Source organism: Nilaparvata lugens, chromosome 5 (assembly GCF_014356525.2).
Source record: "Nilaparvata lugens isolate BPH chromosome 5, ASM1435652v1, whole genome shotgun sequence".
NCBI lineage: Eukaryota > Metazoa > Arthropoda > Insecta > Hemiptera > Delphacidae > Nilaparvata > Nilaparvata lugens.
The window spans coordinates 43,847,130-43,980,360 of NC_052508.1; the positions used below are offsets into that span (position 1 = coordinate 43,847,130).

General features: G+C 34.9%; 1 protein-coding gene across 2 annotated transcripts; it reads right to left on the reverse strand.

Annotated features, from left to right (window-relative positions):
• Nucleotides 1-8,119: 8,119 nt before the first annotated feature.
• Nucleotides 8,120-119,180, reverse strand: LOC111045325 (WD repeat-containing and planar cell polarity effector protein fritz). Of its 2 annotated transcripts, XM_039428401.1 has the most exons (13): nucleotides 119,004-119,180; nucleotides 117,785-117,885; nucleotides 106,463-106,577; nucleotides 103,497-103,703; nucleotides 75,391-75,554; nucleotides 73,075-73,182; nucleotides 57,372-57,607; nucleotides 55,688-55,811; nucleotides 54,794-54,954; nucleotides 32,215-32,435; nucleotides 12,567-12,798; nucleotides 10,117-10,281; nucleotides 8,120-9,379 (listed from the first exon to the last, which is right to left on the reverse strand). In XM_039428401.1, exons 1-12 carry the CDS (start codon nucleotides 119,115-119,117, stop codon nucleotides 10,118-10,120), a joined length of 1,947 nt encoding a protein of 648 aa, XP_039284335.1. In that variant the 5' UTR covers nucleotides 119,118-119,180; the 3' UTR covers nucleotides 8,120-9,379; nucleotide 10,117. The 2 variants fall into 2 exon arrangements, with proteins under 2 accessions (XP_039284335.1, XP_039284336.1); XM_039428402.1 differs by lacking the exon at nucleotides 10,117-10,281.
• Nucleotides 119,181-133,231: the final 14,051 nt, after the last annotated feature.

Genomic DNA, 133,231 nt, shown 5'->3' on the forward strand with positions numbered 1-133,231 from the left:
AGGCATCTTACTTTCTAGATATTTATTACTTTTTCACCAAACGTTTGTAAACGTTTTTGTACGTGGCTGACATTTCCGCCTTCCTTTTTTGTTGCTAGCGCCTTTAGCTTGCTTCTTGTCTTTAATGGAGTATAGTCGGGTGTGCATATCGCGCCCGGTCTAAACTTTTCATCCAAAGTCATCTGGTCTACGGAACGTTTTTAAAAGTGAATTATTCTTCGAATTAATTCGTTTGTTCTATTCTTCAATTGTGATTCAATTATTCATCGATTGCTTCACATATTTGCTCTGATAAACTTTGTTAAGTTCACAACCTCGTGTGGGCGTTCATCGCTATTTATTTGATCTACGGAACGTTTTTAAAGTGTGTATTACTTCTGCAAATTAATTCATTTATTCTATTCTTCAATTGTGATTCAATTATTCATCGATTGCTTCGCATATTACTCTGATAAACTTTATCAAAATTGCAACCTCATGTGGGCGTTTTTCGCTATTCATCGGATCTACGGAACGTTTTTAAAAGTGAATTATTCTTTCAAATTGATTCATTTATTCTATTCTTCAATTGGGATTCAACTATTCATCGATTTGACATTCGAGGCAGACCCATAGAGGCCATTCCAAGATATGCAGTAATACTGCATAGAGCATATTGTCCTCCAATATACATCTTTAATGTAATTTTTGATTTGTGTTTTTTAAATTATGACAAGTCACTTCTGACGCTTCCACATGCTGGCCCATAAAGCATAAGCGTTAGACTGAAAAAAAATAACAGGAGAATAAATCAGATCGAAGAAATAAATTCTTGTTTCAAGAGCTAAAGTTGTAAGTATGGGAGAAAGAGATAGAGTATAGAGATTAGTTGGAAAAAAACTAATATATAATCAAAACGAGAAAATAATGGAAATTGAAGTTGAATTCATAAAATGTGCTTAGCACTCACCAAATTTGAAACAAGCCATAATATTAAAATGCCTATCAACCATTAACTTTGTAAACATTGCACACCAGTTCAGAGGTAATACAGAGGAAATAAGAAATAAACAAGAAAACATTGATAAATATGGAATAAAAATAATAATAACCAAAAACTAACTCAGTTAACTTTCAATTCTAATTAAAGGCTCAATCACTCAAATCTCATTCATACAAGCTCATACCAAAACATAAACTGAAATAACGAGGGAGACAGGAATGAGAAAAAATTTATTGCAATAATTGAAAAGAAAAGGCCAGCTGTATTGCAGCGGAAAAGAGTGATAAAAGGCAATAATAATGAAGGGCAGGCAACGGATTCACAAACAGCCACTCAGAGATAAGATAGCCCTCCGAAATTCCAAGCTCAAGATAAGGAATCCTATTCCAACTACGATAAGATAACTAGCAGGAAGAAACTATCATCATCCCATTATTATACTGAGAAATTAGCTGGTAAGAAAAATTCGAAAAATTCACAAACAAACTGAAAAATTAAACTCTCATTCACACTACTCACACACGAACACAAAATATAAATATGATTGGAAGGAAAGTTACAATGTAGAGTAAAACTATAAAAAAAAAAAAAAAAAAAAAAAAAAAAAAAATTGAATTATCATAGATAAGGAAAGTATTGCTTTCCGAAAGGAATTAAGGTACCCCAATTTCTAAACTTCTATACGTTTCAAGATCCCCTGAGTCCAAAAAAGTGGTTTTTGGGTATTTGTCTGTATGTGTGTGTGTGTGTGTGTGTGTGTGTGTGTGTATGTATGAGTGTATGTGCGTCTGTGTAGTCTGTATATAAGACATCGATATGTGATCTCTGTTATCTATATTGCTCCCTGTGTGGCAGATAATTAAGTATGTAACTAATTTTTATTTAATTCATAGTAACATAAATATTGTTTCTTTTCAAATTATATAAACGTTAACAAATTTAAGTAAATAAAATTTAATAAATAAATTTTAACACCTTTTAAACTAAAAGGTGGGCGCGTCAATAATTGCCTGTAGTAGATTTAGTAGAGTAATTTTTTTTTTCATTTTTCGAATATATCTCGGAAACTATGCATCTTAGGAACATTTGTATTTTGAGAAAAATTGAAGCTTACAAAATTACCAACAAGTTTTGTCCTTTACATTTTTTCCACTTATTACTTACATGCAAATATCTTGGAAACAATGTGTTCTATTGACATAATCAACTACATAAAAATGAAGCTTAATAAAATTTCCTACAAGTTTTGTTTGTTAAAGGTTTTCGATAAATCCTATACTTTTCGAGATATTTATGTTCTACAGTGATGCATTTTCCAAAAACCAGTTTCTCTTCCATATTTTCGCTCTTTCAAGTCTTATAACATCTCAACAATTGATGAAACAAGAATGTGCTAATCACGAGATTGTAGAGCATTCAATTATCTCTCATTTCATGTATAATTCGACTATTTCACGCATTCCCATACGACTGTTGCAGCAGTTTTAGTTTTGAGTGTCAATCTCAAGATTTGCAACAAGTGACTTTCTACGAATATCACACTATTCTGACATAATAAATTGGCAGTGTGCTTCAGTATGAACATTCATATTGAGTACCTATTGGAACGTCTGCGGAACAAAAAACAGGGGGTGTTTCTAAACTTCCTACCAAACAAAGAGCATTGATATCATTCACGAGGTATGATGACATTCAACCAAGCTGCTCTATAGTGAGATTCACTCTAAAATGTCAGCATTAGTTGAACGTGACGAGCTTCGATGTTATTTATTAGGTACGCTGACACACAACCAAGCAGCTTTACACTGAGACAGTGTCAGCATTAGTTAAAGGTGAAACATTGGTGCTATTCACTAGCAATACTGACTGTTGAAAGTGAACTACCCTTTAGAGTACCCAAGTCGGTCAGCATTGACTGAATGGGAAGCATTGATGTTATTCATGAGGATTGCTGACAGTCGAAAGTGGATCTTCTCACAGTAAGTGGCTAGCCACTTCAAGAGGCTTCAAGGGCCAAGAACATTTTCAGGCCACTCTACAACAATCGATTAGTTACGGAAGCCTGCAACTGTGAATAGATTTTTTCATTGGGGGTGAGTTCTTTCATGAAGGATTACTATTTCGAATACCTTCTTTTTCGAGGGGAAGTGGTCTGGTGGTAAAGTGGGGGAAGAGAGAGATTGCATTGCAAGCTTCACTACACTGAGCGCTACAAGTGTCAAACTCCCTGACTATGCTCCTCCAACGCCAAGGAAGGAAGCCATTCAAACAACCTTAAGCCGTCTCGGACTTTTCACCCACTCTGTATGTACAGTACCGTACTCAGTATTTTTCGAATGTTTTGTCAGAGATTACTGTAATGAAAATCTATAATATGAACTTATATTGTTTTGGAGTATATCTTAATACAATAACATACTTTGTTATTGCATTGAGGTAAAAGTAATAGTCCAATAATAATTGAAGTATTATTCATTGTAATATTATTACCGTACTATTATTACTTGATCAACATCTTGCTCTGAATTAAATTCTAAGAACTCTTATTCACAATGTGTTCAAATAATTCTTAGCCGAGTTCTGAGTAGTTTCCCATGATTTTTTATGTTCTCATTTTTAACTCCATTCTTCCATTCATACTTTGTCTTTCTGTTTCCTCTGATTATTAACATTAAATATAAAAAAGCTTTGATCTAAAGGCTAATTGGAACAATATAGATCTTTTGAAAAAACATGTATGGTAAATATCTACCTACGAATGTCAGCTAGCATTCGGCTAGGTTGATTTTTAAGTTGAAATCCAATAATTCTTAGTAATGTATGTCATAATATAATAGTAGTCTGTACTGTATTATTATTCAACACAATAGTCTAGCTCTTGAAGTAGCAATATGAAACATCAATATAATATGAAAATGAGTGTAAAACGAAAGAACGTGATGCGGAAATTTAAATGTTGATAATTTTGACCGTCCTAGACTTTGTTCATGCTTCAGTTAGACCACCGTATAAGTTATGGTAGCCTACTGGTATTCGTATAAATAATACTAGCCGTCAGGCTCGCTTCGCTCGCCATATCCGTCTAGCCAGGGGGCTCCGCCCCCTGGACCCCCGACTGGATCGTCCAGGGATGAGAACAGCAGGCTCGCTTCGCTCGCCTGCATTTTTCATTTGAGCATTTTTATCATATGTTAGAGCAATCCAGTCGGGGGTCCAGACTAAACGTCTGGCTAAACGGATATGGCGAGCGAAGCGAGCCTGACGGCTAGTAATATAATATTCCCAGGATTGAAGTAGCAGTGCCCAATCAATTTTTCCGCGATAAATGCATTTAGATCTTCAACTTGGTGCCAACCTAATATAGTCAACTCAACTTAATGCCAACCTGACAAAATTATTAATTTAGTTGCCAGTTAACAACTGTTTCGAAGAGGTACTCTATCAAGATTATAGTTCTATAGTAACATATGATATGGAAATTTCAATTATAATTAAGAGATTGGGAGAAGAAGAATATACATGCTAAAAGACGAACTTTAAAGCCTTAAAAACAACCCTTAGAGTTAAAATATTGCCAAAAGATTTCTTAGTGCGCCTCTAAAGGGCCAACTGAACATACCTACCAAATTTGAACGTTTTTGGTCCGGTAGATTTTTAGTTATGCGAGTGAGTGAGTGAGTGAGTGAGTGAGTGAGTGAGTGAGTGAGTCAGTCAGTGAGTGAGTGCCATTTCGCTTTTATATATATAGATTGAAAGGTTATATCTGAATAATTTCAAAGAAAATTATCTTATTTTAAAAAGGGTTTTGTATTTTGCTATCATTTTTAAGAGAAAATGAAATAGAATACCCACCGAGCAACTTTATTTCTGTTGTTTTGAAGCTCAGATTGGTGTATCACAGCTTTTTAAATTAGCTGCCATTTAAGGTTTGTATGAAATTAAAAATCTGATCTAAAAGCAAAGTTTTGAATCAAATTTTGAAAATAGATAATTCATTGATGAATTTAATTCATTTGACATGAAATTGATTATTTTATAAAGGAAATGGAAACTATAGTTTGTGTAAAGTAAGTTGAGTTGGCCCTCCATCCAAAGAAATTACAGGGTTGCCAAATCGTGTAAAATTGTAACTTTCTCAAATTTTCAATTCAACGTCAGAATTGGATGTAGAATATCATCCCCGATATCCCAGTATTGCTAAAAAAGTTTCAGGGTTATATATAAGCTTATGCTTTATGGGCCAGCATGTGGAAGCGTCAGAAGTGACTTGTCATAATTTAAAAAACACAAATCAAAAATTACATTAAAGATGTATATTGGAGGACAATATGCTCTATGCAGTATTACTGCATATCTTGGAATGGCCTCTATGGGTCTGCCTCGAATGTCAAATCTCTGTAATACTCCTTCGATCCATTTAAGCTCCATATCACTTGCCGCAAGCACCTCCTGCAATCCTCCCTCACATGGGAACAGAGGGCAGTTCGAAACCAAGTGCTCCATTGTCTGTATCTCGCCACATTCACAGTATGGGTCAGGTGTAAAGCCCCATAAGGCAAGAGACTGTGCGCATCTTCCAGTAGATGTCCAGAACCTGTTCAAACAGCACCACTGCCGGCGGCCAAGCAGTGTCCCTGGAACCTCTCCATTTGGATCCTCAATTGGGTGTTTATTCTTTACTGATGAGGAGGACCACCTTGCCTTACAAATTGTTGCCTTCCAATAGCTGGGATCAACAAAAACAAAATACAGAACGATTGAAAAATTCAGCAACTGCAAGCCACATGATTATAAATAGTGAAAATGACAACCTCGCCTCGAATAATCCAAGAAGTGTTTCATTACAGCTTTTCTAGAGGCAATCAGCTGCTTGCGTTTGGAATAATTCAGTCAAATATCTTGTAAATTGCCAGCCTTCAGCATACAATTTGGTACACAATGCATACCATGCAGCCGCTCTTCTAACTTTAACATTCCTTGGAGACCAAAATACAATCTTCCGACTACTTTTGAAAATTGGAAAAATAATTTCAATTATTTCTGAGAAACTTTCTCGCTTTCACCACTTACTCATTTTTTGAAACAAAAAAGTTTGTAGCATGTCAAAAATTTAATGTTTTCTGCTCGAAATGTCTTGACATTGACAAACATAATCATTAATTAAAAAATAACTATAGGTAGGATAAAAATTATCCAGACACCAATAGAAAGGAGACATTCTCTACGTTAATTTGATATAAAATTATTACGCATTACGACGCCCCATGATTCTGAGAGAAGTGATATTCAAAAGAAAAACAAATCTTCACGATGTTTCCAATTTTATCATAAAAGTTAAATTTCCTTTCAATCCTTCAATCCTGAAGCTTTTCAAGTACTACGAGGATATCGGGGATGATATTGTACATCCAATTCTGACGTTGAATTGGAAATTAGATAAGTTGCAATTTTACACGATTTGGCAACCCTGTAACTTCGGTTGGAGGGCCAAGTCTCAACTTATTTTACACTCACTATAATATTAGATCAAATTTGATGTGATGCATTGAGTAACAGCTGTGTACAATCAGTGGCAAAATGGAGTCAATGGTTGAGTTCAAAGCCACTGATCGGTGAGTGAACGTGGCTCTGAACGAAGCACTGTTTTGTCGTTGAACGATGCATAGACTCACATGCAGCACTAGATTTGGAATTGAAATCGGCCATTAAGGGGACAGCCTGAAATATTATTACATACTAAAGATCTTGAAGATTTTTGTGATCTATAATATTACAAAGATATATATAATATCTCTCGCTAAAATACCTCAATGGAACCTTTAATTTCAAGTAAGAGCTAGCATTGGGAAGGCATAGGTATTGTGCGTTTATACCTCTACAAGGTCTTTGATCTTACTGATAAGAAAAAAAATCGTCATATCCGGTTCGTTCACTGATCAGTTGATCGTACTTTTCCACCGATGGAAAAGAACGTAAATAGAGTAGCTGAACGTAAACAGACATGGCTGAATACGAGGTTGTTTACAAATAATGGACTCCATTATAATGTATTTGGGAGCAGAGAAATGCATGATTACATAAATTCAATAACATTTAAAATATTTTACAAAGCATTTAAAACTACTCCAATCACCTGATGGTTTTCCATTTTAATTGATTACAATGAAATAGGTTAAGTTCTAGTTTTGTTTACAAAATATGATCAACAGGGGAAACATCTGTCAGTCATAACTCATGAGCAACCGTTCAGCCACAGAATACACACAAAATGGAAGGTATCAATCTAACCAAGATTTGAGTGCACCAAGACCACGACACATGACTGCATCATCTTGTTAGAAATTAAATCTACTGCTGTATTACAATGCTACACTTTCTTTCAAGAAAGGCGGATTATGGCGTCAAGATACTAGCCGACTTTCCATTCTGTGGTTCATCTGTGATCAGGTTTTTTACGGAACGTAAAAAAACCCCGATGGAATTGATTAGTGGCTTTGAACTCAACCAATGTGAGATAGACTTGGCAACGCTCTTCTGCTATCTTTCTTCACTGCCATTATAACGTGGACCTCACTATAGATCATACAGTATTCAAATATAATTATAAATAGGATTATAATGTACTATGTACATGTAATAGGATTATGATTTATATCATGCAACAATCTAAATTTTGGTTAGTGAGATGTGAGATCTATTAGATCTGAATTATTCTCATCTTGAGGTCAGTTTAATGTGGGCTGCTAGAGTAGAAAATATTATTTTAAAATTGCAAATTTAAAGTAATTTATTTTGGTTAGGCTAGCAACTTTTATTAACTTATTTGTTATATCATTAGAATACTTGAATACTTTTATAATAATATTAGAACTATGGGGGACTGAATATGCTATGGTATGGTAGGTCTAGCTAAAAAATATTTATTCCCTATTGTGAGATATTTATGAATTTAATCTTATTTTGAATACTGTAGTTAGCTGAGTGTTTACTAAATGAATTTTTAGTACATACGATTTACGACCCAAAAATAACAAAGTTACTATAAATAGAACAATGTTAAGATAGAAAAATACCAATAAAGATTTACACCATGTAAGAAATTACACCATGCTTTTCCATAATAAAAAGTTGAGCAGATTGACAATATATTTCAAACTTTATTACTGTGCACTATACAAATTGAATAATTCACATCCTAATATTAATATTTGAATTCTAGTATTAAATATAAAGTTAATTTTTAAACTGCAATTATATTACTCTTAATATAATACAGCACAAATGTTAAGTATTAAAATAGAGTGTCTACATAGTAGACAAAATATTATTTTGAAAATACAAGTTATTTTCTAATTCATTTTGAATGCAAATGCTTCTTCGATACCTATAATTCATAGTCATGATCATTTGATGATCGATAACTCTTATGTTATCTACATGTGTATTTTCGTTTCTGCATAAATTTCAGCAGTCGACGACGACAAGCATTGTTGACATTCATATTGTCCAAATTTCAAGTATGCTAAAACAGCTGATCTGATAACCTTTCATTATTTGTGTTTATTTTTCAAGAATCAAACATTTCTAATAATATCAACATATTGCCATTTAAAAATATAAAAAGTATTATTTCATAAAAAAGTATTATCTCAACCTCTCCCATTAAAACATAATTGAACATAATCTTTTAGATTATTTAGACAAATTGAAATCCACCCAATCTGAGATCCTCACCCTGACGTGGTCGACGACGGCATTTACGCACAAAGGAGACCCTAGCTTCAAGGGGCGTACAGACTTACGTGCCGCGAACTCGAGCAATTAACTTTTAATCAGCTGATGCCAAAATTTCTATATGTTTTGTATCTAAAGGTGCATTTTCGTTTGTGCGTAAATTTCTGCAGTCGACGACGACAAGCATTGTTGACATTCATATTGTCCAAATTTCAAGTGTGCTAAAACAGCTGATCAAATAATCTTTCATCATTAATTTGTCTTTATTATCAAGAAATAAAACATTTCTAATAATATCAACATATTGCCATTTAAAAGTATAAGCTCAACCTGCCCCATTAAAACATAATTGAACATAATCTTTTAGGTTATGTAGACAAATTGAAATCCACCCAATCTGAGATTCTCTCCCTGTTGTGGTCGACGACGGCATTTACGCACAAACGAAAATCAGCTTTATAAATATCTGTTTCTGTACAAATAGAGATATAATCATCCGATGAAAAGTGAATTTCTTGTGTTTGCAGCACGTAAATTTGTTTGCAAATATACATCAGTTACTTTATTTTACTCTACTTATGCACTTGAGCTGATGACAATGTTGTCAGACAATACCAAAATGAACAACCTTGATAGTGTCACTCTCCTCTTCATCCCTGTCACCTGCAAAACAACATAACATTACATCTCAAATTACAAACCAACAATTCCTGTTGCATATGTACTGCAAATTATTTTACGTCTATTGTTTTTTTCAAGTTTCATGAAAAAAAATAGTATTTATTTACTAAGCCAAGTAGCTAAAAGACGTTACCTCCACCATCGAAGATTTAGCAAATCTATTGAAACTTTACTGCAATGCAGATGATTGAATGTGGTATCATGTTAGATATCTAGAATTAAATGCATTCTGTGTACCGTGGAAATTACTATATTTTTCAGAATTTATGATGAAATTTAATCATTATTTTTTGTATTGGATACAATATTGAAGTTAACGAAATTAACAATCGATATTTGATTAGTTTCACTTATATATTAGCTTTACCATATTCGAGTAATATATCTGATATTACAAGGGGCATGTAAAAAGTGAGGTTTCCACATGTCTTTCATGTGTAATTATTACAATAAATAAGTATATCACTAGAAAGCCTGTACTTTTAACTATATTTTTGTATTTGTCTTGAATAGTTGACCATAGTATACTTTATATATATATATATATATATATATATATATATATATATATATATATATATATATAAAGTTACGTATATTGAGTGTACAGAGTTATTCTAAATGATGGACCCATTTTCAAAACTTGGTATCTAAGTTAAAATGCATAATGGACAATCTTTATACCACTGGAAAGAGAAAGTTTCAATTTTTTTTAATACCTTACAAGTGTTCAATGTGGCCTCCGGCTACTGCACGAAAAACTAGTCCCACACGCAAGAAATCATATCTGGTGTTATTGAGTGCATGGCAGCAGTGATATTGTTCCGCAGATCGTCCAGAGTAGTTGGTAGAGGCGGGACGTAAACAGCTTCCTTTACATAACCCTATAAGAAATATTCGCATGGGGTGAGGTCAGGAGATCTCGGTGGCCAGAAGTGTAGAGCTAGGTCGTTATAACACAAAAAACCTTGTGCTCAACAGTCGCTATCTCACTCACAACTGAACAGTGGCACAGAATCGCGGCATATTATTGCGACAACTCTACCGGCCAGTTATGGAACCATCACTAACCGCCACAAAATAGCTATTTATGTATTAAGAGCGTAATGCGCGACTTTATCGCTCACGCAAAACAGTTATAACGCGACGCGAAGCGTGATAATTTTGCAAGAGCGATAAAGAAGCATTACGCGTGAATTCAATTCAAAAAGTTATTTATTTCACAAGTCTTACAAGCAATCACAGTGGTAGCCTACATCATAAAATAATAATACACTTTACAATAAAAATAAGACAATGTCAGCACCACAGAAATGACAGCGATATACAAATATATATTAAGAAATATTTACTCTCGCAGAGGCATTACTGCCTGTGTGCGAGAATGAGTCTAAGGTAGGAATAGGCATATATAAATATTTCGCAGTACTTGCACAGATCGGTTAAGCTTTTTGACATTTCAATAATAGTGACACTAAACCCCCCCCCCTGAGAATGAAACTAAATTTCTCTCCCCTATCCCTATGCCACCCCCTAGAAACCCAGGAAAACCCTTCCCGCCCCTCATAAGTGACGTTCCCCCCATCCAAACCCAACAAACAGACGAAGAAACAGATCACCCACAAAGGCGTGAAAACGCCAACACCCACACATACACACACACACACACCTCAAAAAGAGAGAATCAGGAGATTCAGAAAAATAGCCAGTATAATGATTAAAATTTGTAATAGTGACCGGTGATAGAATGTGTAAAGACTTATGATTTTATTAGTTTTTTAGCTCATCTGAATCCAGCCCTAGAATCTAAACTCTGAAGTAATCAATCTTTCACAACTCTCGCCTCTACCGATACCCCGAATCCACCTTGCTATTTTGAATGCAGATATTTTATAGTTAATGAAGTCTGTTACAGCTATAGGTAAGTTTTTCAACAGAACATGGGCTATGTAGTATGAATTAGTAGTGAAGATGGTTTTATTTACCCTTGGCATTTGGATATTGTTATGAATTACTCTCCTTGTTGTATAATTATGAGTGATGGTATTAAATATGTCAGAATAGTTTTTGAATAGGTATGTTGCCAAAGTTCTAATGTATAATTACTTACAAATTTTTTTCTACAACTGCCCAAACCTGTTAAATTACTTATATCGGCGGAGTTACAATTACCGACTTTTTTGGTTAAGATCTGACCTTTTGGCGAGCTGCTTACCATCAGCTGACTGGCGAGCGTAAAGAAACTCTTCTGCGCATGCGCGAATGATTTGCAAGCGTAAAGAAAATTTACTGCGCATGCACGGATGGTTAGCGATTGAAAAAAAAGATTTTCCTCAGAAATAAGCTATTTTACGAGGAGAATTGATTATGTAAATTCTTTTTTTACGCGCAGTTGTAGAAAAATTGATCTTTTCTCTTTCCATTGGTATAAAGATTGTTCATTTAGGATTGGTACTTTAGTAATATATGAATATTTAAAAATGAGTCCATCATTTAGAATAAAACAAACCTGTATATTTAGTTGTAAGATTTTTCTACGTATTTTACCAGATGGGTTATCCACTTTTGAATACCTGCTGCAAAAAACTTCACCGCCATGCCGTCAATGACACAAATTCTATGGGACCCCCGCACATAAATCTTAAGATAACCAAGTTTTTCGGTCAAAATGTTGATGGATTTACTCAAAAATTTCAGGAGCATGACTAGCTAGTTCTCAAAACTAAATTTTTCGATCCTTGAGGAAAAGGCACTCAATTTACAATTCACAATTTATGTGAGTTCAACGAAGTTGTAGACTGAGTGCCTTCTAGTCGAGGACCAAAGAATAACCCTTAGAGCTGGCTGACCATGCTCTTAAGGTTTGTGAATAAACATCGACAACATTTTGACCAAAAAAAACGTGGTTATCATAAGGTGTGTGCGCAGTGTGTCCCAGATAATTGTAGGCAGAGTTCTTTGCAGCAGGGTTTCAGAATTGGATAACACTCGTCAAGGAAAATGCATAGAAAAATCTGGCGACTATACAGAAAAATAATTAAACGTACAAACTTCCAGTTGGTTACTTATTTATTGCAATAAAAAATGCCTTACATCTAAAAAACGTGGGAACCTTAGTTTTTACATGCGCCTCGTATCAAGATGATATTTGCAGAAACATGAGACTCACTTGTGAGAGCAGTTGTCGCTGAGCTGAGATAGTCTTTGGCTGTGTTTGGGGTTGATATCGGAGCTGACGTGTTAGTATTGAACAGCTGATAGTGAAACGTAGATTCTTGTGGTGCAGTGCGAGAAAAAGAGGGCATGTACGGTGGGAGTAATGCCGGACATCCATACACAGGAGGGAGGCCTACAGTATTGATCCTCCTCTCCTCTTCCTCTGATAAGCCCGATAACTCTTCCTGAAATTATTAATAATATTACTATAATATAAATAAAATATCGGGGCACCGAGCTTCGCTCGTTATTTTTATTCATTGATAAACAGAACCATAGCCTACTATAGATAGAGTAAGCCATGACAGAACACAATTCTCTCAAATGATCGTGTTTATATTTTACAGCTGGCTATACGTCAGCTTATGAATTTCGGGGATGCGATATTTTGATTTTCCACATAATCACACGCTCACTTTTTACTATCCACAGACGACGAAAGTCTCAGATGTTTCAGCCAAGGATGAATTATCCTTTTAATGTCGTTCAGCGAGTTTTCCCAAGGATGAGACCTAGTGCAATCGAATTTTCATATAAACATACTATGTTCCAAATTTCGTGAAAATCGTTAGAGCCGTTTTCGAGATCCGTTGAACATAAATAACCACATATAAAAATATAAAAATATAAACAGATATACAGAAATTGCTTGCTTAATAAAATAGGATATAATAATACTATAAAGTAATGAAAATATTACTGTGAATAACTTCTTTGAATAACTAAACATTCTCAAGATGTTTGAGTGCAATATTTTAATTAGATTCGTAAGGGCCTTATTACATGGAAATATAATATATCTGGTGTAATGTATATATGTCTGGTTTGATCTTTGATCGTCGAATAGGTTATATATTTGTTTGACTGTCTAACATCTACAGACCCATTTGTAATTACATATTTTCTGGTAAGGTTGTCGATATGTGGTAGCTCTTGATGAACAATCTCATATATCTTGCGGATAGTCTTCCAATCAAATGTGTGAATCTGGAAAAATTATTTTTGTTGATGACGCCCACATGAGTTCTAGGCTTGTGCGTGAGATGGATAATGATAAAGGATGTTTGAACCTACAGCTTTAGGAGGGTTCCGAACCACCGGGAAGCGATTTTTAAACTCATGGAGGATTTGAGGTTCTGTTCAATTTCCTTTTAAATATTACACTTGATTTCTCCAAATAAATTACAGCCGGAAAATATTTCTCGTGAGATCATTGGATTAAATATGCAGTAGTTCATCAGCTAAAGGCATAATTTTGTGTCACTTACACTCGCTCACTCACTACCATTATCGACAGACGACAACTTTTCAGCTGTTTTTCCAAGGATGAATATTATCCTCTTAAGGCTGTTCGGTACAATTTTTTTGTTATTTTACTTCGATAATCATTTTCAATATAATTGTTGAGATCATTATAAGAGTGAGAAAAAGTGGCAACTGAAATTTTCAAGTGGAATTTTCTAATAAGCGAGTTATGGGAGTTATGGGTCGTTGAAGTGCTGATTCAGTTTTCTTTCCAGACCATAAACGGTTTTGACTATATTAACAGAACTTCTCTTAAAAAATAAAAAAAAATGTATGTTTCCAAACTAAAACATTTTTTCCTCTACCTACTGTCTAAAGTACTTACTTTACTCCCTGAAACCTAATACTAAAGTGTAACTTTCTCGCTCTCGGTAGTAAAAAACTGAAAAACTCCCTAGGGAGTAAAAGTGACTCCATTTAAATAACATTGGGAGCATCTCTATTTTGGAACTTACATTGTAATAGGTTAGAAGGTCTAAGCTCAGATGAGAAAGCATAATAGAGATGTCTGTCATTGAGTCAACTGAATTCAATACCACAACCAGAAATTTGATTAACTCATGAAATATATGTTTGTATGATAATTATTATATTCTTAATATTAGTAGACGATAAAAATTTATTCTAATAATATTTTATTAGAAAATATTTTATTCTATTCAAAATACCAGCCAACAAATATTTTGATCTGCAATTCAAATCTGAACCGCGTGATCTGGAGTCAGCCATTTTTGGTAGCAGCTCAGCTGATATAATTGTTACATCTTTTGCCGATAGATAGCGCAATCGGCAGTGCCAATCAGACGACCGGTTTTTAGGTTTTAGATTTAGGTTATGTTGTTAGGAATCATTGTCACCAATACGTAAGTTATTAGAATGATTTTATTTGCAGTTTCTATAAAATATGTAGATGGAGGAAAAATGTTGTGTACATCATGAGCGAAAAATACTTTTTCTCCCTCAGGAAAATTGCTGCCCTCGGCTTCGCCTCGGGCTTCAAACTTTTTCCCACAGGGAGAAAAAGTCGTACTTTTCACTCTAGATATACAAATAACTAATTCCCCATATCGTTCATAAATAAAAAAGTAACATTTTTTGTAAATTCAATAACTTGTTTATTTTGGCATAAATTGCGAAAAAACGCATATTAGAACAAAGCCAATGATATACTGAATGTATTAAAAAAACTCCAATGGAAAATTCTAAACCGTTTATGATCTGGAAAGAAAACGGAGTTAGCACTTTCAACAACCCATAACTCACTTATTAGACCACTTAAAAATTTCAGTTGCCACTTTTTCTCACTCTTATAATGATCTTAACAATTATATTGAAAAAGATTATCCAATTTAAATAACAAAAAAAGTGTACCAAACAGTCTTAAGGTCCTTTAGCGAGTTATCCCAGGGATGAGATCTAGTGCAATCAATTTTTTATATCATAAACCTATTTTGTTCCAAATTCCGTGAGAATGGCTACAGCCGTTTTCGAGATCCGGTGACATACAGACATAAATAAACAGAAATTGTTCGCTTAGAGCCGTTTGCACAGTGACAGTTTAAACCAAATTTTATTTTAAACTGGATTAAAACCGTATCAAGTCTTGTTTGTTATAATATGTTTCATTTTGAGTTTAAGCCATCAGCTGATTAAATAAAAAAATCTTTATTCAATGACAAGTAGGTACATTACAGAATAGCAATAATCAAATATTGAATTCAACAAAACAAAAATGCGTACTGTACAGTCAATGGCCCATATGAATAAAACCAGAGCAAATGCTCATGAGCAAAAGCATTGAGCATAAGGTTTTGCTCATGAGCAAAAGGTAGAAGCAAAAGCATTTGCTCATTTTTATATGAATAAGCTTTACCTTATACTATTACCTTATGCTCCTGAAATCTGGAGCAAATGCTCACGTATTTTAAAGATTTTTCTTCAGCTGATTCGCTTTTGTAGCCTTAATTTGTATTTATAGCTCACGGAAGCGCTAAATATGCAAACAGGGGGCACCGCTTGTGTTTGCGTCGTCTGCTCTTTTCTATTTTATGAATACAGTTTTAGGTTAGTTGAGTTTAGAATTTTGAAATAATAACGTGAAAAATGTCATCTCTATAATAATCTTCAGCATATTCTTATAATATCAATAGCCTTCTTATAATCTTCTACACTCTCATATTCTTAAATGCCTATTTCCTATTTTGTGACGGCTATCTTTATAACAGGTAGCTTTTGTATTTATTCTTTTGTAGGAATAATGGTGATATATATCATGGTTGAATCTAAAAAGAGTTTTATAGTTCTACACTATTGGTTGTGATAGTATCTGGTATAGTTTCCTCTTCCTCATACGAATTAGTTGAGCCATTTTACTATGAGCAAAAGGTGATAAGCTGCTCTAGACTAGACTCGCCTTTTTTGAAGCATTTGCTTCAAAAGTTGAGCAAATGCTCTAGTTTATTCATGCAATTTTGAGCAAAAGCTTTTACTTTTGAGCAAATGCTCAAACTATTTTTTTGATGAGCATGAGCAAAACGTTTTGCTCACGTTTATTCATAGAAAATGAAGCAAATGCTCCATATTTTAGAAGTGATGAGATGAGAAAATGCTCAACTTTATTCATACGGCCCATTGAATACAATGGGCCCGTTCTATGTACATGGGATGTGGTAATTGTCCGAATCACAATTTACCAAGTAAAAAGTTCCGCGTTCCATGGGAGGAATTTTGACAGATTTTGTTCCAGAAACCTGTTCCAGTTCCAACTTTCTGCCCCACAGTCGAAGTGTGGTAAATTGTCCGACCTGGTACAGTTCCAAGTATCTGAGCTCTCATTGGTCGATTATTGTAGTCTGCTTGCTTCTCTGCGCATGCGCTGATAGTTTGTTTACCATAGCATATCATAGATTACATAGCCAACAATATGATGTTTGATAAACATTCATTAAATGAATTTTTCTCGATAGAAAATTTGAGAGTAATGGAATAAAAGAAATTTACACTTTTCTTGACGGTAGGTTTGTAAAACAGCCTTTCTTCATTCACGCAGCTAGTAAACGACACATTTTAGTGTAAATCAATTTTATATGTGCGCGCCAAAAGCTTGAACCAACGATTTTGAAATGGCATTCCATGGGAGCATTTTGCACTAGTCACGTGATGGAACAATTTACGATTGGAACTGGAACAATTTACTGTACACTGAACGTACACAATACTGTTTGCTAAAGAGTGAACTTTGTCTGGAAACAGGAGCTTATTTTCTCATAATTGAAAATAAAATCAGGAATTCGCTTAGCGTACACACATGAGATATTATAAACTGAAAATAATGCGAATAAAATAATAATGATACTAAATAACTAGTAGTTCTGTAAACAGTAGACCTCGCGCTCAGTGAGTTACATTGACCTGTTGTTATGTTTTCTCAAAAACTTTTCTCAAGTAATTTATCACTTTAAGATATGTAGAAAAAATCCTAAATAAACATAGAGCTTTCTATGTACCGTGTCGTGTCGTCCCGGAATGTGAGTGTGAGCGCTGTTATCAGGTCTGGCTGCCGTCGATACGCCAATCCAATCAACCCATCAGTGTAGAAACACACAGACAGCGTAGCGCAGCGTAGAGTAGCGTATGTTTTGAAACAAAGTCATACATTGATCGGTGGTTGTACACACTGGGTAGCGAATAGGAGCGCAGCGTAGAGTAGCTATACTTGAGGAACAGACTAGTTTGTTTTTCTCGGAGTGTATTCGAGCGTATAACCTCAAAAATTACGATGATCGCAATAAATCTGACTGGCGGGAGCATCCAAACACTGTGTGGTAATCAAGTACATTGAAAATGAGTAAAATATTTTATGAAATAAGAAATATTTTGGAAATAATATAATATGCTCATTCATTTTTTTTAAATACTGATTAAATAACATTGAATAATACTGATTGGAGAACTTATTTCATAATAAGGTATAATTTTCTGATTGAAATAAATTGGAAGTTGCATTATTGTTCAAATGCTAATTAATAAATAATTATTATTAAACGAAAATCTCAATTAAATCCTGTAAATTACCCCGAAGACTTCTGCTACTGCAAATATTGACAATAGGGTAAAAAGCTAGATGGAAATTCGATGAGTGCTACTATACAAAAATTATTTGTCAGCCCGGGACAGGTATAATTTTCACTTGTTACTTATAAGTTAATGAGTTATAATAGTTATAATTATTGTAGTTATTATATTATGAATAATCACTCATCACTTGAGGTAGCATCAATATTATGAGGTATAATCTTCCTTTCAGTATAAGGTATAATTTTCTCAGCATAGAATTTTTCTAACAAACTATAGTTGAAGAAATGTAGACATACAGAGTTATTGGAAATGATGGGAAGAGAATAACATTATTTCTTTTACAAGGGTAATTTGAAATAAATGAGAACATTGAAAATCTGAATAAAATATCAAATTTTATCATTTAAAGAATTAACAAACATTAAACTTATAGTAACATCTACTTATATATTTAAAGTTATTAAAAGAGAAGTCTGATCTGTGAAATTTCTAATGTAGCCTACCTACTCATTTATTTTATTTTTGTATAATTGATCTTCCTTCTATTTCTATTTTCCATCTATCCATGGATAAATTCATAGGTATTCATTATTGCTTGCAGACCCAGAGTATTGAACTCTCGGCAAGCATTATTCATTAGTACTAATTCATGGATTAGCCCTGATAATAGATATAGTAATATATTCCAAGTTTCTGTCAACAATTATTGTTCAATAATAATGAATTATTAGATAGCCTACTCAATAATATTGTCAACTTATTATTCTCATCTTGTTGAACAATGTGATCTTGTTATCTTTTTGCTTATAATTTGTAAATATTGTAAATTGGATTGAATTTGAATTTTGCCGCCTTTACGCTATGCTGCGCTTTCTGTGTGTTTTCGAATACGCTACAATACTCTACGCTACTCTACTCTACTCTACGCTACGCTTTTCTGTGTGTTTCTACACTCAGAGAACATTCTGTGTTGTCGTGTTGGCAAAAAATCGGTGTGTTGAAATACAAAATGAACTACCATAATGCTGATTTCCTACAAACTTCATTTCTCACTTTTCATGATTCTAGAAATCAATTTCTTTTTAATAATATTTGTTGCAATTTTAATCATCAGATTAAAAAAGAAAAATTTTTTCTATCAATAACTCCTAACTCTAAACTAGAATCATGGCCTCAGCCACAGCCTACTATAGATAGAAGGCCGGAACATGTTCAATATGGCAACGTGTGGTTCAGGCCGACAATGCTTTTGATATGCATAGATTCATTACACCATTAGAAAAATTGTATTTTGTAGAATCATTTGTATTATTGTATAATGTGAAATCATTTGTATTTGTTAGTAGGGATAGTCAGTATTTGATTTATGTCAATAATGTGATTATAAACCCACTAAGATATGTAAAAATAGATTAAACTATTGCTATAGGATATCAATTCTTCTGTGAATTTTGTTGTATACTATTATGCCTAGATATAATTGAGTTAATGAACAAAGTTAAATGTATTATCATTATTCCAGCAATTTATTCTTTCAATAACCTATTAATTCATTATTAATATGAATTATCACTTCCCTTTATATAGCTACTTTGAAATTATTAAAAAATGATATAAATCTTCAAGTACCGTACTCTGTATTTTTTTCTTCCAAAACACGACTAGTTCCAACTCATCTAAAGCCATTTTTCGTAAATAAAAAAAAATGAGTTGAAACAAGTCTTGTTTTAAAATAAAAAAGAATAATAAAGGGTAGGGTACTTCATGTTGTGTTTTAATATAAATTGATGGATATTATTACGAACAAAAACTAAATGGTAGTAGAATATATTCCTTTGATAGATATTATTGATAATTTCTTGATTGTATGATAGTATTTCATTAAATTCTATATGATGTAGTTCTGAACTCAGTTTTAAATGAAGATGGTATGCTTTCTGGTTGAGGTTATCTTTCTGTTTGTACAAATGTTGAATGCTGTTTTTAATGTACAGTTTCTAAGCTTGTTTTTTAGTTTTTGAGCAGGGGAGTTTTGATTTTTTATACTGATTTTTGCAAAGTTAGGAATAATGTTATTGTGTAGACAAAACTGGTTGAATGAAATGGAATGGGATGTTTTCATAACCTTGATATGAGTGTTCCTGTATGCATGGATCCATTTTCTCCTCTCGGCGTGATTACTCTGTTGTATATCCATACTTTTTCACTGTTAAAATTAAACTTGAATTTTAAAAAACACTTTTGAAGTGAAAATACACTTACTTTTGTAGTGACGATCGTTTCGACCTGTTGTTGGTCATCATCAGACTGTGGGAATTTACTCAGATGACAAGGCTATGTGTGGTAAGGGATGAAGGTGGTGGAAAGGTTGTGGTGGGGGTTGTTTATTATGTAGGTAATGTATGCCCGGACTGCGACAGCTTATAATTGAATTCTCAAGACAGAATTCTTTAGGTAACCAATGTTTTAACTCAACAACTAACTTCCCAAACGGTTCAAGTAATACGGGCCTCGAGAGAAAAATTCCAAATCTATTTATGTGAAAAACACATGCAGCCTTGATTCACAGACCAAAAGTCAACTCACTCTTGTTTGTATAGCATGGAGCTAAAAACCATAATATTGCCTTCACGAAACGTGATAAAACACACGTTTCATCTTTGTACATTGGAGATCTTCTCGCTTTATCAATTATATTTCGTTTCATCTTTGTACATTGGAGATCTTCTCGCTTTATCAATTATATTTAATAATTAAATCCGCGACCAGATTTCCAATTCACCAAATAATATTTCAAAAATTGAATAGGTTTTGATGTCATGTATGACAGAAGGTACTATTCAATACTTTCATCTATTAATGAAATACATTTGATCATTAAAATTGCTCGTAGGAAATACAGACACAGAAAGTAAGTACAGTGAAATATATTGTCAAGCTAGGCATTATACTTGAAACTATTAGAACTAAAGTTAAAATTAGTCCATCAGTTAATATTATATATATATTTTTTTACTATCATTGAATTGAATTTCTCAGTATTGGTATTTGATAAAGGGCATAAAGCTGGTAGTTAATCGGGAGTCTACCCAAGTGAATTCAATTTGCTCGGCCTGAAGCTGAGCTTGACTGCGACGTTGCCAAGTTGTGCGTTCCAGCCTTTATCTGAAGTAAGCCATGCCTCAGCTTATGGAAAGACAAAGTTAGTAGACAACTGTCTACTAACGTTGATGGAAAGATACATTTTCAAGATGTTCGATGTTTTTGAACGGGTAGTATTATAGTCCACTAGACAGCTGATTTATGATGAATAATTCTAAAGTCTGATTTTTACAGTAATATTGGCGTCCAAAGGAGACTCCTTTTCCTTTTGTATTATCCTTTAAATGCAAAATTTCAAAAAACCGTTTGTATACGTCGACGCGAAATTCAAAAAGGAGCATACCTGTCAAATTTCATGAAAATCTATTGCTGCGTTTCGCTGTAAATGCAGAACATAAATATAAACAAAAATACTAGTAGTTCTGCGAACAGTAGACCTCGCTCAAGTTGAATACAACTTTCAATCTAATGAGAAGGGCCAGTACAGTAGGTAAAGTATATTGTGAAGATTTAGCCATGCCATCTATTATTTTCTCCATTGAAAGTGCTAGACACTGTTTCCAGGGACACCGGACTTATCAAGGAGGTACATTTATATCGTCTCCATATTTACAATATAAACATATATTACAACTTTTCTAATAATCTCTCTCTATACTTATAAAAGGCTAAGCCCCGACAGACTGAAATCACACCACAGCCCAAACTACTGAGCCTAAAAACTTGAAATTTTGCACGATTGTTTATGGTAGCCTGAAAACATCCACTAAGAAAGGATTTTCAGAAATTTGCCCACCTGAGGGAGCTGGGGCCCCCCAAAATTTTGTACTTTTTAACCGCTCATTGCACAGCAAAGTCATGAGGAACTTTTTTGTTCAGGTACGAAAAATTATTAGATCTATGCAGAAAAATTTCGATCAGTAGCACAGGGGGGTCCAGGAGAGGGCATTTTTCGAAAATTTTGATGTGAAATCACACTACAGCTCAAACTAATTGTCCTACAGACTTGAAACTTTGCACAAATATTCTTCAAACATGCTAGACGCGCACTAAGAACGGATTTTGAGATATTTTGCCTCTAAGGGTTTCAAAGGATGAAAAAGGATCCTATTAAGTAAGATGGTAAGGTGAGTGCCATATGGAAATGAGATAATTTATTTATTGACATGTGATATTCTAACATATGTTGTAATCATTGGAAATAACAAAATAATATATATGATAGAAATTCAAAAAAGAACATCTGTTCTATTATTGCTTTCTACCTGATTCCACTCAACCACAATAATATTGTTCTGATAATTGATAAATATGTTTAACTAGCAAGAACCCGTGCTTCGCAAGGACCTATTTTTGAACTTGACAAAATGAAAACTTGACGTGATGAAATTTTGAAGAATTGAGAATAGGCCTATAACCATCCTTGGTTAATTAAGAATCTATAAGCAAAATTTCAAGTTAATTAGTCCAGTAGTTCAGACGTGATGATGAGTCAAACATAATTTTCCTATCCCGTACGTGCATAAGCCAGCTCTTTACTTTATATAATTATTATAGATATGGTTAACGACTGCAAGAGATAGGACTGTGGAACAGAATAGTGGTGAAACTATGATAGCGCCAGAAGTGTCTCAAACACAATAGTAGGTACTACATGAACTTTTTGAAAGTGATTTGAAAAAATGTTAAAACAACAGAACTGAATCCTTATCATTCTACCTCCATTTAGATAGGCTTTTGTTTGAGCCGAATGGAAATCTATTTATAAAAAAATGAATGTCTGTTTGTGTGTTTGTTTGTATGTTTGTTTGTTCCCTGTAGACTTGAAAACTACTTGACATAACGGCATGAAACTTTAGGAATATGTTGTTTGAATATTGGGGATGGTTTCTGAACAGAAATTTTAATAGGGGGGCTAAAAATAATTATTTATTAATCCATTTTACAGACATATGTTTTCGAAATTTTCGGCCGAGCGGCTACTGAAGAACGAAAAGATGATCATGATTCAAGATCATATTGTGATAATATGATTTAACATCTAAAGTTACCAGCTGTAATAAACATATCACCCTGTGATAAATTATTGTGTACTGGTATTAAAACGGTAGTTTGGAGTTGAAGTGTAGTTGATTGGTACCAGCTGTTGATAAAGGTTCCTTAGGCTATGTACACATGGTAGCGTCGCACCGCCAAAATTCTGCAGTTGTACACATGCAAGCGTTTTATACGCGGCGTCCACCTCCAGTTTAGCAATGGAAGTTGAAGAGGTAACGTGTATGTGGCCTTTGTATTGTAGATATAAAGCGAAAAAACGAAGGCAAAGAAACTTTTGCGTTCACCCTATTTTGACCAATAGATTAACGCATGGTGCTTTTGTGACACTTTACCCTAACTTGAGGAAATACGAACCCTAATTTTTTAACTATTTGCGAATGTCGATTTCATCTTTTGATGAGTTGTTGGAGATCGTAAAAGACGACTTGACATCAAGTTCTTGTTCTATTCTTGTAATCAGGACTCGCCATATCCCATATGACACGTCGACTTTTTACTTCTTCTATAAACAATTCTGTGTCAAAATTGTTCATTTCCATGGCTGCACACTGAACAGAGTTGCTGTAAAATCACTACACACAGTGAACTAGATCAAAACTGGCGTCCGACTGCTCTCATGTGTACAGTCCAACTGACTGTAGTGTACTGGGAACTGCGCTGTCGCCGCGCGGTTCAGGTTGAAAGTCTGGGCGGCGCGGTGCGCGGCGCGTCCACATTTGAGTGAGTGGTGCATGTGGAAGCTGCCATTATCTCCATTGTATATCGCACCGCGCAGCCGGACGCGCGTCTCAAGCCGCGCGGTGCGACGCTACCATGTGTACATAGCCTTAGAAGACCTATACAAATAATTATCACTCCCCTATCATTGAGAAACTGGAAAATGTTGAAAAAAATGATTCACCTAATGAAAGAGAGTATATATATATATATATTATTAGGATGTCCTATTCCACCCTCTAGGTTTCCTAATAATTGCGAAGTATTGCTACAACGCGGACTAGCTACAGTCGGACATGGGTCGGGGTCAGTAGCCGTACTGACAGGTGGAGATACCGGACCTACACTTCTCCCTCTATCCTGATTCTTTACCCTCTGCTTCTTTCGCGAGATTTTTACTTTCAGAGGAAGGGTGTTTACCCGTGGCGTTACTGGCCGATTCGGCCCTCGGCCTTTTGAATACAGGGTGGGTGTTAAGGGATATTAAGATAACCCTACACAAGGAGACGGATCTGACTATCAGATCCCTACCAATAATTCTATTTATAAAGGTAGTACGCAATCTGAACCAACTGCGAATTGACGGCGAGCACCAACTGAAATAAAACTGAATTGACTGAGATAAACTTACCAACGCTTCGCCAAACGTACATAACAAACTTAATTATATTCATAAATAAGAATACACATCTATTTACTCAACGCAATGTCACTTACAATTTAAGACCAGCAAGTGTAAGTGCTTACAGTATAAATTTCACTGCATTGACAACCAGCAATCATCAATTCAAGTTCCAGAGCGATAAGCTATAAATAGAATACCAGACGATTTCATTAGGGATAAAATTACAAGTAATAAATTAAATAAAATAAGATCCTGGGTAAAAGAGAATTACTTTTTAAAATCGAAAACTAAATTACTATAATTATAACTTGTTTTAACACGCTCAATTTAAACTTGGTTTTTTTTTGATTACCTGAAAGAAGAATTTTTTTTATTATTATTATTATAATTTCTATATTAGCCTACCTATTTCTATTATTGGGCTTGTTGATTTTTGATTCAAGAATTGATTTTTGTTTTTATTCATACATATTTTTGGTTTTTGGTTTACTATCTTTTAGTTTGTAGCCTATTTTAGAATATTATCACGGCAAATGTACAAATAATTTAAAGAATATTTTCGAACTCGTGGCTGGAGCTCAAGGCTTCTTTTTCCAGCCACACCAATGTATATTAGTTGATAAGTTGAGCAAGCTGTACCTGCAAGCCCGGGATGTGGTTTTTCTATGGGGTTTAAGGTGAGAGCTATGGGGTAAAGGTATGACGGAACTATGGAGTTATTAGTAGTATTCAAGGTATAATTAAATAGGGCACGGTATAGGGTGTAAGCTATAGAGAATAGGGTGCAGGGTATGAGGTATACGGTATAAGGTATAGGGAACAGAGAATCAATAATAAGATTATTATTCTCTACAGCAAATAAATATTTGCTCAATAATCCGCAATCTGAGAATTGCGCTCTAGCTCTCAGCAGGCTGGACCTGCTAGCTAAACATAGTATATCTATTTCAATTATGTGGTAATTAAAATTTAGAGAATAAGGTTTGAGGTGTGGGATTTCTGAATCGCGAGCTTGCAGCTGCGAAAGGATTTTCAGCAATTCTGAAACTGCTAAGCAGGATTTCCGCGCTAATCTGATGACTGCGCGTCGGTTATTAAGGGCCAATCTGTGACTGCCCTTAAGGGTATGGGAATCACTCTCAATCGTCCGAAACGCTTTTAAATTAATAGTCAATATGTCGACTATTATGAGAGGATAGAAAAGATTTTTCACAGACACAGTCTGTAGAATAATATCGGGAAGACAACAGCCTGTCGTTGTCAGGGTAGGAAAGGATTTTTCCAGGATTTTCCACAAGGAAAATATCGAGTCAGAGACTCCTAATTCAGGAAAAGGTTTCAATAGACTTTTCCAAGTAATTGCCAGTCTAAGGACTACCACAAGTTCGATCTCTAATTTGCAACTGAGATCACGGGAAAATTCGTGAATTTTCCACAGGGAAAACCAGCAAATAATATTTGCTATTAAAGAAGACAGGTTTCTAAGAATTTTTGAAAGGATTCGCGGGTCTGAAAACCCGCGACTAGGACGATCTCGAATCTGGAACTGAGATCAGGAAGGATTTTAACACAGGAAGAATTAAGAGAAAGAAAGAGAAAGGATGCCGCAGTCTAGAAACTTCGGCGAGGAAGTCCTCAAGCTGTACCTGAGAGCTAGAAGGATTTTAGAATAGGGAAAGTGAAGAGAAAGAAAGAGAATGGACGTCGCAGTCTAGAAACTTCGACAAGGACGAACTCAAGCTGCACCTGAGTTCTCTAGGAAAAGAATTGGACTTTTCCTACTTGGAATTACAGCAAGTCAGAAACTGCTAAGCGAATTTAAAATACAGGGCCACTCTATAGTATGAAAACCAAACAAGGAAAACTTACTATAAATGATAATAATTTCTCTGCAGGGACAAAAATTAATCGAGAAAACTATTCTCAAAAGGAACAGGGATTTTCCCACAAGAATAAAAATTAACTGGAGAAAAATTACTCTCTAAACTAAAGGCCACCTTACTACAGAGAAGGAAAAATATACGGACTACCAGTCCTGACATACAATTACCTGAATCGACGTGGATACTGATACGGAGAATAGCGAACCGATCCTCACTTCCCGTATTATAAGTTAATTAAAAACGTCGTGAAGCGACAGAGTCGAGACTTATAAATTAAGTACTCAAAAATAACCCGCTATAAGAGCCTAGCTAAATTTCCCACTCAACTATTTGTAGCACAAACTTGTGATCCCTTACAGGTTTCAAAACCAAGGATAACTCATTCACCCCCAGTGATACGAATTTAGGAAAAATAACCGACAAGAAAGAAAATCCCCCAGGAGAATCCACCTTCAAATACAGTCGGCAATTCGACATACAATATTCCATTCACTAAAATACAGAATAGAATATTAACCCTCTAGTACACCACTATTAGGAGCGCCGCTCGGAACGCAGCCGTACACGAACCCGTTCACCGAACAACTGCTTCTCTCCCAGGTCTTCTTGAAGCAGTACGGGGTCGCTGAAAATTAGGAGGCCGGGGGAAAAGAGCTTCCCGACCAATGAGAGTCTGATAAGACGATCACGCCACTGGTCATGTGACAGGGTTTGACTCAGCTGCTCCTGATGTTAAGGGTGCAGCTAATGATGACAATGATACTAATTACTACACTAAATCAGGCCGGTAAACAATATTTCTATTCCAGAAATTTCATGAAGAACGATACCAACCCGACTTGGTAGCCGCTTATTGTTTTGATGATACGGCTGCTGCTGATTCATAGGGATTGGCGACGATGGTGATAATGCATATACACAACTACAAATCTAACAAAATATATCTGGAAGTCGATCCTATTCCTATTCTAAAGCAGAATAAATTCGCTAATTTTACACTAGACGACGGCTCTCCATCCGTCACAAAAATTCACTTTGTGACACCATATATATATATATATATATAGATATATATATATATATATATATATATATATATATATATATATATATATATATTGTATAGTATATATGTATAGTATTCATATTGCATTCATTAATTACAGAAGAATGAAAGAATAATTTACAATTTTTTGAATTTAGCTTAGCTTATATTCATCCTAAAATGAAAGAATATGGAATAAATTCTGTGTGATTCATCGTACATCGCATATTTCCTGGACCATATATCAACAATCTACAGCTATTAAAACATTGAATATTTTGAATATTTTTCTATGAAACACTGATATAACCTTTTTTTTTAATTGAAAACTTTACTGATAGATATTACTACCAATTGATTGAGAAGAATAATATGTTTTCGGAATAATGAATGCTGCATGACTAAGCACATAGGAAGTCCGTATTGAGATGTAAATGAACATGTTGATTGTCAGATAAATTTCATGATTCACCAATAAAGTCAAGTGCAACATGAGATACATTGGCGGTACGAAGTTCGCTGGGTAAGCTAATTGTAAATTAAGCTTTATTATTAATAGACAACGCTGAAAAAGACAGGCTCAATCACCAGGAATACTATAAATCTATGAGGGACCAGTAAGCCATTAATTTTGAGTAGTTCAATTACTTCCATTATGGACAATCAATACGTATGACATTTATTAGCTACCGTACAGAATAAAAAAATTTTGATTGCAGTGACCCCGACTACTGTATTAAGAATAACCATTCGTTTCAAATATAAGGAATTACTCGCATCTCTCATCAACTCGTAATTTTTATTCACAAAATATTAACAAAAAATATATTATATTAAGTTATATTTAATAAACTCACGGCTAGTACTCAAGTTTGTCTTTTTCTGGCCGTGCTACAAATAAATGTAGGTATATGTTTGACATTTTGTTTCTGTAATCTTGTTGTCTATTAAGAAAGTTTTCAATGTGATTTTTGATGGCAATAAAATTTGAATTTGAAAAAAGAATTATCAACAAACTCCTAACCAAAGTTAACCTTTGTGCTCTGTTCTAATCGGAGTGTATGAGACTCCATATACAGCTGATTGATAGAAGGCGCAAACCGAACTGGCCAAGCATACAACGATGGAACAAACACGTGGTAAGCTCGCACTCTCAATCAACGCAAAATCAATTCGATCAGCTAATTGATGAAATTGATTTGAGCTTTCCAATGATTACAACATATGTTAGAATAAAAACAAACAATTATCTCAGTTCCATATGGAGTTCACCTTACCATAAGCTTACTTAATAGGATCCTTTTTCATCCTTTCAAATCCTTAGAGGCAAAATATCTCAAAATCCGTTCTTAGTGCGCATCTAGCATGTTTGAAGAATATTTGTGCGAAGTTTTAAGTCTGTAGGCCAATTAGCTTGAGCTGTAGTGTGATTTTACATCAAAATTTTCGAAAAGTGCCCTCTCCTGAACCCTCCTGTGATCCTGATTGGAATTTTTCTGCATAGATCTGATTTTTTACGTACCTGAACGTAAAAGTTCCTCATGACTTTGCTGTGCAATGATCGGTTAAAAAGTGAAAATTTTGGGGGGCCCAGCTCCCTCAGGGGGGGCACCCCTACCTATATCTAAAAGGCTAAGCCACGACAAACTGAAATCACACCACAGCCCAAACTACTAAGCCTAAAAACTTGAAATTTCGCACAATTGTTTATTGTAGCCTCAAAACATCCACTACAAAAGGGTTTTCAGGAATCTGCCCCCCCTGAGGGGGCATAGCTATAACAATAGTTATTTATGTATTGATATTAGAGATTTTTTAAAAAATAATTTATCCAATTAATTTGATAAATCAATTTAATAATAATAAGATGATTCAATTTAATTATTCTATATAATCATAATAATAATTTTTTAATGATATATTATTAGAATAAGATAAAACAATTAGTATCATCTGCAAAAAAAATTTGGTCAGAACGAGATTTGAACCTGGGTCCCACAGTGTGAGAAACAACACTCTAACCGACTCGGACATCATGCCCTGGTAACAGTGGATGCGAAAAAGTAAGAACATGAATTGCTGTATCTTCAAAGATACGAAAAAGTAACTTTTGAGGTTAGCCTACTGTTTTTTAAATATTACAAAAAAAAAAACTGGAGGTCTTACCAAACATTGTTACACATACATTTCTGCGCCTTGTTTCAAAGAACTTGCATACCAAATTTCATCCAAATCGGACAATAACTGTGACTGTAACTGCGGTACAAACAAACAGGCAAAAGCTGATCTAGTCAAAACTAAGACCTCAGGTTCGCTTTGGTCAATAAACATAAAGAGAAATGCAAAATCGTCGACTTGAATCTTAGACCTCACTTCGCTCGGTCAATAATGATAATAAATTAAATTCAGTTTAAGCTTTGACTAAGCAAACGGCCCTTAATATTATAGAATGTCTCTATCATTATCAAAGTAGTATATTATTATGGAGGTGTAATGAGGCCCTAATAGAGGATCAAATTGGTAAAAATTTGTCAAGAATCTATGATCATTTATAGAATACGGTGAAATGGGACCCTGATCCATCAGATAAAATTTAATCTATCCTTTTAAATGTAATAAAATTGATTAAGTGAAAACATAACCTTATTTCTGGCACACCTAGTCTAAATTTGGGAATGGAACGGTTTTTGTGCCTGTTGCTCTTTTTCCTATAATTTCCATGATTAGCCAGCCATTTACTAGATGAATGGATAAAAAACAGGTAGAAATTAACAATTCAAATCTCAAGAGTTTTAGAATGAAGGACTATGAAAGTTTGAGTAACTCCAGAAGCAAAAGCTCTAAGAGTCCGATAAAGATGGAATAATGAAAGAAAAGGCTTTTATTGAAAAATGAAAAGATTGTGAATAAACAAGAAAAATATTATTGATTCTAATAAATGAGCTATTCAATATTAGCGTCCTCCAGTTATCTATGGCTGATAATGATAGGTAACTAAGCTCATAAATTTAATATCAAGAAAATAAATTTAGGTAGTTACCAATACAACTTACACGTCGAATTCAACCTTCTAGCCTTCAACAATGTAGAAATATAAATAGATAAAAAAATCAATTCACTGTAGTTATACAAATTTCTGATTAAGTGGACTGTAATTTAGATCGATTTAATATTCAATATATTCTGGCAGGAAAAGACTAATGAATCCATTCATGATGCAATAAAAATCTCTATTATAAACTCACCCCGACTGATGATCTACACTGTAAGTCAGAGTGATTTATACCTATAGGTTTGGGTGGTAAAAAGGTAAAGGAAAGAATTAAGGAATAGAAATGTAAATAAATCACTTGACCTCTGTTGATTTATGATGTAGCCAGGTACTGCAGAGAGTTGTTTGAATCATGTATGGAATTCTGCTTCTCAATTTTACTATTAATTCACTACTACTTTCAATATAAAAAATACTCAACTCTCACATGTACTTTGAAACAAATAACTCCCTACGATCGGAGACACGAAATTACAATTAATAATTTCCGATAGAAATACAAACAAATCAACGAACGAGTCGAACTGTCCTGTCAACGGAGGCAGCTATGCGAACCAACTGAACGAAAAACTACAAGCCAAACAATTAAGCAATTACGCACTAGAGTGCGCCAGACAACGTGGAAGATTGAAAACTAACTACTCAGTACCAAACTTTATTATATTCAAACGGCATCAACTCACTGTGTTGTTGTGATTCTTAGGAAAATATCCATATTGAATGAGAACGACTTGATACAAAACCACTGGTTTATTAAAACAATTTGAGATAGTAGTTTAAGTTGTTACACCATTATCAATCTCTAGTAAACTTTAATTAAGAGTTCACTTGGGATTGATGATGATGTAACAACCAAAACTAGTACTAAAATTGTTTTAATAAACCAGTGGTGTTGACAATATCAAGTCGTTTTCATTCAATAGAAATGAGACTAATGTCAAATGATAGGGCTTAGATTATTCAGGCTTATATAGATAGGGCTTATTCAGGGTATAAATTTGAAGAAAATCGTTAGAGCCGTTTTTGAGAAAACCGTGAAAAACATGGTTTTTAGTCATTATCCACCATCTTGAATTGAATTTTATCGAATTTATTGCTGTCGGATTCTCATGTTATAAGGACCTTAAGTTTAAAATTTCAAAAAGTCATGTCAAGTCATTGAGAGTATACCATCAACCTTCAAAATTTTCAAATAATTATTCCTGGACTGAAAATCAAGTGACGAAGCAGTATTCCTTAGTATTCTGTGACAATATTCTTATGTATTTTTTACATGTTTATGAATAAAGATTTTTTCAATTCAATTCAGTGTTTGATTACATAACCTTAACTTTTGGATAACATTAACATTCTATCAAAATTTTTGGAGAGAAATAGTACAGGCTCAGCCTAGTTTTTCCTCCAATATAATAATAATTGTATTATGATTATAGTGCTTTTTTATACAATCGGTAAATTAGGAATGAAGTTATCGTATTCACAGACATACACACACACACAGATCAACACCCAAAAATAATGTTTTTGGACTCAGTGGACCTTGAAACGTATAGAAAACTTGAAATTAGGGTACCTTAATTTTTTTGGAAAGCAATACCAGAGAAATCTTCTATAATATTGCTATATTAATTCTGTGGCAATACTTTCCTTACATATGGTAATAGGGCAAGGAAATTAAAAATAATTCTTGTTTGTAGCTTTTTGTAATTTTCGAGTGGATAGAAACAGTATTAATACCTGAACAGTGATGTGAGTGACAGTGTCAGAGAATTTGACCTTCTGCCTGGGGTTGCCATTCAACAACTGCGGCTGCAGAGATCTGTGCACAACGGGCAAGGGGGGTGGCACGGATGACGTCATGCTTCCCCCTCCACCACCCACTCCACTTCTGCCAACAGAACCGCTTGATTCTGTACTGCAGCTACAACTCGACCGATCACAGTCACAGTCCGATGAGTCTGCAACATTTACAACCATCAAATTATTATATCAATAAATTATTACAATAATTAATTGAATATGAACTAAAAATCATAAATAGAGAAATAAATTGAAATAGGAAGAAAAATAAAAATCTCAGTACCCTTTTTGAATTATTTAATCACAACATGTTTCGGACATTGATGCCACTATTTAATACATTTATTAAATAGTAAATAAATTTATTTACTTCATATCACTTGAAAATGGCATCAATGTCCGAAACATGTTGTGATTAAACAATTCAAAAAGGGTACTGAGATTTTTATTTTTCTTACTATTTCTATAAAAAGTAGCCCTATACAGAAAAGAGAGAAATAAATTGTTTTGTGAAATTAATAGCAATCAAATAATCCAACAAATGTACTGTTCTATAGATAATTATGTTTTACTTTTTTCAATTCAGCATATCGAAGAACACTACCAATTTGATTTAAAGAGAGTTTTCATGAATGGTATACAAACCTAAAATCTTTAGCGTCAACAATCGTCAGACTAAATTCTAAAATCTAGGAAGAAATGCATTAGAATAATACACCTAAAATCTTTAGCGTCAGCTAAGAGTGTAACTGCATATCCTCAAACTTAACTAACACTAGAAAGAAATGCAATACAGTGAATTATTTCATAATTTATTTGAATGTATTCATCCATCATCAACTGTTCATCAGATTCACAGATAATGGAAAAGATTGAGAGAAGAACAACAGGCTCAACTCAAAACAACTGTTTCTTTCCCGTTTTCAAGGATAATAATGTCCAGAAAAGGATAATTTTTGTCTCAGTTAATCCATCGTGTATATTGAGAAACGACAAGTCAAAGTTTTTTTATAACGATATTAGCAATGTAACTTAGAATACACCTAGAATCCAATGTATCCTAGGTACCTAGAACATTTACACTGCCAGCTAGCGTTAAGCATTTCTCTTATTGCTGAGTTGTTGATATTGATGTTCGATTTCTGATAAATCTGCTCATTGTGAATGATGCAGCAGATCTTGAGGTCCATATTCATAAAACAATATTAGATCAAAAATAATATTGATTAGTACGACTTTGTTGCCTAGCAACCATGTACAAGAATCGAATTGCAATTGACCTGATGCACAAAAGCCTGCTTAATTTTAATCGTGATTAATTTCATGATTGAAATTTAACCGGCTTTTGTGCAACCGATACAGAGTTTGCAAACAGGGTGACAGAATGAATTGGGTGTATAGAATTGTACTGTACTTTACTAAGACAAATATTCTAACCATAATGTTTTCTTAGAACAGTCAATCAATATATTATTATGAACCCTTCACTCAATAATCTTCAAGTTCTCTAGGATCTTGAAATGTACCAACGAATATTTTCAATTATCTAGACTACAGTGCTTAATGAAAAAATATAAAATTTAGGACAATGAATCACCTGACACTTGCCATGAACTACTATTCCGCATCAACCCGCGAAATCCTTCCAGCTACGCAGCTTGGTTAAACAACAGAAAGTAGCTTCATTATAAAAAAATAATACTCATCAAACTTATAATTTTCAATTCAATTCAATTCAATTTATTTCACCAAAACACAAAAACTGTACAAAGACGTGACAATCAGAAAAAAACAATAATTATTATTCTAAATATCTATATCATTTATCTGTAAAATACGGCTGGAGGTGAAGGACTACTGGCATAAGTGAAACACTTGTTCGCCAGTAGGAGTAGAGACTTACCGTAACTGTTTCTAAATCTTAAGCTAATAATTTAAAATGAAATCTTTTTATTCAAAATATGGTAAGTATATTTAAAATAAATGCTATTAATTGTGAATTGTTCCAGATAATAATGAATAGTTTTATAAGGTATTATAACAAGGGCTGACAACCGTAATTTGCATAGGTTACCTTATGCTCCGATCACTACTTGTTAGTGTAATAGTTCAAAATACAAAATTTGTATAATAATATATATTATTTATATAATAGATATGACATAATTCATTTGAATTATTTAAATAAATTTTGAAGATGCCATTATTATTCAATTCATTTATAATCCATAAATCCATTTGAGTGTTTCCTTCAATAGTTATTTGTGCAACTAGTGCGCAAAGTGCCACTTTGCTGCACCGAAAGAAACGTTTACGGAATGATGGTTTCTTGAGTGCAGCAAAGAAACTTTGCGCACATATTGCACATAACATTTTTCCTACAGTTACCATAGAATGTGAAAAGTCAGTAATAGACGGTGAACATGTCCTATACCAAATAAAATGAAATGTGTGGTGCAAACGCTATTTTTCGCCACACAGAAAATAAACAATATATATATATATATATATATATAATATATATATATATATATATATATATATATATGAAATATAAAACAGCTGATCAAAAAACTTTTCATTATTGAGTTTATTATTCAATAATTAAAACATTATTATAATAATATCATTTTATTGTCATGTGAAAAGATAAAAAAGTATAAACTTAGCCTATATACTGCCTATACCAAATAATGTTATTTATAATAAAAAAAATAATACTCATCAAACTTATAATTTTCAATTCAATTCAATTCAATTTAAATATATAATTTATATATATACGCCCACGTTCCCTCTCAATCAGAGGCCAAAAAATTTGCAGTGATCCCCACCATCTTGACCAGTACCTCAAAAAACTCCACCAATCCCTCCTGAAATGTAACTATCCTGAAAGGTTTTTACAGAAACAAATCTCCTCCAAAACTGGCACTAATCCAACCACAAACAAATCCCAAATCCCACAAACTCCAAAGCTCTGTACCACCTACTTCCCTGGAATTGAAAACCTCATACCTGTCCTTAAAGATCTGTTCCATGTCGTCTCCTCCAATCCCTCTGTTATTGTAATAGTGGACTCCTCCTCCATCTGTTATCTGTAATAGTGGACTCGGTTCACACTATCTTTTATTCCGTTTGATTCTCGCATTGATTGACATCCTACATTCTAGTTTACTGTGTATCTAATCTTGAACTGAAATACTTTTGATCTGTCATTCGTTTTCTCTTTCACAATTATTATCACAAAAACCGAATTAGAACCTCAATTTTATCTTATAGGAGCCGAACAGCTCAAGCCTGTAGCTAGCGTTCCGACTCATTGCTTACTGCTGTACATTACTTTGTTTTTTATCTCTCCATTTTCATAATATTATTATTAACATCTTAATTTTATCTCTTTCATCGTCTTTTTTTACCTTTCTTTCTCTGCTTTCCTCCTGTGTGATTGCTTGCTAGTATGAATGTGGTGTGTTTTGATTTTGCTACTATTCCGCACCTGGCTGTTCCCTCCCCCCCTTCCGCCTCACTGTTCCGAGGCAGTCGCCCTGACACGTTGAATGTCGGTGCGGCCGCGCTGAGTGTCGCCGATTCCCTCAAGCAGGCTGTCTCGCCCTATCCCAATCGACTCAAGATTGCTCATGTGAACGCACAATCCCTCCTTTGCCATATTGATGAGTTCAGGTGCACTTTCTCCTGTGGAGATTGTGATATTATACTTGTGACTGAAACCTGGCTCAAGCCAACTGTCCCCAGTCGGTTCGTTGCTCTTGACGACTTCGTTATCATCCGCAATGACCGTCTGCACAAGAATGGCGGAGGGGTTGCTGCGTACATAAAGCGTACTCTGCGGCCATCTCATAAGTTCTCATCAGATAACTCCCGTCCATCGAGGCCTGAATACATGTTTTTTGAAATAAAATGCAATGGAGTAAAAATGTTGATTTCGGTATGCTACAGGCCCCCTCACATTGGCTTTATGTCCGAATTTGAGGAGGTTCTGTTGGGGCTGATGGTGCCTTATGAACATGTGGCCATCATGGGTGACTTTAATACTGACCTTCTTGGACCTGATACTCATGACAAAGTACAACTGACCACTATGTTTTTTGCGAACGGTATGACCTTGCTGCCTCTCCAAGCCACGTATCACACTTCCACCTCAGACACATTGTTAGATCTCATAGCGGTTGCTGATAGGAGATCAGCTGTGAGCCATGGACAAATTCCTTTCCCAGGTCTTTCAGCACATGACTTAATTTACCTAGTTTATAACATTAAGAGACCCAAACCTAAACCGAAAGTTATCACCTACCGGGATTACAACAATATTAACTTTTCTAATCTGTTTAATGATACACTTAATCTTGACTGGCATACCATTTTCAATACTAATGATGTAAACCTTATGTTAGATTTACTCAATAGCAGTTTACTCTTCCTTTTCAATAAACATGTTCCTCTCAAAAACCGCAGAGTTACCAGAGATCCTGCTCCGTGGCTCACGGACGAGATCCGGCGGCTGATGCAGGATCGAGATTATTGGTGTAAAAGGGCAAGGCAGTCCAAGACTCCTCATGATTATAATCAATATAAGCATTTAAGAAACTCTTGCAAACAAATTATCAGAAATGATAAAGCTGGTTTCTACCGCAACTTGATTTCATCTAAGAGGTCATCATCCTCATCATTATGGCGTGCTTTGAGGGGGATTGGAGCTGGTAAGGAGAGGCAGGTGCCAACTGTAGCCTACTCGCTTGATGACCTCAATGACTTTTTCACTGATATACCTGTGAGTTTGGATCAAGCCCATGTCCACTTCAATTCCCTTCCTGACATTCATCCTAATGAGAATTTCTACTTCTCTGCAGTTTCTCAGAAAGAGATATTTCTAGCAATCAGTAGAATAAAAAGTAATGCTATTGGTGCAGATGGCATCCCAATCAAGTTCCTGAAAATCCTCTTACCTTTGATCCTTCCTTTCCTCACCCATTTGATCAACACTTCCCTCATGACATCTGTTTTTCCTGATGAGTGGAAGCTCTCAATTGTGATTCCCTTGAACAAGGTCCCTAACCCCATCTCTCCTTCTGATTACAGGCCCATTAATTTATTGTCTGTCTTGTCTAAGGTTCTTGAGATCATTGTTCACTCTCAGATGAGCGGATATATTCATGGATCTGGTTTGATTAGTGATTTTCAATCAGGTTTCCGAAGCGGTCACAGCACCACATCTGCCCTTCTGAGAGTGACTGATGATATCCGCAGGGCTATGGATAAAAGGCAGTTAACCGTTTCAGTTCTAATAGATTTTAGCAAGGCTTTTGATAGTATTTTCCACCCTACTCTATTGTATAAGCTAAGGAGCTTAGGCTTTTCCAACTCCACTGTGGCATGGGTAAGGTCTTATTTGCAGGGTCGATGTCAGTGTGTGAGGGTCGGGGATGCGTGTTTGGGCTGGCGTGAGGTAAATAGAGGCGTTCCTCAAGGTTCGGTCTTGGGTCCTCTGCTGTTCAGCATCTACATAAATGACGTGACTACTACTTTACTTACTTCTAAATACCACCTTTATGCAGACGACCTACAAATCTACAAACACTTCAACAAAACTGATTTCAGCATTGTGGTTGAGGAGGTCAATGCTGACTTGGCCAGGGTTATTGAATGGTCTACAAGTAATGGACTCAAAGTTAATGAGACAAAGACAAAGGTAATTATGGCTACTAAGGGCTACTAAGGGCTAATTATTGGCTACTCAAGGCTCTTGAACACCCTTGACTTTTCAAATGGACCATACATTACAATCAACAACGTTCAATTGCAGTACAGTTCAGATGTTAAAAATTTCGGACTTACCATGACCAAGACTTTGGACTGGACAAATCATGTGACCTTGACTTGCAATAGAGTCATTGCGGGCATTATGACTTTGAAGAAGATTGCTGACTGTATACCTTTCTTATATTCATGGATCTGGTTTGATTAGTGATTTTCAATCAGGTTTCTGAAGCGGTCACAGCACCACATCTGCCCTTCTGAGAGTGACTGATGATATCCGCAGGGCTATGGATAAAAGGAAGCTAACCGTTTCAGTTCTAATAGATTTTAGCAAGGCTTTTGATAGCATTTTCCACCCTACTCTATTGTATAAGCTAAGGAGCTTAGGCTTTTCCAACTCCACTGTGGCATGGGTAAGGTCTTATTTGCAGGGTCGATGTCAGTGTGTGAGGGTCGGGGATGCGTGTTTGGGCTGGCGTGAGGTAAATAGAGGCGTTCCTCAAGGTTTGGTCTTGGGTCCTCTGCTGTTCAGCATCTACATAAATGACGTGACTACTACTTTACTTACTTCTAAATACCACCTTTATGCAGACGACCTACAAATCTACAAACACTTCAACAAAACTGATTTCAGCATTGTGGTTGAGGAGGTCAATGCTGACTTGGCCAGGGTTATTGAATGGTCTACAAGTAATGGACTCAAAGTTAATGAGACAAAGTCAAAGGTAATTATGGCTACTAAGGGCTACTAAGGGCTAATTATTGGCTACTCAAGGCTCTTGAACACCCTTGACTTTTCAAATGGACCATACATTACAATCAACAACGTTCAATTGCAGTACAGTTCAGATGTTAAAAATTTAGGACTTACCATGACCAAGACTTTGGACTGGACAAATCATGTGACCTTGACTTGCAATAGAGTCATTGCGGGCATTATGACTTTGAAGAAGATTGCTGACTGTATCCCTTTCTCCACGAGGATTATGTTAGTCAAGACTTTGATTTTTCCAATTTTTAACTGCTGTGACATTGTGTTCAACTTTTACAGAGGATGCAGCATGCCCACAATTACTGTGTACGCTTCATCTTCAACCTCAGACATGACGACCATGTGACTGAATACTTTGACAGACTTAACCTCATGAGGCTGCATGATTGTAGGGCACTCCATGCTGTTATTTTTCTGCATAAGACATTGAAAACTGGAACACTTAAGTATATTGCAGAGGATTTTCAATATTTGAGTGACATCGGTCGGGGTGGTACACGGCATGGTTCCCATCTGCTGGCTGTCTCAACACACAGGACAGTCATGTTCAACAAGTCCTTTCTTGTGGATTGTGGAATTCATTGCCGGCTGAATTGAAGCGCATCGAGGGTCATCATCGGTTCGGCGCGGCTGTCTTCCGGTGGATCAGGGGTGGTGGGGGTGGCTGGGCTTAGCGAGGGGTGCATCATACCACTGTGTTGGTATGGACTCATGCATTGTAGCACTGTGTTGGACCAGCGGTGGCTGGACAGGCGCATGTGTTGTTGTTGTTGTGTGTGTGTGTGTGTGTGTGTGTGTGTGTGTGTGTGTGTGTGTGTGTGTGTGTGTGTGTGTGTGTGTGTGTGTGAGCTTTCTTTTCATGCTTTCATATTTTCCATAGTTTGATACATTCATTTAGTCTCAAAATTAATTTCTTTAGAGTAATTTCAAGAGAATCAAGTTCAACTTTAAAAGTAAACTCTAAAGACAGATATAAAAAATACTCTTTTTCTCTCTCAAAATTAATTAATTTCATGCTAGAAGTATTTATCAATTTCCTTATTTTCTCATTTCGCTTGTAAGGTTTGTAGCCATATTGCTCTTTTTTACTTCTTCGATCCTATCCGTCCATCCTATCCATATCCATCGATCCTATCCATATATATTATTCCGTCAAAAATGTATCTATTTCCCATCAGATCTTTGTTATTTTACATTTTAAGAATGCTCTACTTTTAAGTTGATTCAACTATTCCACTTATTATCATTATAATTATTTATTTTATTATTTTTTTTTTACTTTTTCATTTAAAATATAGTTTTGTTTTATTTTAGTTTACTGAGTATTGCTTGTTAAATTACAATTTAGTATTGTATTGGAGGGTTAAGTGTAAGAGAGGGCCGACTGCGCCCTAACTTCGCCCTCCCAGGTATAAAATAAAGGCAGTCATTCTATTCTATTCTATTCTATGCCTCTACCAAACACCTTTTCCAGCAACCAACCACCCTCATTTATAAGCAACCTCCCAACCTCAAGAAAATTCTCAGTAAAAACAAATCACTCACCTCTGATGAAATCCCAACTCCACCTGGTACCCTACCTTGCAAACGCCCCCGCTGTAAAACCTGTCCTATCACTGATTCTTCCATCTCCTTTACCAGTCCTATCACCAACTACACCCACCAAATCCATCAATCCAGTAATTGCATCTCCAAAAATTGCATCTACCTCCTTTCCTGCAACTTCTGTCCTGCCTTCTACATAGGTGAAACCACCACTGCCCTAAACCTCCGGATCAACAATCACAGGCCTTCCTTTAAAAATAATACTTCCCTACCCATCCCTACCCATGGCTCTGAGCACAACAAGAACTTTGACCAATGCTTCAAAGTCAAAGTCCTTGCCACCCTCCCTCCCACAGCCCCCTCCATAGATGCCAAGACGAAAGAATTGACTTTTATTTGGGTGCTTGGAGCTGCTTCCAGTCCTGGTCTCAACAGACAGCAATAGTACCATAGCCACCAACTGTTTAATAAAATTGAAATAAATTCCATCATATCATAATAAATTTCACAGCTATCAATATATATATATATATATATATATATATATATATATATATATATATATTAAATGTTCAATAAAAATGAAAAAAATCTTCAATAAAGTTCAATTCTACAATTCCTTTCTCCAATTTTAGTCTAATTCTTTTTTGATTTCTAATTTTAAATCTCCTCTATTCTATCAATTCATAAGCTACACCTTTCCTTATTCATAACTCACTGAAATCTTAAATATCCCGTTTGTAACCGCCCCCTAAATACCCCATAATGTCCCCTGAATCTGTACTCTTTTTCTCTCCATCCGTCTGCACCACGTAATCTGTGGTCTCTGTTGCTACAATTGAGTCTCCGTGCGTACTCTGTGGTCGACCGTTGGATTCAAAACTGCAGTCTGCTCGGTTGAGGAAGGAGACTCAGGCTCTGAATATTTCCCCCCATTTCTAATGTAAGTTTTTTAGTGTTTTCAATCTATTTATATATTGTGTCTCCTGTTTTAATTTATATATATATATATATATATATATATATATATATATATATATATATATATATATTATATATATATATATAATATATATATATATATATTATATATATATATATATTATATATATATATATATAAATTAAAACAGGAGCAGACTGCCTTTTAAGGTGTCTTTACTGTCAAACTTTAAAGTGTCTTCTGTTATGTGCTACAAGTGATCTAGTGATTTCTCCTCTTCATTCATGTGTAAACTTCCTACTACCAACTGTCCATTTCCAAGCCCTTTCTCTTATAATGATGAGTACTCTATGAACTCCTTTAAAAATCCCAATTCACATAGTCCCAATAACTTTGTCATACTTAATATTATACAACTTCACTTAACCTATAATCTAACTTGTCCATATCTCAATATAATCTCATACTTTATTGGATAACTAGAATATGTTATAACTTTTTGTTAATTTCTAATTCCTAACTTTAAATTAGCTACTCCCCTGTGTTGAAATAACTCAATACATAATATATTAGCAATAGCCTATAGCCCAATATTATTAACTGACCATGCTGTCTGTTATCCTATTTTTAATTCCAATTTTTATAACCTAACATTGATTACTTCCTTGTTTTTTGTAATAATTGATTATTTATGAATAATAATCTTTTTCCTGATATTCTCCACTCATCAACTTCTATCCTAATAGTAAATTAGCTCTCTCTACCGATTCCTATCTTGCTTTATGATTGTTGATCACAATCTGACCCAACCATTGATATAGAGAATAAGATTAAGAAGAGCGAAGTCCGCTATGATGCCACTGCGCTAGTGTAGCTACCAGAAATTTCGGGCAAGAAGTCGGGTATTTGTATTCGCTGTGTAGAAAAAGAGCCTTTTTCAAATGATAATATTTTTTTATTGAAGCAATGAAAAATATTCAAAGTATGGTAGTTTCATGCAGTGCTTATGGATGTACGAATCTGCATGCACCAGATAAAAATATTTCTTTTCATACATAAGTATTTTTATATTTTCATCGGTCATGTTTCATGCAGGCTAAGCCTAGTGCCAAATGATCGTTTCAAGGAATATTGTGCTTAGGTTGATTCATTATCATTTGCCAAGTAATAAAATATAAGTTTCGGTAATATTATAATAAATATTTTATTTCCATAGATCCAATATAGGTATCCATATTCAATTCCATTAATTTGTCTTCTATTGTAATATTTTGTGAACTATGAAAATATTGTATGCTAAATTTGTATTATAAAAAATATTATTTGCTAAAATTGTCTATAAATTCTTCATCATTGCTATTGTTTTATTTTTCCCATTCTTATAATATGTAGTTATTTATTATCTTATATTAAATATAGGAGTATAGAGTATAGTTAGTACCTATAGGTACTTAAGTTGCAAAACGAATGGAAACAGTTTCACGAAATATTGTGATAACAGTTGATTTATTATTATTTGCCATCTAATAAAATATACGGTAATATTAGCATTCTATAATAAATGTTTTATTTTCCATATCCTAAATACATGGTAATAGGAAAATATTGTAAAAATGAGATTCATTTGCTAATAGAATGGATCAAAATCTGTAGTGAGGTAGGTTCACTAAATTAGATGTTTGGTCGAGTTAAAAATAATGTTCAATGAACAAATCATTGTATCATATGGTAATGGAAATGACGAAAAGTTGAAAAAAAATTATATTGAAATCCATCAAGTATGTCGAAAGATATAACGCAATGAAAGTCGATGTTTTCCCATATAAGTCTGTCTGGGCGCCTGACTTCTTGCCCGATATTCAATGGCGACGAGAAATGAAGGAGGCATCATGCTTCCAAACGCTTGAAGGTATAGCTTAGTCATCTAACTATATATATCAATGGACCCAACTAACCCAACTGACTCAACTAACCCAACTGACCCAATCTTTCCAACTGACCCAATCTACTTCCTTCCTTTACATAGTACTCAATATCCCTTCTCTCATTTCCCTCAACGTTAAACACCATGCTACAATTTCATCCTAACTTTGCTTGCAATTACTGGTTCCAACAAATTCATTTTCATTATGAAAAACATTACTTGATCTTGAAATGTACAATAGAATCTTCTATTTCATTTGCTGTAAACGTTTCATGAAAAAATATGTTCGTGAAGTAAGATTCGATTGTTGAAAAAAATCCGCAATCGCATGTGGGATGTGGGAGGGATTATTTTCCTTCTGTGGTACCACAACCGGCCTAACTGTAAAGATGTAAAAGAGTTTTGGAGATCAGTTTCATACTTCTATAAAAAACCGAGAGTATTTAATTATATAGATTCCTAAACTTAGTCGAATTTTCTATTTTTTCTTGGTTCATTTCTATTTTTGATTTATATGAATGACTTTCAATGCAATGTATTCCATTAGGCCTGCCTATACTATACGCAGATGACACAACGTTAATGTGCATTCATAAAAATATGACAAATGTGAGAACAATGCTATTAGAATGCATTCAAGCGTCTAAAACCTGGCTGGAAGCAAATAAACTTGTTATCAATGAGGATAAGACAGAACACATCTACTTTTCTTTAAATAACGGATGTGAAAAACAAGCTGTAAAATTTCTTGGTCTGTACCTAGACAGTAAATTGACATGGAAGGAACAAGTGAATGTTTTGTAAAAAAATGATCTAGGTTAGTATATCTTATTAGAAAGCCCAAATACTGTGTAAGCTCAGATGTGCTTTTGACAACCTATTTTGGCCTTTTTCATTCCCTAATAACATATGGAGTTATACTTTGGGGCAATTGTAGCACTGCCACAAAGATACTTATTCTTCAAAAAAGAGTGGTTAGAATAATCGATGGCCTGCAACAAAGAGAATCTTGCAGAGAAAGTTTTGTTGAATATCAAATAATGACAGTGCCAACTTTATACATTTTTCATAATGATTTGGTTCAAGTAAAAAGTAATATACACAAGTTTAACAGCATAGGGCACTCCCATAACACAAGAAGAAAGTTTGATCTTCCTATTCCTCAAATAAGATTGGCAAAGACACATAGAGCCATTACTATCAGAGATACATGATATTCAATAAACTTCCACTATGTGTTCATAATCTGCCAGAGAAGAGTTTTAAATTACTTGTTAGAAGATGGCTGAAGAATCAGCCTTTCTATAATCTTAGTGAATTTATGGCATCCAACCCAGATACAATTGAAAAATGACCAAATCTTGCTGATCTACCTGTTTTAAAGTTGGTAACATTGTTTTTGACACGCTATTCTTTGAGTGAGCAATTAGAGATTATATTTTAGTAGAACATATTGTAAAATTTATATAATATATTATTATTATTATTTTAATTGATTACTGTATCAATGTTGATTGTTTTTGACCTTGACGAAGCCGATTGCAACTTTTTTGTTTAATGGCAAATAAAGTATTCTTATTCTTATTCTTCTTATTCTTAAATTTCTTGTTAAGTACAGTGACGTTAATCTCCCAATGCCTTCTTTTTAGGACGCAACACATTCACTGTTGGTTATAGAAATCACAATGAATGATCTGGATCGTGTCCTTAAGCACTGGCCACACCAACGTCTGCTAGAGTTAGCAAGCTCGCTTCCGTGGTGGTAGTTCAGGCCACACCAAAAAACGTCCGCTAGCGGTAGTTTGGTTTTGTTTTGATGAGTGTGGTTCTCTAGTAGTCGGTTCTCGGTATCCTGCGCATGCGCTACCGAACGTGAACTTTTAAAACTCGCTTTCCATGTTATTCAATTGTGCAGGACAGACCGAGCTCGCTACCTCGGCGGTAGTACCACCAGCAGACGTTTCAAAAGTTCGCCTGGCACGGCCAAGTGAAACTACCGCCGAGGTACTCCCTCTGCGGGAGCGAGCTCGGTGTGGCCTGCTCAATTTAATAACATGGAAAGCGAGTTTTTTAACTTCGCTACCGCCGCGGGAGCGACTTTGGTGTGGCCTGCGCTTTAGGATCCTTAGCTCAGAGAAAGCTCCTGGATCCGATGGATTGAGCTATGAATTTTTCAAATCGCTCCCTCCACAATGGAAAAATTATATTTAAATTTTGTTCAATAAAATTTTCAAAATAGGAAAAAAAACCAAGAGAATGTTTTATTATCGTAGTATTTTTTCTCTGTAAAAAAGTTAATTGTAAGAATCTTCAAAATAACTGAATGGTTGCTCTCTTGAATACAATAGTAAACATTTTCACCAACATTTTAGAATTCAGACTTACAGCTTGGGCAGTGTCAGATCTCACGACCCATTATTATTGTCGACCCAGTTTGACGCCTAGTTCGCTAACTCGCGTTGTCGTTGTTTTTTGTCGTCCCACTTTGTCATTGTCCTCAGCTTCGACTTTCTATTCTGGATTTATCTGATATATTTTTTATCCCTAGACGTGTGAGTCAATTATCCATCAGTTTTGGCATTTTTTATGACGTATTTTCAGCCTTAATTAAGTTTTGATGTCAATTTTTTTATTTACTTTTGTAAACGTGTCGAGTCGTTCCACATCGCATTTTTTCGGCCATAGCATTTCCGTCACACACTAACCACTTTTTCTACGTCGCTTGCCTCTTCCGCTTCTCTCTTGTGTGTGCTTTTGCTCCAAGTCTTTTTTCTCAAAATGAAGTTCAACAACCTACTAGATTCTTTCTCCAAACAAGTATTTTTCATCACCTGAAACATTCTTCAAGTTTATTTCAACGGAACCAGCCTTCAGTTTTTACTCTTACACTTCAATTCATGGTAATTCAGTATGTTCAACCTTGTCCTTCAATTTTGCAAGCCGCCTCGTGTCACAGTTCAGTTAAATTCTTTAAATCAAGTTTTCTAAATTATCAGTAATGATTTGTGCAACGCTCAATGTATTTCTATAAATTCTACGTGATGCTTTAACAGTGTAATTCATTGCAATTCTTCGATTTGACTCTACTCACGGTAAGCAGGACTCGTATATTAAACTACTCAAATCTACTTATCTATTACTCTCGATACGATGTTCTGTGGATCCACCCTCTACAATCACTTGCACTTGCTGAGACTTACCTATCTACAAACTCAAATCTACTCAATTACTCTGCTCAGCTCGTTATCTACTACTCTACTCTATTCTACCAGTCAAATCGAACTATTCATTTAATTCTCTGAAATGCTATCAAGAATCTCCGCTTCAATCCAACTAAATCAATTCTCAATTTATCAACATCAAGACAACTTCTAGACTTCGGTCCCAGTCCGGTCTCATCCTGTGAACTTCTAGACTACGTTCCCAGTCCGGTCCCATCTTGTGAGCCTCAAGAACGCCAATCCCTTGGACGACACTGAGCTTCCAATTAGCGGTCCCTAGAGCCTGTCCACACAAGGTGCTCCTTACTACATGGCGATCACGGCTAACCTTGAGTCGACCTTGACTTCATTCTTTGGATGAGTATCGCCCTTTGGGCTGTTTTTTACTTAGCAACTCTTTATTATTTTTTACTCTTCTCTATCTTCCAAAGGCCAGTTTGAATTCACTTTTCACATTATCTAGGCTATTTAAATACTACCAATTGAAATCATTTTTGTTCATGCCAATTTGATTATTCATATTTAAAGTCAGCATATCTATTTACTCTCAAGTATTTTTTATCTTCTATCTCCTTATTTTATTTTAATGTACCACATTAATGTTAGATTATATCAATTGCACACCTTCTAATCTGAATAAATTGTTTCTATTAATAGTTTTCATTTGATTCAGCAAATATTATTTTTGGAAATTACTCTCTTTCTCCTAGCATTTCTAATGGTCTATTATGTATTCATTGACCAGATATGATATCGAACACTACATTTAAGTAACTACGTCCTCTTATGCTAATTTAATTATTCCTGTTTGTAATTACTACTATAGCGCACATTATTATTTTCTCATTATAAGCACCTTCAAGTCTATTGAACTAATGTCAATCAATCTGATAATCCTTTATGATTAGTAGACAATATCAAATCATTAATTATTACTGTTTGTTCACACTGTACCCAAATATTAATTTTATCTTCAGCATCTTTGCATTGCTTATATCTATATTGAGTCCAAATATAAATCTTATATTCAGCATCACAACAGCTCTTATTATTAAGGCTTTTTGTATAGTGCCTTATCAAAATAAATCCTCCACTGGTTTCTGTTATATTATATTTTTATTGACGTCTTCCCTATCCTAAGTATTTGTCTATGAATCCTCTCTCATGGTATGACTCCAAGCAGTTCATACATTAACTATCTTAGTTTTATATGTTTGGAATTGGGTGTTACAATGTTGATAGTCAGTATCTTATTGTCAAAACTATTTATTTTTTATTCAAACATTCTTACAGTCCACTTGCCACATTGGAGTTACGTCCAATGTTCTTGCCCAGTTCTTTCAGGCAGAATATAGTGGGGTGCTGCCAGAAGGCCAATGTGAATTTAGGAACGAAAGCGGATGTGTGGATAATGTTTTCGTTTTGCATTCAATAGTGTCCCACCACGTTGAAATGCATCATAAAATGTTTTTGCATTGTTTGTCGATTTTGATGCAGCCTTCGACAATGTTCCTCACTCAAAATTATGGCACAAGCTTGGAAGTATTGGAGTAAGCGGTAAAATAATAAGAATACTTCAAGAGTTGTACGGTCATGCCGTTTTGAAAATAAATAACAGTTACATTCCAGTGGAGAGGGGCGTCTTAGAGGGAGATTCAGTCAGTCATTTGCTTTTCTCATTATACATATGCGACATGAGAAGATATTTCAGGAGTCAAGGCTTAGAAGGATTTGCCCTTCTATTATTGCCAGGAAAAGATATAAATTGTCAAAACCTATAAATATTTAGGCGTTGAAATCTGTAGCTCAGATCGTTACAACTCATTTTGCTCCTCATTGTGCATTAAGGCGAAAAGTATTAGTTCAGCTATCAGATATGCTTTAGCTCAGGCCAAGTCTGATACCTGGGAGAGTAAAATGAAACTGTATAACACTATTTTGTTGCCGAGGGTATTGTAGAAGTGTGAGGGTTATCATGCATGGAGTCAGTGGAAAAAATCCGTATCAATTTTTCAAGAGTTTGCTATTCCTTTATAGGTGTACTCCTGACTGGGCAATTCACATTGAGACAGGTAACCTTAAACTGTTTAATATAGTCTTTCGAAAAGCTCTGAATTGGTTAATACGACTATTAGAAATGCCCGTCAATAGATACCCAAGAAAATGCTATGAAATTTTGAGACCAGAATTAGCTCATGGTAGGGTCAGAGACACAAAACTCAAATACAACTGGTTATATCAAGTAAGAAGTCAATCCATTATGCCTCAGCGAGCAACCTGTGGACCGATCAGGGGATAGAACTGAATACTTTTAAAAAGTTTTATAGTCTACTTATTCAGTGGATAAGCATAGCGAGAACCTATCCAATTTAGATGTTAGCAGGGCTCTTGATTCTCATTACCCAGGTACACATTATTAAACCCAAATTTTCTAATAGGTGAACAACTGAATTTCTAGTTGGCTTTTTCAAAAATCCGCTGTGTTTCCCGACTGAGACTAGCCAGTGACACATGCTTTTACTTGTTTCTTGAGAGAAGGGGTACTTGGATAAACTGCAGGGAGCTCTGTCCAATCTGAAATCTGGAACCGACAAAACGGTACAACATTTCTTACTGATATTCCCCATGTGTAATGACGCAAGAAATCGTTACCTACATTGGCAAACTTAAAAGAAATATTGTAATGGATTCAGATAAAGTGATGGTACTTTAGACAAATTTAACAGTAGTAAAAATAAATAATATATATATAATTTTTATGTAGAAGCTGTTAGAACTACCTGGGTCATTAATTTCAAGTACCACAGGCTAAATTTCAACCGACACTGGGACTCAATTTCGAAATAATAATAATAATAATTATGTGAATATATTGAATACACTGAACAAACTAACAACAATACTCGAAAAACCTTATTGATCGAGCGAAGTGAGGTCTAAGATTCAAGTCGACGGTTTGGCATTTCTCTTAATGTTTAAATGTTTGAATGTTTATATGTTGCGCATTTACGGAGAACGCGGTAATAGATTTTCATGAAATTTGACAGGTATGTTCCTTTTTAAATTGCGCTTCGACGTATATACAAGGTTTTTGGAAATTTTGCATTCCAAGGATAATATAAAAGGAAAAAGGAGCCTCCTTCATACGCCAATATTAGAGTAAAAATCAGACTATAGAATTATTTATTCATCATAAATCAGCTGTAGAGTAGATTAAAAAACGCATGCCATGACACATGCAATTCAATATCTTAATGCAACTTGGTAAAAAATCAGCAGCTGTGTAGACTATGAATTGCATGCCTCATTCAGGACCTCCTAAATACCGGATCTGCGCCTGTGTGAAAATTTAGGTAAAATGGCGCCGATATTTGGTGGGGTCTCAACTCAGCTGACACTGATAATTATGTTGGCATCAGTTTTTAGTATTTAGTTGTAGTTAAGTGAAGTTTGTTTACAAATGTCACGGGCTTTATAATATTTACGAGTTTTATAATTGATCAATTATCATTTTATAATTATTATTTAATATGCAATAGAGATTCAAATTAGATTTTTTTAGTAATCAAAGTGTTTAGTAAATGTTTGATAAATTCAAATTGTGAATAGTAAAGTTTTAAGAATTCAAAATGTATAGTGAGTGTCAAGTGTTCAAAGTGTATTCAGTGTTCAAAGTGTTTTAATCAATAATAATTTTATAATATTCAACCGTAGCCTAGATTAATTTTTGTTTATCATCTCCGTAACTCAACATTTAGCTTTATAACAACATGCTACAATGAGTAGGCCTATGAACAGTTTTAATTGAACATGCCTAGAAATTGTTGTGTCCCTGGGTGTAAATCGAACTATATTATAGAAAAACCCCCTTAGTGACAATATTTGCTTTTCCCAAAGATAAAGAGCTGAGAAAAAATGGACAAGGTGTAGAAAGATTCTAAAGTCACCAACAATTCGGCTGTGTGTATCAATCTTTTTAGAGCATCAGACATTATTAAAGAAGACAAGTTTTTGTGTGAAGATTGTTCTTATGTGACTGTTCCAAGAGAAAAAATAAAACTATGTAATGGTGCCTTCCCTACAATTTTTTCCAAATCAAGACTGTCTCCTCCCACTTAACGGTATAACGTTAGCGTTGAAAGCTAATATACGCAGGGAATTCAATAACTATGTGGTTAGATTTGAAACTTCTATAAGGACAAATCCGCAACTTTTCTGGTCGTTTGTGAAAAGCAAAAGAAAGAAAAGTGGTGCTGAGGTACCTCAAGCGGTTTCATGGCAGGGTAATAGGTGTACTGGTGGTGCTGTTGTAGATACTTTTGGTTCCTACTTCTCTTCCGTATATCCTGATAATAATTCATCATATGATCCTGCTTCTATCCTAGACTGTAGAGGGATGAATGATGGCTTCGATGGGTGGGGCTTTACAGAGTTCTCTTTGGATGAAGTGTTAACAGCTATCAAAAATTTAAATGACAAGAAGTCTGCAGGTCCTGATGATATTCCAGTCTATATTATTAAAGGTTGCAGTGAAATTTTAGCTGAACCTTTGTTATACATTTTCAACTTGGCTATTAAAACATCAGCCTTTCCAGATGCTTTGAAGATTGCGCGTGTGACTCCAATATTCAAGTCTGGAAGTAGAGAAAATGTTGAGAATTATCGTTCTCGATCATCAATGTGATAGCAAAGCTTTTTGAAGTATTGTTGCACGGTCAGATTTTCTGGCTCACCAGGTCTGGAATAGCTGAAGCTCAGCATGGTTTTATGCCTGGTCGCTCGACTGTTTCCAATCTGCTGTAATTCAGCCATGAGGTACATTCCGTACTCGCTGATGGTGGTCGCATGGACGTTGTCTACACGGACCTATCCAAGGCACTACTGTTGATCATGACATACTTTTGGAAAAACTTTATAGTAAGTTCGGCTTCTCTATCAAAGCAGTAAAATTCATGGCCAGCTATCTATGTAATCGTCAGCAATATGTTCAGTTGAGGTTTCATAAATACAAACAGTATATATGTACAGCAGGAGTTCCTCAGGGATCAAACCTAGGACCTCTTCTGTTTCTTCTTCTAATAAATGATTTGCCCCAGTCAATAGAGTCCAGAATATTACTTTATGCAGATGATGTAAAAATATTCAGACATATGAAAGATGCAAATGACTAAGCTACTCTGCAGAAAGATATAAATAATCTGGCTCAATGGTGTCATTCTAATAAGCTCAAATTGAATATTAAAAAATGTTATGTAGTTAGTTACTCCAGAAAAACAGACCCATGTTTCATAGATAATACGTATTCAATTTCCGGACAGAAATTGGAGATATGCAAAACAACAAAAGATCTTGGCATCATTTTTTATGAAGCTTTTAGATTTGATGTTCATATTGATCACGTCGTGAATAAAGCTTTCAAGATTCTGGGATTTGTGTGTCCCTGTTATTAGAGTGTACAGTGCTTTGGTGCGCAGTGGATTGGAGTATGGTTCAGTGATTTGGTCACATTACCGGACCGGCACGGCTCACGACAGTGAAAGAGTGCAGAACAATGAAAGTCTCACAGAAAAATTTCAATTACATTCGCTGGCTTCTAGAAGGGATATGCATGGCATTACTTTTCTATGTAAGCTAGTGAATGGTGCAATGGACAGCCCTTCCCTTTTATCATTGATTAATTTCCATGTTCTGCAATTGACAGCTAGATCTTGCAATACATTTACAATTGCCTTCTGCAGAACGGACTATAGTTATTATGAACCAATTAAAAGGATGCAGCGCCTATTCAATGTGAGCTGTATCGGTCTGGATATATTTGGTTGGTCGGTTGATTTGGTTGATTCGATTGTGCACGCGTGTCGAAGTAGGGTTGGTGCCTATGTGGTTGGTGACGCATGAGTTGTTTGGCCTGTCTCTTGATGGTAGTTTTTAATTGTTACAACATATATAGTATAGCATATTATGATTTTTTCTCATTGGTATATATTTTTTTCTCTTCTCTTAACTGTGTTTCTTTGGAGTGGAACGAAATTCTGTTTTATTGTTCTCTTATTCTGTATTATTTGTTAAATTAGTACTTATTTTTATTCATATTCTTAATATTTCCTATTGGTTTATTTCTTATTTTTAAACATTTTCAATTTTTCATTAACTTTTTTCTTGATAATTATGAAGAACTTAGTTATGTTGAATCGGGAACAGTTTTGGGCTATAATGCCTGTTGTTCCCAAACCTGTTACTTTATGTGTGTGTTACTTTAACCGCCATTTTGTGACGTTCCAAACCTGTTTGTATATATTTTTTGTAAATAAATAAATAAATAACAGAAACGTCACAAAATGGCGGTTAAAGTAACATACTCACCATGATAACAAAATTCACTTTCAGTACAAAATAAAAACCAGGAAAACAAGAAAAGATAATAAAACAAGTATGCAAATACTTTCTATCTATTTATCTCTATCTTTTCTATCTATATTTTCTATCATACTAATGTATGCTAACAATGTTATGATAAAACTAATTTCGTAGTGTTGTATTGGTTGAAATTAATTTGGTCATTTAAACTATACTAATTTACCCAATTAAATTGTGTGTAAAGGTATTGGGCAATATATTTCTGAACAATTACTGCAACATGAAGAATAATAATCAGTTGCTCTAGCAAGCAAAGTCGCGAAAATTGAGAACATTAAATTCTTAGGCTAGAATAAAATAACGATTATTATAAGCTATGTGAATTGCACTTGAATGCTATGTGCATGAGAATAAATAAAGCCCTATCAAATAATAATACCCTATCAAATAATTATTTCTTTAATAAACCTTGATTAAATTAATAAAACTAGACCCTATTTGAATTCTTAAAAATGATTTTGAACAGTAATAAGTTATTAGAGAAAGTTGGAACCTAGCTGATGGCAGTAAGTTAGTCAACCAAACATGGCGGCCATCTTGTTTGTATGCTCAGGTCCGGTATTTAGGAGGTCCTGCCTCATTGAATGCAATTTTTATGCACTATTAAATAGGATGCAAAGAACTTATAACAGCTTGTCTGGGCGCCTAGATGTCTTCTGGTTTTCTCGCGCTAAATTCCGGAAAGTGTTATATTATGATAATTAAATCTTGTGTAAGCATGATCTGATCAAATAAATAGTTGGTGTATCAGTGTGGATGTGCATATGGTTTGGGACGTCGTTTAGTTATGTTATCTATTCTATTGATAAAATTCTTGTTCATTATTTGTTATTATATTCTTTAATTTTTTTATAAGTTTTGGAATTTTGATATCTCAATTTGTTTTATTTTTACTTTTTTCATAAGTATTTGAAATCTTTGTATTTTTCATTTTTGAATTAGGTGGTATTTTTGTTATTTGTATTATTTATTATTGCATAAGTTCGTATTATTTTCATTTGTATCTGTACAATTTTTATTGTTAAGGAGACATATTTGGGGAAACCCGTTGTCTCCATTGTGAATAAATTAATAAATAAATGAACTATTGATTGCGTGCAATAACGCATGCAATTAATAACTAAAATAACATAGCATTGTCTCTCGAACTTTCTCTCATTTGAACTCGGCCTGTCCTGTTGACAGTATGTCTTGAAGGAGATTAGCTTTTGATGTTAGCATTTTTGATACACCAACCCCAACAGCCATTAGCCGTTTTCACACCGATATCTCGCCGACACGACATACAGGCAGGATTTACTCTGCTGATGAACATTATAAGAGGAGGCTGCGGTATATAACTGCGCGAAGTCTACTGTTCACAGAACTACTAGTTATGAAAAAGTGATTTAGTCAACTAGTAAATTAATTTTTGTATTATTGAATACTAAGTGCTTAACTCTTTGAATATAGGGCATGGCCCTGATTACAAATAAATGCTATTCTTCTTCTTCTACAAATGTGAACTGGGTTGCAACTGTGAAGTATAATCATACATTGAAGCAGCTGCCACTCAGCCAATTTAAGCGGGCTTTGAAAGCATTATTAATTGCTAAGTGTTTGTACACTGTTGACGAATATTTTGAAGTTGACTGGAGTTGTGTTACAAAGCTGATACTATCTATAGTCTTCCTTTTGTTGTATTCATGCTTGTCTGACATGGTCCATGTACAATGTCTGACATGTATTCTTGTACCTGATTGACCGATTAAATATTATTTATTCATGAATAGTATGAATTTTGATCAGTACAATCGCATCAAAAAATGCTGGTTTGCATTGACAATGCAAAATGAATCTCAATGGAGGTTATCTTTTAAATAATTGTAAGTGGAAGTTGTCATTAAAATTGTATGTATTGTCTATGAAAAATGAAATTACCTGACTGCGAGCTGCAATCGGAGACTTGGTCGGCTTTTTGGAGAGCCGCATCGGCCATGGCTGTGTCGCCTGTTAGCCTTGCGTAGTGATGCACATCCATGAACAGATCGTGCTCGTTCAGATCGATCGCCAACCGAAACGCCTTATCGAATATCCTGTACCTGGGGAGGAACCGAGCAAATGAACTATGTTTACAAAAGTTATTTTGTACCTGAAGTGGAAAGTGCCACTTTGTTGTAGGCAACAGATTTTTCCAAGAGTGGAGAAAGTTTCTTAAGTGTAGCAAATACACTTCCGATTTATTATCGTACCCATTACATTTTTCCTCCAGTCACCATTTTAAATATGAGTGAGTAATTAGGGGTAAGCTTGTCAAAAAATGCCCACAATTTTTCAAACATTGTATAATTGTTGCTACAAGTTAGTATTTTTTGCTAATCACATTGCAATAACTCTTGTCAGTTATGCAATAAATTTATGTCAGAAAATCGATTTTAGAAGTATATTTTACAGTACCTAACACACAAAAATTCAAAATCTAAAGAATGAATAAAATATTCCTTCAAATTTTGAAAAAATGGTATAGCTATTTCTGAGTGTAACTTATTTCTGAATTTTATATATAATAAGATTGAGCTGCTGAAAACACCATTTGTGAGATTGAGAGTTCATTTATAAAATGAAGTCTGGTCGTTTTTCTGGTTCTTATCTGGGTGTGCCGTGTCAGAACATTCATTATATTATAGAGGAAATTACAGACAAAGTAATTCTGAAGATTAATCTTCTGCGATTTCATGAAAAATTCAGTTGATACATGCTATTTCCCGACACTTTACGCTGCATACCTTGTCAAATTTATAATTTCTTGCAATTTCACAGCGGAATTTGCCTTACCTGAGCAAGTGGTGAAAAAATCTCCTGGTCAGGTCCCTTACAGGATCTGCAAATTCTTCTTCAGTGGAATGACTTAAGGGGCGAGCAGGCACATGAAAACTTCCCAGAGCTGTTTCCAACTGAACTAGAATGGAAAAAACACAATCAATTGCAAGATACTATTACCAACGTCAAACTGAGAAGGGAAATTCCCATAACTTACGAATAAAATTAACTCGATTTTGAATTATTGAACTAACAGTAGTTATAATATTACATCATTATCTTACATCATAAAATAGTCTCTATATAGTCTACCCCTAAGAACAGAGTAATGAAATTGGGGTTAGGATTTTGATTTGTGGTTCTATTTGTGCTCAGGTTGTTATTTACTTGAAGTTGCTATGCTGGTTGACTCCAATAGCTGGCTAAACTCAGCGTTACTGCTATACATAGTAGCGTGTTGATGCTGTGAAAGGGATAAATCGTTCCAGGGATCTACTCGCGAGACCGTGACTATACAATGTGTACGTTCTGTGTACAGTAAATAATATTGTTCCAGTTCCAATCGTAAATTGTTCCATCACGTGACAAGAGCAAAATGTTCCCATGGAACGCCATTTCAAAATCGTTGGTTCAAGCTTTTGGCGCGCACATATAAAGTTGATTTACACTAAAATGTGTCGTTTACTAGCTGCGTGAATGAAGAAAGGCTGTTTTACAAACCTACCGTCTAGAAAAGTGTAAATTTATTTTATTCCATTACTCTGAAATTTTCTATCGAGAAAAATTCATTTAATGAATGGTTATCAAAGATTATATTGTTGGTTATGTATTCTATGCAATGGTAAACTATCAGCGCATGCGCAGAGAAGCAAGCAGACTACAATGATCGACCAATGAGAGCTCAGATAGTTGGAACTGTACCAGGTCGGACATTATTACACTTCGACTGTGAGGCAGAAAGTTGAAGCTGGAACAGGATTCTGGAACAGAATCTGTCAAAATTCCTCCCATGGAACGTGGAACTTTTCACTTGGTAAATTGTGAATAGGACAATTTACCACATTCCATGTTCACAGAACGGGCCCAATGTATACATGTAAATAAACAGAAGTCATTATGGCTGTGTAATGGGTCCCTAAGAAATAACAATCACAAATAATTATATTATACAATAATATGATTGGGAGAAGACAACAACATAACATCGATATATGACAACTCTCAAAAACTCAACAACATTGCTTTTCTTTTTTCATAGTATGGATCACTAATTTTTTGAAATTATTTTCATATATAATGATTAATTCATTAATTATTTATTAATAGAGGGAAAAAACATAGTGTACAATATTATGTCTGGAAGGCGACAACTGGCTGAGCACAAAACTGTCTCTCCCTGTAATATCGATGAGTCCCAAAACTGTATGTAATATCGATAAATAAGCTATAGAATCACATGATATGAAGAAAGGTTTGTTTGGTTTAGCTCTTATAGTTACGTAAACTTAAATTAAATTAAAATTAATCGATTAATAAAAATGAGATTAGCCTATGACCATCCTCGTTAATTGAGGATCTTTATGCAAAAATTGCAAGTTAATCAGTTCATCTCCTATCCCGTACATGTATAAGCCGATTCTTTTCTCTATAATATTATGGATGAATTATTACAAAATAAAAAGTAATAAGGTGATATTACGTTCTCTATCAGGTGTTAATGGCAAACGCAGCAGATGATTGACAATTCGATGCAACGATGCGAGACACGCGTAGCCAGCCTGATCCCAGTTGAGACTGAGCAACAGGTTGACTGCGCGATCAGCCTGGCCCACATTCAGGTATTGAGCTATCAGAGCGTCTGATGTCAGACCTTGGTTATGCACGTCGTTCAACATGCCTCCCCCTCCAATCAACTTCACAACCGCCAACGGACCACTGAAATTACATACAAATTCATTTCTCACAAATCACTAACTACATGAATTGGTGTTCAGCATAAATAAATATTAGTATGGAATAATATTTTGATAGTCTATTGATTTAACTCAATCCACTTTATTGTATTTGAAAGATTTCACTGTACTGTACAGTAAAGACTGTCAGTTTTAAAACCAAGCCGTATATGGTTAGAACGGAAACAATACAGTGCATGTCTTATCGCATTTAGTTCCCCTCCCTCTCACTCTACCTAGCTCTGTCTATCTCCGATGAGGAGGAGAAGGGTGCTTTCTCCCCGGCGGAGCTGGCTGAGACCCAGCAGTTGTTAAAACCGCATCAAGTAAGTCGATCCGCATTCATGTATTGAGACACTACCAGCATCACGCTTCACGATAAAGAACTACCCGGTCTATCGGCTTGAGTTAACAGGGAAATTTGGAACATAGACGCCCTATACTATGAAATATCTTCTTATGCTATATTTTCTAGCAGAAAATAACAAAGTATTACATTGTGAATTGTTAATGATTAAAAACAATTCATAACACATTAAATAAAAGACCCAATTGACTAAATCCGGAGAAACTAATATGAAAAACAAAGAATTCCAAACTTCTATAACTACACCAATCATCAGATAATGAAAATCATCAAGTACTCTTATCAGTTACTCGATAGGATGATTACCACATAGAAAGTTCAAACAGAGAATAAGAAAAGATTGATTGAAACTGAGAATCACATCAAATATTCAACGGGTATCAACTTTAAAGAATAACTACAATTTTATTCATTCCAATGTCTAAATAAAAATTTGAATCTATATATATACTAGCCGTCAGGCTCGCTTCGCTAGCCGTAACCGTCTAGCCAGGGGCTCCGCCCCCTGGACCCCCGACTGGATCGTCCAAAAATGAGATCATTTTCGATTTTTCATTTGAGCATGCTTCAATCCATCAGAAAGTCAAAGTACTTTCTCGCTCGATTCAATCACTGATTAATTTCAACTATTTAGTGCAGGGTGGAAAACTTCGTTAGGATATTATGAGAATTATTGTACTTCACTCTACTCTACTCTAACGAACTCTCATGATATGAATAACCTGAGGGTGTTCTTCAATGTTAAACCATCTCAAGTACTCAATTTAAAATATGTTTTATCTAACATACAAAGGCTAAGAGTCCCCCAGCTCAATGCTGTATTATCTGCTCAATGGCAGGGGTATCATTGGCGCCACCCAACTCTTTGTAGCTCTAAATTTGTCATGTTAATTCTTCACTGTAGATTGATATGCCGTTCAGATATGGACGGCATAATATAAATGTGTGATCAGCAAACTCTATAATTTTTCAAGAACTTCCTTGTAAACCACATTCCTAGTTTTCCCTTTTGGCTGAAGGATGAACAAACTTCCAGGTGAACTCACTCGTGAGCAAGCAACATATAACTGGCCATGAGAAAAACAGTCAGTACTCAAGTCCACTCCAGCTACTTTCAAACTCTGTCCTTGTGCTTTATTGATGGTCATTGCATAGCACAATTTCACAGGAAATTGTAAGCGTTTGAACTGAAAGCTGTATTCTGTTGGGATGAGGGGAATCCTTGGTATGTATACTGTTTCTCCCTGATTGGCTTCAGTAATTATTTTTGCTTCAATCACATGTTTTTTCAGAGAAATGATTTGAAGCCTGGTCCCATTACACAGCTTTGGTGGGTTTAAATTACGTAAAAGCATGATTGGTGTTCCAACTTTCAGGGTGAGGTTGTGTGGTGGAAAACCTGGTGGATCAAGGGTATTCAAGAATTCAACTGGGTAATGCACAGCATCCTCAATTTCAATCACAAAATCAACAGATTCATATCTCATGACTGCTGTTGAGAGCTTTTCTAATAGGAAATTGTTTATGGAATTCGCTAACTCATTGGTAGGAGTGAGTATGGCTCTTTCCCTCAACCATGAAGCACAATCCCTGTGAGAATTTTCAATATCTGGATATATTTTGCTTGTCAAACTCATAAGATCTTCTACCACTTGACAAAGACCACTGGGAATCCTTATTTTCCCTTCTTCCTCCAAAAGCATTCCATTTCCTATTCTCAACAATATTTCAGAGAACTCTTCTGCTTTCATTTCATTTTTCAGATGCACACGCATATTTACTTTCAGTGATAGAGTTTCCACTTGTGACCATAAATAGGAAGACTTCAAACATGCCTTCATTTCATCAGCACGGGTTCCTCTAGGTATAACTGGCAAAGTCTGTCTAAAGTCACCTGCTAAAAGTAGTGTGACTCCACCCATCAGTCGGTTCTGACTCCTTATATCTCGTAGTGTTCTATCAAGAGCTTCAAATCCTCCTCTATGAGCCATTGTACACTCATCCCAAACAATAAGTTGGGCTTCTTGAAGTACCTTTGCCATTTCACTTTGCTTTGAAATGTTACACAGTGAGGTCTCTGTATAGCTGAGGGGTAATTTGAATGCTGAGTGGGCTGTTTTCCCTCCGTCAAGCAAAGTTGCTGCGATTCCTGATGAAGCTACTGCTATAGCAATTTTCTTTTTGCTCCTGATTGTGGATAGCAATAGGTTTATCAAGAATGTTTTGCCAGTGCCACCAGGAGCATCTAGGAAGAAGAGATTCCCATAGTTGGAATCAATGCTGATCAAGATTCTGTTATATGCTTCTTTTTGTTCCATATTTAAATTTGGAACATTCAATTCGACTGCTTGATTTAGTTTAGTAGAATCATATGATAGCTCACTCTGATATCTACGATTAACAACTACTCCTGGGTCACGTTGAGGCATTGGAAGTCCATAATCAGAAATTTCTTTTCCTGACATGAAACTAACTATGTCTTCGAGAAGAATTAGACACTGGTTACTAACAGAATCTGGTTGCACTTCTCCAAAATCCTTAATCATTTTAAATTTTATATCTTCTGCAAGGCTATCTTGATATTTTTCATATAATGGCTTTGGATTGCTTACTTGACAGAAAAACAGAATAATAGCGAAAAGTTCACGAATTTTTGATGATGTTTTGAAAATGGAGGCTTCCTTCAAAGTGTAGTCCCAGTGAGCATCACTGACTGACTGACTCACTCACTCACTCACTCGCGGAACTAAAAATCCACCGGACCAAAAACGTTCAAATTTGGTAGGTATGTTCAGTTGGCCCTTTAGAGGCGCACTAAGAACAAATTTGAAAAAATTTCCAAATATATGCCCAAAATCTGCATTTTTCCATCGTTTTTTAGCGTTCGCTCAGCTCTATCGAAAACAAATGAACAGAAAATGTTCAAATTTAGTACAGAAGCTCAGCTATTTTGTATATTATTATAAATATAATAATGTTGTGTTGGAAGGAATTTGCAATAATGTTAAAGATACGCCCAAAATTAGCGTTTATTTTTGCGCTTTCCCAGTTCCTTCATCAAGTAATAGACAGAAAATGTTCATATTTGGTATAGAGGTTTAGCTAGGATCTAAAAATTTTGTGATTCGGTGACTTTAATATTTTATCAAAGATACGCCTGAAATCAGCTTTTTCCCAACGTTTTTCTCAGCTTTTTTGCGTTTTTTCAACTTTTTCAATAATTTTGATGGAAATATATTTAAAAAAATTCAGTACACAGGTTCAGCTGAAGTGGAAGAATTTTGTTTGCCAAAGATACGCCGATATAGTAACAGGTGTGTTTTAAAGAGCTGTCTTAAGGTGCGTACAGACTGTCGCTCTGCACCGCAACCGAACGTCACTCCAGCAGAGCGATTGATGATCGACCGGCGAGCAACAATGGTTCGACCGGGGAACGCGAGAAGATCTAACATCTTCCGTAACGTTCATGATGGGTGCGTGGGCGGTGCGACTGTGGTTCGATGGTGGTACGAGGGCGGTACGAGGGAGGAGCGTGCTCGGTGCGGGTTGGAAGCACGAATATGTGTACGCAGCTTAATAGCTGTCAATTTTTTTCAGAATGATAAAGAAATATTGTTCAAATTTGTTACACAGGTCCGTCTGATTTTTTCTTCATTTATTTTTTTTATAATTTTTTTAATCATCAATTTTTAATAATCTTAATAATTAATTAATTTAAATTCTGTAATCTTTTTCTCACGATGTAGAGAATAATTTATTCACCGATCATTCCACCTGATCGAAATAGGCTTTTGCATTCTAATCTTCTATTAATTGTGAGATAAAAAATGTCATGGTTACTTCATGAATATCATGACGAGACATAATATCCAGCGTCAAACGATAAGACAATGATTTTTGCTGGTTGTTTTTGCATTTTCAGTCAGTTTGCAGTGAGATTTTGAGTTGTGAGTTAGTGAGTATTGTCGATTGTGAGCTGTGATCTGTGTTAATGCCTGTTGGGTGAGCTGTATAAATCTAAATTTTGTCTTATTGAACACTGTTGTACACTGTACTATACTATAAAGATCAGTATTGTGTCATAACTGTACTGGACTATACTATAAAGTACAACTATACTGTACTTTGCTATATTACTGGAATACCATCCTCTTGAAACTCATTTAATCCAACTACATAATTTCATACTGATACGGTAGCGTGCTTTGAATAGTGCTGCAGCTATACTTCAGGTATTATACAGATTATCATACTGATTTACATTGAATAGTAGCTATTTCAATTTAGTGTAGAGAGAGTAAATTCATAGAGAAAGTGAATTAAATACGGTTTATTATCGGAATTTAAACTAAAATCGGTTTTATTCTTTTTTACATTTGACATCAACCTCAATTTGAGTAATACATTTTTGGTTGTCACAAATCTTGAAAATGGAGGAAATTGTCATTGGTGAGTAGGGGTAAAGTGAGAGTTCTGGAGAAAAGCTGCCCCAAAGCTGGCTCAAAGCTGGAGAAAAGCTGCCCCCAAATCTGCCCCAAATCTGATTCTTGGTTCTAACCTTGCCCAATCCAATGTAATCTGATCTAACCTAACCTAGCCATACCCCTAATCTCACAATAAACCTCAAATGAAGATTTCCCACTTTTTTGGGAAAAAAAACTAGATCCAGCTTTATTTTATTTCTTGAATAACTAAGAAACCGTTAATTTTACAAAAAAATTACAAGAGTAACTTTTTCCAGTAAATCTAATAACGAATCCATTGACACCCCATTTGTCAAGATTGAACAAAAAATAAGGATCTCATGGGAAAACTAGATCCAATAACTAAGAAACCGTTAATTTTACAAAAAATCTACAAGAATAACTTTTTCCAGTAAATCCATTTGTCAAGATTGAACAAAAATAAGGGAAAACTAGATCCAATTTCTTGAATAACCAAGAATATTTTTTTTCAGTAAATCCATTATTTGTCAAGGGATCCTAACTCTGAAACTGAGCAACAAGCATTTTCATGTTGAGACCCTTCTTAAACCTCAGCACTAAACCCCCCCCCCACAAGGGGGGGGGCTTGACCCTCTGCCTTTAACCTGAACTACTTGAAAACTCACCTCAGGTTTTATTGAGAAGAAAAAATATATAATAAAAATGTATAAGAAAGAAGTCAAGTCAGATATATTACTTGTTGATCAGAGTGTACATCTTGATGAGAGTATTACCAAATATGAGTATATCACTCACACACCATATATTCAACAGACATTAATTACAATGATGAAATTCGAATTAGTTTAAAACAAGAAGATATTTATACACTTCCAAGTAGAAGTTTTCTCATAATTGAAGGCGAAATCAAAGTGAAAGATAAGAATGATGTTGAAACCAAGGACTTTTCACTTATCAATAATGGAGTTGCATACCTATTTGATGAAATCAGATATGAATTGGGAGGGGTTGAAGTTGATCGCACACGTAATGTAGGATTGACAACAACCATGAAAAACTATCTACGTCAATCAAAACTCAATGAAAAAATTATGGAGAATGCAGGATGGAAGTTGACTGGATGGAAAGTTTAGATAAATTCTGCTTTTGCATTCCTTTGGATATGTGGTTAGGTGTAATGGAAGACTATAGAAAAGTTCTATTAAATGTTCGTCAGGAAATTGTTCTATTAAGATCATCATCAGACTTAAATTGTATTGAATCAGAAACAGCAAAATCAGTGAAAATTGATATTACAAAACTACAATGGAAAGTACCCTACATACATGCTTCTGACACTGTTCGTCTTGATCTGCTGAGTTTAACACATAGTGATATACCAATTACCATTCCATTCAGGTCATGGGAATTGCATGAATTTCCGCAATTACCTGAAACTACTAATCTTCAATGGACAGTTAAGACAACTTCAAATATATTGAAACCTAGATTTATTATTCTTGGATTACAAAAGAATAGGAAAAAATGTTATAACTGCTAACAGGTCACATTTGATTTCTGTAATCTGAACAATGTTAATCTCTATTTAAATGCTCAATCATTCCCCTATGAAAATATTGTTGGTAATAAACATTTATTGTATCACATGTTCTCTGAATTCCAAAATGAATACTATCCTTATAACAGCAGTACATCAATTGAGTATAAAACATTCATGAATATGCACCATTGGTTGTTATAGACTGAAGTAAGCAAAATGAACTATTGAAATCTGGTGCAATAGACATAAAGTTGACATTGGAAACAACAAATAATTTCTCAAAAAAAACCAGTGCCTAGGCCTACTGTTTAATCCTCTATGATAATGAGTTTGAATATACACCACTGAGTGGAACAGTAAAAAGAGTATTAAATCTTCTATAAAATAACAAAAACTAGACATTATTCAAATCAAAAGTATTATCTACAAATGTATCAATATTTTACCTTCAGCATCATCCCATTGATTTGTAGAATTGTTCTTGTCTTGATCTCCAACCATTTTCTTCAAATTTAATTTTAAAGCATTTTATATTATTATTTGATTTATCAGCTTCTTTCAAAGCAAAATACTGACTGTGATGATATAGTGTCATCTATATGAGCTTAGATTTTTCATTAAAGTTGAATAATGTTCTTGGTCTGGGTAACCAAACCTATATTTTTTTCTGGGTGTACTCACCTACATCTACAATTTCTTTCTGGGTGTACTCACCTAAACCTAAGATTTTTCACCCATATTTATTACATTTTTTTCATACCATTCTTTAAAAGAGATTCCAGAAGAAAGTGAGAATTGTTGGATTAAGTTTGGATCAGTCATATACTTCCATTCTTTTTCATTATTGAGATTGATGTTTGGTATGAAAGTTGCAGCTAATGGTATACATTATAAAAAATGGAAAAAATTCTGAATCAAATTTTTGATATCAACATTAATATCTCTATTATTATCTTTATCATACAAATATCAACCAAATTTATCAACACTCATGATCTATTTTTATAATAAATGTTTAATACAACCTGAGGTGAGTTTTCAAGTAGTTCAGGTTAAAGGCAGAGGGTCAAGACCCACCCCCCAACCCCCCCCCCTTTGTGGGGGGGGGGTTTAGTGCTGAGGTTTAAGAAGGGTCTCAACATGAAAATGCTTGTTGCTCAGTTTCAGAGTTAGGATCCCTTGACAAATAATGGATTTACTGAAAAAAAAATATTCTTGGCTATTCAAGAAATTGAATCTAGTTTTCCCTTATTTTTTGTTCAATCTTGACAAATGGATTTGTAATTAGATTTACTGGAAAAAGTTATTCTTGTAGATTTTTTGTAAAATTAACGGTTTCTTAGTTATTGAAAAAAGCTGGATCTAGTTTTCCCATGAGATCCTTATTTTTTGTTCAATCTTGACAAATGGGGTGTCAATGGATTCGTTATTAGATTTACTGGAAAAAGTTATTCTTGTAGATTTTTTGTAAAATTAATGGTTTCTTAGTTATTCAAGAAATAAAAAAAGCTGGATCTAGTTTTCCCTTATTTTCTGTTCAATCTTGACAAATGGGGTGTCAATGGATTCGTTATTAGATTTACTGGAAAAAGTTACTCTTGTAATTTTTTTGTAAAATTAACGGTTTCTTAGTTATTCAAGAAATAAAAAAAAGCTGGATCTAGTTTTTTTTTCCCAAAAAAGTGGGAAATCTTCATTTGAGGTTTATTGTGAGATTAGGGGTATGGCTAGGTTAGGTTAGATCAGATTACATTGGATTGGGCAAGGTTAGAACCAAGAATCAGATTTGGGGCAGATTTGGGGGCAGCTTTTCTCCAGCTTTGAGCCAGCTTTGGGGCAGCTTTTCTCCAGAACTCTCACTTTACCCCTACGTGAAGAGGTGCGTCATGAAGTTATTTCGATCAGGGGTGATGGTGCATGTTTATTCTCTTCCCTATCTTACCTGATGTATAGCACTGATGCACAAAGTAACCAGGTTCGATTCCAGATTGTGCAACATATATCAAATAATTGGCGTCGGTTTGAACCATTTACCATGAAACCATCTGGTGATACATACAGGACAAAGGCGGAATACCTGGCCCACATGTCCAAGGCTGACACATATGGTACTACTTGTGAAATAATGGCTGCCTCTGAGATATTTCCTTTTACATTTGAAGTGTACCATAATAAAGTGTTACTGCAAAGATTTGGAGACGCCGATGAAGAAACAAAAAGACTCAGGTTTACTGGAGACTTAATGAATGGTCATTTTGATGTTCTCATACCTCTTGATAATCCATCACAACAACCTGATACCTCTCCACCAACCTATTCACGACAACCTAATATCACTCTTGAGATCTCTGAGGTTGAAACACACAAACATATTGATCTTACAAGCTCAGATGAGTCTGTTGCTCTCTCTGTAACAAGCTCTTCAAGTTCAAGGGGAAAGAAACGCAGAAAGCGGTTCACAAATAGCATTTTGAGGAAGAAGAATAGAGTATCCAATGACAAATATAGGAAGTCAAATCCAGAAGTAAACAGGAAGGCTGTTGAACAGTATAATGAGTCCCACCCAGAAGTGCACAGGAAGGCTGTTGACAAGTATAATGAGTCCCACCCAGAAGTGCATAGGAAGGCTGTTGAAAAGTATAATGAGTCCCACCCAGAAGTGCACAGGAAGGCTGTTGAAAAGTATAATGAGTCCCACCCAGAAGTGCATAGGAATGCTGTTGAAAAGTATAATGAGTCCCACCCAGAAGTGCACAGGAAGGCTGTTGAAAATTATAATGAGTTCCACCCAGAAGTTAATGGAAAAGCAACAGAGAAATACAAAAAATCTAATCCAGAAGTGAATAGGGAAAGTGCAAAGAATTATAATGAGAGAACCCCTAATGTGAATCAAGCTAAAGTGAGATATAATGAGAGTAGAATTCATAAGAAATACATGTCTGGTTTTCAATATGATGTTCATTTTGATTATTCAGGAGACAAGGATGTACAATTAGGACAGCGATATCCCTGTATCTGGTGCAATGCCCTCAAGTGGAAAGATGAGAGCCCTGGAATGTGCTGTGCCAGTGGTAAAGTACAGCTCCCAAAACCTGCCTCATACCCAGAACCCTTATATGGTCTGCTTATGCACCAGCATCCACTGTCAGAACACTTTATCTCTTCAATCCGAAAATACAATTGATGTTTCCAAATGACTTCATTTGGTGCTAAACAGATTAAGGAGGGAAACTTCATGCCAACATTTAAGGTTCAGGGGCAGGTCTACCACAGAATTGGGAGCCTTATGCCAGATGAGCATCAGCAACCTTCATTCCTACAAATATATTTTGTTGGTGATGTTGACAATGAGAAAAACATCCGTTGCAGTATCTGTCCAGGGGTTAAGCCAGAACTGGTGCAAGAACTTCAAAAAATGCTACATAAGCACAACAAATATATTTTAGATTTCATGGCTGCTGTGGATAATATTCCTAAAGACCAAAAGGATTTTCAAGTTATAATCAATGCTGATAGGAAGCTTCCTGGAGAGCATCAAGGGCGTTTCAAAGCACCAACTAGCAAAGAAGTTGCTATTCTAATTGTTGGTCAAGCTTTTGAGAAAAGATATATTGTTATCCACAGCAGAGGGGGAAAAGTGGTTAAAATAAGTGAGACACACCGTGCATATGATACTCTACAGTATCCTCTCATGTTCTGTAAAGGAGAAGATGGCTACTCTATTAACATACATCAATGTGACCCCAAGACCAAGAATCCTCTCAGAAAGACAGTCTCTGCAGCTAATTTCTACAGTTACAGAATAATGGAACGTGATGGCGATGAATGTTGTGTGGTTTTGTTTCGTCAACTCTTCAATCAATTTTTGGTTGATATGTATGCTAAGATTGAAACTGAAAGGTTAAATTGGATTCGCAACAACCAGAAGAAGTTGAGAAGTGAAGAATATGTACACCTCAAGGATGCAATGACACGAAGAGACTGTGAAGTTTCAGAAATTGGCAAGATGACAGTGTTGCCATCATCTTTTACAGGGGGTCCACGCTACATGCATGAGAGAACTCAAGATGCCATGACCTACGTTCGTCATTTTGGGAGACCAGATCTTTTTATAACATTCACATGCAATCCAAAATGGTCGGAGATTCAAGAACACTTGAGAAAGGGACAGAGAGCTCATGACAGACACGATATTGTAACAAGGGTATTCCACATTAAAGTTAAGCAAATGATGAAGCTACTGACCAAAGCTTGCATTTTTGGATCTCCTAGGTGTTACATGTACTCAGTAGAGTGGCAGAAACGCGGTCTTCCCCACATTCATATACTTTTGTGGCTAGAAAATAAGATTAAGCCAGAGTCCATTGACAATGTAATAGTAGCTGAAATACCAAATCCTGACACAGATCCAATTTTGTATGAAATTATTAAGACTACCATGATCCATGGTCCATGTGGTTCACTGAACAGTAAGTCACCATGTATGCTGGGTGGAGGTGGAGTTTGCACAAAAAAATATCCTCGACCATTTTTGAAGGAAACTCAAACTGGATAGGATGGCTACCCACTATATCGAAGGCGATCTTGCTCGGATGGCGGATTCACCGTAAATATCAATGGAAATATTATTGACAATCGTTGGGTAGTTCCTTACAGTCCCATTCTATCTCGCACCTTCTGTGCCCACATAAATGTTGAGTTCTGCAATTCAGTTAAATCCATCAAATATATTTGTAAATATGTTAACAAAGGATCAGATCAAGCAGTTTTCACAATTGAAGATATGGATGAGGTGACAAAATATGAAGCAGGGCGATATATTAGTAGCTCTGAGGCAGCTTGGCGCATTCTTTGCTTTCCTATCCATGAAAGATACCCTCCTGTAATGCAACTTGCTGTACATCTTGAAAATGGTCAAAGAGTTTACTTTAATGAAAATAATGTTATGGATAAAGTAATTAACCCACCAAAAACAACTCTCCTTGGTTTTTTTGAATTGCGCAATAGTGACAACTTTGCAAGGACTCTTAAGTATAATGAAGTTCCAGCTTATTATATTTGGAAAGGGAACAAGCTCTCTAGGAGGAAACAGGGAGTTAGTGTAAAAGGATATCCAAGGGTGAAGAGAGATCATACTTTAGGCAGAGTATATACAGTTCATCCTGACAATTCTGAATGCTATTATCTACGTCTCCTATTGCACCAGGTTCATGGACCCACATCATTTAATGCTTTAAAGACTGTGAATGGAGAAGTCCAATCAACATTCCAGATGGCCTGTAAAGCCCTTGGTTTGTTAGAGGATGATGCTCACTGGGACTACACTTTGAAGGAAGCCTCCATTTTCAAAACATCATAAAAAATTCGTGAACTTTTCGCTATTATTCTGTTTTTCTGTCAAGTAAGCAATCCAAAGCCATTATATGAAAAATATCAAGATAGCCTTGCAGAAGATATAAAATTTAAAATGATTAAGGATTTTGGAGAAGTGCAACCAGATTCTGTTAGTAACCAATGTCTAATTCTTCTCGAAGACATAGTTAGTTTCATGTCAGGAAAAGAAATTTCTGATTATGGACTTCCAATGCCTCAACGTGACCCAGGAGTAGTTGTTAATCGTAGATATCAGAGTGAGCTATCATATGATTCTACTAAACTAAATCAAGCAGTCGAATTGAATGTTCCAAATTTAAATATGGAACAAAAAGAAGCATATAACAGAATCTTGATCAGCATTGATTCCAACTATGGGAATCTCTTCTTCCTAGATGCTCCTGGTGGCACTGGCAAAACATTCTTGATAAACCTATTGCTATCCACAATCAGGAGCAAAAAGAAAATTGCTATAGCAGTAGCTTCATCAGGAATCGCAGCAACTTTGCTTGACGGAGGGAAAACAGCCCACTCAGCATTCAAATTACCCCTCAGCTATACAGAGACCTCACTGTGTAACATTTCAAAGCAAAGTGAAATGGCAAAGGTACTTCAAGAAGCCCAACTTATTGTTTGGGATGAGTGTACAATGGCTCATAGAGGAGGATTTGAAGCTCTTGATAGAACACTACGAGATATAAGGAGTCAGAACCGACTGATGGGTGGAGTCACACTACTTTTAGCAGGTGACTTTAGACAGACTTTGCCAGTTATACCTAGAGGAACCCGTGCTGATGAAATGAAGGCATGTTTGAAGTCTTCCTATTTATGGTCACAAGTGGAAACTCTATCACTGAAAGTAAATATGCGTGTGCATCTGAAAAATGAAATGAAAGCAGAAGAGTTCTCTGAAATATTGTTGAGAATAGGAAATGGAATGCTTTTGGAGGAAGAAGGGAAAATAAGGATTCCCAGTGGTCTTTGTCAAGTGGTAGAAGATCTTATGAGTTTGACAAGCAAAATATATCCAGATATTGAAAATTCTCACAGGGATTGTGCTTCATGGTTGAGGGAAAGAGCCATACTCACTCCTACCAATGAGTTAGCGAATTCCATAAACAATTTCCTATTAGAAAAGCTCTCAACAGCAGTCATGAGATATGAATCTGTTGATTTTGTGATTGAAATTGAGGATGCTGTGCATTACCCAGTTGAATTCTTGAATACCCTTGATCCACCAGGTTTTCCACCACACAACCTCACCCTGAAAGTTGGAACACCAATCATGCTTTTACGTAATTTAAACCCACCAAAGCTGTGTAATGGGACCAGGCTTCAAATCATTTCTCTGAAAAAACATGTGATTGAAGCAAAAATAATTACTGAAGCCAATCAGGGAGAAACAGTATACATACCAAGGATTCCCCTCATCCCAACAGAATACAGCTTTCAGTTCAAACGCTTACAATTTCCTGTGAAATTGTGCTATGCAATGACCATCAATAAAGCACAAGGACAGAGTTTGAAAGTAGCTGGAGTGGACTTGAGTACTGACTGTTTTTCTCATGGCCAGTTATATGTTGCTTGCTCACGAGTGAGTTCACCTGGAAGTTTGTTCATCCTTCAGCCAAAAGGGAAAACTAGGAATGTGGTTTACAAGGAAGTTCTTGAAAAATTATAGAGTTTGCTGATCACACATTTATATTATGCCGTCCATATCTGAACGGCATATCAATCTACAGTGAAGAATTAACATGACAAATTTAGAGCTACAAAGAGTTGGGTGGCGCCAATGATACCCCTGCCATTGAGCAGATAATACAGCATTGAGCTGGGGGACTCTTAGCCTTTGTATGTTAGATAAAACATATTTTAAATTGAGTACTTGAGATGGTTTAACATTGAAGAACACCCTCAGGTTATTCATATCATGAGAGTTCGTTAGAGTAGAGTAGAGTGAAGTACAATAATTCTCATAATATCCTAACGAAGTTTTCCACCCTGCACTAAATAGTTGAAATTAATCAGTGATTGAATCGAGCGAGAAAGTACTTTGACTTTCTGATGGATTGAAGCATGCTCAAATGAAAAATGCAGGCGAGCGAAGCGAGCCTGCTGATCTCATTTTTGGACGATCCAGTCGGGGGTCCAGGGGGCGGAGCCCCTGGCTAGACGGTTACGGCTAGCGAAGCGAGCCTGACGGCTAGTCAAGTATAAAATGTAATGTATTTGTAGGCTATTCAGTTCATTTAATGATTTTAATCATAAATGTTGATATAACATGTAAAAAACGTAATGTAATATTATATTTCAAGACAGCAAATCATTGGAAGTATGGATATCTACTGATAACATTAGTTTGTGTGTTAATCGTATATTGTACAATTTTCAATGCAGGAAATCAGTCTTGGGTTTTTAGGAATTCAGGAATAGTATTGCTTTTAAAACAATTAAAGCTGAGTATATTCTACAGCAAATTGTAATTGATAATAGCTATTTATGTATTAGTAGGATTTCGAGATAGAGACCAAATAACAATTGGAATTCTGCCCGATGGATTTCTGCTCTGCTGACTAGACAGAAAAAATATCCTGTCATAGCAATTTATGGTAGTGTTCGTATATTGACAGACTGCAAATGTGTGAACACTTCCATGAGAATCAACGCCAATCTCTTTCTGCACAGGAGAGCAGAACAGAATTTTGTTGGAAAGGAGGGCTTAAAACAGGTTTTAGACCCTTTGCACAATGGGCCACCATTGAAGCGCCACCATAAAAATTTGATAGCATTGCACACTACAGCCACCACTTGACTCATCACTCCAGTTCACTAGTCAACTCATGATCAGTTGAAGAATGGACGTGGAAGAAGCACACTGCCAACATCACAAAATATAATTGTCCTATGATTCATGAAGCTACTACCAATATAAATTATTGGAAACGTTTTTATTCAAAGTTACCAACCTTCCCAAAATGGGACAGGCAGAAATATCATCTTGAAACTCACATTAAAAAAAGGATATTTTATGTTAAAAGACTGATGTTTTTTCGTTTGATTACACACGAAAATAGTGAAAATGGTTATAATGAATAACCATGTATAATGAATAATGCTTAAGGAAAATGGTCATATAACTTACCAAATACATTTTGTTCATTTTCTGTGAGGTTATATTTTTCAATTTAAAGATTTACCAACTCCCTCCAAGAATTTCTCTTCACATCCCGGTCTGCATATAATTCTGAAGATATGTCACATATAGCTGGTCTGCTTTCTCCAGTAAGAATGAACCTTTCTGTATCAAATTGTGTTCACTATTCATTACGACGACTCCAGACAACTGTACTGAACTTGGTTTGAATTGAAACTGAACTTGAGATGATTTTCTGGTAACTGGTAGCTGGTGGCTCTAGTGTGCAATGACAGATAATACTCAATGGTATGACGTGGTGGCGCGACAGTCTGGTGGCTAACAAGATCGGCGGCTCAAGCCACCACATTCCTGGAAGCTTGGCTGGTGGCCGGTGGCTGGTGACTCTAATGTGCAGTGACAGATAAGAGACAATGCTACCACGTGGTGGCGCTTCCGTGGAAGCGCTTCCATGGTGGCCCAGTGTGCAAAGGGCCTTAGAGCCGGGTTAACCGTGTAATGGGACATTACAATCCATGGTTTACAAGCATTTTTCACTATACTGTAGTTTTAATAGTTAATATTGCCGTACCGTTCAAATAGCAGTAAGAGGTATCCATCTTGAATGGCGACAGTACTTGAACAAATAAGTGCGTCAGACTTTTTATTCCATCCAACATGTAAAAGAGTTGGTTGATGCCTGAAAACAATTAAAAGAAGATTCAAATATTAATGGTTTTATTTCCTTTTATAAACCAGGAATACATTCAGTGAGAATGGCTTTAAAATAGTTATTATTTTAAATAATAATAATATTATATTTATTATAGCTAATATTTCGAATATAGCTTTAAAATAAGGATATTTCTGATTGAAAAACGTATTTTGTCAAGCTTAACATATATGAAAGTCGAAAGATGATAGTGAGTTTATTGATTATTTTTCCTTTGGAAACTCTTAGCTTGAATAAAAAAAGTTAGATTTACCCAAACATCCAACTCACTCGTTCGAACATTCGATACAACTTAAAATGCAGTCCCAGTCAGTTCTAGATGTACAAACAATCTACTTGTTAAAACAAAAATTCTTCTGATCTTAAGAAGCCCTCTAAAGTGATGAGATTATTATTTCAAACGGTAAATCTAACATGTAACAGTGTGAGTATATAATACAGTGCAATACTAACATGCAATACAATGTATGTATGTAACAATTGAAAAAATACCATACTCTAATAATAATTCAAATTATGACGAATTTCATTAATCCCTGATCACATGAGAAACAAGACACAATTCATAAAAAAATTAAAATCATTCACACAGTAACTTCGAGAATAGCTTTAATCCAAGGGTGACGGTTGCTATGGAATAGAATTCCTGGAACTAAAGTTTGATCCTAGAACAATCATTGATATTGTGAAATCTCTCCATCATTGAAATGCATTATTTGACATCTAGTCAATTTCACTAAACAGTACTACTATTTTAGAGTTACAGGATCTTGGTTCTGTGTTATTAGTACCATCCCGGTATACAACTTCGGTTGTACAACTTGTTGTCGAACTGATAATATATTTAATGGGCTTAAAAATATAATTTCTACTATCACTTCACAAGCTTGATTTATTTTATATTTGTTTAATGAGAAATAACAAATTATAATATGATTTATTTAGCAAACATATCGATATGAAAACAATACTTTGACTGCCCAAAACTGTTTTCTATTAAAACTATCATCTTCAAAGTGAATTTTTTTTGCTGAGGGTGATATCTACATGAACTCTTGACTTGTGCGTGACGGGTGATGAGAGATGAGAGGACCTACCGCTTTCGGTGGGTTCTGAACCCACCGAAGTGAGGTGATTTTACTACTCATAAATTGTATTTACAAAGGTAGTAGCAGGCGCATGGAACTCAACTCATTTTATTGATAGCTTATCAGCGCGACCATGAAAACAAGTAGCTTCCGCAAATTATTCTTGGGGATACCAAATTTGAATCAAGCCTATTTTGTCATTTCAACTATTTCCAACTCACTTGATAGAAGAAACTCATTATTCACAGTGTATTATGCATATGTTTACTCCTATTTGAGCTTATGGTACAATATTTTGGGGTAATTCTGTAGACAGCCATGAAATTGTCATCATGCAGAAAATATTGGGAGTCATTTTTTAGATGGAGATCAAGGGACTCATGTAAAACATTTTTCAAAGACCTTAACATACTTACACTTTCATCGATTTACATTTATCAGGTAGATTTATTTAGATGGTAGTTTTTGTTAAAGTGAAAGTCAATAAATTCATAGAATCATCCAATAGAAACATCATTTCATTTCCAATTCATAGAAATGTAGCATTTGAAAAACTACATTCTATTCTGGAATGAGACTTTATAATAGGCTGCCAGCAGCCATTCAAAATATTGAATCAGTCATTTCATTCAAACAGGCAGTCAAAAAAAAATGTTAATAGAGAAAATCCTATACACAATAATAGGAATTTATCAACAGGAAAATTGTTTTTCTTGTATGTATCATTACCATCCTCACATAATAACATTAATTTGATTGATGAATAAATGAAATGTATTCTTTCAGATGTGTAGTAGCCTACTCAGTGCCAGAGTAAGCAACAATGATTATACTTGACACTACCTGACTAAATATTTTATTTTTTTATTGTATTAATATTATATTATTAGTATTAGTACTGAAAAGAGCTATCAAATGGGATTATTCCCAAAACATTGATGTAATGTAATGATTATTGAAAAAAAATGTTGATTTGTTTACAAAATTAGATTTCAGTTTTGAAAATTGGTTTACATTTCAAAATTGTATTTTTCTATCATTTCACGTGATTGCTTATTTATTTGGATGATATTTGTGTGATTGTCACCTGAAATAAACGCTGAGGTCGAGTAGAACTGAAGGCATGAGATCTTCGCCAAGTAGTTGAATCTTGACACAGGCAAGAGCGCAGTCGAAGCATTGTATTTGACAGCGCTCATTGGCCACTAGTAACAGCGCTCCATCGGGGTGCCAACAAACCAATGTTGGTATCTGCATAGGAAGATAGAAAGACACAAACCAAATTGAACAAGCGAATTGAGGTCTATGATTCAAGTTGAAGATTTTTCATTTTTTTATTTCAATGGCACCAACTTTGAATGTATTGAACTCAAGTAAGAATAATGACAATGCTTCTTTTTCTAGGAAACTTTACCGTGAAAACTGTCTCTACTTTTTTCCAACAGATAAAATGAAATACTTAATATAATAAAAAAGTATCAGAACAAAAAGTAGTGTAGGGTTCGATAATATTCCAATCAGCATAGTTGAAGCATGTTGCAATCAAATAGTCGAACCTCTAGTTTTCATAATTAATAACACTCTTAAAACAGGAATTTTTCCGGATTTACTCAAAATAGCTAAAGTTGTACCACTATTCAAAAATGGTGTCAGAAATGATATTAATAATTATAGACCTATTTCTATTTTGTCAGCTTTTTCTAAGATTTTTGAGAAATTGATATATAACAGGATTATGAACTATCTGGAGAAATTTAATTTAATATCTTCCTGCCAGAATGGCTTCATGAGGGGGAAATCTGTTTGTAATATTACATTTTTCTCGATTAAAATCGAATATTCAATTCAATATCAATAAAACTTGATAGCAAATATCGGTGAAATCGATATGCGGACTCAACTTTTTACCTGAAATTTATCAGCTACTCAAATGTTGGACAAATCACTGTGATAAAGTTTTTTTTTGAATAAACAAATAATTCCAAACAATATAAAGGTTAAATAAAAAGTTTTAAAATGAAGTTTTATTGAGAATAATAAATTGTAATAGTTATAAACTTATAATTTTGGAGGTTGGCAATGAGGCTTCACCAGAAAGGCTTCATGTCTCTCTCATGAAAAGATGGCTGCTGGCTATAGTTGAATTATTTTAGTCCTGTTGAAAATTTTCTGTTTAATTGAAAATTAAAATGTTTTAATTGAGATCTGAGTAATTTTGTTGTGTTCTAATTTTGTGTTGAATGTTTTGTCATACATAAATTGTCACATCTTGTTTTTAAGTATATCAAATATCCTGTAGAAAATAAGTTTGAACTTGAAGAAGAAAGTATCAGAAAAAAACGAATACTGTACAGAATAAAGAATTGAGGTGTCATCAGAAGATTCAAACAGAATATGCATAATAAACCCAAGTATAAGTTCAAGGTTGATGATTTAGTTGTAATTCGAAATTACATTTTGTCAAGCAAGCTGAAGAAGTTTTCTGCCAAGCTGTGTCCTAAATATCGTGGACCTTACATAGTAAGAGATGATCTCAATAGAGGGTGTTTCAAACTTGAAGAGATAAGTACAGGTAAAAATATGAGAGTCAATCAATATATGATGATGAAATACCATCAGAAAGCACATAATGATTAGGAATCCTGTGTTATGTCGGGATCCAGAATAGCATAATCGCTACGCAGTGTGTGGTGAGAGTCCATAATTGTGTCTTTTTTTTCCTGTAGCCTATTTTCTTGGCCCTAAATCTTTTCAAATTTCGATTAGAAATTTTGAAGAAGAAAGTATCAGAAAAAAACGAATACTGTACAGAATGAAGAATTGAGGTGTCATCGGAAGATTCAAACAGAATATGCATAATAAACCCAAGTATAAGTTCAAGGTTGATGATTTAGTTGTAATTCGAAATTACATTTTGTCAAGCAAGCTGAAGAAGTTTTCTGCCAAGCTGTGTCCTAAATATCGTGGACCTTACATAATAAGAGATGATCTCAATAGAGGGTGTTTCAAACTTGAAGAGATAAGTACAGGTAAAATATGAGAGTCAATCAATATATGATGAAGAAATACCATCAGAAAGCACATAATGATTAGGAATCCTGTGTTATGTCGGGATCCAGAATAGCATAATCGCTACGCAGTGTGTGGTGAGAGTCCATAATTGTGTCTTTTTTTTCCTGTAGCCTATTTTCTTGGCCCTAAATCTTTTCAAATTTCGATTAGAAATTTTGAAGAAGAAACTATCAGAAACAAACGAATACTGTACAGAATGAAGAATTGAGGTGTCATCGGAAGATTCAAACAGAATATGCATAATAAACCCAAGTATAAGTTCAAGGTTGATGATTTAGTTGTAATTCGAAATTACATTTTGTCAAGCAAGCTGAAGAAGTTTTCTGCCAAGCTGTGTCCTAAATATCGTGGACCTTACATAATAAGAGATGATCTCAATAGAGGGTGTTTCAAACTTGAAGAGATAAGTACAGGTAAAATTATGAGAGTCAATAAATATATGATGAAGAAATACCATCAGAAAGCACATAATGATTAGGAATCCTGTGTTATGCCGGGATCCAGAATAGCATAATCGCTATGCAGCGTGTGGTAAGAGTCCATAATTGTGTCTTTTTCTTTCCTGTAGCCTATTTTCTTGGCCCTAAATCTTTTCAAATTTCGATTCTTTCCTGTCTTTGTTGAGTATTCAGTAAATTTCTTCTATGATGCATATCTTAACCAATCTTGTCCATAGTCATTTGAATTTGTGAATTTTAAGTATTCTTCTGAAATAATATTAGAAGTTGAAATTGTAGCTTATTTTTCCTAATCTTTAAATTGTTGATAGAACAATTTTATAGAATCTATCTACTTTAGTGTAAATAATTGTGTGCTTGCAATATATTTTTTCATCATGTATCACTTATTTTAATTATGTTTATTTTGTCATGTATCATATTTTTAGGTAACTAGGTTTTTTTAACCCATTTTGCTTTTTTTTCTGTCCAATACTTTGGATTTTTGGTAGACAAGTAGGTGTGATTCTTTTAGAGGTGTGGGCGTGAACCACATATGGCTGGACTCGGTTATCTGACCTACTTGTTTGCGATATAAAAACTTTAAGACTGCAACATCAAACGTTTGTAAAACTTTTGCATACTTTTGATATTGTGGTCCGATACTAGAGTCTGCTATCACATTGCCTTACAGACATCTAGGAACTCTCCACCCAGTCACAATAGTAAAAAATGTTTTTTCCTTCACCAGTTGTTTCTGTGGGAGTGATAGCTCACAGTTATAACAAATTAGAGTCATACTTGGAATCTACAAAATTCCATAGTAGTATATTTTATTAAATATACTTCCTTATGGAAGTTTTCAACTGACATGTAGGATAGGCTCTAATTAATCTTTATCTTCCTTGTATTACTTAGGGAATTTATTTACCCAATTTTCCTTTTATCTTATTTGTATTTTTTAGGTAACTTATTTACCCATTATTCATCTTAATCTTCTTTGTATTGTAATCCTGAAATGGTTTGTAGTTATTATACAGTCTTCAAATTCAGAAATTATTTAAAAAATAAATGGTTCAATTTGGAAGATGTTGAAATCTAATCTGATGTATGAATTATTTTGTTATAATAAGAAAAACTTCAAAATTTGAAAGTATTAATAAATTGTGTTCTCATATACAGTATAAGAAATGTTAAAGATAAATAAAACGTTAACTTGAATAATAATGATTTCATTGAATATAGAAGTTTTGTCATATTATAAATTGAAATGAGTTGAAGTTTGAATTTCTTCTAAATTTGAATATTAAATTGATGTCTTTTTTCTAAATTTTAAGGACTGTTTTTCTTTATAAACTTTGATATGATTAATTATCGTTTGAAATGGATGTTGGAGTGTATGTAGAATTTTTAGTGGGGTTTGATGATTACAATTTTGCTGGTATATGATTGTTTTTTGAGATGGAAAACCATTTTTGCCTAAAGAAGGAATAATAAGGTTATGACTAAGGGCCGTTTGCACAGTGTAAGTTTAAGCTAAAGCTTAAACCAAATCTGGATTTTTTTTGTTTAAACTAAAATTCCGTTTGCACAGTATCAGTTTAAACTCTGTATTGAGTTTAAACTCTAGGAAAGTTTAAACCTCCAAAGCAGGAGGTTTAAACCAAATAATTTGGATTAACTTGACATCAACTGTAAAGAGTTGATGGGGGAACAGCTGAATCTGATAATAAATTATTTTTCGACGGTTGTTTTTAATGCTTCTGTAGACGATAATATTATTAATTCAGGTTATAGTGAATCATTATTTGAATGTAAAAATAATTGTAATGGAGGAATTGATAGAAATTTTTGATGTGATTGATAAAGATGACTGCGAAGAAATTTTGAAACAGAAAAATTGGGCAAAACACAAATAATTTAAATTTCTGGAATAGAGAATTTTTTAACGGTTTTGCTTGAGTACAGCAACTGCCAATATAGTATTTTGATTGAAAAACCACTTGATAGAAATTAAGACAATTTTTAACAGTGGTCTTCGATTAGAAAATATGTTTTTAATAAAACATAACTGAGATATATTGCTTTCGAGAGATTTCTAATAAACGAGGAAGACCGTAGTAGATTCAAGCGTAACAAAATAACTTTTTTATCTTACATTCTAAAATATATATTCTGGTGCCAACTAAACATAAGTTTATAAAGAATTTCTTGATCGCTTTTCACTTTTATAACCGTACAGCTTACAGATCTGTGGATTTTGAGCAAGAAAATACTAAAATAGAAGCTACATAACTTCAATTTACTGATGGTTTGTAAACAAATGAAAAATTTCCTGTAAAAATCAGTCTTCCTGATATAAACGATGACATTCTATTACCAACTTAACGCTAAACTAGTTTAACTTAAACTGGATTAGTAAATGCACTGAGAAAACCGATTCAAGTTTAAACTTTCAGATTAACTTAAACTCGATTAACTCAATCGAGTTTAGCAATCTGTACTGTGCAAACGGCCCTTAGAGAGGCAGTAGTGAGATAATATTTTTTGTGTTGAATAATTATGTTGATTGCCATAGATGCAAAATAATAATTAATTATGTTGATTGCCATAGATGCAAATGCAAATAATCACTTATGAATATTGATTGCCATTGAAGCAAAATACTAGTGATGTTTGAATGATTTTTTGTTTAATGATTAGAAGTAAAGTTATGTCATAAAATATAGTTTGTGTTTAGAACATTGGAAAGTCGAAATAAACTATAGTATCCAACAAACGATGGTCAATAATATAAAATATTTTGCTTTTTATAAATCATTTGAACAAAATCAAAATGAAAATTTATAAATTCTTCTATATAAATAACTTTGAAATCCTAAATGAAACATAAATCAAATTTGAAATGTTATACTGAATGATAAATCATAAATGTGGAATACTATATTTGAAATGTTATACTAAATGATAATGAAATGCAGATAATTGTATTATGAAATGATTTTTAGTGGAAGACCAATTGTCTGAATGTATTGAAATTATTTGTAATATATGTATTGTATTGTATACAAGTATATGTATTGAAATTATTTTGTTGTGATGATCTGATGTTTTTTTGCATTTTTGATGATACAGAGTGTTATAGCATTTATGTAACATGTATTTGATTATGTTCTAAATTTTTAAGAATGGATTAAATTTTGTTATTTGAACAGTGAATAAATGGAAATGAAATTATTACTTTATTAAAATTTTTGTAATTGTTGTCTCTATTGAGTTTGAGGAAACTTCAAAATTTATAAGTTGCTGACTGTATAATAAGATGTTCACAATAAATTTCATTTTTTTTGCTGATTACATACATGTAAATAATTTTCAAGTGCATTATATTGTATTGGTAGCCCAATCAAATTTTTCTTTCTAGTTTATAAGTACGATAGCACGTCCAGAAAGTAAGTTCCGTTTCAATTTATATCCGCAGCAGCGCTGCGATCGCAGTTCCGCACATGCGCGGTAGACGCTCTGTATCAAGGAGAAGAAACGTGCACCATTTGGAGATCGCTGTCAGCCACGTACGATTAGTTGTGCTTGTTTACAATGTCAGTGTTGATTGAAAATCCCGCCGCTTGTGAAATCGGGTCTGTGATTCGTTTTCTGAATGCAAGGAAAGTGAACCCAAGTAAAATTTATCAGCAAATTTGCGATGTTTATGGACAAAGTGCAATGAGTGATTCAATGGTGAGAAGATGGGTCCATCAGTTCAATGATGGACGTAGTGATGTGCTTGATGAAGAACGAAGTGAGCATCCATCTTTGGTTACAGAAGAACTGGTTCACGCGATTGATGACAAGATCCAAGAAAACCGAAGGTTTACAATGCTCTCGCTATGGAATTTACCCAAATTTCACGATCACTAATGCATGAAATTGTTACCGGAAAACTGAAATTTCGACAAGCTGAAAACGGCGAGCTGAAAGGAACTGTTTCCAACTGGTTGAAGACACAGGTGGCAAATTTCCAATAAGGAGGCATACAAAATCTTGTGCCACGCTATGACAAATGTCTGCAAATTTCGGTAGTTATGTGGAAAAGTAGTTTAAGAGTTGTATAATTTTGTGCAATAAATAACTTTTCTGTATCTGTACACAATTTAATTTTATTACCAAACGGAACTTACTTTCTGGACCTACCATGTATATTAAAATAACAGGTACAGTGTGGATGTTAACTTCAGAATGATTTTCCTGTGAATCTCAAGATCTACAAATCAAGTGAATGCCATGAAGAGTGTTAAACACTTTTGGGTGATTTTTGAACTGGTGTGACTCATTAATGGATTGCCTATGCCAATGCCTACGCCAATGCCAATGCCTATGCCAATGCCTACGCCAATGCTGACCCCAATGCCTATGCCAATGCCTATGCCAATGCCTACGCCAATGCTGATGCCTATGCCAATGCCTACGCCAGTGCCGACGCCAATGCCTACGCCGATGTCTAAGCCTATTGCTGACTATGCAACTCAAACTTCTGCACTACTATATTACCTGGAGGTAATTGCCATCCATGTCCAAGTTCGCAACTTTTAACTCAAATAACAGTCACTGTGCTGAAAATATCAAAAAACCAAACCCTACCTAAGTTAATCCTCACCTGAATTAATCCTGTATGCAGCGTCTCTCTCTTTTCCAAAAAATTTTACATTGTCATTTCAAGCCTGAAATGTACACTGTATGTATGATATACAATTTATGTGACTTTGAGTGAGCTTGGCATGTATCCATCTACTACAAGCATGAGGCCATGCTAACAGATGTCTTGTGTATCCAGATCAGCCCAACACTATGTGTATCCAGATTAGCCCAACACTAATGTCATCACAAATGAAGGATCAATTTCGCTTGGAGTCACACTCAACTGAAATTCATACTGAGTGCCTTAACAGACTGTTTTCAAAATTTGCATCAATAAAAAATCAACTGTGTCAACAGTGAAAGAAATTGATATTTTTTAATTTATTGCAATTTTATATGGAAATTAAATGTAACAATTCATTTAAAAAATTTTTTTTGTTCAACATACTAAATTTTTATGAAATAACAATTGAATTTTCTATCTACTAAACTTATGTAAAATTCCAAGAACTATTCTTTAAATATATTAGATTGTCTGTTGAGATAATTTACTTAAATCATAAAGTTAAATAAAAAATAATTTTGATATTCTACACTTTGAAATATTGTTTGGAAAAGTATAACAAATGCTATTGATGAATTTTTATAATAATTTTCAATTATAGGAAGACATGTAATGTTTTTGTAGAAAAAATTGTTCCTGTTCTCAAATTTAAAATTAACAATTTCCATTTGTTTCAATGTAATTTTTCTTTAAATTCTCAAACAGTAAAATTTTTCATGTTGAGAGGGGGGTATTTGTAATATTACATTTTTCTCGATTAAAATCGAATATTCAATTCAATATCAATAAAACTTGATAGCAAATATCGGTGAAATCGATATGTGGACTTAACTTTTTTCTGGAAATTTATCAGCTACTCAAATGTTGGACAAATCACTGTGATAAAGTTTTGTTCAGTAAATCTTCGTTGAAAATTGCCCAAAGTTTTATGAAAATTATAATTTGATTTGCTCTGAACTGGACTTATTATTCATAGGCATTAAATCCGTTCATGATTTATCAAGATTTTAGCATATATTGGAACCGATGACTCTCCTTAGATGATAGGTGAAAGATATCAAACCTATTTGGATAAATTTGGTAGCACGGCATACTATATCTGCCACTGTATCATTCATTGAAGGTATCATAGATAAGGCTGATAAAGGAGAATATGTGATCGGGGTGCTATTAGACTTATCTAAAGCATTTGATAGTGTTGATATCAAATCCCTTATCAGTAGGATCTCAAACGTTGGAATAAGAGGTGTTGAGGTTAATTTAATCAAGTCTTACTTGTCCAACCGTTATCAATATGTTATAATAAATTCTGATACCCAGGTAGCTGATTCAATGCCTCTCAGGGTCGCAAGAGGTGTACCACAAGGATCTTTTCTTGGACCTTTCCTTTTTGTGTTGTACACCAATGATCTGCAATCATCTGTCCCAGTAGGTGTTAATGTTACTCTGTATGCTGACAATACAACCCTGATGATTAATGATAAGAGCCTCAATGAATTTGAAATAAATGCCAACACTTTTACAAACCTCATTGTTCAATATTATAACAAGTCGTTTTTGTCAGTCAAACCAAATAAGAGTAAAGGTATGCAATTTGGTTATAAAAATTATTTCTTTGAACCGGTCATTAATATTGGAGACTCGAAGGTAGAAAATGTCTCAGAAGCAAATCTTCTAGGTCTGGTAATTGACAGAAGCCTTTCTTGGAATGCTCATATTGAAAAACTTGCCAGCCATATAAGTACTAATTTATTTGTCCTGCAAAACATCATATGCTATGTACCCCTAGACACGGGAAGAGTCCTATATTTTGCATTGATTAATTCACACATTTCTTAAGAGCCCTACACACCTACGGATTTGGCTCGAGGATTTGGCCTGTCTTGACTTGGCTCGGGAGAAATCCGTGAGTGTGTAGGCTCTCCCGGCCGGGCACGTGTGGTTACCGAAAATCTAAATCGCCTAAAAATTGAGATAGCAAAATTTTGATTTCAGATTCGGATTCAGCACCCTCAAATTAGTAAAATGGTTTTCAGGGACTCTAAAATAGTCGAAAATAAAATCAATATTTTTCCAATCAATGAATTGTCATAGTATTTTAAATACTATATTACACAAGATGTAAAAGTTCTATACCGTACTTATTGGGAGCTGGTTGAGGCTTTACAGTATTAAGTATAGAGGTTCAATTCTCTATCTACTGCTACACTGTCTGAATAAATTATTAAGAGTTGGTGTGTTTCTGTGTGAGAAAGAGAGAGAGAAATTGATTGATTTTATTGACAGTGTGCTAGGTCTAGATAGACCCATTGCACAAAAACAGCATTACTGAATATATATATATATATATATATATATATTATATATATATATATATATATATATATATATATATATATATATATAGATAGATAGATAATTGAACAAAATAGTATTAATGCAATTAAGAAAACGAAAAATTAGTAGATAACTGGAAAATGACAGATTAATTGTTATAATTATTATAAGATAGCAGAAAGCTCTATCCAGGAGTTAGAGAGAGTAGAGAGAAATAAGGGGACAGGGAGAAGTGATGAAGAAGAAAAGTAAAACATATATATTAAAAAGAAACTACAAATAAAGCACAATTACTTTCAAGTGGTGTTGAAAGATCTGATAATGAAACTGCACTTCAGGACCTCAAAAAGCCTACTGAATTCACATCTGTCAGAGAGATTGATTGATTGAGTACTTTATGTAGATTACAATATATACTGGCTTATACACTTATATACAATAGCTTACAATACAGCAAAATTATAGATGAATTTACATAATATAGACTAAGAAAATAATTATTGAACTGTATATGATATGAAAAAGCAATTTGTAATATATAATAACTGTAGATAATTATATTGTTATGCATCTACATAAATTGGCAGAGATTTGGACATATCAATGTCCATTCTTTGGAAAGAATATTAAAAATATCCTCCCCACTAACTCTCTACCAAAATGTTAATTTCATTAATAAAACTAAGGATTTATTTATTAGTGGAAATATTGTAAAAGTTTTAATTAACATGAATACTCAAGAGAAAAAAAAAACAGAAAATTTGTAGAAAATAATGATATAGGTAGATAAGATCAAATTATTGATTAATAAAATGAAGTAGGCTGAAAGTAGATCAGAGTTATCAACTTTCAGTAATATACAGCAGTATGCAGTGGATAATTAAAATAACATGAGTTTATATTATATATATTGTCACGTGGTATTTCAGCACCACAAAATATTTTTGAAATGAACTACTGAACTTTAATAGAATTATAAAATGGAAAAGAAAGATAACCTAGTCAAAGAACCACTCAAGTAAAATCGAATGTTGTTAGTGATAAAAGAGTAATCGTATTATCTAAAATGATAAGAAAAAACATGCATAATTGTGATTCAACAAATATGAGGATCCATTGGCAGAATTAAAAATTATAAAGCGGCTTATTTATTATTGGCAGATCATAAAAAATAAAAGTTTGAATGTACATTTGAGGTTAGAATTATTTGTTTACACTTTTAAATGAATCAATCGATCTAGAATAAATCGATAGTTATTTGAATCAATACCTAACAAATCAGCTGATTGTTCGATCAACCAGTACAAGTTGAATTATAAAGTTTATTCACAAAAGATGTATTATATATACTGAGGAAGATTTATGTAAATAAATAGGGACAACTATTATTGCTGCATAAATATTTATTACAATCTAAAAAAGTACAAAAATCAAGGGTATACAAAACTCGTATAAAAAACTAAATATATGTTACATGTAAACATCGTATATCGCGATTTATTTATCAGAATAGTTTAAGACAATCACTCCATATATTTATATAAATACTTTTATTTATTTTCTCTATTATAAAGTTGAAGAAACCCTGAATCTGAAGCAACCAATTGTATTGAGTTTGTTAAATTAAAAGCCAATCAGAAAGAAGCTTACAAATCGTTCAAGGAAGAGATAAAATTTTTCTGAAAACCACTTCTTCTGGCTTGTGATCTCGTTCTGAAAGGATGCACAAGGAAATTAGGGTTCTTCCTTCTTGTTAAATTTTAAAATTATCAAGCCAATCCCTTTTTTAAATGTGAACTATTTGTAATTAATGTTTATTTATCTGTGAACTCAGTGTTGTTGAAGAGTTCGTAATTGTAATCAATTCCCATAAATATATCTTTAATTCGGAAAGAAATCTATAAGAAATCTGGACCACGCGCTAGCCCAGCCAAGACGAAAAGGACCTGCATAATTAATTATTGGAATTAATTAATTCATTCTACGAGACCGTCAAGAACATCATTAATGTGAGTGTTTGTTCAAATGAGCTCGTTTTATAAAGGCCTTTTTAATAAGAGTTGGGGAATTGATAAAAGCGCTATACAAATTAATTCAAATTTATGAAATTTGCAACGTGTTGAATACTATCATATATTCTATAAGAACATTTTATGAATTTTATTTGATTTATGTAGGAAGCTTACTTCCATGCACGGCATGAACGCATAAAACCCTGAGATTTTATTTTTTGAATATTAATTTAATAGTTATTATTCGCTGATTGATCAAAGCATGTCTTATTAAATCTACAGACCGAACAGGTTTTAAATTGTAGAATTATGAATTGACTTGAAGTCCAAGTATCAGTATTAAATATAATATATTTATAATCTTTAAAGCTCACAACTGTGAATGCTAGTAAACCCTGTAATAATTGTTCAACTATTGAAGAATTTATTTAAAGAACATTTTATATATATTGTTTTATGGGAATATATTTTGTGTTTTATGTCAGCATACAAAATCATAGAAGTTTATTTTATCCTAATTCATCTCGTGCTATACAGTTTGAGCTGTCTTGGTACCAAGAAAAAATATTCAGCAGCATATAAAATTATTGAATCAATTAATATCGATCTTATTAAGAGCATTCAGTACTTATCATCCTTTGATGATAGTCACATTAGTCTGCCAGAAAAAATATATTGATAATTATATTAATAAGGTTCCAGTTATATCATATAAGGATCCAGAGAGCTTCAAGAACTGGCGTTGTAAGTTCTAAGGAATTTCAGAAGGATAAATTGGTGGATACCTGTATTCATGATGAGCGTTTTAAAAATCAACTAGAAAAAACCATAGTTGGTCTTCATTATTCTCGGTTGGATACATGTTACTGGTAATCAGTCATCAACTATCTTTTCGATTTCCTTATTGGTATTCTTCAAGAACTTCACAGAAGCAGCGGTAAGAATTATTAATCACCAGTCATTGAACCTTGTGGTGATTAATTATATTTGGAAAATTCATGTATCTACCACTGAGCTAGAGCTGCGGTTTGAACCCAGCAATTTTGCAAGCCGGACGGCCTTAACTATTTGCGAATTTATTCGCAAATTAGGGACTTTAGCAACTGCTCTTATATATACTAAATTTACCATTTTACATAATATCACCCAACAAATGGGGCAAAGGTTTACCATTTCACATAATGGCTTCACAACGTGGGACTCTATCATAAGAGATGAACCCCCAGGAAGTACGTTTTCACAATATATATATATATATATATATATATATATATATATATATATATATATATATATATATATATATAAGACCCTTTAAAGTTTGTAATATAAATTAAAACAGGAGACACGATATAAATAGATTGAAAACACTTGAAAACTTACATTAGAAATGAGGGAAATTTTCGGAGACTGTCTCCTTTCTTAACCGAGAAGACTGCAGTTTTGAATCCAATGGTTGTGTGACCATAGAGTACGCACGGAGCCTCAATTGTAGCAGCAGAAACCACAGATTACGCGGTGCAGATGGATGGAGAGAAAAAGGGTACAGATTCAGGAGACATTATGGGGGTATTTAGGTGGTGGTTACAAACGGGATATTTAAGATTTGAGTGAGTTATGAATAAGGAAAGGTGTAGCTTATGAATTGATAGAAAAGAGGAGATTTAAAATTAGAAATCAAAAAAGAATTAGACTAAAATTGGAGAAAGGAATTGTAGAATTGAACTTGAATGGAATTTATTTTTCATTTTTATTATATATATATAACTAATTTTGTGAATCGATTCAAGGTCAATATTGTTTATAAGATGGGAATATCCAATTATAATGGGTTGTGTTTTGATGAGATTAAGCTTAAGGCCATTTTTCTTTGTCCATTCCACAATCGAATTGATATATATATATATATACAATTCATTCTATAACAGGTTTAAAGGGTTTATATTGGTGGGATGTGTGTATCTAGTATGGTTCTAGTATGTGAAGCATCTATCCTCCTACCTTCAGAGACAAATTTGGAATCATCTTTAAAATAGTTCGGATTACCATATTTCAAGATAATTCTAACAAGCTTGACTATTCGAAAAAGCCTTTGATCGGGAAGCTTTAATGTTGAACTAGCAATGTGGGCTGGGGTGATATGTTCATGGCATTGGAGAGAATAGACGAAACGTGGACAATAATTTTGGCAACACTGTGGTATATCATTCATAGTGACTTGCATATCATTAAGAACAGAATTACAATACATTAAATGTTGGAAGATGAGAGATTGAACCAATAATAATTTAATGTTTCTAGGGAGGATATTGTGCATTTTCTTCAATGCATGGCTGAGGAATACCTTTTTACAAGTTTTGTTCATTTGTTCTGACCAGTCAAGAGTATTATTCATAATAATGCCTCAATTTTTAACTGAGCTACAGTAAGGAATGTCATTACCATCTACACTAATTTTGTGAATCGATTCAAGGTCAATATTGTTTATAAGATGGGAATATCCAATTATAATGGGTTGTGTTTTGATGAGATTAAGCTTAAGGCCATTTTTCTTTGTCCATTCCACAATCGAATTGATATCCTGATTCATTATTCCAACTGTTTCATTAATTTTTGTTATGGGAAAGCTTGAATAGATTTGAAGGTCGTCTGCATAAGTATGGAAACTGGAGAATTTGATAATGGAAGAAAGGTCATTTGCATACAAAGTGAAGAGGAGAGGGCCTAAAATTGAACCTTGTGGTACTCCATGCATAACATTTTTCCAAGTTGACTTTTTGTCACCAACAGATACACATGATAGATTGGATTTGAACCAAACTAACGGGTTGTGACTGAAACCAAGAATAGCCAACTTATTCAAAAGGACTGTATGATCAACAGTATCGAATGCTTTAGAAAAATCAAATAGGTTGAGGATGGTGCATTTTCTTTGGTCCATAGCTAACCTTATATCATCAGTGACACAAAGCAGAGCTGTCTCAGTTGAATGGAATTTCCTAAAGCCTAATTGAAAGTTATGAAGCTTACTATTCTTGTAATATGTATATTGGAAATGTATGTAATGGTTGGTAAAACAGCAAATAACATCTTAATAAATTTGATAGGAATTTTGTCTACACCCATGGCGTTACTAAGAATACATTGAATTGCTTTGAAAGTGTCTTCTTCTGAGATTGGATGGAAATGAAATTGATCAATAAGTGGTATATCTAAGTTTGCAACCTGCTCTTCAAGATCATTGATATGATTACCAATGACAACTTCATCGCGTTGGTTGGAATGTGAAACGAAATGGTCATTTATATTGTCCAGTGGTAAATCAATTTGGGGATTTGATTTATGTTTGCCAAGCGCAAATTCTTTTATTCCCTGCCAAAGTGATTTAGAGTTTTGTCTATTGTTGTCATGAACGAATTCAAGTACCTAATCTTTGAGTTTAGACTCTATTTCTAAGGCTCCTATACTATATCAAACTGTCAAAGTCGAATGTCTTTTTGAATTTCCTATGTGCTTTGTCTGTCTCTACGTCCCATTGTCTTAAGTATGTCTTCAGTCATCCACGGTACTCATCGTTTTCTATTAATCCTCCTTGTCACATAAGGTGCATGTTTGTCATACAAAGTCAAAGTCCAATTCTCGAAAGTCTTGACCATGTTATCAACTGAGGCTAATGCTTCAATTTGATGCAATGGAGTCTGAGCCACATCATTCAGGAAGGCGGCTTCATCAAAGTTTTTGAAGTCTCTATAAGTGATAATTTTCTGTTCTGGCTTAGATATCTTATTGGAAAGTACACAGTAGATCAAATCGTGTCCAGAAATAGCTGGGGGACTGGGATTTGACCTGTTTGAACAACCTTGTTGGGATCACTAACAATGAGAAGGTCAATGAGTGTGTCTGATTCATTAGTATGAGTTGGATCGAGAGGTAAAATAGACATGTTTAGGCATTGGAAAATTGTAGTCAGTTGAAAGTAGTCAAAGTTACGATTTGTCATGTTTAAGTCGGTGTTCATATCCCACATAGCTAGTATACGTTTATAACAAGGCATAAGAGAAAGCAAGGCATTTTCGAAATCTGTAAAATGACCTATTTTTGGTGGGGGATAACAGATACCAACAAGTAGTTTATCTGAACTGGATAAGGATAATTCAAGTAGCATGAAGTCTGGTCTGGAACAATACTCCTGTTTAGATGTGATTGGAACTTTTGTTTTGATACCATCTTTCACATAAACTGCTACACCCCCACAAGCTTCATTTAATCTATCATTTCGGAAGAGATTATATCCAGGTAATGCAACAAGATTTGAAGGAATACTAGGCTTTAAGAATGATTCGAAAATTCCAATTATATTGTAGTCCTGAGAACGGAAGATTGCTCTGAGTTCATCAATGTGACAGCTGAGGGATTGGACGTTAAGGTGAGCAGCCTTGAAAAGTTTTTTGAAAGAGTGGAGCTCATTTGATAGAAACAAACCTGCGTCATTATTACTATTATTAAAATAAGCATACCTACTTGAGGGCGAGCGAGCTTACGTGTCAGTGAGAGGCATCATGGAAGCAGCAGACCAACCGTGAACCGACCTCAGAACGACACATGACGGGGAAAATGGGGATGAAACTCATAAAACTTAACCTAAATGAAAAAGTCTCTTGATTCGAGTGCATTCTGTATGCCTTGACAGTTCGGCTCCCTTCACTATTTGAAAATACTAGTTCAAAAATTCACTAAACAAAATAAGATGTAGATGTTGTGATCTGTGGGGTTCCAGTGGTGAATAATCAGAATGGTGAATAAGATGAAGATTGTGGAAGAACTGATCTAGGTAGTAGAAGATCTAGTCCAAATGGAGATGAAGCGAGAAGGAATCCAGTAGTGGAAGAATTGAGTCCAAGTGGAGGTACAGCGAGAAGGAATCCAGTACCATAGTGGAAGATCGAGTCAAAGTGAAGATTGTGCAAGAAGGAATCCAGTAGTGGAAGATAAAGTCCAAGTGGAGATAGAGAGAGATTGAATCCAGTGGTGGAAAATCGAGTCCAAGTGGAGATAGAGAGAGATTTAGTCCAGTAGTGGAAGATCGTGTACAAGGTGGAGATAGAGCAAAGTGGAATCCAGTAAAAACTGTGAAAGAGAAGAAAAAGCCAGCAGAAAAAGAAAAATTTTTGAAGAAAGTTATTACTTGAGAAATGATACATTATACAACAGATAATGAATAATATTTCCATAAATGTATGATTTACTGTGAGAAAGAATCAAATATCAAATATGGATATTAGTGGAAAGTACTCAGATAGAAAGAGAAAAGGTAATCTACCGTGACAAAGCAAATAAACATTTGAACATGCTGGATAGCTAGTGGAAAAAATGATAATAATAGGGAAGGAGAGAAGAGAAAGAAGAAATGTGCACAATAGTAGATATATATTGTATGTTCTGTGACAAAATGCACCAGACTTCCCCACCTAACCTAACCTAACCTAACAAACCCAACCTAACCTAACCCAACCTAAGGTCAAGGTCAAGTGAAAAACTTAGAAAAAAACTTGGAAAAAATTAATAGATTTTAATAATAATTGAAAAAAAATGATAGATTTTAATAATAATTTTGAAAAAAATTAATAAAATTTAATAATGAAAAATCAAAAATAAATCAGAAGGCCTCCCACCCACTCTGGAGTGTATATATAGTGTTCACAACAGTGGGGGGACCATCAGTGTTCAGTTAAGAGCTATAGAGAACACATCTCCCACGTTCAGTTCTAGGACCTGGCATTTCAGCACACAGCCACACACTTATCTTTGTGAAAAAGTATCCTAGGACACACCGCCGCCATTTTGATCTTCAATAAAATAGTATTTGTTCAATAAAAGTAGCAATGAATTACTAATTTCCATTCCTCAAATGCTCTTTACCCACATTTAGTAATGTAAGAAGTGATCATTCTATAGAATATACAAGGAGCTTGAATATGCAAACAGTAATGAGATTTCCTCTGGGTAGCATGTATGCTTTCAAGAGTCTCAGATATGAATTTTAGAGTGTAATCAAATCATTGTATCACAAGGGATATATTTTCCTAGTTATATTTCCCAGAACAGCATCCAATAGTATTCAGTCAGTGTTCAGTCACTGTTCAGTCGGTGTTCAGTCACTGTTCAGTCACTGTTCAGTCAGTGTTCAGTCACTGTTCAGTTAGTGTTCACTTACAGCTCACTAGAAACTGCAATGAGCTTGGATATAGTTGTTAAAGTATACATAATAAACAACAAGTAAATAGATATCCACCGTGGTGTAGTGGCTAGCACTTAATCTTACAATAAAAACAGGTGTACCACAGGGTTTGATCTTCGGACCATTATTATTCATTTTATAAGTTAACGATTTACAACAAATAATAACAATCACTCAGGCATATTTCAAGATTAAGAACTGGAAACACTATATTATCATGCCCTCATAATGTCGCATATTCGGTATGGGGAGGCTCCAGTCTACAAAATTTAGATAGAGTTTTTAGGATGCAAAAGAGAGCTGTGAGAGCAATAAAAGGTCTTAAGCCATTATAGTCCTGCAGAGAGTATTTTTAAGATCTAGGGCAACTTACTGTGCCTGCACTGTACATTTTCGAAGCGATTATGTATATAAGAGATAAAGAGTTTAAAAGAAACTGTGACATACATAATTAAGACACAAGAGATAAGAGTAAATTTTCAGCACATTACCACAAGACAGCTCAGTATGACAAAAAGCCTTCTTATATGGGTATAATTTTTTTGTGAGAAAATGAGAATAAGGATATTTTCAAAAAGCTATTGAAAAAATATCTAGCAAACTGGGTATACTACAGTATCAAGAATTTATGGATGGAGAATGAGGCTTTTGGGAGGGTTAAATTGTAATGTACAGTGTATAATGTGATTTATATATGTTAGTTTTTTATTCTTTTATTTTTTGGACAATAGTCCTTCTTGACGATTTTCTATACTCTGTCAAGAGTCGCCAGGAAGAAAATTTAATCAAATCAAGCTCTTCTTTTTTCTTTTTGATATGCTCTTTCCAGCGAAGCTTAGCATCAAGAGTCATGTCTAGATATTTAGTAGAATTTCCATGAGGTATGTTGATATTATTTAAGCTGATTGGATGGTACTCATAAGCTCTCCTGTTGGTGAAGTTGACTAGAATTGACTTTTGCCCTCATAGCAACATGGCTGTCGACTGCTAGTAGGGCAGTGTCAGTGTCGCCTGCAAACGTCGCTGTGGTATTCTCCTCCACATTTGGAATATCACTGGTGAACAGAAGCTAAAGATCTTGGTTCCCTCTGGAACTCCTGCTTTCATCTCTCTCAGATCAGAATATGAATCTTAATGTAGCTTCCATCCAAATATGATTGCAGTATTTCTGTGAATTGCTTGGGAAGCATTATTTCAACTTGTAAACAAGTCCTTCATGCCATACTGTGTCGAAAGCTTGCCCTATGTCAAGAAGAGCTGCTAAACAATTTTTTTGTCATAGTAATTCAATATTAGCTGTTTTACATGCATGAAATCAAGCCGGTAAATAGCTGATTTTAGAACAAATAAACATATGATTCTCATTACAGCATACTCTACTGTAATAAAATCATATGTCTTCTTTACAGTCGAGTAAGTTTCTTAGTTCAGAAATAGGAACAGCAACACTGTTGCAAAAACCCGTTTAGCGCTCCAGGTGGAAGTTTTGTCAACTACAATCAAGAAATTCCTGATTAAGAATTTGTAAACTAGGTTATGTTTACATAATGCTTGTAGTAACTTCAGCAAAGCAGGTAATGTTTTCTATTTTTCAATTATTCTTCTTTTGACAAAAAATAGTGTACGTTACTTGGACGTGAATGTATTTTGCAGTGCTCGAATGAAATTCTAGTCTCGGCTAACGCCTCGACTAGAAACATCATTCTCGACTGCAAAAGGCCCCTTCCCATCCTTGTGACGTAAGATACTATTTCCAAACTCTTCTCTGTTACATCAACTATTCCATGTACCTGGTCAATTGTGGAGTGTTTTTCTCTGAACCAAACTGATGATTTACTCTCTATTATTGGCTTGAGCCTACTAAATAATACTCTTCCAATTGAAATCGGTCTCTATGAAGTTTCTTCATAATGTGGTGCAAGGGCTTTGATTCTGTAGAATAGTGTCACTCAACTTCAGGATAATAGGGGAGTGGTCTGAGTTAAGATCAAAGCTTTCCTCAATTAATAAATAATTCTGAAATATTATTTATAAGAAAAAAGTCTAGGGATCGGGGATCTTTCTTGTGTCCGTTGGCCAGTAGGTTGATTTGCCGTTTGAAAGTGCTTCATATTCTACTCTCTTATTGCTTCATAAAGCGCTTTTCCTTTATGGGTTGTTGATTGTGATCCCCAATGTATATGCTTTGAATTGAAATCACCACCAAGGATGAATTTCGTTCCCAACATATTGAGCATTTATAAATATTCTTCTTTTTATTTGAATATCTAGGTGGACAGTAGACAGCTGCAACTACAAATCAAATTTACTGCTTGTACAGATACGCCTGTTGATTGTATTCTCTCAGTTTCTATTTTAACTTCTTCATTATATTGTAAGTTGTCTGTAATGATGATTGTACTCCCCCCTCTTGCAACATTGTTAGGGTGTAGGGCGTGATAGATAGGTCCTATAGCTTTTGAAATTTATTGAACACTGCTTAGTAAAATGTGTCTCTGAGATAAGACATATATCTACATTACCTAAGTTCAGAACTGCCTCCAACTCCTGTTGTCGTTGTAAGAGTCCGTTTGCATTCCACTCCATTATTTTTAGTGGATGAATCATCTTGATTTATGTTGTCTAGTATTCTCTAATTTCTCGAAGCGAGATTGAAAGGATAAAATTAATTCCTGTTGGTTATCAAGTTTACTAAAGATGAGCTGTAGGATTTTTTGGGTGCCTTCCACTCCTTCATCTTCCTTCATCTGTTGTCTATTCTATTTGGAGACGATCTCGGCGAAGGTCGCTCTCTTCTTACTTGGTTTTTGAGCTTGAGAGTTAATCGAATTTTTAGCTTGAGAATTTATTACATTATTTCTGGGTAAATTCTTAGTGTTTATCCTACTTGAGTTTCTGATCTTCTGTAACTCCATTGCCACTGTACATCCACGCACGGTAGCTCGTTGGGTGTCCTTCTCCTCAATGAATGCACTTTGGTAGAGCTTCCCTGGGCTTTGGTCAATCTTTCGTTTCATGTTTGCCCGCATACTTCAGACATTTGGCTTCCTTATTGCAGTAGGATTTATTTATTTACAAAAAATACATACATACAGGTATGCGGTATACATACAGGTTTTATACATACAGGTATACATACAGGATTGCGTGTGATTGTAGGACTGGAAACCCTTGCATTGTGGTATGGAATTAGTTTTTCAATGCTTGGACCTGTACTTTGCAACCAAGGATATTCTGCTATGAACTAAATGAAAAAAAAACATGTCTAATGGCTCTTTAGTTTTTCACTTCAGCTTATTCACTACCTCTAATACTTTGAATCCTCTTGCCTTCAAATCATCATTATTGAGTCTGTGCTACAAGAGTGATATAGTTTTTTTATCATCACTCTTATTGGTCTTAGATGCTTATTTTCATATGAATGCCAGTTATAGCCTTCATTGATCAGTTCTTTTGTGATGTTACGGTATGTTTCTGAGCCAACTGCATTAACTTTAAAAGTCTCACTAGGCCTACTCAAGAGCTTTATCCTAAAATTTTCAGCTGCTGAAACTTTTTTCAAGCTCTTTAGGAGAGTATCCAAACTCTTTATACCATCCTATCCACTATGATAGGTGGCGATTGCATATCCTTTTTCTTTTTATTCTCTGAATCAGCATTGGACCTTTCAACTGCAACAACTTTATTTACCTGGCGAAAACTACGAGCAGGCTCTTCTTTTGGTTCAGGGACAATGTGTTATTTAGCATTCCTCTTCTTTGTAATAGGTTGTAATACCCTGATCCACTCTGTCCCTTTTTCTAATTCCTCTTCGTTTGTTGATTAGTTCTCAACTGCTTCTGCTGTTGCTTGAGCTGAACGAACTGGACTGCTTGACTGTTGGATATCGATGTTCTGTTCGATTTTCCGAAATCGTAATTCCAAGCCTTCAATTTTCCTCAGTAGTTCTGCGTTACTTTTCACTAATTGCTTTTGTGCTAATTATCTTCTATTATGCTATATAATCTTCTTTTGTGCTATTAATTTCACTAATTATCTTCTTCGTCTCCCTGCTCTTCAAACTCGGGCACAAGAGGAATTGGAAGATTCAACAATTTTCCAATTGGTGTTGAAATTGACTTATTTCGCAAACATACTTTACAGAAGGCCCTCGTATTCGGCTTTCACGACTGCAAAAACGCAAACGATAATAGAAGGCTGCGCGAAAGTAGGTCACTTCAATTGCATGATTCCAACCGAAATTCGATGCAATGTTTTGTCCACTTACTACCGTGGACAATCAACTGCTGACTCACTACTTCTATTTCTACACTACACTACGTACGTCTGCACTATTCAAGAGCTCACAGGATACTGATATGATCGATGTATGTGTAAGGTTTTTATGAAATTTTGCATTTTAAAAATAATATGAAAGGAAATGAAATATCCAATGCTATAATATTACTACACACATTCTAAACATGCGATGTTGGTAAACATGGAAAACACGTGATTATGAATTGTTGACTAGATCAAGAATGAATATTTATGATAGTAAATATTTATTATAGCATTGAATATGATCAATCAGATGTCAAGTGGATTATTAATTGCATGTACGGACGTATGCAATTTTGATAACTAGGTATTACGCAAGTAACAAGGTATTTTCTCTCTACCTTTCTCTACTTTCAACTGACCACTTAACAGTATTAGGAGAGGCTAAGGTTTATAACTGCACGAGGTCTACTGTTCACAGTACTAATAGTTTAGATGAATGGTTTGAAATAACAAAATATACTGGTGGTATAAATACCAAGAATGTCAAATTGATTGACACCTCTAGTTTTATAATGATAAAACTGTATAGATAGAAATTCATTTTTGATTCATAAATATGACTCATTTAAGACCGTGCAAAGGCTAAAAATAAACTTTTTACTTGTGATATTTTTCAAAGTTTTTCGATTTGTATATGATCAAGCTATCAAAATGAAAAAGTTTTCTCAGGAAAACATTATTTTCCGATCATTACTTTTTTAAATATGAGCGCCTTAAGTTTAAATTTTTGGGACAGAACATTTCAAATTCGGTACTATATAAATCCATAAGATTTAGAGGATGGATTCTTCATGGTATTTTTGATCTAGTAAATCAAAAATTTTCTGAAAATATCAATTTTTAAGATAGTTATTCAATTTACTAAAAATAACCAAAAATAACTGTTAGTTGAGTTAATTTTGGTAAATTGAATAACTTTTCCAAAAATTGATATTTTCAGAAAATTTTTGTTTTACTAGATCAACAATACCATGAAGAATCCATCCTCTAAATCTCATCGATTTATATAGTACCGAAATGTTTCATTTTGATAGCTTGATGATATATAAATCGAAAAACTTTGAAAAATATCACGAGTACAAAGTTTATTTTAAGCCTGTGCACAGCTTAAATAAAAATACAACTACAATTGCGCGAAAAATTGGGATTAATAACAACATAACCGATCGATTTGCAACAGATCGATCCAGTGTTGCACAAGCAAACACTAAAAATGCAACTGTAAATTATAATGAAATATTGATATGGAACCTATAAAATTTAAATGATATTCTCGACTCTGTTATTCGCGATTAAAGTTTCAAAAAAGAACGCAATTTCCAAAGTTAAACTCTTCTCACATTGGGCCCGTTCTGGGAACATGAAATGTAGTAAATTGTCAGATTCACAATTTACCCGGTTGAAAGTTCCGCGTCCCACGTCAAAAGAATTTTGACAGATTCTGTACCAGAAACTAGTTTCAGTACCAAATTCCTGCCCCACATTCGAAGCCTGGTGAATTGTGACAGTTCAAATTTGAAGAGCTCTCATTGGTCGATTAAATATTGTAGTCTTCTTGCTTCTCTGTGCATGCGCTGATAACTTGTTTGTTTATCATAGCATAGCCATAGAATACATAACCAACAAAATTATGTTTGATAACTATTCGTTAAATGAATTTTTCTCTATAGAAAATTTGAGAGTAGGATGGAGTGAATTTTTTTTTTTTTTTTTTTTTTTTTTTTAGATTACGTCCTAAGGACTCCAGTTATGGAGTATAAGACAAGTCATGTTATTACATGTTATTACATAATAATTCTAACACTAAGTAGTTCAACCTAGTTTAGGTTTGAAAGGAATTCTTGTACACTATAAAAAGCTTTATCAACTAAATATTTTTTCATTTGTTTTTTGAAAATCTTCAAATCATCATTACTTTTCAAGATTTGAGGTAGCTTGTTATAAAATTTCCTACCAATATAATCTGGTTTTTGTTCAAATAACCTACTATTGTGACCCATTATATGATAATCTGCTCTGTTTCGCGTATTATACTCATGAACATCTGAATTCTGGATCACACCACTCGTTTTCACATGCATTACAACTTCATATACATACAAAGATGGCACAGTTAATAGACCAAGCTTTTTAAATAAAGGCCTACAAGAGTCTAACCTATTCACTTTCTCTATACATCTGAGTGCCTTATTTTGAATCTTAAACACTCTGTCCATATTTTGTTGAGATGAATTACCCCATACTAAAATAGCATACCTAATATGAGATAGTATAAGTCCATGGTAAGCAGTTAACAGTAGTTTTTTATCATTCAGCCTAGCAAGCTGCCGCAGGACAAATACCCCAGATGATATCTTATTACATATCCTCTCAATGTAAGGATGCCATGTTAATTTCCTGTCCAATAAAATTCCCAAGAATGCTACTTTCTCTTCTTGGTCTAATTCATTTTCCTCTACAAACACATTTATTTCTCTATCCTCTACTGAATTATATTTACTTTTGAATTGTAGGAATTGACATTTCTTACTATTTATTGTTAATTGCCTTTGCTTCAAGAATTGGACAATTGACTGTACTCCAGTAAAAGCATTTATTTCTAGACTATCTAATAAATAATTGTTAAAGATAAGCGATGTGTCATCAGAAAACAACAGAGCTCTGTGATCTTTTAACTCTTTTGGTAATTGGTTCACATACAACAGAAACAGTAAGGGACCCAGAATTGAGCCTTGAGGTACTCCAGCCTGGACCTCCAGTTTTTGAGATTTAATTTTTACTATTTCATTCCCATCCACCTTGGTAAGCTCAACACACTGGTTTCTACCTATGAGATATGATTCAAACCATTTTAGTTCTATACCATTCACACCTACAGTTTTTAGTATTTCCAATAATATTCTATGGTTCACACAATCAAAAGCTTTGGATAAATCAAGAAATATTGCGGCTGCCTTCTCACCTGAATCTATTATATCTATTAGTCTTTCAACAAGGGATACTATTGCAGTCTTAGTAGATTTCCCTTTCTGGAACCCATGCTGTTCATCACATATGAAATTAATTTCTTCCAGGTGCATCAATAACCTATTTAAAACTACTCTTTCAAAAATTTTACTTATTACATTTAGAATACTAATGGGTCTATAATTTTCAACTCTTTCAGAATCACCGCTCTTGAAAATTGGCAAAATTTTTCCTTGTTTCAGATCATCAGGGAAAATACCCTGCTCTAGTGAAGTATTAAGGAGATGCAATAAAGGGTCCAGTAATTCATTTTCACATTCTTTTAAAATTTTGCTTGAGACCCCATCCAATCCTACTGTTTTTTTGTTATTCAATTTTTTTATTATTCTTGACAACTCATCTCTTGATAATGGATGAAATTTAAATACCTTTTCAATTGGCTCAGCATTTAATGTAGTTGTATTATAAGTATTAGTGTTCAGTGACTTTTGGAGTTTATATGCAACCTGTTGATAATATTTATTGAAAAAGTTACAAATGTCTATACTATCATCCATATAATTTCCATGTTCATCGATTATCCTAGGGACATTAGTAACTGTATCCTTTTGAGCTGCTCTCCTATTTCTATTAATTACCTCCCAAACAGCAGAGTTAAAATTGGTACTAGTTGTTAATATTTCAGCTGTTTTCTTACACTTAGCTTTCCTCACTTCTTTTGCATAGTTTTTCTTTAGACATTTGTATTTGACCTCACTCGGAACATCCCTCACTAATTTAAATTCCTCATAAGCTTCCCTAACAATATTTCTTTGAGTAAGGATATCTTCAGTTATCCATTCATCTACTTTGTTTAATTTACTTTTTACTTTGACTTTTTTTTATCGGACAGCATACACTAATGTGAAATCTTAGAGTATCAATGAATTGCTTATATTTGTAATTTAGGTTACAACTGTTATAAACACTACTCCAATTTTCTTGAAGCAGTTCCTGCTTCAAACAATTTATATTTCCTAGCTCATATTGCTGAATTTCTTTCACAAATGTTTTTTTCTGCTTGGATTCTGGCCCTGCAACTTAACATCTAAAATTTGATAGTTATGATCTGATAGATCTGAGCTACCTAACCTGACATTACAACCTTCTATATTTGTGAGGATATTATCAATAATTGTCTGTGAAGTTCGAGTTACTCTTGTATATTCGTGGACCTTAATTTCTAAATTATTCATATTAATAATATCTCTAATATCCTCTGTCATTTTATCCTGCCTGGCAAAATCGGTATTGAAATCTCCTACCACTATAACATTTGTGAAACGAGCGGTTGTGATTTCCAAAAGTGTATGGAGCAGCTCACAAAATTTTCGCCAGTCTCCATTTGGTGACCTATAGATACCTAACACTGCTACCTCAAATCGATCATCAATTTTTAACCTTAGTCCTGTCACCTCTAAATCCATCTCAACAGAAAATCTCTTAGCAAAATCCAGTTCATAAGTTTGGGTATGTTTAGCATTGCTAGTGAATATACATACACCACCACTTCTATGAGCTACTCTACAAAATTCTGATCTCAGTGAATAGCCTGGAATCCTAACTTGATTTATTTCCTTTATTTTTAAGCCATGCTCTGTGAAAATAACAATGTCAGGATCCTGCTGTTTAAGAAATACTTCTAATCTGTCAATTTTGTTGCGAAGATACTGAATATTTTGATGATAAATACTAAAAACCTTACCATCTTGTGCTACTCTATCTCTAGCATTTGTAGCTATTTCCCTTTCCCTGTTTTGAGCCAATTTACTAAAAAATCGTTATTTGTTTTTTTGACTGTTTTTAAACCAGAGGATTGCAAACGGCTTTCAATCAGCTCTGCCAATCTATTACTTTGCCAGATCGATTTAGATGCAACCCATGATTAGTGAAGTTATGTCTTTTCAGCCTTTCATTTAGAAAACAAATAAATGCAAACTTTTCTATAGTGGGATCCACGTTATAATGGCAGTGTTTGATTAGCAAGAGTATTGCTATCCTTGTCTATCATGCAACAAAGCGGATAGCGCTACCTCCTTCCCGCTTTGCTCTGTTGCCAGATCGTCTTTTAACAATGCAGAATTAATAATAAATTAACAAAATATTTCATCTCAATATTATGAAAAGTCATTATTAAATTATTGAAAAATATAATTTCTTGCTTAATAGAATATAATTGATTATTGACAACGAGAATGAACAGTTAATATTACATCAATAAATCTGTATCAGCTACCGTCTATAGAAGGCATTGATAAGACTGAGGATCGGCAACGCTGTTCTCCTATCTTTCTCCACTGCCATTACAACGTGGGCCTCACTATAGACGGTAAGTTTGTGAAGCAGCCTTTGTTCATTCACGCAAGTAGTAAACGACACATTTTGGTGTAAATTAAATCAACTTCATAAGTGCACGCCAAAAGCTTGAATCAAAGATTTTGAAATGGCGTTCCATGGGAACATTTTGCACCAGTCACGTGATTGAACAATTTACCACTGGAACTAGAACAATTGACCACTTTTTCGTGCTCCCACACTGTGCCCATTCTCAAAATTATGAGTTTTAATCGTGATAAGTGAATACGATTTTCAATACAAAAGACATACAGTTTGATACGTGAGTGAGTCATATTGAAGCCGACTAAACTGATAGCTTTCAATTTAATAACATTTTTTCTTCTGTATATTCAAAACTTTATATTCATACATTAACTATAATTATGGGGTTATCAGACTTTTGACGTTTCTACAATGAATTGATTCTGTTTTTGAAAGATATATAAACAAATTTTAGGTGCCATACACTGCCAAAATACAAGGGTTTCTCCTATTTGCAGTGCAGGAAGAGAAAGACTATAGCATTGCTTTGTATTATAGTTTATTTTCTAATGCTTATCAATTTAATTATTTATCACATTGTGAAAAAATACTTGACATGAGGAGACACACAACAGGTTCATGCCCAAAAATGTCCTATTTGCAATGTATACTATTATTCCAATTTATTATTATTATTATTTATTATTAATATGGTTATGCGACAAATAAATTTAAATGTGAATAGCTTACAAAAGCAGCCTTGACGAGGTGAGTGCTGCCCTGGCCATCATCGAAGAGCACCAGCGATCCGTCAATGCAACCAAGCAGCAGCTTGCAGTCATCAGGACTGAACGCCACGCAGCACACGTGCGTCTGCAGTGCAATCGACGTCACCGAGCTCCTCTGCAGTCTGTTCTTGCTGATTTCGTACGTGCACCGTTCCACTGTCACCTCGCCCTGTCATCAACACAGTTATACCACAGAGGAAAGAAACACTATGCTATGGTACGCTTATTCCGTGGTTAAACCATCCAAAACTATAGGGATATTCACGATTTTTGAGTTAAAAAATAAGGCTGGCCACTAACGGTAGTACATGCATGATACACAGCCGACATACATTGTTGTGTCGTCACAGCTGTGATCACAGCTGAAGGCTTCGAGCAAAAGTTTTTGTTGTTAGGTTTTGGTATCTCCGATTTTTTGTTGTTTATTTTTTCTTCGCTGCCCTATGTGAGATTAAATTACTTTTCTATCATCATGGTTCGCAATTTTCCAGTGGTTTATTAATTGTTTATTTTATGTCATGCATGTTTTACCGTTAGTGGCCACCCCAAGTGGCAAAAGACAAAAGTGATGTATGTAGCAAAAGATCAGATGCAGTTAGAGATATACAGCGGGGAAAGACAGATGAAGCAAGTAGAGTCCTTCAAGTACTTGGGAGCCACTGTTGCTTGTGGTTGAAGAATGAAAAACGAAATAAGCAATAGAGCAGCAGCGGCAGGAAGGTTGTACTGGGCATTATCTATAAATTTCCTCTGAAAAAGGGAGGTGAGCCAGGCTACCAAATTAGATAGATAGATATAAAAGTGCTTTATTGAAAAAAAAACAATATTTTACAAGATGTATTAGGCTACTTAAAATCTTGCATACACTATACGGCTTGGTCAAAGACCGTCAGCCGGAAATTCCGAATTACTAAAATAAATGAACACTTATTCTTCAAATCAAAATAAAATAAATATATGCGTCTCTTTGGATAAAACAGAAGCATTCTATTATTTTATATTTATAATTTGATCCAATTTCTTTCTTCATCTTTTCAAATAAAAAACTAAAGTCTAAATAATACATGATGATCAAAACATAAAATGGATAAAACAGAAGCATTCTAACATTTTATATTTCTAATGTGAACCAATTTCTTTCTTTATCTTTTTAAATAAAAAAATAAAGTCTAAATAATACATAATGATCAAATTTCTTGATAGTTAACAAATTAAATTAAACAACCTGAGTAACAAAAAGTCGGAACTAAAGAGTACTTAATGACTAAATTACAAAATATACAACTTACTATGGCACTAACCAAATATACATAAGAAGGAAATATCCATGTTACGCTATTTCAATTCTTAAATTAAAATGGACTAATTTTTTTTCAAAAGTTTTCACCTTTGAGTGAAAATGATCTAAATGAGAACGAAATAGCACTAAATTGACTCCAATTACAAACATTGAAAACTATTGAGATGATGTATAATAATAACAACAATAATGGGGGTTCATTAGTATTTTAATATCAAACCAAACTATTAAATTATTGAAATACGTCAGTAATTAACGCTACCAAATTAAGGGTTTTCAGATCTACATTATGTCCCAATCCTAACCTACTCTTGTAAAACATGGACGCTCTCCGAAAGAAGCCAGAGTCAGCTGCAGGCCCAAGAGATGAGTTACTTGAGGAGGGTAGCGGGGACAACAAGTAGGGATAGGATAAGGAACCATAACATCAGAGACAGCCTGAATTACAAACCTCTGAAGCAAACGATTGAAGCCGCTCAGTTGAGGTGGCTGGGACATGTGATGAGGATGCCGACTGACAGACTGCCAAGGAGGGTCTGAGAAAGCAAGGTTGTGGGTGCTAGGGGGAGAGGAGGACCGAGGAAGAGATGGGAGGATGGTGTTCGAGAGATGGCGGAAGAGAGAGGCGTGGAGTGGAGAGAAGTGAGAAGGAAGGCGCAGGAAAGAGAAAGATGGAGGGCTCTCGTAAACCTCGATACCTAACGGTAAAAGAGAATTGGCTAAGTGAGTAAGTATGTTTTACCGTTAGTGGCCACCCCAAGTCTAGCTGTCTGTAAAGGTTTGTTATTCGTTAACTCAGTTTCAACTCGAGTACATTGAGAAAAAAGCAGCCGAGAACGCAGGTTTGATTGCATTAACTCGTGTTAACTCCTGCTATTTTCGATGAGACGGCGGCCATATTGCTGTCAAACCTCTATACCCAGTTTTCAGTTTCAAAAGTGAGGCTATATTGATGAATTACACGAGTTTTTGATTGGAAAACTAATATTGTTAAGAGGTTTCAAGCAGGGGTATCCACTATCACAACGTAGCAAATATCAGTTTTCTTACAGTAAGGTCCATGTTATAATGGCAGTATTTGATTAACATTGATTAAAATAGACAATCCTTATCTATAATTCGACAAAGCAGATAGCGCTATCCTTTTCTAGGTCCGCAACTTTTCCAGATAGTTTTTAACAATGTAGAAATATGATTAATAACAAAATATTATATCTCAATCATGAAAATTTATTATTCAATAATTAAAAATACATTTTCTTGAATAAAATAAAATTGAATATTCTAAACAAGCACAAACAGTTAATATCACATCAGATACACCAGTTTCAGCTATCCTCTATTTATAGAAGGATCAGGCAAAGAATCGGCAACGATGTTCCACTTTCTTTCTCCACTGCCATTATAACGTGGACCTAACTATAGCAAATAACAGGTAAGTTCTAAATAATTTTGTTCTTCTATTTTGAGTCTAGCTAAAGACAAGGTAGGTGAGCCAAAGCAACATTGTGAATACTCCTAATAATGAATTTATAGTAAAGTTTGAATTGCCTTGCATGTTTGTGGAAGAATGCAAAAATAATGGAATAATAACATTATGGGAATTGGAATAAATATACTCGACTTACCTTTCTAGAAATTTTCTGTTCGACAGAATTGATGACATTCGGCTGAACTTGACTGAACACGACACACACTGGGTCGAATTCTGTTCTATAATAGCACAGCAGCTCCGCCTTTGCCCTGAAATAGTAGAGTAGTCAAGTGTGAATGGTATAGAAACTTATTAGCATGTGAACAAATTGTTAAATATTCAAAATGAGTTGAATGTGGAAGTATTACAATTCTTATAGCTTCTAATGTGAAATTGATTGATTGATTGATAGAGTACTTTATTTATGTAGATTACAATATATACTGGCTTATAAACTTATATTCAATAGCTTACAATACAGCAAAATTATAGATGAATTTACATAATATAGACTAAGAAAATAATTATTGAACTGTATATGATATGAAAAAGCAATTTGTAATATAATAACTATAGATAATAATTAAATTGTTATGCATCTACATAAATTGGCGGAGCTTTGGACATATCAATGTCCATACTTTGGAAAGAATATTAAAAATATCCTCCCCACTAACTCTCTACCAAAACGTTAATTTCATTATTAAAACTAAGAATTAATTTATTAATGGAAATAGTGTGAAAGTTTTAATCAATATGAATATTTAAGAGAAAAAAAAACAAAAAAATGATAAAGTAAAATAATTATATAGGTAGATAAGATCAAATAATTGATTAATAAAATGAAGTAGGCTGAAAGTAGATCAGGGTTATCAACTTTCAGTAATATACAGCAGTATGCAGTGGATAATTGAAATAACATGAGTTTATATAAATATATATATATATAATTCGTTCTATAACAGGTTTAAAGGTTTATATTGGTGGAATGTGTGAGGGATGGTTGTCATGTGATCGTTCTAGGGCCGGACAGTTTCAATCATTTGTTCCAAAAGATGTTTTTTTAAAGTCAGGATTAAACTCACTCGGCTCTCGATAGAACTGATAGAAACAGGAAGGATATCGTGCATTTTCTTCAATGCATGCATGGCTGAGAATACCTTTTACAAGTTTTGTTCACTTGTTCTGACCAGTCAAGAGTATTATTCATAATAATGCCTAAATTTTCAACTGAGCTACAGTAAGGAATGTCATTACCGTCTACACTAATTTTGTGAATCGATTCGAGGTCAATATTATTTATAAGACGAGAATATCCAATTATAATGGGTTGTGTTTTGATGGGATTAAGCTTAAGGCTATTTTTCTTTGTCCATTCCACTATCGAATTCATACCCTGATTCATTATTCCAACTGTTTCATTAATTTTTGTTATGGGACAGCTTAAATAGATTTGAAGGTCATCTGCATAAGTATGGAAACTGGAGAATTTGATAATGGAAGAAAGGTCATTAGCATACAAAGTGAAGAGGAGAGGGCCTAAAATTGAACCTTGTGTTATGGGACAGCTTAAATAGATTTGAAGGTCATCTGCATAAGTATGGAAACTGGAGAATTTGATAATGGAAGAAAGGTCATTAGCATACAAAGTGAAGAGGAGAGGGCCTAAAATTGAACCTTGTGGTACTCCATGCATAACGTTTTTCCAAGTTGACTTTTTGTCACCGACAGATACACATTGTTTCCTACCTAATAGGATTTGAACCAAACTAACGAGTTGTGACTGAAACCAAGAATAGCCAACTTATTCAAAAGGACTGTATGATCAACAGTATCGAATTCTTTAGAAAAATCAAATAGGGTGAGGATGGTGCATTTTCTTTGGTCCATAGCTATCCTTATATCATCAGTGACACGAAGCAGAGCTGTTTCAGTTGAATGGAATTTCCTAAAGCCTGATTGAAAGTTATGAAGCTTACTATTCTAGAAATTTTACAACTTGAGCATGAATGAGTCTTTCTAGCACTTTGGACAATGCAGGTAGAATACTGATTGGTCTAAAATCCTCAACTTTATTGGGTGATGGAACATTATTTAGAGGGCGAACCAGAGCAAACTTCCAGTTTTCAGGGAAATTGCCTTCTTCAAGTGACTTGTTGAAAATGTATGTAATGGTTGGTAAAACAGCAAATAACATCTTCTTGATAAATTTAATAGGAATTTTATCTACACCCATAGCATTACTATGAATACGTTGAATTGCTTTGAAAGTGTCTTCTTCTGAGATTGGATGGAAATGAAATTGATCAGTAATTGGTAAATCTAAGTTTGTAACCTGCTCTTCAAGATTATCGATATGATTAGCAATGACAACTTCGTCGCATTGGTTAGAGTGTGAAACGAAATGGTCATTTATATTGTTCAATGGTAAGTCAATTTGGGGATTCGATTTCTGTTTGCCAAGCCCGAATTCTTTTATTCCCTGCCAAAGTGATTTAGAGTCTTGTCTATTGTTTGTCATGAACGAATTCAAGTACCTAATCTTTGAGTTCCGTAATTCCTGTTTAACTCTATTTCTAATGCTCCTATACTCAATCAAACTGTTCAAGTCAAATGTCTTTTTAAATTTTCTATGTCTTTGTCTCTACGTCCCATCATCTTAAGTATGTCTTCAGTCATCCACGGTACTCGTCGTTTTCTATTAATCCTCCTTGTCACATAAGGTGCATGTTTGTCATACAAAGTCAAAGTCCAGTTCTCGAAAGTCTTGACCATGTCATCAACTGAGGGTAATGCTTCAATTTGATGCCATGGAGTCTGAGCCACATCATTCAGGAAGGCGGCTTCATCAAAGTTTTTGAAGTCTCTAAGTGAAAATTTTCTGTTATGGCTTGGGTATCTTATGGGAAAGTACACAGTAGATCACATCATGTCTAGAAATAGCTGGGACTGAGATTTGGCCTGCTTGAACAACCTCATTGGGATCACTAACAATGAGAAGGTCAATGAGTGTGTCTGATTCATTAGTATGATGAGTTGGATCGAGAGGTAAAATAGTCATGTTTAGGCATTGGAAAATTGTAGTCAGTTGAAAGTACTCAAAGTTACGATTTGTCATGTTTAAGTCGGTGTTCATATCCCCATAACTAGTATACGGTTATAACAAGGCATAAGAGAAAGCAAGGCATTTTCGAAATCTGTGAAATGACCTATTTTTGGTGGGCGATAACAGATACCAACGAGTAATTTATCAGTACTAGATAAGGATAATTCAAGTAGCATAAACTCTGGTCTGGAACAATACTCTTGTTTAGATGTGATTAAAGCTTTTGTTTTGATACCATCTTTCACATAAATTGCTACACCCCCACAAGCTTTATTTAATCTATCATTCCGGAAAAGATTATATCCAGGCAATGCAACAAAATTTGATGAAATACTAGGCTTCAAAAATGATTCGGAAATTCCGATTATATTGAAGTTGCCGATTCAATTATATTGAAATTGCTGAGAGAATCAAAGAGAAAATTGAATCAGGAGTAATGTTGAAGTTAATGAACTGAAGTTGAATGAGATCATAAGGATTGATTAATATATATGAAGAAGCAAATGAAGAACGTTAAAGAGAAAGCATAAGATGTAACAGGTTAAATTCACTATTACGATACAATGATATTGTTGAAGGATTAGGATGGCAGTGGATGAAGTTGACAGTTGCTTGTGTGGTCGGTGTAAAAAACCAATTAATAAGAATGATATATCATTCAGTGTAGTGCTTTATGTGGTGAAAAATTTCATTTAAGTGCACCGCCCATTAAATGACGTCATTGAATCTGAAACCAGCCTGGAGTAGTTCACCAAACAACCGCCGCTCTAGCGCTAGCGCTAGCTGGCAACTCTGGGTTCTCCAACCTTCCGCCACGCTCTAACTGGCGCTACAGTAGCGTCAACTCGAGGTCATTCGGCCATCGCCGTATCTAGAAATAGATCCTATGTTGCCACATTGAAGCAGCTGTCGCGGTGTTGCCAAATTTCAGCCTCTGTCTCCTCAAAACAGTTTCTACATTTCTTGCAGGCTGGCCAGTATTTACAACTCCAAGCATACCCAGCTCCATAGTAGAGATTATGATGAAGGGGATTGGGGAAGGTTAGTGAGGGTTTGAGTTACATTTTATCATACCCCAAACCATCTGAAATTATCAAAAAATGAAAATCATCCCCTATTTTTTGTAAACCGCAAAATCTTGGGGTAGTTTTTTGGAAAATTTTTGTATTTTTTTTTATTATTGATTTTTGTAGTAGACAGGATGCTGGAAACAGTGGAATGGACTATTCACGATTTTTCTCATTTTTGGGGTTGAAATTTAGGGGTGAAAAAAAATGAAATCCTTTGTTGTTGAGATATCAGAAAAACTCTTTTTGTCATTAATTCTACTCTTTGAGAGGATTTTTTCATTTTTTTATCATTTTATGATTAATGGTTAGGGGGTGGTGATTTTAACGAAATAAGGGTAGTTTTTTCAGAATTCTCTGTATGAGGCAATTTTTTTTGGAAATGGTAGATAGTGGTTAATAGATAAAAATTTCTAATTTTTTCAATGGTTGAAATCGTTAGGGGTTAACCATTTTTAAAACTTAAAATATCAGGATATCGAAAAATTCTTTTTTCCATCAAGTGTTCAAAGAGATGAAGAAACGTATTTAATGTTTTGTTCTAAAATCATCCCCTACTGAGTTATTGGGAACTTTATTAACATTAAAAACCACCCCTAAAATGGAGTGTTTTTTTTAAAATAATTTTTATTTTATAAGTTGAACTTGGAAATTTTTGGTGAACTTGAACTTTTTAAGCATAACAAGATGATGACACATAGAAGATATATTCAAGTATTGCATGATTATAAATTCAAAATGTAATGATATTTCTAGTATTTACTGTATGTATATCTTGTGAATGCCACTTCCATAATAACTAGAAATTTCACAGTTTGCATAAGTATTTTATTTTAGTACATTGTAAGTTTATAGGAATATTAACAAAAAAATATATTATAATAGATATTCATGCTTAAAGTGGAGAAACACATGAAATTTGAAATGTTAAATACAATTACCAAAAACTGAATATTATCGAAATGTGTTTGAAGGTTTATAGATTGCTTTTCGCTTTCAATTAACAAGGTTAATTTGAGTTGTATCCAACTATTTCAGTCAATAACGTTTTGATTGAATGAATGAACAATTACGTAGAAATTAAATAGAATTATAATCTAATAAAAACACTCCAATATGAAGTTTTAATTCAGTCTGTCAACTCTCAGATTAAACTATATAGGAATTGATAAAAAATAAACAAATTTCGAAACAAAAAAATCAACTAATAACGTAAAAAAATACTGCAGTAAAATAGCAAGATGTCAATATATTTGGTGTTTTCACTGTCATTTTATAATCGCCCACGCTTTCTACCCTTTTCACTGAGATTAAATCATATTTATCACAGATATATAATGATATTTTTTCACATTATATCAACACTGGAATCAAGCAAATCAACTGTTCATATAACAAGTATTATTATGCAAATAAGAACACGTTACAATAAGAGCTGATTAAATGGAATAAATAAATAGTAATAATAATAATACTGTTCAGTTTTCGGGAACTGCAGTATCTGTGTTCGAGGGAGAACAAAAAAAAGTACAAGTCATTTAGATAAGAGTTCTGAAATGTCAACAGAACCAGCCTTGAGAGAGCTCGTCACCCCCCCCCCCCCATTGCAGTCTGTTTGCATAGAATAAAAAAATCGAAAACGGCTCTGACGATTTTCTTCAAATTTATACGATGGATAGCTATAATTTATAAGCCTTATCAACTGACATGAGTCTCATTTCTGGGAAAATTGCAGGAGTTCCGTAATATTCTTGAGATAAATGGCAGCTAATAACTAAAGAAACATGTTTTTCACGATTTTCTCAAAAATGACTTGACCGATTTTTTAAAAATTCATACCCTGTATTATCAGCTCTATCAGCTGGCATGAGTTTTTCCTGGAAAAATAATGGGGGGTCCACCCCATCTTTGAGAAATGGACTTTGTAACCTCTTTCTCGTGCATGAGGTAGGTAGGTAGAGCAGTTTATAAAAATTTGGTTTGGCGCACCCACAAAACTTTCCGTGCCGTTACGAAAATTAATTACCTGACGCTAGTGTTCCCGCGCATCTGAAATCTACTAATTCAAAGATCTGAGCCAGCTGGTGTCAGGACAATAACGCTGTAGACAAACGATGTCTGCTATCTCTTCATAGTGAATGATTTCATAGAATCAACTGTTGCCAACACTTTGCAATTGAAATAATCACATTTTATCGAATTTCGAGCTTATTTTCAATTTTAGGTGAAAATGTTACTGAACATCAATTGTAGAGATTTTCATGCTTAATCTTTTCCACTTGAAATTTTCTGTTTAAATTGTATCTGAAGCCTGATAATTGGGAATCTAAAATCAAACTTAGCATAGATGGAGCGGAGCTCCTGAAATTTTTACAGATATGAGACTTGTGGAAGTTGATAGAGCTTATCAATGACTATTTTGGGTATAGATTTGATCAAAATCGTTGGAGCCGTTTTCGATAAAATCGCGAAAAACCCTGTTTTTGACGACATTTTCGCCTTTTAGCCGCCATCTTGAATTGCATTTGATCGAAATTGTTCGTGTCGGATCCTTATAGTGTAAGGACCTTGAGTTCCAAATTTCCAGTCGTTCCGTTAATTGGAAGATGAGATATCATGTACACAGATGCACATACACTCTAAAGGTGCGTACAGACTTTCGCTCTGCTCTGCAACCGAACGTCACTCCAGCAGAGCGATTGATGATCGACCGGGGAGCAACAGTTGTTCGACCGGGGAACACGAGAAGATCTAACATCTTCCGTAACGTTCATGATGGGTGCGCGGGCGGAGCGACTGTGGTACGATGGAGGAACGAGGGCGGTACGAAGGCGGAGCATGCTCGGTGCGGGTTGGAAGTGCGTAAGTGCACACACACACACACACACACACACACACACACACACACACACACACACACACACACACACACACACACACACACACACACACACACACACACACACACACACACACACACACACACATAGACCAATACCCAAAAACCACGTTTCAAATATGTTGCCGCCAATCGTCGTTATGTTATTCCCCTAAATTATTCTCATTTACGAATGAGGCTTACAGTTCAATAAGTCTAAAGTGGAGAAGTTCGAAAAAATAGCAAACTCAGACTTGACTGTTGATAACAATAGCTTTGTGATTTCCAATAATCAGAGTAAAAATCAAACAAATACTGAAGCTTTTGAAACGAGCAATAGGACTGAACATCAGGTTAGTACTCATTTGCATGGAGATGGTGAAAGTTCAAGTATATCTTTAAGGGGAAAAAAATGACTGGAAACTAGTGACAGGTAGAAGGCAAGCAAAGAAAGTTAATAAGCCTAATCGCAAATTTGAACACAAACTCATTATAGGCTCAGAGCTTCTATCTGGTGAAAAAAGGCCTGGTTCCATTTGGGCGAAATCAAACTTCTGTGACAGATGTTGAATCATTTCTGGCATCAACTTTCCCTCAGCTTGATATATTGGTGGAAAAGCTAAACTCAAAGGGTGCTTATGATAGTTTCAAGTTGGGTATTGATTTCAATCATCATGAAAAAATTACAGAGCCTTCATTGTGGCCGAAGAATATTACTCTGAGGCGTTTTTTATTCATGAGACCCAGGGGGAGCCAGATGAAATAGGGATGTCAGTGCAGTCGGTGCCAGTCTCTGCAGTGAATAATAGACTCTTATTGCTTTTCTGTAATGTACAATGCCTTAGTAATAAGCTGCATGAGATAGAAGCAATAATGCAGAGTGAGATGTATGATTTGTTGTGCTTCTCAGAACATTGGTTGAGAAAATGTGACCTTGAGATGATTAGGATAAATGAGTTTGCTCTGGCTGCTGGGTTTTCTCGTGTTGCTCAGAGGAATGGAGGTGTTGCAATTTTTGTAAAATATAATTTGAATGCTGCATGTGTTAATGTTGAACATTTCTGCTTGGAGGGTGAGCATGAGTTTGCATGTGTGACTTTGGGGCATGTCAAGATGTACATAATTGTAGTGTATCGTCCACCATCAGGCAATCTGGGTGGCTTCTTTCAGGCCTTGGAGGATATGATTATTATGCTTAAGAGGCTTAACCCAGGATTTGAATTTATAGTTGGGGGGGACTTCAACATCAATGTATTACTGATTGACAATAAAACACGTGACTTTCAGAATCTGTTAAGATCTCTGAATCTATATCTGACAATCCATCAACCTACTAGAATGGATGCTTGCCTTGACAATGTTGCCTCCAGTCTAAGACTGAATGATAATTTATGGTCAAGTGTGGTGCATTATGAGTTGAGTGATCATGAGGCAATCAAGGTTATGGTGATTCCCATCTCTAGGGCAAATAATAGTATCCTGTTTGTACTAAAACAAGATTGATTACAGAGAACAAAGTTAGAATGTTTTGTGATGGACTGAGAGATGTGAACTGGCTGATGCTCCTTCAGCATGAGGATGCAGAATCCAACTTCACAGCATTCTTTGATTGCTTTCTGGGAATGTTCGATCAGTGCTTCCCACTTATTAACTTTAGGAGCAAAAGAAGAAAGGCATCACCATGGATAAGTAGAGAACTGTTGAATCTTAGGGATATTGTTCTCATTGCTTATGAGAGATACAGAGTTGATGGCTCACGGCTTTCAAAGTTGATCTATACTGATCTGAGAGATCATTACAGGCTGGAGGCTGAGAGAGCCAGGCTATCATACAATGCTGATCGTATTAGTAGAGCACCAAACAGATGTCTGGCAGCATGGAATGTCATTCGTGATGAGCTGCGGTCTTCTGTGCCAAGGGAAGTTCTGCACTCTCCAGATGTTCTCAACAACCACTGGATTGGTTCTGTTGAGCAAATAGCAGCAAGGATGACATCACCTATGACCTTTCCAGCAACAGCAGAATCGCTGACAGCACCATAATTGACACCAGAATCATCATCAACATCAGTGCCGGTGACAGCCTCTTCACCAGCATCTCTGACAACACCATCATCAACTCCAGCATCACTGATGGCACCATCATCAGTGGCATCATCATCAGCAGCATCATCATTAACATTGTCGTCGTCGGCGGCATCATCGTCATCAACATCAGGACCAGTGACAGCCTCTTTACTGGATCCAGCATTGTTGACAGCACCATCATCGACTCCGGCATCATCATTGGTGGCATCCTCATTGACAGCATCATCATCGACATCGGCATCAGTAACAGCCCCTTTGCCAACACCAACATCACCAGTTCAAGGGATGGCTGCATCAGTGGCATTGCCTGTGTGTCATCTTATGCGGGTTCAGCAGCCACCCACAGCTACACTGGTGTGGCACAGTGTCACATGCGAGGATGTCCTGCGGATCACCATGGGCCTCAAGTGTTTGGCAAGCAAGGACATTTATTGTATGTCAAGTAATTTCTTAAAACGTATCATTAAGTTTATATTGATCCCTTTGACTCAATGTATAAATGAGTGTCTAGCTCAGAATGTATTCCCAGATGAGTTGAAGTTGGCAAGGGTTGTACCAATTTATAAGAAGGGTTCTCACCTGGATCCTAACAACTATAGACCAGTCTCAATTTTGCCAGTTCTGTCAAAAATATTTGAGATCATAATAGCTGGCCAATTGTATGAGTTCTGTGAGCTGAATGGTCTGTTTGCTGACACTCAGTTTGGGTTCAGGGCTGGACAGTCGATAGTGGGCACTGTTGAATGTATAATTAAAGGGATATGTGATAGTTTTGAAGGGGGGAGCCTTGCTGGGCTGACGCTATGTGATCTCAGCAAGGCTTTTGACACCCTGGATTATGAAATCTTGCTGTCTAAGTTGATTCTCTATGGTGTGGTTGGTGGCCCTCTCCAGCTTCTGCGCTCATACTTGGGTGGACGCAGGCAGGCTGTTCAGGCAGGTGGTGGGCTCTCACGGGTTAGAGCCCTGAGTTATGGGGTGCCCCAGGGATCTGTGCTGGGAACCCTTCTGTTTCTGATTATGATCAATGATGTTGCCCTTTCAGATCATAGGATGGTTGTATGCTACGCTGATGACACCTCTATCATGGATGTTGGCAGGAATATGCATGAGGTCCAGGACTTGATGAATGCATCCAGAGGGGCAGCTGCCAACTGGTTTGCTGCTAACCGGTTTGCCTTAAACAGTGAAAAGACACAAACCATTGTCTTCAGCCTTAGGAATGGGATGCAGTATGAGTTCCCTCCTGTAAAGCTCTTGGGCTTCCATCTTGATAGGAAACTTTCTTGGAGGGAGCATATACAGAGTGTCTGCTGCAGGTTGAACAGAGTCCTGTTTCTGCTGAGGAGCCTGAGGAGCTGTGTTCCCGAGGCATATCTCCGTATGAGCTACCATGCGTTCTTCCACAGTGTGATGTCATATGGCATCACACTCTGGGGTGGAGCTGCTGAGGTGGGGGCTGTCTTGCTGCTACAAAAAAAGGCTGTGAGAATTCTGTGTGGTGCTGGATACCTAGCCCCTTGTAGGCCACTCTTTGTTAAGCAGCGTATTTTGACTGTGGTTGGCCTCTTCATTTTCAGGTTTGTGATTGGGGCAGTTGGGGAGGTGGGTGTCCTGCCTACAAGGGGTGATGTCCATGGGCATAATACCCGTAATAGGAATAGGCTCGACCTCCCTTATTGCAGGCTTGGGAAAACGCAGGTTAGTTCGGCTTACATGGTGGGAAAGATCATCAACAAGCTACCCATTACAGCGGGGACTCTGCCACTGGCAAGCCTGAGGAGAAAGTTGAGGCTGTTCCTTGAGGATCACCCGTTTTATGCGCTGAATGAGTTTTTCAGTTGTGAAAGTGCTGCTTTGGAGCGGTATTTTACTTGATGCCTGCTCTTGCCTTGAGTGCATGCTTTTTCTTTCATTTTTAATGACTTGTCTATCTGTGACCATCCAATGTGGTTCACATTATGGACAGAAACAAACATAATAATAATAATAATAATAATTGAACATTCCCAACCATAAAAAGTTGAAGAATAATAATTGATTGTTTGTTATAAACACTAAAACAAAAGTAGAAAGGCCCCTTCAACTAAGAAAGTAACATGATAATTTATTTATATATTAGTGGCAGAAATTATAAAAAAGAGCACACTAAAATAGCTTTCATTTGAACACACTGATACTCTTGCATTACACAGGGAAGAATCAAATCCAAATTTACTCCAACATACCTTCTTTACTAGTTAGTAAGCCTTGGATCTCTCTACTAATTCGCATAAACCGAACAATAACAATAATCAATTGAATTATGAACGTCCTCAAACCATAGATTTCAACTTACCCTCTCAAGCTATATACATGTACATTGGCTCTATCCTGATCTTTCACCACAGGACTCCAAGGATAAACTTCATCTCTTGTACAGCGCCACCAGATTAAAACCTGAGTAGAAAAATTGGTCATGTTCATACTTGAAAGATCGAGTTTCATAATGATGATTGTGAACTGCTACTTGGATAGATGAGAAGTAATCATGTGAGAGTGAGACTCATTTGAATTATAACAGGAGCACTGGCGAATAAAATCCGAAAAAGGCAAAAAGCAACCTGATCTGAGTGGTTTTTTCAAATTATTAATTATTTCCACTTAGGTCTATTGCAAAAACTAACTCATTTACAAATAACATAAAAAATTAATATAAACAATAGATCATCAGAAGAAAACAATTAAATAGAAGTTGAATCATTATAAGTTATTTACAAACAGCATAGAATCAGTATTAACATTAAACCTTCGTTGAAAAAAAAGAATTACAAGATACAAAACATTCTGTAAAAAATACAGTGGCGCATGGAAACGGAAAATTTGGAAATAATGTCAATGAATACATTAATAGAAGTAGCATGTTAACAGAAAGGAATGTATTCAGTGTCATTCATGTTTCTCCCTTGGAAATGCCGTAATGTGTGTGTCTTAATGAATAATGTGTGTCGTAATAAAGATGTGAAAAGATGTGCTCCCATTCGACGTTCAATGTAGTTATAGAAATACAAAGTTATAGTAACTTTGAAATATTTATAATAACAGTCTGTTATGATAACAGTGTAGCAAATCTTGAGTATTTGCAGAAATGTGTAGAAAATCTTGAGATTTCGTTTTTAATGGTCTACTCTAGCCCATGAGCTGGTAATTTTGCAGGATATGTAGGGTGCACCTAGCCTTTAAGATATCCCATAGGGAATTGTCCATGACTTATGAATCTGATAATGCTGGCAAAATATCTGTGGCTCAAAATTCATAATATTGAACTGTGTCTGGGCCAAAATTACAATCTATTTTAAATGCAGTTACAGCTATTTAACGTTCGGTGCCAAACCAATGATCTGTAATTGCTGAATGGCAAAGTGTTCACATCAACTGTGCAATATTTCTAACATCTGCCGACTCTACAGTGCTGCCAACAGTAACGTTGAAAACTTCCAGTTTGCCTGAGCCATTCTTTAGAAAAATGTGATAGTAAATTGTGTTTGAGCAATGCGAACAGGGCCAAACGAACCTACCATATCTCCAGCAGTGTTGATGGACAGCTTGCGTTCAAGCCTCCTGCCCGATGGTCCAGCCAGCTCGACTATATGGTGCTTGGCATCCAGCTGACTCCACTTCCGCACCTCCATCTCCGTGTCTTTTCAATGGTGGATAGTCGAGTGTGCTTCCTGCGCTCGGTCTAAACCTTTCATCTGAATTCATCGGACTTACAAAACGTTTTAAAGTGTGAATTATTCTTCAAATTAATTCGTTTGTTCCATTCTTCAGTGTGATTCAATTATTCATCGAGTTCTTCACTCAGTTACTCTGTTAAAATGGATAAACTTTGTCAAAAATTACAACCTCGTGTAAGCTTCAGTTGCCATTTTTCTACAATTGGCTTCACCTCGTGAATCTCAGCTTTCAAGTGCATCATCTCTACCGTTTGGAAATCAAGCCAAAAATTCCACAATTTGAAGATCGGATTATTCGTTTGGAATTCTACTCGCTCCAGCCTACTTTTCCATTGGGGGATTCGCCTGCTGTAGTGGACGTTTCCATGCTTGTCATCGCATGGCCAGATCACTTCATCGCTTGCTGATGTCCTGTTCCTGTTGGTATTGTGGAGTCATTGCCTGTCTGCCTGGCCGCATCTCCTCTTCAAAATTTTATTCAGGTTATGTAAATCGTTCTTTTCAATTTTCATTTACGTATGCATCATTATTGTTTTATTAATGTCTATCTTGACATTCAATTCACTAAGGCCACCGACGCCTATTAATTCATTGGATTTGATAGCTACCCTTGGCTTTACAAGTGATTCATTGAGGCCATTGACGCCTATTTATTGTTTTATTAATGTCTATCTTGACATTCAACTCACTGAGGCCACCGACGCCTATTAATTGATCTATTAATGTCTATCTTGACATTCAATTCACTGAGGCCACTGACGCCTACTTATTGTTTTATTAATGTCTATCTTGACATTCAATTCACTGAGGCCACTGACGCCTACTTATTATTTGATTAATGTCTATCTTGACATGCAATTCACTAAGGCCACCGATGCCTATTAATTCATTGTATTTAACAGTTACCCTTGACTTCACAAGTGATTTTCTGAGGCCACTGACGCCTATATAATTGTATTCAATTGTAGCAATTATTCTTTGGATTTGACAGCTACCCTTGGCTTTACAAGTGATTCATTGAAGGCCACTGTCGCCTATTACTCGTTCTAATTGATGTCTGTCTTGACATTCAATTCATTGAAGGCCACTGTCGCCTATTACTCGTTCTAATGATGTCTGTCTTGACATTCAATTCATTGAAGGCCCATGTCGCCTATATTCAACCTGGACTGTCCTCATTGTATTTATTAGCTACCCTTAGCTCTTAAGTGATATTTTAAGGCCAGTAACGCCTATTAATTGTTTGGTCGAAGTCTATTTTGACATTCAAATCACTGAAGGCCTATGCCGCATATATTTGTATACGTTACTTGCTGAGCATTTTTACAGCTTATTGTCATTTTTAATCAAAAACCCCTTGGGGTTTCAGTGACCGTGTGCCTAATAGTCTAGCTTGACGCCAATGATTAGGTCCCACTCTAGAGTATATTTTATTTCATTGTACTTTGTATGTTTATATTGTTTAATATTAAGCATTCACACACTTGTTTCAAATTTTCAGTACTGGCTGCAACTCAAAGCACGCTGCGACGTGTATGCACCAGCTATCAACTATCTTGTACCTGAGAGACTGAACCGCACTGAACTGGTCACAGACGGCTATTGCGCATTGAGAAAACAACACACGGCAAACTACCACCGCCTTGCGAGCTCGCTACTTGACTCGCCGCACAGCAAGCTTGATACAACTTGCCTCAAACGCACAGGCATGCCTCTCTGCGTACTGGACCAGCGTCCAAGGTTGCTTATTGGCGCAGCAATCGCATGCTACAGTGCACTATCGTGTCATTCACTCAGGTTTTTCTGTTAATTTTTAAGCATGTCTGATCATGAGGAAGATTCACTTCCTGAGCCTTCTGCTCTTTTCAATGCAAGAGACAATTTACACCAGGAAATAGATTGGTTCATAACCAGCTATAACGATTTTGTTGTGGACACTGAAGCCACTTATATCAATTATTGACTGTAAAAAACGAACTAGGTTTACTTAGAATTAAGTATGATAAGATACATCAACAACTATGGAATTCAGAGTTGCAAGCGCAGAACACTTCAACTCATTTTGAGATACTCAATAAGTTTATCTCCATTACCTCTAAGGCAAACGCTGCATTAACTGCTTTTGAAAGCAGACAACGCATCAATGAGGCCACTGCTGGTGCTTCCCAGCGGCCAACATCTCAAAACGCACCTTTGACAAATTTTCAGTTGCCTCAGATTCCGCTTCCACGCTTCAATGGGGAGCTTTCAAAATGGCAAGCATTCTCAAGTGCTTTTACTAATATTATTGGTAATCAAGATAACATTAATGATTCATTGAAATTTTTCTATCTTCGTCAATCACTCAGTGGTGAAGCTCTTGCTAGAGTGGAACACATTGAAGCTGACGAAAATGGTTTTCAGCTTGCATGGAACCTCTTAAGGGAGAGGTATGACAATAAGAGATTAATTGCTGCCAGGCACGTCACGGCAATTGAATCTCCGCCTACCATAAAGCGTAACTGTCCGCAATCATTACGGGCATTCATTGACTTTTGCAAGTCCCACATCACCGCGCTCGAAGCGCTTCAACTTGGAGTCCAAATCAAGGACTTATTGTACATGCACAAAATGTTGTTGCAGTTGGATACTGTTACCGTTCGAGAATGGGAAAAGAGTGTTGGTATAAACGACATTCCCACCATTGATAAATTTTGGAATTTTTTGGAATCACAATGCAAAATCATGGAAGCTGTTGCTTCAAGCTCAGCTAACCATCATCAAGGAAATGTACAGCAAAGTACATCCAACTCGGTTGGTGCTCATAGCAAGCTGAAGTTCAATCAAAGTCAATCAAATGTTCAAGCTAGGATGCAGGTTACTACCTCTTCTATGTCACCTTGTAGTTTTTGTAATTCTGTTGGTCATTTTCCAAATCGTTGTAATGAATTATTGAAGTTACAGGTTACTGATCGTTGGAATGCTGTCCGTGACAAAAGGTTATGTTATAATTGCCTCAAGCCTTTCGCACCCAATCATGTTTGTTCGGACAAATCGTGTACACTTTGTGGCAAGAGTCACCACACTGTTCTTCATAGGTCGTATCCTCAATCACGGGACACCCAGCCTACTTCTAAGGATAAGGTAACTTCAAATCTTATTCATTCTCAATCTTTTGCTCCCTCCAAGGGTAAGAATGCTGTTTTGAATTCCGTCATGGTTCAGAATGCAGAAACAACTAAGCAAGCTGTTTCTCATGCTGAACAGCCTCAGAAGAACTCTCATGTCACGATGAGCTCTACTTCGTCACTGTGTCTGCAACAGCAATCAACTGTCGCCTTGTTACCTACTGCTGAAGTTTTGGTTCAAACTTCTAGTGGGGAATTTATTAAAGCAACCGCGCTTTTAGACTCTTGCTCTGATTGTAATTTGATGTCAACTAGGTTGGCTGAAAAATTGTCACTTGTTACCTTGTATTCTGACACTTTGATTCATAGTGTAGGTGAGAATAAGACCAAATCATCTATTTCTCATTCAGTTTGCTTGTCTTCATCTGATCGTTCGTGGTCGGTTGAAGAAAATTGTATTGTAGTTGATAGCATATCATCTAATGTTCCTAGTGTGAACATTGATCTTTCCAAAATTTCAATTCCTGTTGAACTCAAATTAGCAGATCCATTGTTTGATCAGCCTAAGCCTGTAGATCTGTTACTTGGTGCTGGCATATTTGCATCTGTTCTTCAGCCTGGTAAATTGTATCTAGCTCAAAACGCTCCCATCCTTCAGAAAACCAGTCTAAGTTTGGTCATATTTGGTTCTTGTAAAATCATTCGTCCTATTGCGGCACCTTGTTCGTGCCTCCCTGCTTCGCCTGTGGCCACTCCCCGTAAGGTCATATCGAATTTTCTAACTTCAAATGATGTCTCGCATCAGCTAGAGAAATTTTGGAAGCTGGAAGAAATCTCTCCTCTACTTCCTCCCTCACCTGAGGTTTTGAAACTTGAGAAGCACTACACAACCACTACCACGCGTCTTGAAGACGGACGGTTTATGGTCACTCTTCCCAAAAAGGATAATTTCCACTCATTGGGTCATTCCTGATTTCAAGCATTGAACCGATTTCATTCATTAGAAAAACGTTATCATCAATGTTGAGTTAAAAACTCAATACACAGCTTTCATGGAAGAATACCAACAGTTGAATCACATGTCACCAGTGCCTCCAGCACCGGATAATGAAAAATGCTACTTCATTCCTCATCACCCGGTTTTAAACCTGATTCGACCACTACAAAATTACGTGTAGTATTTGACACTTCTGCTAAGTCTACCACTGGAACATCGCTTAATGAAGTATTGTATGTTGGTCATACAGTTCAGCCTGAACTGTTCGATATAGTTCTGCGCTTTCGCACATATCAAATAGCCTTCATTGCGGACATTACTAAAATGTACCGTCAAATCTTAGTCCATCCCTCTGACCGCAACCTTCAGAGAATATTTTGGAGATCTGATGCTACTCTACCCATTCAAGAATTCACCTTGAATACTGTAAGTTACGGCACTTCGCCGGCAGCTTTCTTAGCTACTCGTATGCTTCATCATTTGGCGATCTTGATACGGCACCCAACTCTGCTGTAGCTAATGTCATTAAAAATCACTTTTACGTTGATGACCTTATTTCTGGTTCTTCTTCGGTTTCAGAAGCTAAGCATTTAGTTCAACAATTGATCAGCACATTGGCTCAGGGTGGTTTCGAGCTTAGGAAATGGTTGTCCAACTCGCCTGAAGTTCTCGCTACTATTCCTTCTGATCTGCTGAGCAAACACTTCCAAACCGTTGTCTGATTTCAATGATAGTGTGGTCAAGGCACTAGGCCTCATTTGGAACTCCACTCTAGACGTCTTGACTATTTCCTCTAATGTTGCTGATGTATTGCATAAAACATCTTTCACTAAAAGAGAGCTTCTCTCTTGCATTTCAAGCATATTCGATCCATTAGGTTTGATTTCTCCTGTGGTCATTTTACCCAAAACACTTTTTCAAAAACTCTGGTTATTAAAGATTGATTGGGATCAAAAAATTCCGCAAGATCTGTTGGAAACTTGGTTGAAAATTCTGCATGAATTGCCGAACATTGTTAACCTTAAAATATATTATTTCAGTTGCTTTTTGTTTTCATTGAATAGCCAATGGTTGTCAACCTTTTTCATGGACTGTACCCATAGTGGAAAGTTCTAATTTTGCATATGAACTAAATGCTGTTAGGCAAGCCGTCTAGCGGGAGATTGGGGAAGAGGGAGTAATTTGAAAATTCAATGAATTTCTCTCATTATAAACTTATAAGAGCAAAACTAAAATCGTAAATCGATTTTGAAATAATCTTCATGACCTTTTAGAAGAAACTTTGTGGCTGAATCTGCTAATCAATTCCGACCGTGTTGATAAACTTGAAACGCAAAAAATGCTGTTGATTTTATCATTTTTATTCATAGTTCACTTGGACGCACGGTACGATTCAATCACTTGAAAATATCAAGAGATTGAAGATATTCTCCTCATATTCACGATCTCGGTAGTTCTAAGATGGAAAACAGTAGTTGAAGATAAATATTTAAGGTAACTGAGCTCCTATAGGATAAAATTTAGAACCAATCATGAGTTTCTATGATGTATGATCCTCGTTTAAGAGACTCTTGATTAACAGTGGAATTGCAAAAAAATGGTAAAACTTTAATCGTCACTTTTTCAATCGGTTGCAACTTTCTAATGGTATTGAAATCGAAAGTATTGTTGATTGGAGTGAGAAGAGGAGGAAATTCCTCACATCCTTGACTAGATTTTGATTTTATATCTGAATTATTTCATAAGATATGCAGCATTGAATAAATAATTGTCATTATTTTGTGTATGGAATATGGGTTGAAGTACAGTGTACACTCAACAAAAAATTTCCCATTTCTCTTGGGAACTTGACTCATGATATATGATTTCCAACTACCTTCACAAGCCGAAAAGAAAGAGCGTACGGGAAGATCCGAAAATTGTATCAAAAGTTATGAATGAAATTTCGATCCTTGAGGTGTCCTGAAAATCTTTGAGATAGAGCGTTCTACCTGTTCTCAGATTGTAGAGCACAAAATTACGCCTAGTAGGATGTTGAATTATACATTTTTGAATTGTGACAATCGGAAGATATTGTTGATTAAATACTATAAGATTTATCAAAATTGATTTTTCCATGAAATTCTACTCGTTTTGGAAAAACTGTAGGATAGAACTGATTGAAGTTAGAGAGGTCTGAATGATTTCATTTTATTCTGAATTTTATGTACAGTAAAAAGGAGAGAGACGATTTTTTTTGTCCATGACTGGATTTGATTGTAATAGCTCAGAACTGGAGAATGAACCAGACATATTAGGTATTTGGGCCACTCTGTACAAGAAAATTTTGCATGCGAAAATTGGTTCTGGACTTCTCTTATGCATACAAACCCTAAAAAATCAGAACTACAATGAATATAAAATATTGCCTCTTTTTCATGTCTAAATTGACTGGACTAATTATAATGTTATAACGTGAGTCTATCTTCTATAGAAGGTGGCGACAGGCGCGGATCGCCCCGATCCCCCCCCCCCACCTATTTCACAAGTGGTGTTTGAAAAAACTACAGTTACTATATAGTTCAGTCACTATAGACATCAAAAGGGGCTGTGCTTGCATTTTATATTGTAGATCTGAATTATCAAATTTGGATACATGAGAGAAGTCCAATTTTGTCAATTTTTGTCCAATTTTTGCAAACATATTCATGATTATGTGCGGCTGTATGTTATTATACACATGCATGTTATAGATTTTTGTGTTGAAAAATTAGAGTTGGGTAGGTTATGGGGTTTATAGTTTTTGGTTTGGCCAAAGACCGTTCAAGTCAGAAGGAAGCTTTTCCATCACGGGCCAAGCGTAGTGATAGAGTATGTGCATATTTTTTGTAAATATTGTTGTTTACTGATGTTTTTCACTTAGTTTCATCTTTATATTTTCATATTTCAAATAAGTGATTTAATATTCATCGTGATATAGGTATTACAGTATGTTTTTTCATCTTACAAATCGTACCAGATAGAATAGAACATTCATGATTGTGTGCGGCTGTGTGGGCGTTATGGTCATGCATGTTGATGTTACAGATTTTTGTGTTGAAAAATTAGAGTTGGGTAGCTTAGGGGGTTAGGTTTTTGTTTGGAATTGCAATATGCTGGAATGGGTTGGAGACCAGATTGAGGTATATTTATTGAATGAGCGAAGCGAATTCGAGTTTCAAGTCAATCAGCGTTCGTCCATTTGTAAGATTTTTTATCTTTCCAATCGTGCTTCTAAGCTCAAAAGTGTAGAGAACTTATATTTCTCAGCGTTCTCCACCGATCCTATTGCATATATCATCATACTCTAAATCCAATTTGTATGTGTGTTTGTGTGTGAATAGGCAGACGTGTGTGAGTATAAATTTAATGTTAGTGAGTGTAGCGAGTTCTACTGTTCTCCAAACTAATAGTTATGAAACATTTCATAACCATATAAAGTAGAATACCCGTTTCCTGATTTTATGATACAATGGTAATTAAAAGATTTACTGTTATCTTCAAGGATTATAAATAGTTTTCCAAACGAAAATTGTATAATAAAGTGATTGACCATGTCACCTCAATTTAATTAATTGATTATAAATAATTTAGTAAATTAGGTGTGAATTAATTAATTAATAATTTAATTAATTGAGCACCTCCGCTCTGTAATTGGCGCTTGTGCGAGTGTGCAGGACAAGTTTTGTAGGATAACTGCAGTGAACCATAATAACACGATTACAAACGCATCCACTCCTAGTAGGCCTAGACAATAAAATTTTTAGCACCTGGAATTAGGGATATTTTATTTTTCAATTATATCACCTTCTGCTTCTCATACTGAGTCTAAAAGAATAGTTTTATCCACCTAATACGAAATTTAAGTTTTATATTGTTTATCGTATTGTATGTTGACATTCCAATCCGGTCTCAACTGCAACGGACAAATAATGAGCTGTCTTTGTTTAAAATGAATGAATTGCCTTTCGTGACAGCTATTCTTTGTAAACTACCTTTGAACAGTTGCTCTAGTGAGCCAGGGTGTCAATTTGTAGATTGTAGATTCCAACCAGTTTGACACACGCACATCTGCCAACGCCCTTCTTGCAGAAAGGTGTTGCTGAAGCCTACGTGAACAATAGTATTTCAAAACATTGTTATTCGAGGAGCTATTCGCAAGTAATTGTCAATAAGGGCCTGTCTATTATAAACTGTAGGATATTGAACAAACTAATAATACGAACCTCTCTATAACAAACCTCCACCTAACGAAATCCTCTACACAACGAATTTTTACCTGGTCCCATGACATTTTAGAGTTTTTGCTGCTTATTTACCTCTATTTAACGAATTTCGGACCTCTCAGCAACAAAGTTTTCTCTTGACTTCCACATACAAAGTGCAGTATGTATAGGAAGCAGACGGTCATTTTCAAGGAATTCTTTAGTTTCAGCAGAAAGGTCAATAGACTTTCAGACTGTCAATAATGGCAATTCAGGTAGGAAGAAGATAGGGTGGTAGACAGTCAATAGAGGGTGAAACACATGTCGGAAATTGAATTCCAAGAGCTTGTCATTATTGTAGACCAGGCAGGTGAACGACTGGACTTTCCATTCTCGCTTTTGTCACACATTCACAATTCTTTGAACTGACTATGATGATGATGATGATGATGACTGTGACGAACCTGAGGAAAAGAATCCGCCAGATCAAGAAGTTCTAGAGGCTTTCAAAATTATCAGGCGAGGATTAAAACTGAAAAATAGTGTACCAGACATGTCCGACTGTTTGAATAGATGTGAGTCGTTTATCGAACATGATGTTTTATTCAAATGCAAAATCCAACCGATATTACTCACTTTTGCAAATATAAAACAAAAAAAAAATAGGAAATTTGAGTTATTATAGACTAATATTTATAGTGTGGTTAACCATATTTTGCGTTCCATCTAATAGTAGTGTAAAAAGTTGAAAAATATTGCTACAGAGTATGTACTTTGATTAAGCTCTACTAATAGTACAAATCAAGCTTTCTGGAATAAATTGGTGAGTTTACTTATTAGATTCTACAAATATTAAAGAAACATGTTTTTTCAACAGCATAAATTTTAATTTTTTATATTAATATTGGCCTAATAGGTACCCTACCTACGTTTGCGATGATATGTTTTATGTACCATATTCATTTATTTACCGCCGTGATACGATATAAGATCCATAGGATCGTGGCAGTTTTCTTGACAGAACCTCTCAATAACGAATACCTCTCAGCAGCGAATTTTTCACGGGATAATCGAGTTCGTTATACAGAGGTTCAACTGTATTTTCATTTTCATAGTATTGCTTTTCGTAACATTGAAGGACTGATGAATTTCGAAGTATTTTCTATTCTTGTTGGGAATATAGATGTTATTGTGGAATGTTGAATATTATTGTTTAACTTTGGGCTCATTATATTCTATTGGTATTCATTGTAAATTAAGCTTAGTAAATATATTTTGTTCATTTATAGTGGTTTTGTATAGACTAATTGAGAAGCTTAATTCCAAAAGGTACTAAATCCATTTTTTTCTCAAATTCACTTTTTGGCCATACTAAATACTTTGTTATCGTTTCCATCGATTTCTGCAGTTTGTTTTGTGCCAAAACATACTTTAACACATAGAAATTGATGTTGAAAATTCAGTTTCATGGCATAATGTACTATATCCCTGAACTGATCAGTTACAAAAGGTACTATATCCTTCATAGTTTCAAAAGATACTATATCCAATGCTTCTTGTTTACCAGCTGTATGGAATCATTCCAAAACGTACTATATCCCATCTGTTCATGTTTTGATATCAACAGACCATCCTTGAGAAAATAAGAATTCATTATTAAATATTAATTGAATGAAAAATACTAAGTTCTTCATAAAACTCGCAGCAAATGTTTTTTTAAGCATTTGAACCTACGACCCAGGGACATCATAACAATAGTGTTTGATCTTATGCAAAACCAACCACTACCAAAAACTCAGATAACTGAAGCCTACTATTCCCGGCAGTTATGGTATTATACGTTTGGAATCATTATTCATGACTTGGAGGCATCACTAAAAAAAGAAAATGTTCATTTCTATAGTTGGTTGGAGAGTGAATATGGGAGAGGTAGTAATCAGATAGTCTCCTGTCTATCTCATTTTTTGAATAGGGTTTTACCCATCATTGTTGAAGCACCTCTCAATAGACACATTGAAACTTTGCATGTGTTTTGTGACTCTTGCACGGGCCAAAATAAAAACTATGCTATGCTTTTCATGCTCACAAAATATTGTTCAAAGCAAGGAATCAACTTGGAGTGGGTATTTCCGGTTCGAGGCCATTCCTATTTACCCGCTGATAGAGCATTTGGGTTGGCTGAGAAACAACTGAGGAAGAAACTACAAATCATTGATCCTGAAGACTACAATGAAATACTATCATCAGTGGGAACTCTGCATGCATCAAATACAGTATTAATTTAAAATTGGAATGAAGCTGTCAAACCATTCCTGAAGGTTAATAAGGGTTTCAATATCACTGATGCTAAAGTGATTACATTTGACCATACTACTCCAAGATTTATAACAGTGCGGCAGTTTTACACGGAAGGAACAGGTACGGTACTCAACACAATATTTTCAAAAAGAATAGAAATGTTTCAAACATTGTGCTACCATTACGACGAGTCAAGAAAGCCAATCACATGGCACCTCCAAAAAAGAAGATGTGCGAAACCTTTTACAGAAGATTGGAATCAACTGGGAAGAGCATCCATTCTACAAAGAGTGTTTAAGTGAAGAAGCTGTAACTGTAAATGAAAACAATGATTTCTACTATGAAGACCTATTTTAATAGGCTTATTATTCAGACATGCATTTCCATCAAGATTTAAGACTTTTGCACTTCTCAAAAAGGTACAGCAGCTGTTTTCAAGTACTTATTCAGAAATATATTGAACTTTATTAGTTAATCTTAACATTTTAAAACTACTTCAGACTTTTGAATGGCATATTTCATGACTTTCAATAAAACAAGAATACTTTATTTGCTCTCATATCATTCTACAATTCCATAACATACTATATCCAATCCATTCATTCCCAAAATGTACTATATCCATCAATTGAGGCAAAATGTACTATATCCATGACTCCTGTAATTTTTGAAATATTTTGGGAAAAGTTGCAATAATTGGATCAACATAAATTTATTACCAAAAAAATACATAAAAAATACTGATTGCATTGAAATTGGAAATAAATCAAATGATACGTGAAATAATAAATGAGATGTTTTTCTCTGTTTGTGAAAAATTTTCCAAAGTGGATATAGTACCTTTTGGAACTAGGCTTCTCAATTATTGAACTAGCATGAGTTTCAACTTTTGACTTACTGAAGGACAAAGTCGTTGTCCGTCTGTTTGTATGTTCTACAATAACTTTAGAAAGAATTGATCAATCTTCTCAAATTATGAACTCGTATTCTCCGAACCCTTTTACAGGTCAAGTTCGTTGGACAACAAATTTATTCACTCTTTCGCCCTTTTTCAGGATATAAAAATAACATTGAAAGTGCATAAGAAAAAAATTGTTATGATCTATCATTTGGTCAGCTGAAGAATTCTTTGCATGCAATTACTACAGTTTTTCCATTCATTTATTCGTAACATCATCTGAGGTTATTTGGGAGCAAGTTAGTAGACTGTCTACTAAAGTTGATTTGGGAGCTATCACACACGCTGACATATGATTTTAGCTGGTTCTTTATACTTTACAACTTTTGTATCAACAAAATGATATGGGTTGATATAATTATCAATTTGCGGTTTTGGCTATTTATTTTCTCTTGGAACTATGTATCGAAATCATGTATCAAACGTTAAAAAAATGATTTTGGATCCATATGAGTGTCAAAGATGTTGAAGCGACAGAGTAATATTTTTAGAGTAATTTTCATTTCAAATAACATTCCCAATGGAAACTGCTGTCAAATTATTATTGTAAGAGAAATATTTAGCAGCTTTATTAATTTTCATAAACTCTGTATAATCAAAAGTTGAGGGTTTTAAGATTACAATGCAAAACAGTTCTTGAGCGAGTTCTCTGAACCACGGGGGTCACAAGTTCATACAGATAGAAAAAAGATAAATTCTTTAACCGTATATTATCATAATATGCTAGAATAGTATCAGTAGTTATTAGTAATTTTTCATATAGTGATAGCTAATAGTAGGTTATAGTAATTGCAAAAATAATAGACTATTTATTATTTGATATAGCCTATTACTAAATAAGTTTCATAGAATGTGTAAATTATTTATTATGCAGATTTTATATAATTTGCATTCGTCAATTCCATTTAATTAAATTGAATTTTAATTCTGGGATATATTATATCACACACTGTCAACAAATTTATTACTTTATATTTCTTTACTTTGAAATATATTATTGAAAGGAAATAAATTATGGAGGTTTCTGTTTTCTTCGTGATCTATTCATTATTTGAGTTTATGATTTTGTACTCAGAAATAAATATGGCTGTCTAGCAAGTAGTCAAATAGAAAAAAGCATGAAATATTTTTTTCTGTATACCCAGTTTCCAGTAAGTTACAATTAATCCAGAAGATATAAAGAATAATTTTATTTGACTTTAATTTTTATTAATGGACTAATCATATGAATAGATGGTATGGTGATTTAATAATAAATTATTTGATTTGAAGTTTCACTTTGAATTGAAAAAAAAAGTATAACAATAATTGATGGAGCCTCAATTTAATCATTGATAAAAATTATTCTGGAAGGATCTCATTATCAGATTATTTGTCAATGTGTAATAGAATCAACTCATTCATTTATTTATTTATGCATTCATAGAAATAAAATAATTCCAAACTTATTATGAATTACCTATATTGGAAAAGGAACAACAGCTTTTATGTTGATATCAGTAGCATGAGATAATACTGAGAGGGAAATTATGGAGTACTGTAGTATCACACAGAAAATATATTTTCCTTTCTCCTCTCTGAGAAGTTACTGTACTAGTGTGTGCTTCATAGAATTGAAAAGACAGCAGAGCAGAGCAAGCCGATCATCTACTAGTAATATTGGATAATTGCCAATCGTGACTTGTTTTTATTTTGTTGAATGTGGATGTAGAATGACAATAGCAGAGCAAGGGGAGGAGGTGACAGAGTACTACAACTGTTGGTGGGGGATTTCTGAATTAGCGGGGAAGGCCTGTCGATGGTACTGATCTCTCGTAGCGAATTGAAGAACTAACTGTTAGTCACCCACTTTACCCCCCTCCACACCCACTCAACACTGCTGGTCACCCATTTAGCGAAACATTAGATGAGTTCTCTGTCCTGTTCTCTGTGGTGTTATCAAAGGACTCTGATGCCTCGCTTGAGTTGCATGGCTTCGCCGATGCTAGTCTCACTGCTTACGGCGCCTGTATTTACGTCAGAAGCACCTCTCTCGGTAGCAGTCAAACTAGGTTGCTCACTTCCAAGTCCCGCATTGCCTCTTTGAACCCAGTTCTCTCTGTTCCCAGATTAGAACTACAGGCAGCTCTGCTACTTTCACGTCTTGTGAATAAGGTTTTAAAGGCTTCAAATCTTACTTTTTCTAATGTGTATTTGTGGACTGACTCGAAAACAGTCTGTGACTGGTTAAGAGCCCCTCCCGATCGTTCTAATATTTTTGTAGCTGTACGCATTTCTGAAATTCAGAATTCAACGTTTAACTTTCATTGGAATCATGTTCGTACTAGTAACAATCCTGCTGATTTGATATCTCGAGGTTGCACACCCAATCAACTGGCCGCTAGTCATCTGTGGTGGAATGGTCCTTCATGGCTATCTATGCCGAATAGTTCTTGGGATTCTTTCTCTAGCAATGTTGCTATTTCTCAATCAGTTCAGGTATTAGC

Bases quoted from the DNA above. Each gene is read 5' to 3' on its own strand.
- LOC111045325 (XM_039428401.1), bottom strand. From the start codon at position 119,117: ATGGAGGTGCGGAAGTGGAGTCAGCTGGATGCCAAGCACCATATAGTC. The intron at 57,608-73,074 runs GTACGGCAATAT...ATGTAATTTCAG, and splicing joins CTCTTACTGCTATTTGAACG to TGGTCCGTTGGCGGTTGTGA. The intron at 32,436-54,793 runs GTAATTTCATTT...TAAATGTTGCAG, and splicing joins CGATTGCAGCTCGCAGTCAG to ACTCATCGGACTGTGACTGT.